Source organism: Dermochelys coriacea, chromosome 10 (assembly GCF_009764565.3).
Source record: "Dermochelys coriacea isolate rDerCor1 chromosome 10, rDerCor1.pri.v4, whole genome shotgun sequence".
Classification (NCBI taxonomy): domain Eukaryota; kingdom Metazoa; phylum Chordata; order Testudines; family Dermochelyidae; genus Dermochelys; species Dermochelys coriacea.
This window is the reverse complement of record NC_050077.1, coordinates 78713936-78814874: the sequence shown is the minus strand read 5'-3', so window position 1 is coordinate 78814874 and position 100939 is coordinate 78713936. Positions and strand designations below refer to the sequence as shown.

The window sequence follows — 100939 nt, the reverse complement described above, 5'->3', positions numbered from 1 at the left end:
ACTAAATGGGTTTCTTACCTGTGTACATCAGTGTTTGCAGGATCAGGAATCCATCAGCACCTGCCTGAGTGCCTGTTTTTCTCCATGCTGTTATGAGTTTAATGCCTTAGAAACTAGAACAGTGCTGAATTTGTACTAGGGCTTGCCAGGGCTGAGCATCAGCTTGGCAATTCATATCTCCAGCAGTGCACCTGCTTGAGTCCCAGCACTTCTTTCATTACAAATTAAGCGCTGCACTAGAACTGGGTGAATGTTTTTGGCCAAAACTTGATTTTGGAGAAAAATATAGGTTTGATGACTCTGAAACATTTTGTGAATTTGTTTCAATTTCACCAAATTGTTTCAGTCAAAAAGAAAAAAATCAGAGAAAATCAAAATGTTTCGGGTAGCCTTTTTCTAAACAAAACATTTGGATTTTTTGGTTTGAAATTTTTGGTTTCAAAGTTGCCTTTAATTTTTTTTTTAAACCAACTTAAAATAGTTGAAACCGCAATGAAACCTTTTGATTTTGTTGAAATGAAACTTCGTTTGACCCAAAATGGTTTTTTTGGACTTTCTGATTCACTAAATATTTTGAAAAATTCATTTTCGGTCCTAGAATTGCAGTGTACAGTTGCTCTTGCCACATATTATCTCAGAGGTCAACGATGGGCCAGATGACCCTATAAGATAGGATGCGTTGATACTTGGATAAGAGACCTCTAGGGAATAACATAGTGCTGCAAGTACTGGTGATTCAGTAGATAACCTCTGAACCAATACCCCTGCTCACTGTAAGGGGATACTCTTATGGAGGTCATTAACGATCCAGGGCACTTCTTGGAAGAACAAAGCTGTTAACCCGCCTTGGGGCCAAGTCACAGCTGGTGATTGCATCCTACCTCTCTAAATTGCCTCAGCAGTTTCAGTTAGATATGGAATCTTCACTTCCTGTCCTAAACTGTTGAGCAGAGCTGCTGTATGATGTTAATCAACTGCCATTGCAGAGATGGCTGCATTTCAATGGGGCATTAAATCATTGCTTTGGAGGGTTTGTATAGTACCTCGTAAAGCACTTTAGAGTCCTTCAAGATCCCAAACCATCATGCCTGATTTAAATGTGGGGATTCAAATTCACCTCCCAACCCCAGTATTCAAAGGGGTTTGGATTCAAGGTCCTGCTTTTGACCCATTTCTAATTACACTCCCCACGGTAAAATGTTGAAAAATCTGCAGCCGTGTTGCTTCCCCCAACTTTTCCCCAACTGGGCTTTTGATGGGAAGAGATCACATGACTTCCTATTCTTGCCTGTCTTCTCACAATCTCTCTTCTCCCCCATATCTTCTCTATGTTCCTTCCTCTTCTTGTCTAAGAAAATTCTTATAACGGAATTCTAAAACTCAGCCATGCTGCAGTCCAGCCAAACCCTCCCTGGTGGCTGTACCATTCCTTGTCATTGACTGGAAGATGAGCTTCAGGAAGGACATGTACTAAGGTGAGGGAAGAGTTAGGAGATGTATTTGGAAAAAGGCAAATATAGAATCCCCGCTCCTCCCTGCCCCAGCTTGCCTCCGCTCCACCACCGCCCCTAACCACTTGGCACCCTAGGCGACCACCTAGTTCACCTAATGGTTGCATCAGCCCTGAATATAGTGCCCATCTTCAAAAAAGGGAAGAAGGAGAACCCGGGGAACTACAGACCGGTCAGCCTCACCTCAGTCCCTGGAAAAATCATGGAGCAGGTCCTCAAAGAAACCATTTTGAAGCACTTGAATGAGAGGAAGGTGATCAGGAACAGTCAACATGGATTCACCAAGGGCAAGTCATGCCTGACCAACCTGATTGCCTTTTATGATGAGATAACTGGCTCTGTGGATATGGGGAAAGCAGTGGACGTGATATAGCTTGACTTTAGCAAAGCTTTTGATACGGTCTCCCACAGTATTCTTGCCAGCAAATTTAAAAAGTAAGGATTGGATGAATGGACTGTAAGGTGGATAGAAAGCTGGCTAGATTGTCAGGCTCAATGGGTAGTGATCAACGGCTCAATGTCTAGTTGGCAGCTGGTATCAAGTGGGGTGCCCCAGGGGTCAGTCCTGGGGCTTCTGTTGTTCAACATCTTTATTAATGATCTGGATGGTGGGATGGATTGCACCCTCAGCAAGTTTGCAGATGACACTAAGCTGGGGGGAGAGATAGATACACTGGAGGGTAGGGGTAGGGTCCAGAGTGACCAGACAAATTGGAGGACTGGAAAGGATGGAATCCCATGCACAGCTACAGGCTAGGGACTGACTGGCTAAGCAGCAGTTCTGCAGAAAAGGACCTGGGGATTACAGTGGATGAGAAGCTGGATATGAGAGTCAGCAGTGTGCCCTTGTTGCAAAGAAGGCTAACGGCATATTGGGCTGCATTAGTAGGAGCATTGCCAGCAGATCAAGGGAAGTGATTATTCCTCTCTATTCGGCACTCGTGAGTCCACATCTGAAGTACTGCGTCCAGTTTTGGGCCCCCCAACACAAAACGGATGTGGACAAATTGGAGAGAGTCCAGTGGAGGTCAATGAAAATGATTAGGGGGCTGGGGCACATGATTTATGAGAAGAGGCTGAGGGAACTGGGCTTGTTTAGTTTGCCGAAGAGAAGAGTGAGGGGGGATTTGATAGCAGCCTTCAACTACCTAAAGGGGGGTTCCAAAGGGGATGGAGCTGGGCTGTTCTCAGTGGTGGCAGATGACAGACCAAGGAGCAATGGTCTCAAGTTGCAGTGGGGGAGGTCTAGGTTGGATATTAGGAAACACTATTTCACTAGGAGGGTGGTGAAGCACTGGAATGAGTTCACTAGGGAGGTGGTGGAATCTCCATCCTTAGCGGTTTTTAAGGCCCGGCTTGACAAAGCCCTGGCTGGGATGATTTAGTTGGTGTTGGTCCTGCTTTGAGCAGTGGGTTGGACTAGATGACCTCCTGAGGTCTCTTCGTACCGTAATCTTCTATGATTCTATGATTTGTTTTTTTGAAGAAAAAATAGACCCAGTCGGCAAATTCGCTCTGGTGCAGCTCCCTGATTTCACTGGAGTGACCCAACATAGCCATTTCTTTAAAACTTCAGTCAGCCAACTTAGAGACATCAACTCTTCAGAGAATAAAGATTTATGAGAGAAGGCATTTTTAGTTTTCTGATGCAAAGTCAATCACTGCAACTTTGAAGTTCCTAGGAGGCCCATTGGTGTAGGTTCATTAGTTTGTATAATATGTTTTCAGTGATGAGTGAAGAGCTTGTTTTGCTTGAACTTTTTGTCCTGCTGCTGCCATTGGGACTCAGAACATCTAGTTCAGGGAGTTTATTTAAGATGTATCACGGTTGGGCAAGGGTAGTTTTGTTGTATTTCTTCTCTGGTTTATCAGCTAACATTGGCACCCTATGTGCTAGGTGCTTTGCAAACATTGGCTCTGATCCTCCAGAGAGTGATTCATGTGTTTAAAACTATGTGCTAGGAGTAGACCCATTGACTTCATAACCCCAGTGTGTGGAGTGAACACAGACCTAAATCTTTGCAGGATAGAGGCTGTAGAACAGAAGATGGTCCCTGCCTTGAAGAGCTGACAATCTACAAAGGCAAGTCAGGCTGATACACTGAGATAAGCTACAGATAAGAATTCAACACTGCCTGCCCCCAGCATTCAAAATTATGTATCAGACACCCCCCTCCCCAATAATTATGAGATTGTCTTAAGAACTGAGAGATTTTATTTTTAAAATGGGGATTTTTTTATTTGCCATCCAGTTTCTGAGCCTTTTGGGGTCTTGTCTTCATGTCAAGGGCTAGAAACTTACGTTTTTTGGGTTTTTTTAAAACAAACTGGGACTCTCACATAATCACATGACTCTAAGAGCTGGGCTTTAAGGAAAAAGTGTGGCCTAACAGATAGAGCAATGGCCTAGACTCCGAAGGACTGGCTTCTGTTACCAGTTTTGCCACTGGCCTGCCGGTTGACTTTGGGCACGACATGTCACTGCCCCATGCCTCAGTTTCCCCATCTGTAAAATGGGGATAATAACTCTGCCCTCCGTTGTAAAGCACTTTGAGATCCACTGATTAAAAGTGCCAGATAAGAGTTAGGGATTATTTGTACTGTGAGCCATGGGATAAAATGGTGAGAGCTGGCAACCGTGATGTGAATATGTAAGTTACAATTTCTGCCCCATTTCACCTGCACAGAACAGCCTCCCACAGCCAAATCTCCTGTGTTGTTGGTGATCCCCCACACTGCCTTCCTCCTACCCTTTCCTGCTCCCCATGGGAGACCTTCCGTCTGGAAGAGGTCAAATGCCTAGAGGCTTGTGCCTGTTCACATCTCCCTGGTGTAATTTTGTTTGTTATTAGGCATCATCATAAGCCCCACAGCGTGAGACTGTGGCAGGGCACCCAGGCTCTGTTACATCGTCTCACCCCATGCTGGTGGTGACCCTCAACCTCTGACTACCAGAAGCTGGGAGTGAAAGACAAGGGTGGATCTCCTGATAATTGTCCTGTTCTGTACCCTCCCTCTGAAGCCCTGGTGTTGGCCGCTGCCAGAGACAGGATACTGGGCAAGGAGGACCATCCTCTGACCTACTATGGCACTTATGTTCTTACACTTCTCCGAGGGGCAGATATATCAACACCAGCGTGGAGGTACACAGAGAGCCCATTGCTGAGTCAGGTGCATTTCATTAGTGCTCACTGATCAGACAGAACCGGCCTCCCTGCAGGTGGAGAAAAAGCTCAGGAGGTGGGGAAGGCTGAGTTCATGCTGACCTAATTTACAGGATAACCTGCTTCATGTGTGGTGGTTTGTTCGTTTGGTTTTGTGGTTGCTAAGGAGGCTGAAGAATGAAGAGGGTGAGCGGTGTACTAAGGGGGAGTGTGTGTGTGTGAGAGAGAGAGAGAGAGAGAGAGAGAGAGCGCGCGCTCTCGCCCAGTGATGGCTGTGGTGATACTGGGGAATTATACTGCTGCAGGTAAGAATTTGGCCATGCGTCTGCAGCTGGTGAATGTCCTTATAGCTCAGAAATGCTCCACTTGTTTTCCCAAGGCCAGGAGGCAACCCCAGGAAGGACTGGCTAAACTGTAAAGTCAGGAGTGCCTCTCAACTGCTGAAGACCCCAATGTTGCCCAGAGAGTTCAGATGGGGGATATCTAGGGGGGAGCACAGTAAGAAATCAGTTCCTCCCATAATGTAACCTGCCTTTGCTCACCCAGGCCCAACAGAGCAGAGGTACTGAGAGAACTGAGATGAAAGATGGGGGCCGATTGGAATCAATGGGAGCTTGCCATTGACTTCACTGGGGCCAGGTTTCACCACATGTCTGAATCCCAGAGGTCATATGGCCCCATCCATATTGCTTATGTGATGAGAAATAAAAATAAGATGGGGGTGGGAAAAATCTAGGAAGGAAGAGAAGACAAGGGACCATTGCTCTTGAGAGCTCACTAGTCCCAAAGGGATGGACCTTTTAGGGTATGTAGGCACCTAACTCCCAGTGATTTCCCTGTGAGAAAGGTGCCACGCCCAAAGGGTTCTCCTCACTTCTCCTGTTACACTTGCTGGCCCTATTTGGTTTTGTCTTTAACTTTCTTTTCTGTTTTAACATGAACAGGTATGGAGAGGAGCCAGTTAGCACCAGAGCTGAGATCAGAGAAGGAAAAAGAGCCGGAAGAAGTGGGGTAAGTGAGAGGAGAATTGGGCCCAGTGGTCCTACTTATATGAGCAAGGACTAATCCTATGGGCAAGGGGTTGCAGGATTGGGCCCTTCTTACTATCCCTGGTCTGCAGGATTGAATGTCTCACAATGGAGGTTCCCGTTGTACCCTGGGAAGACTTTGGCAAATGTGGGTAAATTCAGCACCCTGTCTTTGAATGCCTGCCAGCCAATTGGCAGCGTACAGCCCAGCTTACAGAAAATGCTGTTCCTGGTATTGGGGTAATGTATCAGATTTACAAGCTATCACAGTTGCTTAAGCAAAGCATAAAGTCGTCATTGGCATGGGACATTAGCACGTGATGCTGTACAAGTGAGATTGTATGGGTGCGAAACACATTGTAACAATGTTATGCAGTGACAGCCCCTCCTTGTGGTTCCAGAAATGTGTTACACAGCGCTGCCTGTGGATATAAGCAGTATCTAGCTAAAACTCTCCCTGACTTTGTCTTAAAGATATCATATGTTTTACAGCAAGGGAAACACTCAGAATAGTTGATCAAATGGGGAGAAATGGTTAACGTGACAAAGAACAGCAGAATGAGATATTCACGCTGAATACCACTTCCTTGTAGGTGAGGATTTAGTTTTCAGTGGGCCTCCAATGGCATGGGCATTGTTGCCCATGGTCCCACAGGATATTTTTCTTGGTCTGCAAGCAGTGCGTAGTCTCTGGAGAAGTGCTGTACTGTTGTTCTGGGTTGTTTGACTTTGTGGGAGCTCTGACAAGCCCCAAGGGAGCTGACTTTCTGCCATATTCTTTCTAGAGTCAACTTTTGGGTTGGGATTGCTCCCTGGGAACTGAGCATTGTTGTTTCTGACAGAGACGTTTGCCCGCATGCTGGGTGATCTCCCCTGTTCCAGGACTGGTGTCCATAGTATAAATGCAACATCTTCTATTAAGATAATACCCAGGCTTCATGTCACCAATTTCTTCCCCAATGGGAAGGCAACTCGCAGGGCCTTGACGTGTGCTACCACTCAGCAGTATTAATGATTGTCCTTTATATGGTAGCTTTTGTGTGCAAGGACAGCGATGAGGAGATAGGGGACTCCCTCTTGTACTGTAGTCACTTTGGACTGGTGTGCTGGAGTAATGTGGCTGCAAAGCAGATGTAAGGCTGGGGAATGTCCCAGGGGGCATACCTGGAGGTGCTGAGCTGACTTAGTTGCCACTGGGCTCCAGACAGGGGCAGGAAGAATCATGACTGGGGTATGTCTATACTGTGACCGTTCCTCGCTGCCTGAGTGACCACTAGGGACTGTTGCTGCCAGGGTGTAAGTCAGTGCAACTCCAGTGGACCAGGGATGTGTGTTGCCTCCCCTTTCAGTCCCTGCACCGGGCTCAGCACCAGACACGTGGATTTCCCTCAAAGTCCCTGTCATGAGCAGGCTCCAGTCCAAATCAGTGAGTCCTAATGATCACAGGCAATGAGGGTGGGGATTGCACCAAGTAGAGTAAAACACAGGGAGCTGCATATGGATCATCCACATAGAGGGAAGGGTCAGGCACCCTGCGACCTTCCCTTCCCCTCCCCTCCCCTCCCCTCCCCAGAGCAAGTGCAGAGCTCTCCATGGGAGACTGGGCAGGATGGGGACATCATTTTCTTTCTCCATCTCTGTGGAGCGTTCCTGTGAGCGTCCCAATGAATGGCCTGCTCGGATACCCGTGAGCGTTTATACCTGGACATGGGGCTACCTGTAGTGTTCAGTGACCTTCCAACACTTCATTTTAAAACTTGACTGAAATCCTAAGGCACTTGCAAGAACATACAGCCCTTCCCCAGGGGTGCCCTGTATGCTAGGTACAGCGGGGGCCCCCACTTATTTGTCACCCTCTTTCTTGTTCCTAAGATCTTCACTTGCGCTTCCCCTAGAAAGGTACTGCAGAATGAGTCCTTTCCTGGGGCCGTCTGGTGGATCTGCATAGTAACTGCAGCACTGTCTGGATTTTCCTGCCTGCCTTGTGGAAGGCAAGGATCTAGGGTACCTGGATTAAAGATTTGAGTTTTGAATGGAGTATTCGCTGATAATTTTCCCAGTCCCAGTTCCAGCATGCTAATGGGTTTCCTGCATCAGCCCCATGAGAGCCAACAGACGCTGAAAGATCTTCTCCCACATTGATTCTTACTCTGATGTCCTGTGAAAATTGGGGCCTCTTTCTTTTAACTTGGGACTGAGCCTTCACATAAGTACAGAGCACACAGGGGATGCAGATGCGGTCTAGACACCCTCTGTTATCCACCCCTTCACTTGCCCCAGTGGAGCCTTCACCAATTCCTTTCCTGCACGGCGATGCTCTAACCTGCTGGCACGGTTGTGGCGTGGGCTGGGGAGAGCAGTAGGTGAGACGCTTGCTCGCTGGGGAGAGCTGGGTGAGCAATCTGGCATCTACCTTGTCCCAGTTGTCGTTCTACACTATGACCTATGGGCTTGATCCTGCATGGAGCCCAGTGCCTCCTATGGCCTGGCCTGGGCACCCTCAACTCCCACTGAGTTTAATAGAATTGAGGGTGTTCAGAACGGAGTCCTATGCTGTTGATCTGGGAAATGGAAGCTGGCCTGACCAGGTGGTAACTACTGCCTGAAAATTGTCTTCCTTCCTTGGCAAGAACAGCCCATGCCAGCCTAGCCATGGAAGTGAATGGGAAGCTGCCCATTGACATAATCAAGCTGTGGATTAGGCTTCTGTTTCCAACTCGAACCCAAAGGTCTGCTGCTCGGCTGTCAAATGACTTTGTTCATAAACTCTGAGTGATTTCTGACACAGGATCCTGCTGTTTCCAGTTCCGGCTGCTGCTGCTTGTTGACAATTGACCTCACTCATCCCAAAGAGAGAGCAAAAATGTTGGTTACCTGAGTAAACCCTCCAACTCTAAAATACCAGCAAGGCTGGGGTTCAGGACGCTCCTTTGGCTTGTGTGATTGGAGGTATAAAGAAAATAGTGCGTGTGCCTGTTTCTCGTAACAGTAAGTTTTTCAGATGTGGGTTGTACCCAGAACTGTGCTCTTTACCTGGCCTCCATCCACAGGAAGATTTAGGAGTTGGCACGATGGATCAATTTCAGTGGCTCCATGTACATTTCATCCTTTGTTGTACTGAATGGCAATGAAATTATTGCACTTGCAGGGCTTGGGATTTGAATGCACAGTTTGCAACCTTCGTTTTATCCGCATTGATCGGAGAGTTCCCACTTAGCAAAAGCACATGTCTATCAGCTGGCTTCCGCTGGAAAAAAGTCTCTGGGAGCTTAGGCCATAAGTCACCATTTTGTAGCATCGTTAGATTTTTCTGTGGTCACGTGTAGCCTGGTGCATGCCAAAATCCACAACTGTCACATTTATAAATCTCTTAAAGGGTCAAAGAGGCATCCGTGCTGGATGTGGGAGGGGTCATTCTACTATTTTGCAAATCCAGAAAAGAGATACTGGGACTTTGTTTTTATTCATTATTTTCCAGTAGCTTCTAGAGGCCTCAACCAAGGTCAGGATCACATTGTGCTAAGTGCTGAATAGATACATAGTCAAACAGTCCCTGTTCCAAAGAGTTCACAGTCTAACTTTGGACAAGACAGACCAAGGGTGGGAGAAAAGAATCATTTCCCCATCCTATAGATCAGTGGTTCTCAACCAGGGAGACGTACCCCTGGGGGTACACAGAGGTCTTCCAGGGGGTACAGCAACTCATCTAGAGACTTGCTAGTTTTATAACAGGCTACATAAAAAGCATGAGCGAAGTTAGTATAGACTAAAATTTCATACAGACAATGACTTATTTACACTGCTTTATATACTATACCAGGGTGGCCAACCTGAGCCTGAGAAGGAGCCAGAATTTACCAATGTGCATTGCAAAAGAGCCTCAGTAATACATCAGCAGCCCTCCATTAGCTCCCCCACCCCCACTCCCAGCACCTCCTGCCCACCGGTAGCCCCGCCGATCAGCGCCTCCCCCTCCCTCCCCGCACCTCCCAATCAGCTGTTTCGTGGCATGCAGGAGGCTCTGGAGGAGAAGGGGAGGAGCGAGGGCATGGCAGGCTTGGGGAGGGGGCGGGAAAGGGTGGAGTGGGGTCAGAGCCAGGGGTTGAGCAGTGACCACCCCCCGACACACTGGAAAGTTGGCGCCTGTAGCTCCAGTCCCGGAGTCGGTGCCTAGACAAGGAGCCTCATGGGGCTCTGGAGCCACCCCTGTACTATCCACTGAAATGTAAGGACACTATTTATATTCCAGTCGATTTATTTTATAATTCTATGGTAAAAATGAGAGTGTCAGCGATGTTTCAGTAACGGCGTGCTGTGACACTTCTGTATTTTTAGGTCCGATTTTGTAAGCAAGTAGTTTTTAAGTGAGGTGAAACTTGGGGTACATGAGTCAAATCAGATTCCTTAAAGGGTCACAGTAGTCTGGAAAGGTTGAGAGCTACTGATATAGATGACAAATAGAGGTTAGATTTGTAGACTGATATATTGAAATGAAGCAGGCTTTGCTTGTCTTAGAGAGAGACCCTTCTCTTTGCATATTAAATGCTAGAAGGAAGAACTAACCAAGTGAAAATTTGCTGCAAGCCTCCTTAATGCATGACAACGAGTGTCTAGCATAGTTTGTGTTCAGATTGTAATCAGCACATAGGATGTTTAAGGAAAATACCATTTGACTGTAAAATAAGAAGTTAAAACAATTCAGGAATAGAGAGACTTTAATGACCCCTTGTGAGATATGGGAGAAAAGTAAGGGGGGGGGGGGTGTCTCGATCTCATTAAAGACTCATGGGAAGGGTGCCATGAGGTGAGGGAAGAACCAGTAACTGAGTATGTTCAGAAGGGAGTTAAAAGACATGATGGAAATTGTCCAAAACAACCTCCAAGACCATCAGTATGATAAAAATACTTGTAAGCACACTTTTGACATATAAGATTTGGTGATGGTACTCAGCCCCACAAAAAGGTTCAAAATGCAAAACTCTTAGGAGGGGCCCCTTTGAGGTGGTAGAAGTGGCAAACGAGGACACCGATCAAGTTAAAAAGCCCCATGATGATACTGGTTTCCTAACTGGTATACATGAACTGTCTCAAAGACTGTCACCATAGGGAGGCCAGGGTAAACGTCATCTGCTGTCTGGAAGGGGAAACTGAGGCACGCCCAGTCACTGATTTGATGGCTGAATATCAAGATGGCTCAACTCTGGAAAGCATTGAAATCTGTAAAGAGTTAACCCCAGTCGAAAATGGAGAGGGGTTGTCAGTGCTGCAAGGGTCCGGCAAGGTGTTTTCCAACAAGCCAGGGAGAACGCACTTGCTGTCCTATAAAATCCTCACAAAAGGGACACAACCTTCCCTCTACTTCCAGGCCTTGCAAGGTGAAAGAGAAAATTCGTGCAGAAATACAGACCATGTTGGACCTGGGAGTAATTAAGGAATCTGACAGCCTCTGGGCATCCCCTGTGCTCTTGGGCCCCAAAAGGGATGGCACTGTAAGATTTTGTGTGGACTATAGAAAGCTTAATGCTGTTACTATAGCAGATGCTTACCCTATGCCAAAAAATGATGATATGCTCAATGTGCTGAGCCAAGCCAACTATCTCAGTACCTCTAATCTAACTAGAGGCTACTGGCAGATCCCTCTGGAGGAGGAGGCATGGCAAAAATCTGCTTTCATCATTGATATAGGGCTCTATGAATTCGCAGTGTTACCTTTTGGTTTGGTAAATGTTGGTGCTACCTTCCAGAGTCTGGTCAACAAAGTGTTAGATGGTTTACAAAGCTTTTCAAGGGCAGGCTCAGTGGCACCCCAGCACATCAGGTTAGGGGGTCTAACCCATCATACCCCTGTGACCAGAATGGCAATCACTGACTAGATCTAGGTTTCAGAGTTGTAACCGAGTTAGTCTGTATCAGCAAAAGCAACGAGGAGTCCTTGTGGCACCTTGGAGACTAACAAATTTATTTGGGCTTAAGCTTTTGAGGGCTAAAACCCACTTCATCAGATGCATGGAGTGGAAAATACAGTAGGAAGATATATATACATAGTACATGAAAAGATGGGAGTTGCCTTACCAATTCTGCTAGATCTAGTAGTCGTTGTGGAAGGCTTATTCGGACAAACTCTCAGTGAAGAACTTTTTGTTTCAGAAAGTGGACGCAGTAACCAGGGGAGCAGCCAGTTTAGACTTGATTCTGACTAACAGAGGCATTTGTCACAAATCTGAAGGTTGAAGGAAACTTGAGTGAAAGTGATCATGAGATTTCATGATTCCAAGGAAAAGGAGTGAGAGCAGCAGAATAAGGAGCATGGCCTCCAAAAAAGCAATCTTTTTTTTTAACAAATTCAGATAACTGGTAGGTAAGGTCACATGGGAAGACAACCTAAGGGATGAAGGAGTTCAGGAGAGCTGGCAATATCTCAAGGAGACAATACTAAAGGCACAAAAGCTAACTATCGATGTGAGGGAAGGATAGGAAGACTAGCAAGAGGCCAATGTGGTTCTATCAGGAGCTCTTTAATGACCTAGAAATCCTACAGAAAATGGATATATGGAAAAATTGCTAAGGAGGCATAAAAGGTATAGTACAAGCATGTTGGGACAAAATCAGAAAGGCCAAGGCATAAAATGAGTTACAACTAGAAAGGGAGATAAAACAACAAGAAGTTCTATAAATACACTAAGAAAGAGACAAAGTGTAGGTCCTCCACCTACTGGGGAGGTGAGCTAATGACTTCAAGAAGGCTGAGGTGTTTAATGCCTATTTGGCGTCAGTCTTCCCTAAAAAGGTTCATGGTAATCCTCGACACAATTAATATTCAGAGCAAGGGGGAAAGAGCAGGTTAAAGAATATTTAGCTAATTTAGACATAAGAAATTGGCAGGGCTTAATGAAATTCATCGAAGGTACTTAAGGAACTAGCTGAAGCAATCTCAGAGCCATTAGCAATTATCTTTGAGAACTGATGGAGGATGGGTGAGGTCCCAGAGGACTGGAGAAGGGCAAACATAGCACCTATCCTTAAAAAAAAAAAAAAAAAAAAAGGGGGGGGGGGAGCTATGAGGGCCTGTGGAATTATAGACCAGTCGGCCTAAATTTGATACCCAGAAAGATAGCGGAACAAATTATTAAACAATCAATATGTAAGCACCTAGAGGATAATAGAGTTATAAGGAATAGCCACCAGGGATTTCTCAAGAACAAATCCTGTCATGCCAACCTAATGCCCGCCTTTGACAGGGTTATTGGCCTAGAGGATTGGGGGGGGAAGAAGCAGTAGATGGGATTGTGACATATCCCCAGGGTGCAGCCTGGGATCACAGGATCGCTGTGCCCCCTTCACTCTCCAGTCTGGGCTGTCTCTCACAATGCCTGGCTAGTAACAAGCAGCAAACCAAATTTACGGCCATGAAAAATGCATCATGGACCATGAAATCTGGTCTTTTGTGTGCTTTTACCCTATGCTATACAGATTTCATGAGGAAGTGGCAGCTGTTGACTGGGGGCCCAGCTCTGCAGACAGTAGCACAGAAGGAAGGGTGGCAACACCGTACCACTGTGTTGGTAGCTCTGTCCTCGGAGCTGGGATCTCGGCCAGCAGCCGCCGCTCTCCAGCTGCCCGGCTCTGAAGGCGGCGCCACCGCCAGCCGCAGCACAGAAGTAAGGGTAGCAGTACCGCGACCCCCCCAACTCCTTTTTGGGTCAGGACCCCAACAATTACAGCACTGTGAAATTTCAGATTTAAATAGCTGAAATCATGAATTTATGATTTTAAAAATCCGATGTCCGTGAAATTGACCAGAAGGAACCGTGAATTTGGTAGGGTCCTATGTATAATATAATATGGATATTCTTATTCATAGAAATGTCTAATATTTTGTAGACTCATGCTAAGCTCTTTACTTCAGTATCTTGTTGCAGTGAGTTCCACATGATACTTTTTGTTGCCTTTTAATTCAAAGCCTCATTTTATTATTGAGAGGAGGCAAAGAAGAGCACCTGATTTACCTTCTCTTTATGCCATGGCAGTATTTTAGATACTTTCATCAGGTTTCCTGTTTGGAGCTGTTCCTTTAGAGAGAAGGCAATCTTGTATGCTCTCCTCTTAAGAGAAGACTTTCTAGGTGTCTGGTCAGTTTCTGTGCCTTTCTCTGGGCATCTTCTATTTCTGCTGTATCCTTTCTGAGATGGACTGACTGGGAATGTATACAGTGCCTAAAGAAAACGAGTACTTGTGGTACCTTAGAGACTAACAAATTTATTTGAGCATAAGCTTTCGTGAGCTACAGCTCACTTCATCGGATGCATTCAGTGGAAAATACAGTGGGGAGATTTATATACATAGAGAACATGAAACAATGGGTGTTACCATACACACTGTAACCAGAGTGATCACTTAAGGTGAGTTATTACCAGCAGGAGAGGTGACCACATGAGGGTGCCAATGCTATTTTGAGAAGTCATGCTGTTTATCTGTAGCTCCTCTAATGACCTATAGCTGTTAGTAGAGGCTGCTACCAGTAGCTACACCAGATCCTTCCGTTCACACTGTACTGCTGGCAGAGTCTGGCCCTTTAAGAGGGATCCTCTCACATAGAACTGACGCTGTGGGCCTCGTACCATCTCCCTGCTGCCAGCATAACAGGGAAATGGGGGCATCTGTTTACAGCCAATCTAAATTAGAGCAGTCCTCCGGCAGCTCAGACTGGGTGCAGGGAGACTGGCCCCGCAAAGATGCAGCGTCACGACTGGAGTGCACCTGTCCCGCTCTGTGCAGAGCCGCTGCACCCTAACAATTTGCATGTTCCCGGTGTCACTTTTCGAACAGATGTCTGAATAAATTAATTATTTACGTCCAGGTCTTGTGGTTTGGATAGTTCTGTTCGTGGTTCTAGAAATGCCTCCTCCACCTCCTTTCTCTAATTTAGTGGTCTGTTGTGAATCACAAATTGAATATGAGTCAACCACATGATGCTTAAAAAAAAAAAAAGCGCATCTGTAATTCTGGGATGTACTAATATGCATGTTTAAGACCTGGGAAGTCACTGTTCCACTTTCCTCGGCAGCAGGAGTGCTGTGTCCTGTTTCAGGCACCGCACACTAAGAAAACTGTGGACAAATTAGAGCGAGTCCAGAGGAGAGCAATAAAAGGTGTAGAAAACCTAACCTAGGAGGAAAGGTTGAAAGAAAAGGACATGTTAAGTCCAGAGAAGAGGAGCCGGAGGGGGTGGGAGAAGACCTTATAGCAGTCTTCCAATATGTTAAGTCTGTTATAAAGAGAACAGTGATACATTGTTCTTCATGTCCACCCAGGGAAGGACAAGAAATTGGCTTAGTTTGCAGCAAGGGAGATTTAGGTTTTGATATTAGTTAAGCATTAGAACAGGCTTCCAAGGGAGACACTGGAATCCCCAATATCCGAGGTTTTCATAAACAGGTTAGACAGATGCCGGTCAGGGATGACCTAGATTTGCTTAGTCCTGCCTCACTGTGAGGGGAGGGAGGGATCCATGACCTCTTTAGCAGCCTTCCAGGCCTGTATTTCTGTGAAGTGCATCAGAACCCCTTCTAAGCTTCAAATACAGTATTGTCAATAGCTCATTCTCTCAGTGTGTCTGGTTTTTGTTATTAACTTGTAACCTTTAAGCCTCTGTGTTCCATCATTTTGCGCTGGTGAACGGGGGGAATTCACAGCAAATGAGATTAGTCAGCCTCCTAGTTATCTCTAAGGGAGCAGGTCTGGCCCGATGAAGACAATGGAGTTACAACAGGTTTAAGTCTGACTCTTGAGTCTTTTGGCTCAATGAGGAGGCCAGAAGAAGGCTCCAGGAAGCAGATGCATCTGAGGAGACTTGAAAGGCAGGGTAGCCTGGCTGCATGGGCACTTGCTCAAGCTAATCCACAGCAGTGCCGGAGAGCTGCACCTGGGAGCTGTGAACTAGAAGCGATAAACAGCTACCGGAAGGATCAAACAAACATCCTAGCTCTTCTGCTGGCTCGTATGTTTCAAAGAGCCCATTTAACAGGTCATCCTCTCTGGGAGTCTGTTTAACAAATGGAAGTTGCAAAGTACTGTTGGGTTCCTCCGACTTCAGACAATTTCAGCTCAGTATCAAATGGGGTCCGGCATCTAATATTAGTCAATATTTTCGTTAATGACTTGCATAATGGAGTGGAGAGTATGCTTATACAATTTGTGGATGACACCAAGCTGAGAGGGGCTGCAAGCATGTTGGAGAATAGGATTAAAATTGAAAATGGCCTTGACAAATTAAGGAATTAATCCGAAATCAACAAGGTGAAATTCAATAAAGACAAGTGCAAAATACTATACTTAAGAAAGGAAAAAAATCAAATCCACAACTACAAAATGGGGAATAACTAGCATGGTGGTAGTATTGCTGAAAAGAATCTGTGGGTTCTTTTTGTTTTGTTTGTTTTTGTTTTTTAAATGGATCACAAATTGAGTATGAGCCCACAAATGTGGTGGTGATGCAAAAAAGGCTAATATTCTGGGGTATATTAACGGGAGCATCATACATAAGACACAGAAGGTAATTGTCCTGCCCTACTTGGCACTAGTGAAATGCCCCAGGGAAATGGTGTGTGTGTGACTGTCACTGAAAGGAAAATGTGCTGTATAGATTTCCTGGCTCTTGCGCACTGGACTGATGCATTATGTTTGTGTCCCAGTCTGGGTGTAAGATTTAAGGTCTTCACTAGAGCTCCGCTGGATCAGGATCGGTGCTTAGATCCCCAGGTGCTAGATACTCTAGTGATCACTTGGATAGAACACCCCGAAACTGACTTGAACTTCACAACTAAAGTCCAGTTTTATTTTTACTACCCAGGCACTCTTGTGGCTAAAGCACATGAGTGGAGGCAGGAGATCTGAGTTCAATTTCCGGCTCAGACTTCCTGTGTGACCTTGGACAAGTCACCTAATCTCTTTGGACCACAGCTCCCCATCTGTAAAATGGAGAGAATATTTTCTTTGGTTTGGCCACTTGGGCTACATCTACACTGCCCCGCAGTTCAGACTACCAGAGTGTGAACAGCAGAGCGCACGGAAGTGTTGCGCTATAACTCCCATGTGTGGATGCTGCAGAGGCAAACTGAAAGGTTCACGTTGATGTAACTCTGTTTGAAGAGAACTCTCTTAACATGAACTAGGAACCTTTTAGGTCGTGCCTGTGGCGTCCACACAGGAGAATTATAGCACAGCACTTCCGTGCACACGTCTGTTCGCACCCTGGTAGTCCACGCTGTGGGGCTGTGTAGACAAGCCCTCAGATTGTAAGTTCTTCAGTGCAGGAACTGTCACTTACTATGCATATATACGGTGTCTGGCACGCTGATACCCTTATGTCAGTTGTGCCCTCTAGGCATTTGCCATCATAAACATGAAATGAGTGCTTTGAGATCATCGGGTGAAAGTAGGGTAACCATCTGTCTGGTATTGACTGGCTCCGCTGGTTATTTTTTATAGATTTTTTTTTTTTCCTAGTCCCCAGAAAAATAATTTAATCTGCCATTTTGTTGTTTGGTTTTACATGGGTCTAAAGATTTGCAGCATTATCCCAATACACTGGGATAGCTAATGTTAAAGGTTTGTGTCCAGCTAAAGAGGCTGCAGTGTTCCCACATCCGCAGTTTAAGCTAAACAGATCAAAACTGTTGAAAATACAGCAGCTGCCTGCCCACAAGGGCACTGCGTGGGGGTGTGAGAGAGGTTTGAGTCATGAGAGAGTGAGGAGATGTGTAATGTTACCAATTTTATCTACATGTGTTCTCTCTACTATCTACTATAAGCGGATGTTGAAGCTGGGGTCTGTGGAGTTGCCTTGTGGTTGGGTGTTGGGATTGCCTCTGGGCGGGGTTCATTTCAAAGGTGGTAACGCTAGGTGCCAGGTTCTGCAGAAGTGCATTCTGGATCTTGAGTCAGTCAAGACGGATCAACCCACACTTGTCTGCTGCTTAATCCTAACCTATGGACTGAAATAGCACACAGATGCTGAGGGAATTTGCGACTGTCCCAGGCTCCTGATGTTCCAGGATAATAGTTGAAGCCAGCAAAATGCAATGCAAGTTTTGGTGTTTTTTTTGTTGTTTTTTTGGGACCTTACTGAATAGGGGTATGTTAGAGAGTGGGAACATCTAACAGTTCTCTGCTGACGCTAAAGTTCTTCTGACTCTTGAAAGGTTTTCTACTATTACCAGCTATTTGCATAGCAATCAATATGCCTTTTAATAAAAGGCGTGATCTTGAAGGCGCTTTCTCCCTTTTCTGCCATTGCTATGGCATAATGAATTGGACAGTGATGCAGAATGTGAGCGGCTAATCCAAACCCCTTACAATAGATATTTGGTATTGATTCTGCATGCAGAAAGAAGTATAGTCCTCTGGCTCATTGCATGCACTCTTCTTACTTGAGGGATAATTTTAGCCAATCCTGCCAGAAGCTATTTCTTGTCTCGTGTCTAAAAAAACTGGCTGCAAGTGACTTAAGAACATAACCCAGGAGGTCCCTTCCAGTCTTATCAGGGCAACCTTGTCATATAACCCACCGGTTTTCAAACCAGTTATTGGGTCACTCTGGTCAGCACCACTGACCGGGCCATTAAAAGTTCGGTCAGTGGTGCTGCCCGGCTAAGGCAGGCTAGTCCCTACCTGTTCCGGGGTGCAGCATGGTGTCGGAAAGGGCCAGCAGCAGGTCCAGCTCCTAGGCAGGGGAGCCACGGGGAGCCACTTCCCCCACCCCAAGCATGGGCTCCACACTCCGATTGGCCAGTTCCCAGCCAATGAGAGCTGCGGGAGGCAGTGCCTGCAGGCAAGAGCCACACAGAGCCACTTGCGTGCCTCTGCCTAGGAGCTGGACCTGCTGCTGGCCACTTCTGGGGTGCAGCGCAGTCCCGCCTTAGCACCCCCACTGTGCCACTGACCGGGAGCTAAGGTAAGCCCGCGTCCCAATCCCCTGCCACAGCCCTGAGGCCCCCCCAAACCTGGAACCCCTTCCTGCACCCCAAACCCATCATCCCTGGCCCCACCCCAGAGCCTGCACACAGAGCCCTGAACCCCTCATTGCTGGCCCCCCCCCGCAGCCCTCACCCCTGCAACCCAACCCTCTACCCCAGCCCTGAACCCAAACCCCTCATCCCCAGCTCTGATGGGTCACGGGAATCAACAAACTTCTTCAACTGGGTCGCCAGAAAAAAGTTTGAAAACCACTGATGTAACCCATTTAATACACTTATCAAGGTCCATCCTAAAACCTTGTTGAGTTGTTTGTCCCCACTGATATTCCAGAGCTTCAATCCTCTGATCGTTAGAAACCTAATTCCCAGCCTAAATTTATTCATGGCCAGTTTATTCCCATTTATTCTTGTGCCAACACATCTTACGGGTGGCACTGTACACTTAATTTGCATGCACAGTCAATGTGATGGCATGTGCCCATTTGCTTGCACCAGAATTACCAACCACAAGTATTACAATATAATGAATCAGGCCCCAAATATTGAAAGTGGCTTAAAAACCATGACTGGTTAAAAGAACAATAATACATTTAGGTTGGCTGTTACAATTATACCAGAATGCAATGTGCAAGTGACTTGAAAATAGCCAGCTTTGCACACAGTTACCAATGTGCGGGTGTAATGTTGCGCACAAATTAGCTGTGCAGTCACATTGTGCATCAGTGTTTGCTCACCTAAAAAGTTTAGAAAATTTGTCTTAAATTATAAGCAGCCTTTGAATGAAAAACTAGAATGAGGCCCTCTACCCGTTGCTGGTGGCAGGTCAGGAAAAGTTAACCCTTTCTGTGCTGCCCACAGGGGAGTACATGGCAGGTAGATGGGGCAGCACCAGAGCATTATGCAACAGTCAAGAAATTATCCGAATTATGGCCAATGTTTACAGTGCCAGCGTTCCATCTTCTCATGCCAACACATTCTAATGCACGCACCCGTGTCCAGGACCTGAGCTACAATGGCTGAGAGGTTTTTGTGGGTGAACTACACAGGCATTTTCAGGATCTAAGCCCATCGCTTTGGGCCACCTCACGCCAGAATGGTACAGAATTTCCATTGACGGCACTGGGTGTTTGTATGTACATGCCAACAGCTGGATGTAATTCAGCTCAGAGTCTGAAACAGCTAACTGAATGTTTTCTAGAGAAGTTGATTGTGTGTCCGAATTACAGGGTTAGGATGGGATATGAGTTTGGGTGAGAAGCTGGAGAACGGAAAACCCTGAAGGGCATCACAGCAATATACACAAACATCAACCTTTAGCCTCTAACAGTCACTCATACTGGGGCGTCAGAAACCTGGAAAGCTACCAGGACTCGACAAACACCCAGGAGTTTATCCAGAACCTCCTCAAATAATTTATTCATCTCCTCACCTCTGACTCCCACAGAATAACAACTTGTTAAAGGGACCCAGGTCGCTCGACAGCTGTGCCAGTAATAATTCAGACCCAATTTTGAAGTCAAATATTTAGTTAAGCAGAGACTGTCTGATGGCTGGATTAAACACAGACAGCATCTGAGCAAGTTCAACGCTTCAGTTCTTCATCAATGTCCATTGGCACAAGCTGGTAACTCAGTAACGTGTTGCTTGTTTTTCCAGACTCTCTCATGCCCCGGTAGCTTTTCCAACAGTTTGGAGAGAGGCATTTCAGCTGTGCTCTCATTCCTATTACAGGCAGAAATAAGTCCGCTGAGGCCCTTAGGAACAACTCTGATACAGATCAGCAATTTATTGGATATTGGCAGGTCAAACCTATGCCTCTGATGTGTACATCTGGCACCTTAGCTAGACCTGTCCCTGTATAAGATGACAGCTGTCTACATACATGGAGATGGTTAGACTGTAAAGTGTCTGGCCCTCAGCTTCTTGGGAGTTGTTTTGTCCACATGATAAAAGAACTGCATGATGGGCAAGTGCCTGGTTAGATGAGGGCCTGTGTCTGAATTAGCTGGGGATGTAGAAGAACATCTAAGTTCGGTGTCTACTTTGGAGTCAGTGGCTGTACCCTTACTGCTCAGCCCGCCAACGCTCAAATGTGGGAGACTGTGACAAAGATGACGGATACAAATTGCACTAAAGGGTTGACTCCCTGATCATTGTAAGTGATTCTATGGTATTAGGTTCATGAGGCTTTATTTCTCGTGTAAATTGTCAACAACAAAATTGTTTATGGAGCATAGGTAAAATCAGGACGAGAATGAGGATCATCTCAGAGGGAGGACCATACCCTGTATGGTAAAACACCAAAGATATGTCACTAGCTGCTGTTTAATAGAAATGTAATAGGCAGTGTCTGTGTGATTGCCCTCTGGTAAGTGGGATCAGAATTACTCAGCTGTGTGTCATTGTCCATATACTACTAACAACTAATGGAGATTAGCCATCTGCATAAAGCTCAAAGTGCTCAAGCAAAAAGTGAATCTGAGGTATTTTATCACACAATTCCAAGTGCCTATGGTGTGCAGCATAGTAATGGACTTGAAGTCCTAGGTGGTTATATATCTGTTTGTCTTGTTGGCCAATGTTTGTAGATCTGACATACTGGGTGCTTTATGTCTGACTCCGTTGTATAGATTACATGAGTCCAAGCGATATCTATGCATGTGGTTAGCAGAGTCTACTGAAAAGACAAATACTTCCTGGTATGGAGTGATTGAGTGGACTTCTCACTTCCCTATGGGTTCCTTTTTTTGAATGTTTTCTAGCAGACTCCAGCTTGCGTCCCACAAAGTGCAGCCACGTCTCAATAAAAAGCTCTCTGGCTTAGAAGGCTGCACGGGAGGGAGCTGCAGCAGTAGCCTCAAACGTGAAATTTGCCATCCAGCTCCTTTAAAAAACCAGTCACCAATGCACATGCAGACCAGTCCAGAAGGGCTACAGCAAGGAGGAGCAGCTCTGTGGCATGCTCCTTCCATCATCTTCCCCCAGTATCAGCCCAGGCCCTTGTTTTCGCTAGGAAATCACATGGCTTCAGCAGTCAGGCTAGCTGACCTGGTGCTGGCTACAGGGTTAGCTGTAAGGGAGCACGAGGACAAGCCATATTCAGCACAGGTTCCTCTGAGCTTATGCTGAAGCCAGTGCTCTTCCCTTGTGTAGACAGGGCTATGTGATGTCTGCTGGGCAGTGATTTAAGACTGCAAGGAAACGGGATTGCATGGAAGTCTATAGGAAAAGGTGTTGGAAAGGCATTTTTAGAACTTGTATGAAATATTTTGGGCATGATTCTAGTCTGTCTCAGTTATGAATTAGGAACTCCCAGAGGGCTCTACTGCTACAGGATCATTTGGAAGCAAATGAGATTGGTTTTTTTTGAAGGCAGATTGCGTGTGTTCTGTATGAAACAGCCCAGCGTTCTTTCCGGGAGAAACCAGGGGCCAGGTTCTGCTCTTACATGCACCAGTGTAAATCCTGAGTAATTCCAATGACTGAAATGGCACAACTCCAGATTTACGTAAGCCAGCGTCTCTGAGATCAGAACCAGGTCCCTTGTTTATAAGTAAGGAATCCTTTTTACTGGAGTCTGCACCTTAGGATAGGGCTCTAGTTAACCTACTGCAGGAATCAAATTTGAAAAAAACAAACTGTCCAATCACAACCTGCTTCCTCATTCCCTGTGATTTGCTTCTACAAAACATAGAGGTTCCAGAAGAGCCATGAGGTGACGGAAGGTTCAGCATTAGGTGGGACAGGGACAACTATCTGAAAGCTTGTCTCTTGAATAAATACAGTTTTAGGCAGTTTAGCTAGAAGAGCTTGAGATGCCTGGCTCAAATCAGCTCCATCTTTTCCAGCTTTCACGTGGTGGGAGGATAAATTTGCAAAAGGACTAATATCCACATGCCCCTGCTCTCTTACGTGGCTTAGACTTGGCTTTCTTCTTAGTGTGGCTCCTTTTCCCTTTGTGCAGGACATGTTCAAGTACAGAGCCAGGGAGGGGAGTGGCTTTAAAAAGGAGGAAGGCCAGGGACAATATAGAGAAGGCAATGAAGACCCCGAGGAAAAGCTAAAACTTAACCCATGCATGCTAATAGGTAATGCTCAATAAAAAAGAGTGAACAATAATAGTTATGACCAATAACAAGTAGGGCTGAGCCTAGACCAAAACATCTGGCACAATGTGGAACTTTGAAGAAGTTCCATTGGCGATTCAAACTGAGAAACAGCATGAGCCAGTGGGTCTAGAGAGACCTGGGTTCAAGTCCACTGGGTGAGTGATCCGATTCCCCTCCCAACCTTTGTCTGTTACCTTTGCGCCAGTAATGCAAAGAATACCAAACTCTGTAGCTCAGGTGTATCTCCAGTAACGCTGGTGGGGATAATCCTCATGCCCCGAGTTTGGAGCCATCAGTTGATGTCCACAGAAGTCAGTATAGAATCTTCTTGCTATACGGACTGTTGCCTAATCAGCTTTTGATAACTCTCCTCTAAAGTCTCAAGCAAAGCTCACTGCTGGGGGCAGAGTACTGCAGAAGGTGGTTCACTGGTGCAGTGGCAAATTCTTTGTTGCACTATGAAATATCTTGTACTTTGGGGCTGGTGAGAGCCTGTGGGGGCAGCATGCTCGGGTCCTATGGATGGAGAGGTGACTTTGATTAGTCAGCACATGATAGGCCCCCAGCATGAGCTGTGGCCAGTCCTATCCACCTAGAGAAACCTGGATACTGCAGTGATGGGCATATGGATCAGGGAATTAATGGCTGATCACCAGCCAGTGTGGCCTTTAGGCTGGTAGGGGTCCAGGGCCAAAGAAAATTGCCATACTCTGTTGTTTGATTCTGTCTTTTACTTTCACTTTCACTGATCCTATTGGAGACTATGTGAAAATTCACCTTGCCTTCCCCTGACTTCAGCGGGAGCAGGTCTGAGCCCTTGGTTTCATGGTCACCGTTTCCCTCTGCACTGAAGGAGCCACACATGGCATTGCTGAAAAGCACAAGGTGGTGGATCTGAGGCTGAGTTAGATCTCTGCTGACAAAGGTTTGCTCTGTGTGTGGTGGTTGCTCCTCCCCCCACACTTGGCAGCAGGGATCACCAAAGAAGAACAGCTGCAGCTGCCTCATAAATAAAGTTTGTCTAAACATGCATAATAGAAAAGTAGATACAGCCCAGTATGTCCCAGCTAGAATGGTCAGTTCACACCAAATTTAATCTCTTGTAATTTATGGCGGCTTGTAGCAGAAATCCCATTGCAGATAAATGGATGGTCTTGCAGCAAGTGTGAAGGCTCTTCCGAAGCAAGGAAATCTTGGCTTGGCAGGAATCCAAAACACTAGCGCAGATTATGAAATGTCCTTTCTGCTGAGCGGCCCAGCGTATCCTGCTTACTTTGCTCCTCCTGACTGCCTCAGCTTGTAGCTAGTGTGTCAGTGGCTCTGAACAAGCTGCCTGAGTTAAAAACTCAAGCGCTGCTCCCTCCCTTCTTATTCTGAAACCACAACGAGCAGCAAAAATGAAACCGTGCCCTGAAATAATCTATCATGAGACATGGTGTTAACCTCTGCAGCAGGCCCACTGGGTAGTAAACCAAACAACCCAGAAGTGATCTAGAGGTCCTAGAGAGATGCCATTTGCAGCTCCTTCAGTGCAGCGGGAAACTGAGGCCATAAAACCGAAGGCTGAGTCCTGCTCCTGCTGAAGTCAGGCCATGTGAATTTTCACATGGTTTGCAATAGGCTTCCACAACAGTTCTGCAGGAGGATGTTTGCACTGACATTGAGTTGATTGTGTTAATTCCATCATGTAAAACATGATAAGGAAGGAGTGCAATTCTGTATCTGAGCATCTAATAGAAACTAAGTTAAATAAGATGAATGAAGACACATGGGCTCTAGCAAACAATTCTCTTTTTCTGCCCATGGATAGTTTAATAAGGGAACAGATGGGGAAGCAACACCTTGTGTTAGAAGGAGGCTTAAGTGCAACCTTGGAAGTGTTTCATTTCTGGCTCTCTGTGTGGTGGTGGTTTTTTTTTGGTTTTGTTTTTTCCAGAGCTTATCACATTTGTCTTTGCCCCTGGACATGTGCAAGTTCACAGAAATGGTTCTGTTCCAAGGCTAATGAGTAATTCCATGGTCTTGGGCTCAGAGAAGAGGGATGGAACATACAGCAGCTGGAATTGGGTGGTTTGCAAGGAACTCCGCTGGTACAGAATTTCAGGCCAATCCATGTTTTTATTGATGTCCAGCAGGTTTTTCTTAAGATTGCTGCTGAACTCCTTGGCTGTTGGTGCAGAAATGACCCCTTCAAGGGATGCAGAAATCCAGTGAGGATACTTGTTTTTGGCACATCAAGTGCAAATGGAAAATAATTACGCCAACGCAGGTGGTTTGAATTTATTTGGGTGTGAACTTTGATCAGTTCATGAAGGAAAAAGCTCTTGAATCCAGAAAGTACACAGGCTGTCCTGACTCTGGTTTAGATCTGATTTGTGTTGTGTAAACTGAGATGAATTGAGTTTTAGTAAGTCTCAGCAGATCAGTGTTTTTTTGTTTTTGTTTTCTTTAAATTCAGCTTTTCTCCAAGCAGCGAGAGATTTTCTGCCTGATAATTCTATACAGAGCACCGGAAACAGAAGACGGATGTTATATGTTTATCAAATGTTTCCACCACACACGCTGGTTTTCCCGTCGTGGCTGGCTTGCAGATCTCCAGCCCCAAAGCTGGGTTTACACTCATGCACAGCAATGTATTTGTAGTGTACAATCACTTATAGATTCTCCCCTCCCACACACGCAATTTTTCCTAATGCTAGCATCCATAAATGAAGTCATGTACACGCGCACACTGCATGATTCCAGCCATGCAGCTTCATGCATTTTAATTGCTACTGAACTTTCCCTTTTTTTACATGATCGCAATCTGCCTCCTTAGACACCTGTGCATCACTCCTCCCTGCCATATTCCTCTTTCTTTCTGCTGTCTGCCTCTTACTCAGTCCCATGGGATGTATTTCTGCTTATCAGAGCTAACAGGCTTTTCCTGTTTAAGGAGAAGTTGGGAGCTCCCCTCCTCGTAGAGAGAGGGATTAGAAAGGAAATTCTTTTTATAACCAAGATCTGAGGATGTACGCTAAATCTTTACAGCTGCCCATGAAGCATGAACTTAATAGGCCTCTTTCAGTCACTTCACAATCGCTCCAATAAATTATGGGTGAGTGGTGCGAGCACAGGCCAGAGACCCAGGAGCTGCTGCGTCCTCAGCCAATACACTGATTCTTTCTGGGGCCTTGGACAAGTCACCAGTGGCCTGATTTGCAGAAGTGCTGGGCACAGGGCACTAGCAAATTCACTGCAGTCACTGGCTTGCTACAGTTTGGCAGTTCTGAAAATCTGGCCACAATCTTCTCTGGGCTTCAGTTCATCCTCTGTCCAATGAGAAGAAATATTTCCTGCTTTTTCCAAGGTGGTGCTAGGTCCCTCTTCAGAGCAGGGAGTGTATTTTATAAGATGTCTGTACCGTGGCTAGCACAGCCTGAAGCTGATGTAATACAACTTCATGAAGTCCTGCAAAGAGAAGTGTTCAAGATTATGATTACCACCGTATCCTACCCAGTTAGCAGCACATGCACTGCAATGTCATCGCACTTTGGGGAAGGGTGAGACGCTGGACTGCAGCTCAGGAGCTCTGACTTCAGTTCCAAACTCTCTGCCACAGGCTTCCTGGGTAACCCCCAGGCAAGTCACTTAGGGTTTGTCTACGCTGCAATAAAAGACCCGTGGTTGGCCTGGATCAGCTGGCTCGCAGGGCTCAGGCTGCGGGTCTATAAAATTGCAGTGTAGACGTTTGGGCTGAGTTTCAGCTCTGAGACCCCACCAGGGGGAGATTCCAGCCTAAACCTGAATGTTTGCACTGAATTTTGATAGCCCCGCAGTTTGAGTCAGCTGACCTGGACTCTGAGACTTGATGCTCTGGGTTTTTTTTTTATTGGTGTGTAGCCGTACCATTAGGCTCGGGTTTTCCAAAGTGCTCAATACTCACCAGCTCCCATGGAGAGTAGTCAGAGCTGCTGGGGACGGAGCTCTTGAAAATCTGGCCATGCATCTCTGGGCCTCGGTTTCCCATCCATGATATGGGGATAATAGCACCTCCTTCCTCTTGTCCATCTTGTCTATTTCAATGGCAAAGGGCAATCCCTTCAGGACAGGGACACACTCTCTCTCTCTCTCTCTCTCTCTCTCTCTCTCTCTCTCCCTCTCTCTCTCTCTCTCACTTTGTACAGGGCTTAGGGTTGCCAATGTTGGTGGACGTATTCCTGGAGGTGTCATCACGTGATATGATCTTTAATTCCTGGAGACTCCAGGGCAATCCTGGGGGTTTTGTAACCTAGGACAGTGGGGTTACCACTGCAGTGTGAGGCTTTGCATGCTATTGCAGTTCTCTGCTCCTACTCCTCTAGCTGGTCCTGATCCTGTGGGAGATTCAGGAAGCAACACAGAAGGACCAATCTGTGAGGTCCATAGCAATGGAAGGGGCTTGCAATCCTGAGCTGTTGGGCCCCAGCTGCACAGGGTATTATTCAGTCTAGGGAGCCCCACCACAGGGTCAGACTGGCTGGGTGTTGCCCCCTTTCTTTGCCAAGGGTCATTTGCATTCTGGCTCCACGCCTGGCATTCAGCAACGGCCCATCACACATGCTGTGCCATCCACCTTCCTAACTGCCCCACTGAGAGGGGCAGCGTTTCGGACAGCCCAGGCAGTGGAGGGGTAAAGCCGGGCACCAGCACCGTTGGGGATAACCAGTCAGTGCCAAAGTGAATCCAGCTTTCCCCTGATGTCCCTTTACTAGGGAATTCTCTGGGTTACCTAGAAACAGATTGCACAGATTGCCAATGCAGTGATTTATTCTGCTGGGCTACTTCCCCTTCCTGGGCCTTGACAGCTGTCTTCCCCCTTCCAGCTCCATCCAAAGGTCAGTGCTAGAGGTGGAGGAAGTGGATTGTATAGAACCTAGCCTTGAATTTCACCAGGATCTGGCCCTGGGTGCATTGCCTGCATTCACAATACCAACGTTAGGCTCCGAAGCATGCTCCAGCATCCTTTGTGCTAGCGATGGCCTTGCTTGGGGTGCTCTCACCTATCAGCAGACTTCCTTCTCCATTTGACTCCTCCTGATCTAGTATTGGCCCGGGTTCACCACTGGGGAGGCGGGGGAAGGATTTTGCTTCTGGGTCTACTCTAATGCCTCCTAAAATATGATCCCCTCGCTGGCTTCCTTTATTGCCTGAAGCAGAGCCTGGTCAAATGCCACCTTTTGCTGTTTGTAACTAGTTTGATTCCTTTTGGACAGATTGGTTCATTGTCATGCTCCGGGGTGTCTCTTGGTTCTGTCTGGGAGGGGAAGCGGAAGTGCCAAACTATCATGTGCTGGCCCTTGTGGGATTTCTGGACTAGCAGGAAGATGTAGACCTCTCCTGGGAGAGCTGAGCCCTGTGAGATGGCAGCTCAGGCTTCAGCGGTTCAAATCCGCTTCTGGATTGTGGGGTGCTTCTCCAAAGTGAACAGCTGAAGCCTGCCAGTCACTCCGCACACATGCCATTCCCCGCTCAGAGCACAGAGCAATGCTAATATCCTCTAATGTAAGTGAAGAGTCCTTATTCCATGGCAGCAGATCCCAAAACGTGAATGCGTAGGCAGGTTTTGCGACACAGAGGCCAGGTGAGTGTTAGTCAGATGTGAAAACATTTCACAAACGAGCAGCCCAGGGGAAACCTTGTTTTGATTTCAGAAACCTCAAACCTCCACACTCAGCAACCTGCTCCTTTCTCTGTGGAAACTTTCCCACTTATCTGAGGTCTTGGTGTCCAATGCTAGGCTGAGTTTATTTGGGTTCGCAGTTGCACGGGGCTGTGCTCCCTCAACACTGGTGACCTTTCCCCTGCACAGGAGGGTGATGGCTGGCCTGGCGTCATGGGGGTGATGAGGAGCTGAACGCGCACTGCCCCGGAAGAGGGAAGGGTGGCGGAAGTGGAGAGGGCTCCTGTTGTATCAGCTGACCTGCTCCTATGGGCTGTTAGCACATCTTACAGTCAACTTCACCACCGCCCTTGACAGGCCGGGCATCCTAAGAGCTTGACAGGCAGCCGGAGCCAGTTGCTTTCATCATGACAATGTCATTATCCTTAAAAGGGAAAACTCTGAGTTATCTTATCTGCTTAACTGCCTTCTCAGTGCAGATCGCTATATTACTAATCTGAAGTATGCAACTCAGTCCCAGTGCCATTCCACACTGTTTCTCCAGCACACTGAATTGCTCAGTTCCCCCTTCTGACTCGTTGTTGAACTGACAAACGAAGGCCCAGTAGCATCCTGAGCATCTCCGTGCAGTAACCATCGGAGGGTATGTCTGTGTGACAAGCGCTGCGGTGACACGGTTGCAGCTGCATCGCTGTAGTGTAGACGTTTATTCCAGCGATGGAAGGGGTTTTTCCAGATCTGTCATACCCCCCCCCACCATCACCACTGCCCCAAGAGGCCGTCACTAGGCCAGCAGAAGAATTCTGAGCCAATCGGAGGGTCTAATCGTGACCACACCGCATAGGATGTGAAATTTGTCACGGCCCTGAACCATGTAGCTAGGTCAGCCTAAGTTTTAGGTGGAGATCAGGCCTGAGGCCCTGATCTTGTGCTTTCAGCCCCCCAAGCCTGTGTGGAGCCCTGTTGGGGGGCAGGCCTCTGTGTGGGTACAGGGTCCATCTACCTGGAGAGGTCATGCAGGACTGGGGCCCCGGTGGCAATACAAGATTTGAGAGCTGCTGGAAGAGGTATACCTGGACACAAGAGAACTCCAGGATAACAGGGTGGGAAATAGCAGCATCTTGTGCTCCTGCTGCTAACTTTTCAGGAGCCTTTGTGTACTGTGGAGGTGAATGGGAGGGTCCACTGAGTCCTGGTTCATGGCCTGAGAATTTCTTTTCTTCTCCTGTGGAGCAGCCCAGCCAGAAGGCCACGGCTAAGACCTGGCTAAGACTTCTCTGAAGCTGCTCAATGTCACAGGTACCATGTGGCTGAGCAGGGTCACACACAACTTCTAGAAACCGCTCTCTTATTTTTGTGCTAAAAATGGGTGATTTGGTGACAAGATCGAGGAGGAGGAGGAGGATTTTTGGCAGTGAAAATACTTTCATTCAAAATTAGCCCAATTTCCAGAAGGAAACAATCCCCTTTTTGTCCAAGTATTTTGCAAAAATGAGATCAGATTTCTAAAGAAATGTGAAAATGGCCCCGTTCTGAGACTCTTTGAACTCACTGTGACTATTTTTCTTCCCTTGAGCAGTACAGGACGCTGCTTTCCTTGGCCAGTGACAGATGCGGTTTGAAAAACCAACTCAGAGTGTAGCCACTGTGGTCTGCAACCAGAATGAATGTGCCCACAGCTTAGGGTTGATCTTTGCTCCCATCCAACTTTTAAATGATCCTTGAAGTAACTGCTCAGTGAGGGTGAAGCCAGTGCAAGGTCTGTGCTGCTTAAATCCCACTCACTCCACATCTTGACTGGCCCTCTGCCAGTTTTGCTCCGAGGCCCTGATCTTGCAATTACATCTGCATAGGGAGAGAATTTTGAACCCACATGGCTGCAACTGCAGGATCAGGGTCTTCCTACTTTGAATATTATGATCTGAGATTTGGATACAGCCCCTCCTCAATCCAGCAGCTGCAGCTTGCATATAAAGTACAATTGGCATTCAGAGCCTTTTTAAAAGTTAACTAGTTCTTCTCGGACTTACACTCGAACGAAAACAAGTCAAATGTATTGGCTCTGCTCAGTAAAACCATCCCAGAGCAGCTGCCATCTGTGCCGCAGGGAAGTAACACCATTTCCATGGAAAACGATCAAAGATTCCAGTTTGCAGGCTTCCTGTGTGAACTTGGGCAAGTCACATAGCCTCTCTGGGTCTCTGTTTCCCATCTATAAAATTGGGGATAACAGCACTGCCTACCTCACCGGGGTGTTGTAGGGATTCTGGGGAGCTCAAATACTAAGGTAATGGGGCCATCATAGCCAGACCTGTGCCTCAGAAATGTACTCCTTGTGGCAGCTAACCTAGCAGAGGCCTTAAAATGGAGCTGGCTGCTTTATTTCCTCTGAGGGAGTCCGCAATAAACGATAGCTGTCATTTCTGATGGATCTCTGGAAGATCGTGACGTGTGTGGGTATAAAATATTGGACTTAAAAGGCAGCTGGTTTAGGGCATGTCTTTCTGGGACAAGGTATCCTGTTAGATGAGGAAAATGCAAGAGGAAAAGCCCTGAGTGAATATGAACACGGTATGATATAGTAGCTGAGCTTTCATAGATGTCCATGAACCTGGGCTCCCTATGTGCAGGTGAGAGGTACTAGGTAAGATGGATCTAGAGCTGGTGGAAATAGTTTGTCCCAGAAGTGTTTTTAATTAAACATTACCGGGGGGTTGTAGAAACTTGGCACTCCCAACAATTTGAGGAAAACTGACTTTTTTCGGGGTTTCATTTATTTAAAAAAAAGAAAACTTCATCAGGCAAAATATGGAAAAATTTTCACCGAAAGAGACTTTTTTTGACCAGCTCTAGGAGACACCCCCCCCTCCCCTTACAGATGAGGAAGTTGTGGCTACAGAATTGACCCAAGGTCATGATAGTAGCCAGCTCTCCTGATTTCCATCCTGTGTCTTAACCCCAGGACCAATCTTTCTCCTTTAGTAAAGCTCACCCAAAACATGTTTCAAATTTAGACCAGGCATCTGTGAAACTTCTGGAAGCCAAGAGGCAATTAAACACTGACATAAATGGTGTGGGGAGGGGGAGCCAGTAACCAACTTGCAAACAGAGGCTGTTGCAGGGTGTGGCCCACGTGGGGAAGACATGATAGGATCTGTCTCCAATACTCTCTCATCTCTACACCCAGATAATTCTTAGTATTGTCCACCCACATCCTCCCTTCTTCTACCCCCTTGACCTCTTCCTTTAATATAGGCCCTTGCAGTTTTTGCACTAGATGACCTCATTGTTCACCCTGAAAAGCCTCCAAAAGAATGTCAAGTTTCTTATTTTGCCCTCATGTTTAAACAACAAACCCATCACGCAGCATTCGTAGTCACTCGGGGCTCTTCCTCTTGCACTATCCTTGCCTAACAGCACGCCTTGTCCCAGAAAGACATGCCCTAAACCTGCTGCCTTTTAAGTCCAATATTTTATACCCATTCAAGGGCAGGAACTCCGGTTTCTATTCCTGCAATTGCCCAGGGACTTCTGGAGGGGGACGCGTGAGTCATTGAAGGACTACATTTCAAAAGTGAAAAGAAAAGGAGGACTTGTGGCACCTTAGAGACTAACAAATTTATTAGAGCATAAGCTTTCGTGAGCTACAGCTCACTTCATCGGATGCATTTGGTGGAAAAAACTTGGTGGAAGTGAGCTGTAGCTCACGAAAGCTTATGCTCTAATAAATTTGTTAGTCTCTAAGGTGCCACAAGTCCTCCTTTTCTTTTTGCGAATACAGACTAACACGGCTGCTACTCTGAAACATTTCAAAAGTGGACTCTCACTTTTTTTTTTTAACTCTCTCTCTCTCTCAATTTTTGGATTGACTTCAATTGGAAACATGAACATCAACGTTTCTGACATTCAGGGGCAAGATGTCCATTGAGCAACCAAAAGCAGAGAGACCCAGAACTCAGATGTTTGAGAATCTAGGCCGTAGCCTCTCTTGTGCCTCAGTTTCTTCAGCTGTGGCCTGTATGTAATAATATCTCCCTCCCTCACAGGGGTATTGAGGCTAAATTCAGGATTTAGATTGTAATCTCTTGGGAGCAGGATTGTCTTTTAGTTCTGGGTCTGTACGACATCTAGCACAACGAGGTCCTTGTTCATAGCTGGGACTCCAGGGCTCTATGGCAGCACAAAGAATAATGTCCAGAAAGTGCTTTGAGATCCTGATGGGAAAGATGCTGTAAAAGCGCAGCATCACTCCGCAGATGATGATGTGAGTTAAAAGTGGGGACTGAGTTTTAACTTCCTGTTAATTTGTCAATTTGATTCATTTGCCCTTATTTTTAAGTAACCCATTTAAAATTAATCTTCTTCCATTGCAGCCCCCAAACACTGGGGTGCCATCTAATGTGTGAACCTAGCCCTCCTCCAGGGAGTTCCTAGAGATTTGAATCCAAATGAGATGATCAGTAAGGAGGACAGCTGCACAAATAAAATATTTATATCAGCGTGGCTATACACAAAGTTGAATGTGTGTGTGTCTGTCTGTCTGTGTGTTCCTACCTCAAAGTGCTTGAAGTCTAAAGGCACAAGATGGCATAAGACACCTATATGCTTCTTGGGAATGGATAGTTTGGGAAGGAGTTTGAGAAAGAGAATAGGAGGTAGAGGGCACTTGGTGAATGTTAATTAAGAGGCTTTTCCAAGCACTAGGGACAGCAGAAGAGAAGAGGTGATGTCAGGGCGAGGAGACGAGGTGGGAAAGGGGAGACCTTGGGCCAAGCAGAGGAAGCAGGAAATATAGGAGAGGTGCAAGGAAATGTAGGCAATGGGTATGGGGGAATTTCTAGTGTGGAGATGCTCCACATGTTCTGAGTTGTAATCTATCACCCTGCAGCTCCAGGTGCAACACAAGCCTCTGAATTCCCCGTGTGAGAGAGAACAAGATTCAATATTTTAAAAGTGATGAGTGTTGGAGGGGGGCAGTGGGTTATTAGTCATATAGCCTGGTTGCTGGGGCCCAGCCAGCATCTTACAGAAACTGTATAAAATTCCCACCCTTGGCCTTTAAACGTTAACAAGACAGGCTAGCATGAGCAGAGAGAACCATAAAGCTGAAAGCAGGTGGTTTAAGGGCTGATCCTGCAGACCCTTCCAAAGCTTAGTTCTATTTTGCAGAACGGGGCCATAACTATGGAAGGGTAGGAAGGAAGGTGGGAAACAGACTGCTTAACAATACTTCACGTGCTCCTCGACGAGCAGGAATGCTCCTGCCAAGCACAAAATCATTAACTGTTAAACTATGCCACACCAGCAGTTGTCACAAGAATGATGCAGTTTGCATAACCATGAGGTAAGGCACTGGGGGATATCGTGACTAAGTTTCCAGGAACAAATTAAAAATGGGCTTTCCAAAATGTGTGGGCTTGCATAGCAGAATGAAACATAGGGTTCTTCTGTCTCTAAATATTGTGGCCGTGTTTTGTGCCTTTGATTAATTCCTCTAATTCTCCCCTGAACTGAAAGGAGAAATCTTGGAGACCTTTGTAGTTTATGGTTCAGTTTTAAGGTAAGAGCCACATTTTTAACTCTGAGGGTAATTAACCATTGGAATGGACCAGCCAGGAATGTAGCAAATCCTCCATCACTTGGGGCTTGGATGTCTTCCTGAAATATATGCTCTAGTTCCTCCACAAATTGTTGGGCTTGATATAGGACCCACTGGGTGAAACCTAGGGCCTGTTTTTATGCAGGAAGTCAGACTAGGTGATAACAATGGTCCCATCTGGCTAGAGCTGTTCACTGGGTGAACTGAAAAAAAAAAAAAGTTTCAGGTTGACCTAAAACACACACTTTTCAAATTGGGCAGTGACCTTGAAAAAGGTGAAAAAATCTGTTTCAGGTTGAACAAAAATGTTTGTTGTTTTTTTTTTTTTAGTGTAACTGGTTTAATGGAGGCAATTTTTGAATAAAAATAAACATTTCATTTTTGAAAATGTCAGAACACAACGTTTTGATTTAAAAAAAAATTCAACCAAATTGAAACAATTTCAGGAACTGTTTCGGTTGGCAAAAAGTCTGAAAAATTTTGTTCAGCTCTACTTCTGACAATAAATCTCTGCATTTACATGGGAGGAGAAGCAAAAAGGGGAATGTTTCGTACATCAATACTACATTATGGTCTAAATGTGTTTAAAATCATTAATATATGCTCCACATACTTCATTTAATCTAGATATTTAATTTTACCAACATAAATGTTCTAGAAAATCTGTGATGCATTTAAACGCCACTTCTTAGAGTGGTGGGAAGGAAGTAATTAAATCTTGTTAAAGGAAGTTGCATATCTGGGATCGATCGGCTTTCTTTTATCAGTACTCCAAAAACAGCACTTAAGAAAACTGGTGCTTGGACAGCTTCCGATAAAAGGTGACCTGCAATATTCCTCCATCCCTGCGAGGGATCACAGAAGCTGTTCTATTCAGTTTTATAACTGGATAAAGCAAAGGGCGAGTAAGTGACTTTCCCAAAGAAACCCAGCTACTCAGTGGCAGTCTTGGGTGTAGAAACTCAAAGCCTTGCTTCCTAGCCTCTGCTGCAACCACTAGGCAACACTGCCCTTAAATCAGACACTTGCAATCTGCTTGAGTAACTTCCCCAGCTTTAGGACCTGCTCCTGTTCCTATAAGTCAACTCTAACACTCTCGGGGGGGGCTCAGTCATGAGCTGAGTTATACACCGGTGCAGGAGAGGAAAGGGTGGGAGGTTCCCCCCCACAACTAGTCTGTGTGTTTGTGTGGGGAGAGGAAGGAAAGTTGCTGTTGCAGGGGTGCTACCGCCCCTCCTACACAGCTGGGAGAGAAGCATGCACCTGCACCCCAGCCAGAGCAGCCATGGCAGTAGTAAGCTGCCCTCGGTACAGGGTTATCAGTGTCACCGTTTGATTCCTGGCCTGCTCCTGGGGCAGTGCATAGTTGTGTCGCCCCTTCCTTGGGATTTGTGGCTAGCCCATGATCTAGCCCAAAGACTAGGTTGGACACAGTCTGCACAACCCTCTTGGCTGTAATAGAACTTAGCCGAGCAAAGACTTAATACTCTCTCCCAATGCCTGCTCTTCCTTCTCGTTACCAACAAACTGCTCTGAAGTCGAGTGTGCTTAAAAAGGAGTTTTATTGCCAAATCTCAAAGTTCTTTACACGCAGAAGGCAGTGTTGCCTTTCCACCAGCCATGACTTTCATGACCAGCTGATTTTCAGATGCAATCATTCACTGCTACTCACTAGCGCATTCACTTCCTTCCTGTCAGAACCATGCAGCTCTGGCAATCCTTGTACAAATCTGAAATTGAGTCATGCTCCATCTCGACACACCCACAGCGTCTTCAGATGTGAGAAAACAAGCTTAGTGCAGCTGGGGATCTTGAGTGAAGAAAAGCTAGGTGCTCACTGGTGGTAGGTAAAATGAAGACTGGAACTGTCCTACGAGATCAGCATAATGGGTCTTCTACTCCAGAACCCGGCTGGGACAATGGCTAGTACTTGCTGTTTAAGAGGAAGGTGCAAGAAACCCAGCAGACAGCTCTGGGATGACCTGCCGTCCCCATTAGGCAGAGATTGGCTTATGCCCTAACAAGAATAACATGTGCGAAAACTTAAATGGTCTAAACAAACCATGAAGCTTTGTTTATATATAAAAGCCCAGTCGACCCAAAATTCTAGGTGGGTTAATCATTTTAAAATGAAACTGCTAAACCTATACAAAAGGCTATTTTTCCGTAATTAACACAACATTTTCAGCCATGGAGACACTGAGTGTTAAAAAGAGTTCACTTAATTTATAGTTATTTACAAGACATGGTACATGAAGGTAAGTGACGTTAGTACGTACAGTATTTAGCTCTGGCTTGTAAAAAGGTTTAGCTATCCCATCTCCTAACAGATTCAGGTGTCTTCTGTTAGGAATCCTATTGGGGTTTCAGTAAAATATCAGACATTAGAATATTCAGTATGATTTTAAAAATACAGTAAATATAAGCACATCCTGTAGATTCTTGATGCAATAGATAAGGAGATCTGGGACTCTTCGTCAGCACTACAGTAGGTAGATATTTAATAGGCACATTGTGATGACAAAATATTTGTAAGAGCGAAAGCATCCATGTATATCGGAGATGAGTCTGAGCTGGATCCAGACTTTCCCCAGTGTTCAAGGGTATTCAAATCCAGGGGTTTGGTTTGGTCCTAATAGGGATAAGGGACAACTTTAGCACTGGGATTTGAATCTGCATCCAAATGTTGACCATGGCCAGATCATGGTTCTGGTCTGGGCACATCCCTATTACATATACATCTCTGTTAGCCATCTATTTTATCCTTTTGTTATACAACTTTATCTCACAAATGCCTCCTGTTCCCTGAAGGCTGACGTCCCAAGACATTCTGTACACACCAGATTTGTACAGCTCATGTTCACATCGCACAGTGTTCGGTAAACAAAAGTGCACATGCAGAAAAAGAATATTAGAAGCTGGTAGGCACTGAATAGACTAGGTCTGTATTGTTAGCCCTGGTCTTATAAGTACATCTCATAAGAAAACAAGATGCCTCAGTTCACATTGACTCTACAGCAGTAAATTATGCAGAACCAGAGTTCATCCTTGGCCTAATCGAGGGTACTATGCTCTGGACTGCATATATTTGGAAATCCGGTGCCTAAAAGCAGGGCTGTTTTGACACCTGAAACTCAAGCAAATTCTACTATGCAGAACCTTTATGGGTGACGGAATGAGAGACTTTCAATACAATTCCTATGACTGGCTTGAGAATGAGGCAGCTTAAAACAAGGCTGTTTTAATCACTCAATTTGGAAGTGTCTGGTTGAGTGACTACCTAGCTCTTATCTGGGATGTTCCCATTTTTCAGTCCCTGAAATGCCTTGGGTCAGGGCTGGGCCGGACATGGCAAGGAGTACTCATCAGCTGAATTAGGAAGGAGGGGGGAAAAAAACTGTAGTTTGAGTTTTACTTTGGCTGCTGCTATGGTAGATGTTTGCAGCATGGGGTACCATGGAGCCTCAGTGAGCTACTGGAGAAGGAACCTGAGATAAAGAAGGTGTATAGCATGATCCTGCCTTAGTACTTGGAAGGGGCAGATGGCACAAGCTACTGGGTAGTGTAGATACTTTTTCAGTGAGAACTGCCAAGCTGAACTCTCTTTTGGCTCAGAAATTCTTCCTATTCTGCTGGGCCTTAGCTAGTCAACTTCCACCTGCCTTCCCCGGAGCTCCATAAGATGAGCTTAGAAAGATCCAATCCTTCCTCTGCTGCACAAACCTGGATAAAGCCAAGAGGAGGTGGTGGCCCTTAGAATCCCTGGGTGGTTGATGTGGTGCCATTGAGAGTGAATATTTTAGGGCAAAACTCTGAAAGGAGGATACAAGGGATGCACCCGTGCCCTGTGATGACCTGGCTTGGTTGGGTAAATGAGCATTGCTGAACTTGGACTGGTTCACATCCACACGTGTTGTCTGAGGGTGCAAAGGGTGCTTACACTTTTAATCTTTGTCATGCAAGATATAGTTTTGTAATCATTTTGTCACCATGACTATTCTCATTTCATCACGTTTCTCTCATTGGATACTTAGGGAGATGCGACTTCCCTAAGGACCAAGGAGGACCAAGAAATTGGGGCATTTTGCCATTGCCTTCCATGGGAACCAGACTGGGTCCTTATTTAGTAATGACTTCTTCATTTCAGTGTACCGAGTTCAGCCACCTACCCACCAAGAATTAAACTGCAAAATGCATTTCCCTGTTAAAATGATATGATTAGACATTCCAGCAAAACCAGTTGCCATGATGCACGTGTCATCAGTTAACCTCCCAGGACAATGCTGCTCGACACACAGCAGGGGGAGAGTCTACTTTCCGAACAACCAGCCAACCGCTCCCATAAGCCTCCAAACAGCTGACTGACTGTTTACGTCTACAAATACAGGAGACTCCAGTTAACAGGTCAATGTATTGCTTAAAAATGAACATTTCGGGCTGCTTCAACAAGAAGCAGTATTTCAGACGGAGCAGCACTGTCTAGGAGAAAGAGCACAGAGTTAGGGGTAGGATTGCTAAATTCTATCCCAGGCTCTGAAATGAACTCCTTCTGTGGGCAAATCACTTCACATCCCTGCCTGTTTCCTCATAGGAAAAATTAATACTTGCTTGGCAATGGTAGTTTGAAGCTTAATGAATACTTGTACCATGCTTAGAACAGTGCTCTGGTCTAGAGTTGAAAACAATTGCTTACTATCACCAGTTTGCCAGTTTTGTATGGATTTCTAAGACAATTTTTGAACTGCCGATATGTTCAGTGAGTATCTTTGGAAACTGTTAACCATTTGTTCAAGAATATGATTGGGCCAGGTAGTCAAAACTTGTCAGCAAGTGAACAAACTGAGCAAAATTTAGGGACGTTTGCAGCCAGATTCCTAGTGGAATGATTTCATTGGCAAAATTCTCTGGGTGCCAGTGCAAACTGAGTAATTCCATGTCTTACGCGCCAATTTATACATGCACACATGAATTTTTTGCTGGAGTATCCATGCCCTCCTTTGAAAAACTGACCTTTAGTCTGATTACAAGTGTTGTGGTGGTGAGTTTTTTTTGTTTTGTTTGTTTGTTTGTTGTTTTTTTAGGGCCAGATCCAAAGCCCATTGGTGTTTTTCCACTGACGTCAATGAGCTTTGGATCAAGACCTTAAAGAATATTCACATTTTTGCAACTGATACTCAATGTCCTCTAACTTCCTATTGTGATCAGGGATGGGAATATGGCATAAAGGCAGAACAAAAAGAAAATTATAACTGAAATGCCCTGCTCTGAATGCTTGGTTTGTGCATAGCAAAACATAACCTTATTTAACACTGGCCAAGCAATGGTATAAGTCGTAAATAGCAAATTTTTAGCTCGATTGTAAGAAAAGTGTCGTCTTAAGTACATCTCAGGGAGCACTTCTCCTATAAAGAGTTACTAGATCCTTCGGCTTTTCTTTCTGTTTCTCTGTCGGTTCCTTATTCAGTTCTCCTAACCCTTTAATTTCTTGTAGGACTTGTGTTGCTTGCCGAAGCTGTTCTACAGCCTCGTTGAGCAATGTCTCTGCATTTACTGGGGGCCCATTCCCCTCCTGTGCTTGTTCTAACTCTCTGCGTAAAACCTTTTGCAGAAGTTTTTCTGTCTTTTCCCTTTCGCAAGCCACTTTCTCCTCCATTTTAGCCAAGCAGGATTGGGGCTCCTTGTGGAAGCCAGGACCCAGAAGTTCTTTTTTTGCATTTTTCGATTCATTCAGCAGATCTAGAGATGCACAGCGAGTTCTGAGAGGCGAGGAATTTGCTACGGACTGTGGTAAAAGTGTTTTCTCTTTACTAGGAAACTCTGTACTTTCCTGCTTTGCTTCGGTAACTAAGGAAGTCTTTATTTGTTCCTGTATTGTTTGTGGCTCCTCTTTCTCAGCAGCAGCTCTCTCACTTCCTTCTTCAAGCTCTACTTTTTGGGGAGTGGATTCTGTCACTTCCCCTTCTTTCATTTCATCCCTGGGGGGCTTGGAATCATGGCGCTCCTTGCCTTCTGAACTCTTCACCTCTGAACTGCTCGGGGTGGAATCCACACTTGCTGTCAATTTTTCTGATAAAATCTTAGGAGGAAATGGAGGTTTCACAGTAGCTGTTGTGACCACCTCCGTGAGGTTTTCTTTACTGCCACCCTTGGATGGTTCCAAATCTTCTATGCTTTGAGGGTGAGGGGCTGGTTCATCCCAACTGACCCCTTTCAGCTTGTCCGATAGGATTTTAGGAGGAGGAATTGGAGGCTTTTCTGTGCTGCTGTTGCTGACCTCCATGAGGTTCTCTTCCTTGTCCCCTGCTGAAGCTTTGGGTTCTTCACCCTCCTCACCTTGACTGACCAAACCCTCATCCTTGTCGTTCAGATCATCCTTTGATGGCGTACTCTCCTTCAACTTCTTAGCTGGAGGCAACAGAGGCTTTTTAAGCTCTTGATCAGCAACGCTGTTAACCACACTCTGCTTCTCTGACACGACACTGGGTTTTGTAGGAGGCATAGGTGGCTTTGGAGTTTCCTTTGGAGGAGGGACATTCTCATTATCGCTCACAGTCAAGGTGATGTCTGGAGGGCCATTATCCACTATATCTAGATCCAGCCTCAAGATTCCATCCGATGTAGACTTGGCGACCTGAGAAATGTAATATGAGAGAGCTTTATTTAGACTATGTCCTGTATCAATCCCCTGAACTATCTTGTCCTCCAAAACCAGTCTTAAATCGTTTTAAGTCAAAGAAGTGGAGGTGGGATGATTGAGGGCTAGACTGCACTCCTGTGCTACATCAGCGCAGCTGTGCCGCTGTAGCGTGTCTGAAGACATGCCATGCTGACGGGAGAGTGCTCTCCCATCAGTATAATTATTCCACCTCCATGAGAGGTGGAAGCTGTGTCAGCTGGCACAGCGTGGTGCGGACAGCGCGTTAAGTCAGTGTAACTTAGGTTGCACCGGCCGGGGGTGGTGGCTTTTTTACACCCCTGAGCAATGAAACTTACATCAGGTTAAGTGGCAGTGTAGACAAGTTCAGCATGTGACTACAAATCTTTTGTCCCACAAGGAGGACAGTACAGACAAACACGTACACCTCTGCACAGCTTACACATGTGAGACTGAGTGATGCCTCTGTTTCTGCTCCCCTTTACGCCCCTTGCCGCTGAGCTATTTTGTTTCCAGTAGTGGAGTGACAGTCAGGAGTGCATCAAAGCCAATAATCACAAGAGGTCAAGAATTTGTACAACTGCTTTGGACCATCAGCCTATCAAAAATCCTTTTTCCTTTCTAAGTTATCAACACTGAGCTGTGCGGTTCTGATGTGAATAGTTTGTGCGTTACAAATATTTGCATGGGTAGGTGCACTGTCTGAATTGATAAATGCAAAGAATTTCCCGGAGCAAGGAAGGGACATAGTGGGTGAAGAAATATCCTTTTATTGGACCAACTTCTGTTGGAGAGAAAGAGACAAACTTTTGAGTTACACAGAGCTCTTCCCTGTAAATGGACTTGCTACAGGGGTGTTAGTGGGCCACTTCACCTTGAATGGTCCCTTAAAGTACATGCTAAACTATCTATCTGTTCTACCTTGCATTTAGCTGTGAGACTGAGTACCTTTTCCAGACCTGAGGAAGAGCTCTGTGTAGCTCAAAGGCTTGTGTCTCTCACCAACAGAAGTTCATCCAATAAAAATGGCCTCCCCCGCCTTGTCTCGATAATATGCTGGGACCAACACAGCTATCACACTGCATACAACCTAGAGCAAAGGAGGAAGATCATCTGGTTCTATCCCCTTGTAGGAATAGCTGTTGAAGTAGCCTAGAATATTTTATCCCCTAACTAGCCAAGTCATCCCCCCACCAAGAGTGTTTCCCAGAATTCCTATTGCTGCTCTCCTTACATAACTTGTTGCGTTTCCTTAGATTGATAAAATGTACAGGTCTGTTAGGTCATGTGTCGAATCCTTCAGTCCAGGGCACTAATGTAACATCATTTTGCGTTTGGCTGCTTCCTCTCCCCTCCTGACATCATCTGTCTCGGCTGGGTTGGGCCTCAGCCAGCTAGTCCTTCATGTCACAAGCTCCAGGCAAACTGCTCAACCACAGCTGCTGGATCAGAAGGGATGGCCATGCAGAGCTGCATTATCTCCATACTGAAGCCCAAACTTCCTAAGTCCTCCTATCCACCCCAGAGGGAGAAATGAGGAGAGTCCCTGTTGGAGGGAGCCCTGGGGACAGACCATGCCCAAATGCATCTAGCTCAGACTCCTTCCAGAACAGGGAGGCTGGCTATAGCCTTCCTCCCATTTGAGCCATTTTAAGAGACATCTACACCTGGGTGAAGTTCCCCCGTACTGCCTGTCCCTCTCAATCTGTGTCCCAGGTCTCCTGTGTGAAGCTAGCCCAGAGTATCTCCCTTCAGGATTGTGTGACCAGCAATTACAATTTCCAGTTAACCCCCTTCCCATACTCCCCCCCCCCCCCCGTTAATTACTACAGTATTCAAGTCCCTACAACTTGTACTCAAATAAATGTTAGTCTCTAAGGTGCCACAAATCCTCCTTTTCATTTTGCGGATACAGACTAACACGGCTGCTACTCTGCAACTGTCTGGTCACCCTCTTTGTGTCCTTTCCATAAGGTGACAGGAACTGAACATGGCTTTCAAGATAAAGCATCACTATTTCATGGTGGAGAACTGAGTTGTGTCCCCTTCCTCTGGGTGTGCAGCCCAAGACTCTCCTATTGCCGTTCAGCAGTGCTGCAGCATACAGGCCTTCACCCCACACTAAGTCCCAATCCTGATCAGTATCTTGCCGTACGTGACTTCTCAGAGTCAATGACTCTCATCAGACTTCTGGTTCAGACTCGTTACATTACATTTCTTGGGAGTGAAATGCGTAAACTGCTTTTTCACCAGCTAATTCACTAGGGATGTTATTGCTCTCCTCCTCCTTACCAGCACTGTAGTGTGCATTTTCTCTTCTACGCAGCATCTGTATAATCGTCCCTAATACAAATCTTTGTGACATGTCAGTACCCAGGGCCTCCATCCAAAATAACATCCACTTACACGTACCCTCTGTCTCCAATGTCCACAGAAGACCTTTATTACCCTATAAATGGCAAACTGTCCCCTTCAAGGTGAGGGCACTTGCAATAACAGAGCTGAGATTTCAGGCTCAGTTTACAAGGAATTAGGGGAATAACATCAGTGCATAAAACTCCCGGAGAGTATTTGTGCCTCTGAGATCTTTTTGAGGAGAAGGGAGGGATTGTCTGGCTCTCCAGAGAAATAATCACTGAAGAAAGATTCTCTTGTGAATGGTGCAGGATTTCTGTGCGCAAGACTAAAAAGCTTTGGAGCATTTCATCTGAACTAAGATCACTTGAGAATTGCGCAGAAGGCGAGAGTCGGCAAACTGTGACGTTTGCAGAAAGAGGTTTAGCCTTAAACCCATTCATTAATTTAATCCTCTTCTAAAGTGTCAGTACTACTACAGTGTAGAAACTCCCTCAGAAATAGGAATCTAATATTTATTAGGCGAGTGTGTTTTTGTTTTAAAAGCTAGCTACAGAAAAGTTACTGAGAATAGAATATAGGCTGCTCTATAAACCTGTCTTAGAAAACCCAGTTATAACCCGTTCTCAGTGCTTCGGGTTGTTTGTTTAATTAAGCAGTAATGGTATGTGCCGAACAACGAAGCAGCTCACGAACTATAGAAAGACTCACAAAATATATCACCACATGTTGCAGCAGCTGCCAATCTGAAGGATGCAAAAATCTTAAACCGCTGCGGTCCACCATCCCACAGATTAAAAACTTGCTTTCCCTTACTCCTCTTACTGGCTGGTTTTACCTGTAAGGGGTCAGCTAGAAGCTTGTGCTTTGTGTGTTGCATATAATCAGCATGAACGATACATCCAGAAAGTGCTCTGATGTCGGCTTGGGACTTTTACCAGATGGAGATTGCATACAGGTGATTTCACTGCGCTGCAGCATGCAACCCCGGGGTGCGTTCTTACCTCTTTCAGATGAATTCTGGTGGGTGGTCTGCGCCCATGACCCACTTTCACTCTGTCTCGAGTCACATGTTCCAGGGAAAGGCTTTGATCTACCTTCACCTTTAAATGGGAGGAGGAAAGGAGAACATCACTGACTTATCAATGCATGCCTAAAACCATCTCCTTGAGAAGGTCTTTTTCTGTCATTTCTTGTAAGGGTGCATTTGTAGCCAGGATGGCTTTTGAATGTCACCATTACAATCAGGTTTCAGAGTAGCAGCTGTGTTAGTCTGTATTTGCAAAAAAGAAAAGGAGTACGTGCGGCACCTTAGAGACTAACAAATTTATTTGAGCGTAAGCTTTTGTGAGCTACAGCTCACTTCATCGGATGCATCCGATGCAGCGAGCTGTAGCTCACGAAAGCTTACGCTCAAATAAATTTGTTAGTCTCTAAGGTGCCGCAAGTACTCCTTTTCTTCATTACAATCAGGTCTCCGATTTCTAGGCTTATTGAAACCAAACCTTTAACGTTTGTTTTCTGTGTGGTTTTTATTGCTCACCAGCATCATTATATTGCCTTAAAACTTGCACTCCCTTTCAGAAGCATTTACAATAGAGCTCAATGCCGCACTCTTATTTATAGCCATATGTATCAGACACTTGAGCACTGAAAGAGTTGCCAAAAGCTTCTCTTTTAGCAGGAAAGTTACGCAACTCTTTCTTGGGTGGACGTTTGTAGAACGGGCTCCTTCACCCTCTTAGCCCCTGCCGTACATATGCAGACAATCTGCAGGGTCTGTTCTTGGAAAGCTAAAAGGTGGGGGAAGACTTAAACACCATCCTCCGTTCCTTACCGCAGGCTGCCAGCAATGTGAACTTGCACATCTACAAAACAGTGCTGGACGTGGCCGCAACATCTCTTTAGTATTTTCAAAGCAACCCAGCTGTGATCTGGCAGAGCCGCACTCGGAACCTTAGCCAGTGGCCCTTGGAATGCGATGCTAGCTTCAGATTCTCCGCTTGGTTTGCAACATGCACATTCATGATGGCTCAGTGTCAGAGTGGAATTGACTTCATCCACAAGATGCTGCGCTAGTTTTGCAACCCCACAGGTGAAACTGAGAGCATCTGACTTGGCCCATCCAACTTTCTGAGGTTTGCCAATCCTAGGTACCTACAGGGCAGGAAAAAGAGGGCACAGGAGACTTTTGTTGTCCTGCACCCAGGCTGGGCTTGGAACGTGGCAGAGAGATGTAGTAAAACTAATCTAAGAGGTGAAGGCACGTTAATAATCCTGACCTGACTGTGAACTGTATCAGCAGGCCTTGTTAACAGACCTTTCTTTGTACAGCTTTAATGATCTCAGGAAGCTGAACAGAAGATGTGAGCAGCGACCTGGATTAATTGCAACAGTGGCTCAATTAAGATGTTTACTTACTGGAATTGGATTTAAAATTCATTGCCTCGCACATGGAAAATGAGAGCCAGTGCTAAGTCCTGTTACTATTCTGGCTCTATGCCTATCACTCCTGCCTTCCCCACCCCTCCACCTACCTAGCGAAGGGGGCATGCTGGGGTGTTGCCACAGCGTACCGCGCTCTAGTGATCCTAGCTGGCATAATGTTCCTAAACTGATATAGTTCAGAGTGTCTCTGAGGCTGCTCTAAACTACGCTGGTCACAGAGCTGACCTCAGGAATGACCTGAGATTGATTGTAATGACCTGGTGAGATTCTGTGGCCTGCGCTGTGCAGGAGGTCGGACTAGATGATCAGAATGGTCCCTTCTGACCTTAGTATCTATGAATGGGGAGCCATGAATGTCTCCTTTGCATCCCCCCCCAGCCGCACCCAGCGCTTATCGGCCACAGCCAGGAATTCAGTCCTCAGTGTCTGAAGGCACAGGGGGGAAGCTCCAATAGGGGCTTTAGAAATGCCAATTGATTGCATGCATCTCTTTCAAGTTACCTGGCTCAGCTCCCCAGAGAGGAGAGAGTTCTCTGGAGTAGAAAGACTGATCAGGCCTATAGAGCCAATTTTAAAAAAAATAAAATAAAATAAAATTGGGAGGGATTAAAAACAAAATGGGCCCAGTCCTCAGCTGGTGTAAGTCAGCATAGCCCCATTGACTTCAGTGGAGCACAGCTGACTTGTGCCAGCAGAGGATTGGGCCTGCTGTTTTTCAACAGGGCCTGTGCCCACAGATGTTGAATCAGTTAGTGTGCAGCACTTCCCTCCCCGCAGGTCTCGTGGCTGGGAGTGATCATCTGAGCTCACTTTTCGATCCTCTGTGCAAGGGAGTGCGGCATTCATCGCACATCGTCCTCACCGGAGGTGCGGGGGGGAGAAAGCACAGCACCAGCGCCGGTCTCCCCCAGCAGCCAGGGAGCCAGAGGCAGGTTGCTACAGCAAAGACTGCCCAGCATTACACTACATTACATCACCTCTCCTGCTCATCGGTAACATGAGAGCGAGCTTGAATGCGGAGTTTTCTGCTGCTCAGATTTATAATGTAGCCCTAGCTTGTCTGCTGCTCCCAGTTGGTCCAGTTACTTACAAATGCTGCTTTTTATGTGGAAGGATGAACGAGCAATGCCTGCCCTAAAAACACCTGACACTGAATGTGATTTGGTAATGCCAGCTGGGTGCTTCTCTGGGCCACCTCCAATTACTGCGAGGTGCTTCCCCTGAACAAAAACAGAGACTGTTTTTCACTAATCAGATCTTGTTGGTTTCTTAGTCTCCAAGTTCCCCCTACTCATTTCTTCAGGGTGGCTTCATTCCCTTCGTGGTGGCATCTCCTTAGCTTGGTGGAGTTTATGAACTTCCTTCCTACTATTGCATAGCAGATACTGCCCTTCCTGTTAAGGGATTGAGGTTAGCTCCATGTCAAACCCTATGCTGTGTAATTTTAGTCCTTACTTTGCCCGAATGTCTGCATTTGGGGGTAGTTTCAGAGTCGTGTGGAGGAGGCAGCTCCTTGCAACCTCTCCGGCACAGCCGCAGGCAGCTCTTGGCGACGTCTTGCCGGATGGTAGTGCTAACAGCCAATGTAGTAACTTTCCACTAGACATCTCTCCAGGCAGCATGAAAAGCTGGTGGACTCTGTGTCACATTACACACGTGTCCAGATTTAAAGGTGCAGTTACCAGCCTGTGTGCTGCAGGGAGCCATGGGGCTGAGAGGAAGGAAAGTCCTTCCACGGGGCAGAGCAACTGCATGGCAAATTCCGAGCTGCAGCAGCTCTCGTGCCCAAGTTCCTTCCACAGGGATGGACACAGATTCCAGTGGATTAACTTAGAGCCTAATCCAAAGCCCTCTGGAGTCATTACAACATCTCCCACTGACTTCAGTGGGCTCTGGACCAGGCTCTTAGTTGCTTTTGCAGCTCAGGCCAACCCTACTGTGTCAGCAATTTCCTCTACTCCCCCCTCTTGTCCTCCTGGAGAGTCCCAGCATTACAGCGGAGGCAGGGGGCAAATGACATGTATGGGGAATGCCCAGCTTAGTGGGTGGTGGATTCTATACACATTATCCCAGAGAGGCTTCTATAAAATGCTGCTGAAACATCCATGTTCCACATTCACAGGTATGTTATTAGAAAGGAAAAGACGCAGCATTGTTCTCCCACTTTCAAGGAGCAAATTCTGGGGAAGTCTAGAGAGACTCTAACTTGATTTCACACACACCCACAGACCCACACATACCTACACCTTCTGGGCCCCTCTGCATGTATGTGATGCCAAATCAGAGTTTAACCCATTTAATAACCTAATATACCCCTATCACTCTCCACACACTGCTCTTCTGAATTTGGCTCACTGAGTCTTAGGTAGTCTGTGTAACACACATACCACAGAGTCAGAAGAGAGGAGAAAAGCAACTAGCAGCAGGACATGAGGTAGTGAACCAGCTGCTACTTTAACTTCTTACATGCTCTGGCTCCGCTGCCATGACTAAGCCTTGCCTACACATTGGTAAGTGGTGTAACTCAGCGTAAGGGAGCGTAACTTACTTCTCCTTATGCCACTTCTGAATCTGGCCGCAAGAGTTTTTTCTTTTTTGCTTTAACCTTTGTTGTTGCTTAGTATTCAGGAGGCCCGAGCAAAGGAAGGAAGGGGGAGAAAGGCGAACATGACATCTGGCCACTAGATCAAGAGTGTTGTTATAATCTGAACCTGTTAACAGCAGTATTGGACTCCAGGTGCACAATTTGGACCTGGAGCTGGAACGCCCATGAAGCTAGGGGGTGCGGGAGGCAGGGGGTGTCAGCGCCCCTCTACACGGTAGTGAATGAAGGCTGACACACAAATGCATACTGCTTGAAACCCATGTGTCTTACCTCATCAAGTATTTTATTTTTGGCTCTGCTGATCCCTTCATTCAGGGCTTTCATCCATGATTCTTTCTCTTCCGCGTTCTGACCCTGAAATTTGATATCAAGGACCTGCAAGATGAGAGATGTAGAGAGATGTTTTCATCTTAATGTTACTTGCCAAGGACCGAGAAGTAGCCTATACATCATTAATGTGTTATATTCAATCTCCAGCTGAGCCCGTGTTTAAACTAGACATTCTTTTGCACTTTGGCAATGGCTTCACTCCACAGCCACAATCAACAAATCTTTGTTATGCTGGACGGTTTGTTGCTATAGTTTTTATTTTTGCAACTAGCAATTAAATTAATAAAGCAAGTGACAGTTTCTTCCTCCCACAAAGAGTGATGAACTGTTCCTAGAGCAACAGATGGCTGTTACTTAGGGAATAGATGGACTGTGTTTAGGGGACGTACCTGAATGGGCAACTCATGCTCATGTTGTGTTAGGTGCAATAAGATGCCGTATCTCCAACTCCCCCTCTCCCCCGTCCCTTCCCACAGTGTAAAATCTGTGAGGAACAAACTCTGCTTGCTCTTGCGTAGTGCTGCTGCATTGGACTGGGGCAGGATTCTGGGACTCTTCCCCGGGGTACGTGCAGCTTGGCTCTGCAGAGCACAGATAGGCTTGCAGGGCGGTGGGTAGTGCTCACCCGAGTCACAAGATGTAAAGGTTCAGAGGGATAAACTGGCAGAGCCACATGGATCCACCTGCCATAATTTCTCCCCTTTCCACCCTGACAGAGCAGGGGCTCAGCACCTCTGAGACTGTAGTACCAGATACAGACATGATCCGCTGCTATGGCAGGACAGAGGCTGTGCTGAAGCCTGGAGAGGAGCAGGAGATCCCCAGCACAGAATCCATTCCTTCAGACTGTGCAGGGGGGCCAGGGACTCCCATGATGCTCACCAACAGCTGAACCTATGGTGGATCATGGGAGATGTAGTTTGACCCAGGAGCCCAATCTACAGAAAAGACTGAGTGTACAAGGCACAAACTACAACTTCCATGCTGTACCATGGCCGCATTTAAATATTTCGATTTTTGATTTTTCACTGAAAGGTCAAACTTTTCCATGGAAAATTTCAATTAAAACTATTTTTCCCCCCACTTTAATCACAATTTTCTGCAGTGGGGGAGCCAATTTCCCAACCAGCTCTGACTAGTCCTTGGAATTCCTGGTGTTCTGCCTTGACAAACCCCAGACTGCATTCCCTGAAGGAAATCATAGGTGGGCTGTAATCTCTCTAGTGAATGAATAAGCAACGGAATTCCAAGAGTCTGAACTCTGTGCTTAACTGGATGGTCTCCTGATAATGTCCATGCCAGAAAGTTCAGTGTTTTGTGATCGCTGCATGATAAATATCTCTCTTCTACTTATCTCTGAACCTGATTGAGACAATTCTTGGCAATAGCTATAAGTGAATGGTGTGGAAATTCTCCCAAGGCCTGTTCTGAAACAGTGCATTTGTTCAAAAGAATGGCCTTGGCCACTGGCAAATGTAACATCCTCTCATGCATCCAGATGTTGGAATGTAACTAAAATGATGATACAGTTATCCATTCCTGGAGGAATTACGCAAGTTTCTCAGTTGGCAACAATGAAATGACCTAATGGGCATTCTCCATCGCTGGCTTTTACTTCTATTAGGAGCAATGGAGTGAAATTAAGAAAGGAAAAACTTAGGCTGCGTACTTGGAAAAGCTTCCTGACAGGGATCCATTAGTTAAAGAAATAAGTTTCCTCAAGCATACAAAGAGGGAAGTTGAGGCAGAGAGGTTAATTGACTTTGTCTAACACAGCAGAGCTGAGAACAGAACTTAGGTGCCCTGACCTCAATCTCCCTGTTCCAAAGCCTGCGGGTGCAAGGAAAGATTAGCAGAATTTTAACAAGGGCAAACCTCTCTATTTTTCCTTAGCCTCATTCTTGGAAATGGTTGAACTGTGTTGGCTGAAATTTTCCAGAAAAATTCAGGCTAAAGCAGACACTGGCCTGGAAAGTTTGAGCCCGAACAGTTGAAGTTTGGCCAAATTATAAGCGGCTGAAAACAGGGTCTTATAATGGGAAGAAGTGTCAGGCATCCTTAATAGGCAGGGCTACCGACTGCACCTATACTTAGAGAGGCACTTACAAAGGGTTTGATATTCTGAGCATCCAGCACTTGCACAGACGTTAACCAGAGGGATGGGTTCTTGGCACCCTTTGAAAACAGGTCCCTTTTTTTAGGTGACTATCAACAGGCAACCTCTGTCTAGGCAGATCACCAGGGCCGAAACGTTCAACGTCACAGAAAGGCTGACAGGCCTAGAAGCCAGGCCTCTTCCTTCCCTCTCCTGAACGTTAACCACTCGGCCATCATCCTTTCGCTCTGCAGCTGCCCTTCATCAGGAGGGATGGGACGTCACTGGCTTCAGTTTCTAATTCACCTCAGTCCCGCGCAAACCCTCACTTTAAACGTCTATAAATCATTAACAAGGCCATGAAGGTGACTGTTACAGGGCAGGTTTCAGAGTAGCAGCCGTGTTAGTCTGTATTCGCAAAAAGAACAGGAGTACTTGTGGCACCTTAGGAGACCCTAAGCTTCAGCATAGCAAAAAGGGAGTTAATCCTCCCTAGAATGTCCTGCTTCCTACATGAGAACCAGTGGAAAAGGTGGAGAGATGAGGCGGAGATGCTCCCGGATAGCTCGACTAAGAGGTAAGAGCCTGAGCTTTATACAAACAACTCCCTGACCGGGAGGCCCAGAGATCACGCTAACCAGGGAACCTAAGGGAAAGCAAGTCTCCAAAATGCAGTGCCAGGCTGGTTTTGTTTTAGCCCAAAAGGGCCTGTTTCTTGTGTGTGCTTAAAACCCTCTTTGTTTGGAAACAGTTTTGCTCTTAAGCGATTAGAAAAGCCTCTGAGAAAGATTTCCTTGTGCACAGCTCAGCTGTTGGGCCGCCTGGCAATGACCTGGCAGCTTACACCAGGAGTACAGAGAACTCTGGACACGTTGTTCAAGGAAAGGATCCCCTGCTTTCAAGCTTCCTCCTCTGTGGCCACTTTGTGCCTCATTTCTGGGTCCCTGACAAAGCCCATGGGCCTCCGAGAGTGGAGCATGACGAAGTGTTGGTGTCAGTCTGTGATTGTGTAGCAGGGCTGAGCAAAGGCTCCGGGGACTGTTCATCGTTAAGGAGAAGCTGAGGTGTCCCTCTGGCATGTAATTGTGAGTCGCACACTTTAAGCTGACCTACAGTTACAGGCACTTACATGCAGCTATGGCAGTTCCAATACCTCACCAGGTGGGTTGGGAGATTGTGGAAGGATGCTTATGAGGCTCCAGGACGGGCCTGGGAGGGGGGAGAGACTGGCTGTGTAACCTGGGACAAATCGTGCTCTGTGCTAGGTATCCCCCGATTTCTAAAATGGGGTTTGTGTGACAGGCCCAGCTTTGTGCTTCTGTGGGTAGCACACTGGACTAGGAGTCAGACACGGTTCTGCCATCAACTTGTTCAGGGGAGTCTTGTGACCTGTTATGTGGGAGGGCAGATTCGATGATCATAATAGTCCCTTTTTGCCTTAAAACCCATGTATTCGCAGGGGGATTAAGGCTAAATTCATTAACTGGTGACCAGAGACCAACACAAGGGTCTTGGTCCCACTTGAGCCCTCTTCTGAGGAGTTGAGTGATGTCTGGGCCTTGGACTGGCCCTCTGCATGCAGTGAATTTCACCCTAATATCTGTAAAGCATTTTGAGATCCTTGCATAAAAGTGGCAAGTATTTTAAAAACTTGCAATAATTCTACCCCCCCCAAAATGCCACTAATCCTCACTACCAGCAAATTCAGGGGTGCAAAGATGATACTGTGTACGTCCCTTGGTCTTTTCTTCAAGTCATAGGCCTTCTTGTGGAAGCATCTGTATTTCGAGGGCAGTATTTTAGCTACTTATACTCGCCTTCCATCCACTCCATAAGTCTTGATACATGGAACAACCTTGGTTACTTAATGCAAACAGCCATGTGGAGGGAACTGACTGTATTTCCCCACCAGAAAATGGGGATAACACTGTTACCTTCCACCCAGAATGGCTGAAGGTTATTTATTGGCTAAATAGGGACAGTGCTGTGTAAGTGTTAAGTATTTTCACAGGCGCTGTGGGCTTAATGATCCCCGCACATGTCAAGTCCCTCCCCTCTATCCCCTTATGCTGAAGATGGTCACCACTTTTGGGCTCTGTACTAAGCACATTCTTAGCACAAGGAAGCAGCGTTCCAGACAGTTCTGTTTTAAATCAGTGAAATTAAAAGCTAACTATCACAGGCAGAGAGAAGAGGATGGGCTGCCCGGGGCATCTTTTCCTAAGGAAAATCCTTGCCAAGAACACCCTCACTGTGGATCTGCGGAGTCTGGGGTCTAAGCTGTGTTGTACTGTCAAGGACATACCCTTGACGGAGGGAGAGATGTGCTGCTGATGGACTTAAAGAGAAGCTGCAGCCAGCCATTGCTGATGTGGAGAAGCACTCTGCAATGCATGTGTTTTGAAAGTAGGGTAAGAGGAGATACAAGAGTGATCCTCGAAGACTTGGAGCCCAATTCTGACCCACCCCTCCCCCATAAGGGTCTATAAACTGGTCTTGCTCAAGTTACCACAGACTTTGAAGTGGAACCTAGGAAAAGTAAACAGAGGTGCTTCTCTTTGTATGTTTTCTGGTATAGGTATTCCCAATCTGAATATTAAAGAAGTGCAGGAGAGACACTGAGCAGCTACAGACCATCTGTGAGTAGTTTTATAATGACAGTTATGTAGCATGTGGCCTGACCTTCTGCTCAAAACCGTTGAAAGTAGAAAAATTCAGCAGCCCAAATGTACAGCCAAAGGACAATGAGCTAGATGATAAATTTGCTCTCCCATTTCCTAAGACAGCTGAGACTGAGTCATGACATAAACAAAGCCCTGATGTTCTAGTAAAAGCCCTTGTGGTTAAATCTGATGCAATAGTGACCACTGCAAGCAATGAATAGGGCTATGCAATTTACTATAACTGAACTCGGAGGAGGGCACAGGCCAGCCTGTTCATGCTGAATCACTGACTTGATACAATGGGATAAAAGAGGTGCACATACGGTTCATTCTCAGCTGTAAAATGAAGAGGCATCTCTCAATATGATCCCATTTGTCTCCTCCCGCACATAATACGTCCGGTAAGCACTAAAAGTGCCTCCTAGTCGCACCTGCCTGGCTTTCCATTTAGGAGAGGGAAAGGTACATGCATCTTGTCCATAGGACCTGCAAGAAATCCTCTCCCTCCCTGTTTCTGCTGAAAGAAAGAAAGGTGGAAGCACGTTCTGTTGAACTCTAAATCTCCCTCCCAGTTTCTGCCATGAATCCTGATCCCTGTCAGATTATGTTGTCAGGTGAAAAGTGGAATCAGATTGGATGGTTCGGGGGGGGTTACTGTATTTGTCAGCTGCTGCATGCAGAGCAGTATTTGTGTCAAACTCAGGTAGGATGCATATACTGGTGCAAGTCCATCAGAAATCAGGTGTATGTGTTGTCTTGTTACTTGTGGTGGGCTCCAAATTCAGCTCCTGGAATACACAGGTACACAGTCCCCATTGAAGTGAACTGGAGTTGACTTCAGCAAAGTCGCGGGGAATTTCCACCCATTTATGCCTGGGCTGTATTGGAGCCTGGCTGTGTTGGGAATGGAGTGACATCACCTGAAATGAGTCTTTGCTGGTTGCTTTTCTTGCTACATCCCTTACTCCTCAGCCGCCCTCCCCCACTTGCGGTGCAGGCTTTAACAACCACTGAATGCAAGTTTCATTACTGCCTTGTAGATTCCCTTTCTGAGTGACTTGCACCAGATAAATTTTACACCAGTAAATTTGGCCCAGAGATTTCCAAGGTTATTGTCCTCAGTTACAGGTTCAGTTCTGTATGACTTGCTTAATTTAATTGATGAGGGTGGATTGACTCATTTGAAGATTTCTAAATGAACAAATTATTTGCATGCTTCCACCTTTCTTTCTCCTGGTCTCAAGTCTTCAGCAAAGTGCTGTACTTACTTCTCTTTATTCTACTTTGTTTCAGGTCCGTGGGAGTAAGTAAACCAACAAAAGAGCAAGACGAGTAAAGACTGCATGAAAACATCTATGCTCAAACATTCTCCCAGAATAACACAGCCTCCATCCTAGAGACTAGGCCAAATAAAACCTGAGATATTTTTGTAAGAGGCCAGCTCTAGCAAGGCAACTGGCAGGTACTGTAAGGGTGTCTCTAAAACTAGGACAAAATGCCTAGGTTTTTTCAATTGATACTTCATGATATCATAGATCCATGATAGATGTTTACAGCATGCACTGTACCTTAACACACTATGGATGGAATTGAACATCTTGGGTAACGTTCCCATATTTGCTGTTTGCAGATACCATGGCCAAGATTTTCAATTGTGGGTCCCTATACTTCAGCACAAAACCCCATATTTATACATCTAAATAAAAGGGCTCCACTGAAAAAACAATAGGGCAAAGAGCCCACAGCTCCCACAAACTCAGCTCCTTAGCAAACTTTTTACACCCATTTAGACCACAATCAGCAAATGTGGCCAAGAAAAGACAGCTAGGCCTGAAGAGCGCAGAGATCCAGACAACGAGGTGTGTGATTTCCAACTGCTGCACATACAGTGGATGGCAGAAAGGCTCCCAAAGGAAAAATGTTTTGTTGATGAGTATCGCCGCAGCTGCAATTTCAAAACAGCAGGACAACAGTTGTGTACATTGGCCTGCTTCAGGAAGCCTGTTCTGACATCTGTGAAAGTACGTTGTGTGTCAATACCCTCCCTAAGTTCACAGCCAAAGGGGGAAAAACCACTACAGACAGTGAACTTTTCATGTATCAAAATGGTGTTATTAACAAGTGGTCTCTCTCTGGGTCTCCATTTAAGGAGGGGCCTGGTATTATACAGGGCAGTGGAAGGGGGGTCTATGGGTGGGGGCTGTCATGAGGCCAGTGCTTTGAAAAGGTGAAGTGAACTTTCGGTGGTGGGTTGGGGGAGTGGAAATCATGACCCTTATGATAAGGTATGAAATATCTGGGGTCACATCTTGTGCCTGTATGCACGTGCATAGGGCCGCTGAAATGTATACCGCTCCTTGCATGAGTAAGCTGAGCAGGATTTGATCCTTTACTATCTAAGCAACATACACTAGGTTCCTATTGGGCCTATCATTTCTAAGCAGACTTATCTCCATTGACTGCAGCTGGGATTTCGGCTTAAAAATGAATGATCCGAAGTATCTATTGGGACCCGGCAACTGGAGCGGTGGGTGCTCAGCACTTAACAGGCTCTGCACGGCATCTTGTGCGGTTAGGCTCTTAGGACTAAAATATGAGATTAAGTTGCTATTCATTTTTAATCATATTGCAAGAAACCCCATGAATAAGAGAGGAAGGCTGGTCTTGTGTTGACAGCTTCGGTGTTGCACTTAGGAGCCTAGCTCTGCCACTGAGTTCCGGTGTGACCGTAGGCGAGTCACTCAATCTCTATCTCCACTTCCCCTCTGCAAAATGAGTATAAAGTTACCTCCTTTCTCCTGGTCAGGGCGCAGGATCCTAGCGGAAGGGCCTGTCTCTACAGGTTTGTACAGCGGGTAGCACAATTCTGCCCTGAACTCAGTTGAGACTTCTCAGCACTACTGTAATAGTAAATACAAACTGAAACCTGGGTGTGCGCAAAAACGCTGCAGTGACTAAATAGTCCTCATTCAGGTAAAATAGGCAGAGCTGAGATGCTGACACCTTTGGCTGCCGAAACCCTTGTAGAAATGAATTTGTTTTGATCAATCCCGCAGCCTGTCAGATCTGAACTAGGATGAGACATAGGAATTCAGTGACATGTTCTCAGTCTTAGGCCAAAAAAACCAACAACAAAACAAATCAAAAGAAAAACCAGAAGTGAGAGATTGCAGTGCAACAACAAAGATACTAGAACATATTATCATGTAATCAATTTGTAAGCACCTAGAGTAGCATTTTTCAAAGTTTGGGTCGCAACCCAGTACAGGGTGGTGGCACGTCAGGCATTGGGTCGCTCTGGGCAGCACCGCCGACCAGGACGTTAAAAGTCTCATTGGTGGTGCTGCTCAGCTAAGGGCAAACCCTTCATCCCCCATCCCATCCCAGAGCCTGCACCCCCAGCCCATAACTACACAATAGGGAATAACTGGCTAAGTTGTAGTACTGGTGAAAAGGTTATACTGGATCACAAATTGAGTATGTGTGAACAATGTGATGCACTTGAAAAAAAGGCTAATTTAATTCTGGGGTGTATTAACAGGAGTGTCATATGTAAGACATCAGGAGGTCATTGCTGACTATACTCAGCACTGGTGAGGCCTTAGCTGGAATATGGTGTGCAATTCTGGGTGACACACTTTAGGAAACATGGATACATTTTGAGACAATCCGGAGGAGAGCAATGAAAGTGATCAAAGGTTTAGAAAACCTGAGATCAGAGGAAAAGTTAAAAAAAAAAAACCCTGGGCATGTTTAGTCCTGAGAAAAGAAGACGGAGGGGGGGAACCTTTTAATAGTCTTCAAATATATTAATGGTTGTTATAAAGAGGACCATGATCAATTGTTCTCCATGTCCACTGAAGGCAGGACAACAAGTAATGGGCTTAATCTCCAGCAAGGGAGAGTTAGGAAGTTTTTCCTAATAGCTAACCTAACTCTAAGGATAGCTAAGTTCTGGAGTAGGTTTCCAAGGAAAGTTGTGGAATTCTCATCACTGGAGGTTTTAAAGAACAGTTTGGAAAAACACTTGTCAGGGATGGTCTAGGTGTACTTGGTCCTGCCTCAGCACAGGGGGCTGGACTTGATGGCCTCGGAAGGTCCATTCCAGCACTACATTTTTATGATTGCAAAGTTCTATCTTATAAAGATGACTAACTATGTAGCCTGTAACTCGGGAATTACGGTAAACCCCCAAGCAGAACCAGTAGCAAGCAGTGCTGTAAAACAATCACTACTCATAAATCAAATAAACACACTGTGGCGTTCAGAGAATTCTGCTAAATCAAACCTTCGGGACAAAATGGCTAGCTGGGTTGTTTATGATACATGACTGTCAAAACTAGGGGCACAATCCAGCTCTTCTGGCTCACAACAGTCTTACGTTGAAAGCCGCGAGGCTGTGTGGGCGAGCAAGGCAAACAGGGTTTGACACTGTGGCTCAGTGCTATAGTATATTTATAAAGGCATTTTGACTCCTGCACTAATTTTAGGTGGAACCAGATGGTAACACAGGAACCCCTTGTGCTAGAGTTTGGGGGATTTCCTATAATAACACTAAAAGAAAAGGAGTACTTGTGGCACCTTAGAGACTAACAAATTTATTTGAGCATAAGCTTTTGTGAGCTACAGCTCACTTCATCGGATGCTCTAGTTCTCCAAGGAGATCAGTATTCCCGTTTTACACAAGGGGAAACTGAGGCACAGGGCATCAGGTCAGAGCCAGGAATAGAACCCAGGTCACTGGAGTCCCTGTCCAATGCTCTAACCACTTAGCCATACTCTTTCCTATATAACTCTCACTGACTTCAGTGGGACTCGAGTACACATTTAACTTAAATGCTGTCCTAAATCAGGACCCAGGGGAGAACAGATGGGTGCAGAAAGAAGCAGGTTTTTTTCATTCTCCACTGGTGAAACAGTATCTGCGACAGAAGGACAGAAGACTCTAAAGCTGAAAAATTCATGAGGAAACACTTCTCCTGAGGGAAAGTAGCTGTGAAGACAGAATTCCTCCCCTGTCTTGCTGCCCCCCAAGAAGAACAGGGCATTCCATCCTCCCCATCTCCTGTAAAGAATTCACAGCCACTTTATGGTGGTTCCTTTGCTGCTCAGAACATCCCTGCTGCATTGGGGATGAACCTGAGAGCCTCCCACTCCAAATGCACAGGTCAATATTTCATTAAAGGAGAATCGCCCTTGTTTGTTAGCAATCTAGGATCTATGATACACAGCAGAGCCCAGAAGGAGGGACGGGGCAGGGATGATAGATACACATATTAGCTAGTTCATTGCCATAAATCACTGGAAATCAGAATGAGAATTCTGGTGTCCTTAGGTGTCTAGGCACATATACATAGATACTTCGGTATGCAGTGGCGTTTAAGGGGAAGAGAAGGATAATCCTACCTTCTTACCCGGGGATCGAATTAAAATGAAACGGTTTTTCCTTTTCAAGAGAGCGCGTAAATCCTGGCACTTCTCATAGCTCTCCAGTTCCACCGTTTCTAAGCATTTCTGTTCCTCCTGCAGAGTGGGGAGAGAAGGGGAAAGCAAACCTTTATCTGTAACATAATACCTCTAAATCAAATCCATACCAACAACATCTGCATTTTCAGCCCACCTTTATATCTCCCCAATGCTCTCTCTCCTTTAAAAAACCCACGTGCAATTATAGTTACGCAGGCATCAAGCATCCATAAATCAGGCAAAGGCCTCATGGAAGAAAATTTGCTGTTGTATAGGCTGTATGTCACTCAGTAGAGGCGTCCGCTCGCAGGACTCTTGTTGCTCTGAGCAGAACTGACAAAACTTTGCATTTCTGTCATGCTTTCTATCACGATCTCAAAGTGCTTTACAAGCCTTAACTTAGCCTCGCAGTCCTCCACTGCATTAAGTAAATGTTATCCCTGTTTTACACATGAGGAAACTGAGGCACAGACTGTGACGACTCAGGATCACACAGGGCGTCTGGCAGAACTGGGACAAGAATTCAGTTCTCCAGGATCTCTTGTGCTGCAGGCTTGGGTCACCTTTCCCCTCAATACGAACAAGGTCAGTGACCGCTGTAGGGTGGTGAAGAACATTTTTCCTGTCTGCACGTTTGATCTGTCAAAACAGAATCATTTTCCGACAAAGAAAGCAGCACTACCAACGCCAGTGCCTTGCTGGGGCCTACCTATCCCTGGTGTAACTCCACGGCAGTCCATGATGATTTCAATCAGATGAACTTGGCCCATTCTTCCTAATGACATAGCTAAAATGTCATGCACATGTTGTCCAGGTTCAGAGTAGTTACACAGAAACAGCATCGTTCTCAACTGGTCCATTTGGTAGGGAGCACAGTGTAACACACAGGGGATATGATGATTTGTTTATATCACAGAGGTGCCAATCTCATTTGGGCCCCACGGTGCGAGGTGCTTTACAAACACAGAGTTGGGGGGGGGCGGGTCCCTGCCCGGAAGAGTTCATGATCAGCTCAGTGTTCAGACATATCAATCTCTCACCTTAGTGTAGCAAACCCTGAAACCATGTAAGTGGAGAACAGCAGCCTCTGCAGGCAGCACATCGGGATGTTCACAGGAGGAGAGAGAGAAGCAGCAACACCGAGGTCTCTGAGATGTGAACCAAGGGGTGTTCCGTGAAGACGGGGGCTCTGACTGGGACCTGGCCACCAACTCCCATGGACTTTATGGAAGATTGGGATCCAAATCCAAACTTTGTGACTCAGGCCTGTCTCCGTCACACATTAAAACTCCAGCTATGAGCACCCCCAAATTGTGAGGTCTGGTCTCAGCCCCAAGTTTTGTGGCTCAGACCTGCCTCTAGCTATGATTAACAAACGCCAGGGAAATAGTGCAGAGGAGGAGTGTAGGCTGTGGGCTGGATGTCCTAGCCAGGAAGTTACTGAACAATTAGAGGCAGGGAAGAGTCACAAGGAAGTGAGCTGAGGGGAATTTCCTTGGTTTACCACCTGACATTTAAGTCACAGGGGCCAGCTCCGGTTGTGTTGCAATTTCTTTCATTGCATTATATTTGCAGAGGAGGCCCCAGCTGCAGTGCTTGGATGCAGAGCAGGGTGCAAGCAACGCAAAGGTGTCTGGACCTAACTTAGGTTTGGATTTTTTGTAATGAAAGTAGCATTTATTTCCATTTTAAACAGAGGAGGTGGGTGTGAGGGGAGAACTGGGAGCATTTGCATCAACGTCTGATGTGTAGCACGAACCTGCTCCTGCTCACACTGAAACCAACTCACTCCAAAAATGCAAGACCAAGTCACTGCTTAATTTGTAATGAAATTGGTGCCAGGGCTCAAGCAATTTTTTGTACATTCAAAATTGATGCAGCAAGCCCAGAAGTGCTGGGGCTTTGAACTGCCACGCCTAGAGGTGCCATGCCACGTTCAGCCCTGGCACAAATTAAGCATTGGATCAAACCCTCTGTGTAGATGGCAAGCATTCTGACACAGGGCTCACGCTGCCTTTCCTTGCCATATAATTACAAACGTGTAAGGGATGGAAATAGAACATTTAATAATCCCTCCAAGCCAGCAAATGACAGAGGAGAGTGAGGTCAAACACATGTGTCTATAGGCTGGGTGATCTCAGCTGGGTTGTTAGAGGAGAGTTGCCCACATCATAAAATTGCCACCCAGTTAGCCGCCTCTCTGTGCAAGTCTGTTGGGGGTGAGGACTAAGATGGATTGGCAGAGCTTTGTGGGGAGGTTCGCTCAAAAAGCCCGTGGGCAATAGGTCTGGCTCTACTCTGTGTCAGCAGCTGTGCTCTCAGCATGTCTCTAAAGGCCATGTAATCCTCCCCAGCCCTCCACCCCTTCTTTCCTGCCTAGAGGGTTTGACAGGCACCCTCCCCCAGATCCCAGAGAAGCCCTTCTCCTGACAAAGAATAGTTGGTTTTGGGGGAGTGGAAGGCATGGCAGGTGAGGGACCAGAAGCTCTACAATGGACATCACCCCCACTCAAGCTCTGGAAATATGCTGGTCACTGCAGCATTTAACCTTCACTATTTCCCTGGGGGGACGAGTTGGGGCTTAGGCATAGCCAGGGAATAAGTGAGGACATGTCTGCCTCCGATGCAGTACCGATGGGGGACACAGAGACCTGCAGAGGGGCTGACTTCTGTGTACAGGCCCTGTCCTAGGGCACAGGCCTGATTTCTAGGCCATGCCCCCACAGGGGAGAGGGGATTTCAGAAATTGGAGTTACCCAAGTAAATTACCCCCTCTAGTGAGGGGGAGAAAAGGGTGGCCTGGACCCATATGAAGAAGGAAACCCTACATAAGAGGCCAAGGAAGATTCTAGGCTTGGATTGTGTCTTAATGTGATTTGTGTGTGTAAATGTTACAGTTTTCCAATGGCAAGGGGCTGGTCTTTTTTCTGTGCCCAGCCAGGTCACAAGGAGATTTTACCTATCTAATGTCCACAGCAGAAATACAGAATTGAAGGGCCTGACCCTGAGAGGCGCTGAGTGCCAGCATGTCCCTAGGATCTTGTGGCAGTGATGTACACTTAGCATCTTTTAGGATCGACAAGCATGTTTCTGTAACTTTAAGGCCACCTCTGAGTTCTGGAGACCTGCTCTTATAAATGGGACTCGTCAGTCTGTCCCACACTTGCTTGGGTTCTGGTTTTCTCTTGTGTCACAGGAGAGTTACAAAAATCATTTTCTGTCATGCTAAGATTAAAAAGTTTAATTCAGCAGCTGCCTTAATCTGCAATCAAGGGTTTCCCTTTATATTGTAGCACAGCTGTTTGAGATGTCCCATGACATTTCAAATACTGTTCAGTTATTGGTTCACGAGCATTACACATAACTGTTGAGAGGTGACAGAGGGATGGTAAATTTTATTCTGTCCTCCTTTCTCGACATGTGTTAGAGGATGATTTTTAAATCACTTTTGCACTGGCTAGGGTTAGGGGCATTAATGAGACACTTAAAACCCTGATGCAAGAAAACAATTAAGCATGTGTGTAACCTGAAGCATGAAAATAAACTCATTGATTACTCAGGTAGTAGACAACTTGACTGCTGACTGCTTAAGTGCACACGTAACTTTAAGTGCTTTGCTGGACTGGGGGCCTGAGGCAGAAAGTTATTCACACTAGAACACTTTTTAACATACTAATACATGTATTCAAAGCATTGTATGTTTTAAAAGCATGTGGGTACAGCTGCACAAAAAATTGAAGCCCCCCCTCCCCCAAAATTTCAAATGTTTGTTGAAAAACCCAAAACTGAAATTTTGTTGTGTTTGGCAGTCAAGAATATTTGACTGAAAACTGCCAAAACTGTAAAAATGACAAAATCTAGGGGGATTTGGTTTTATGATTTTCCAACATAATCATCAAGAATTTTCTATGAAAGTTGTCACTTGGCATAACATTTTTCATCAAGCTGAAAATGCCATTTTTCCATTAAAAAAAAGTTTGATTGACAATTTTTGTCCAGCCCCAAATGTACTATTTGTGGCTATCCATTGAGTATATGTCTAGATTGGCTGTAATAATAATTTCCGTTTCTGAGGACCTCCAAGTAATTTAATTAATTAAGCCTTGAAGTAGGGAATGCATTATCTCCACTTTACAAATGGGGGAAATGCAGACAGAGATGGTAAGCACTTGACCAGGGTCACCCAGGAAGTCTATTGCAGAACCAGAGATAGAATCCAGCTGCCCTGACCTCCAGTCCTGTTCTTTACATGCTAGATTATGTTCCTTGATGCCTTATATGATATATATTTAATAACATAACTAACCAACTTTTTAAATTAGTTCTGTTACTTTGCACAAAAAAGGATCAGAGGTAATTTCAAGAGCGAGTGATACTGTCTAATTTGTACTGGGACTGCACCAACTTTTATGTTTAACCTCCTTCTGTACAGGTGTCTTTTTTTCTTCAGATATCCTTTGTAATGCTCAGAATTTCATTTTCATTCTGGCCAGGATATACATTTCTCTTGAAGACAGACAGACTCATTATTTCATAACAACTCTATTCTATTCTATATATGCTTTTATACCATGTTTATCATTGTAATAGTTGAGCAGTTCCCTGAGAACGTGAGTGCCATGTTCTTGTATGTGTTAGTTTGGGTATGTGTGCAGCCAAAGTTACTGTTGTTATGTGTGCAACATATATACTATAAATGTATCTCGAGTAGCACAGTCTGAGTTCATGTGGAGATTAGGGTGTGGGGTAATGTAGGTGAAGCCAAAACGGGATACAGGAAATACACCTAACTTCATACCACATCATCAACTGAAGGAAGTTTGAAGCATATTAAAGGTACCAGAGATTTTCACCAACCATATGCTCAGTGTAATATGATAGCCAATTACAGTTTGCCTTGGGTAGACAGCTACCCTTTAAAACAACCCTAAAGTCTGACTAAGAGATGATGAACGTGTTTCAAAGGGGACTGACAAGTCCTAACTGCCAAATCTCAATCTAAGACAAATTACAGAAGATAATCACAAATGATGCTAACACAGTATTTGTGCTAGTCTTATGCTATATTTTTCAGTGATGCAATATGACGTAGCTAGATTTTCAGCTGCTCTTAGCTTTGCCTCCAATTGTGTATGCACAAACTTTGTACACACGTTTCCATGTGCAGCTTGCACACTGTGCACTCAGAAAAACAAGCATGGCATTTGGACCTACAAATGAAGCAACTGTCAGGGGTCAGCATTAGAAAACCTGGCCTTCTACTGATTCATGAAGGGTTGGAAGGCTGGTAAAAGGATGTGTTGCCTTTTGCCTGTTGGTCACTGGTTGAAGTCCAGTGAACTGGTGGGGCCTGGTCCACTGCTTCATAGACAGCTATGCCTATCCTAAAACCCTTCCCTTCCCAGGAGTCTCAGCGGAGAGGCCTTTGAAGCTGACCTCCCATCTCACCCCTTCAGGTCAGGCTTGGGACACATTAGGAAGGAATCATGTACTATCATGTTGTGCAGGCTAAGGAGAGGCCTTCACTTCCTAGGGCTAATAACCCCAACCTTTCAAAAGCACAAGCAATTCCATTTAAAACTATTTGATTCTCAAAAGAGCAAGGGAAGCTGTATTCCTCTTTAGGCCTGCAACGAGAGATACCAGAAAGGAACGTAGGATGGGTCTGGGGTTCAGATTGGGCACTAGGAAGCAGAAGATGCAAGTTCAGTTCCCCCTGTGCCACAGACTTCTTGTGTGACCTTGAGCAAATCATTTTCATTTCTCTGGGACTCGGTTCTCTCTCTGTAAAATGGAGATAATACCACTTCCCTACCTTGCTGGGTTGCTGCGGAGACAAAGACATGAGGTGTGAGTGGCTCACATATTACAGGGATGGGGACCTTTTTATAAGTGCCTCACTAAAACAGCCATTTCCTTCAGTAGCCTGGCAGCAAATCTGCACAAGCATATGCTGTCTTATTACACTACCACATAACTTCATAGAATTTCTACTCCAGAGATACATTTCTTCAATATATGCCATTTTAATAGCCTATAGATATTACCATGGCCCTGTATTTCCAATAGTGGGACGAGCCTGCTAACCAAGGTTACAGATGCAATTTACTATAGGATGTTACCACAACCGATACACTACCAGAAAATATTGTGCCTGGTTGTTATAAATGTCCTTTTTCCCTGTTGAGAAAATAAAATACCTCTTTAAAGAGCTAGGGGTTTTCCTTCCCCTTAACGTCTGTGGAGATTAATCTTACTTTAAATTGCCTCATTTCCTTCTGTGAAGATAAAAACCTCAATATATCTAGTTTTCAAAGATGTCCCCTTTTAGAAGCCTATGTCTTCTTTATAGCCCCAAATCTGTGTGGTTCTGAGCACCTGAAACTTCAGCTGGAGTCTACAGCAGTCCGGGGTACTTGGTAGGTCTCAAGAGAGGCTCAGCAATTTGGAGGATTGGGTCCCATGTCTTGCCACACAGCCATAGGCCTAGTTACTCCCCCTACACCCAAGCTAATAAACGTGTGCCTAACTTTCTGGCTGCTGTTGAGCATTTTATTCCAACTCCTCATTTAAATGCTCATAAAAGCACTTCATGGTGCTGGCAGTTTCAGAGCTAGCTGGAAATTTCCCATCAGGGTGGATTTCTGGTGGAAAATGCCCTTTTCGCATGGGAGAATTTTGATGAACAACTTTTGATTTTTCCATCAGGCCCCCCAGCTAAAATGATGGCTCCCCAGGTGCCCTCCTGGAAGGCTCCTGGCAATTTCCCTTTCTGCCCGCAGGGAGAGAGTAAAACTGCCAAGAGCCTCTTGGGGGGACTGCAGACAGACTTGGGAGGGAGGCAGAAAACAGGGGTACTCAGCCTCCAGCAAACCAAAAAATTTGAGTTTGGTTCTCTCAAAATGGGTGTTTTTCAGGAAATCCCTTGCCATGAATAATCTCACATTTCTGACTTTGTGTCCCAGTTTGGGATGAACAGTCTTTGAAAAACATGTAATTTTTTGCACAAGAGGATTTCCATTTTCTAACTGGCTCTGCTCAGAACAAATGGCCTCAAAGGGGCAATGGCGATTGCCAGGGGGTACACCAAATGGCATTTGACTTGACTGATTTGTGTCAAACCTTTTCCATCACGTAGCACATTGGCGGGGGGGGTGGGAAGAGAGAACCAAAAGTATTTTCAGGTTTGCTCTTCCTCAAATCATCACAATAATGTAACTGGTGAAATATTTCCCCATTCTGGTGGCCCTGACACAGGACACACAAACTTTATTTACATGCTTTGCTTTACAATTTTCGTACACTTCTGGGCTGGATGCCACAAAATCTTGCTCGCACAGGAAATCCCACTGAAATCATGGGGCCCAATCCTGGAAATCTTTACTCATGCATGCAGTCTCATTGAAGCTCTGCGGGACTGGGCCCTATATTTTCATGCATTTATTATCCTTATTGAATGCAGATGCGAGGAAGATTTCATTTGGCTCTTACTTCTCGGTTGATTGAAAAGAGTATTAAACTAGAGCCAGGTTCCTCTAACTTTTCTCATGCAAGTAATCCCAGTGAAGTGCATAGAAGGTCCTACTCCAGTGCAGTTTAGTCCTGCTTTTGATCAAATAGATGGGGAAAGCCAAGTAAAATCTGCCTTGTATCTGCATTTAAGGAGCATTACAAATGCTCACAAACACACTCTACACCCATGAATGGGTAAGTAAAACCCTGAAGAGCTTGAAATGTTGCAGGCCAGACATTTGAAGCCTGCCAAACAGCTGCAAGGCTGTGTCATTCACTTGAGTAGCAGGTGGGAAGTCAGCCTGTTGCAATTCGGTTTTATAATTTAAACAGCAAAAAAATCCATGTCCCACTCTCCTTCCCACTGCTCCCAAATTGATAATCTGCTCCGTTTCTTACAGAATCTCTTTTTTCCCCCCCAAATTTGGCAATAGCATTGGCAGTTTCTTGTTATGGGTGAAATATTTATAATATACAATATGCTCTAAAATGCACCAGCTGTCTCCTCTCTATTACATTTAACCTTCCAGGATTTTTCTTGAGAAACTGAATGGGACTAAATGAACTGAAGGAAAGGGTGAAGGACAAACATCCAGTGTCGACTAAGGGCCTGATCCCATTCTGCACCATGCAGGAGAGGGCCCTTATTCAGGAAAGCATGAGCAAACCGTACCTCATCTTCATACACCAGTAGCTGCGTTTTACATAACAGGATGTAACGATCTTTCCATAATCCCAAAAACCCTCCACTGCTTTTCTTAATCCAGCCTGCTTTGTCTGCGGTCGGAGCACGTTTCGGTTCCTCCGTGACCTCTTCTTTCACACCCTGCAAAGACACCACAAAAAGCAAAGGGAAGGAAGATTACGGTCAGTTGCACTTTTCAGACCTAGGCACCAGTAGCTACGTATTCCAAAGGGCCTGTTGAGGAGAGGTGCTAGGCCCTCCACCCCTCGCACTGAGGCCACTGGGAGGACATAGGACCCACATGTGCGCTTACAATCCCTTGGAGTTTGGCAGGTCCTCTTTGCCATGCACGTCTCTTACCAGGAGTCACAATGTGGCCAGGGACATTCACTCCCCACCGTTCACTAACTCTGAAGAAAAAGGTCGGGGTCAGACTTTCACCTTGCAAGGAAAGGACAACTCAGGCAGGGTCCCCTCAGGCAGCTTCCACCTCGGGGAAGGGGTTGGCAGAATGGACTCCAGAACCAACGCCTCAGGAGGGAGCTGGCAGAAGCTAAGACTGCCTCTGCCACCACACCCCTTGTTAGCCCCCAGGGCGCTCTCCGCACTTTCAGCACAGTGGTGTAGCTGCACTGCTGGGGTTTTCCTTACCGCTGCTCTCCTGGGCCCCTTTTTAAATTCCCATGATCCCAGGGGCTCCCTGCACCACAGCATCTGAAAAACATCACCCACATCTCAAGTTGTTGGCTGGAGTTCGACTCTGCTCTGTTCCTAACCCATTCTAGGAAACCTGGAAAATCTTCTGGCCTCACTCCTGCTCCCATTGCACTCAATGCCACAACTCCCAGGATCCAGCCCAGAGCCGCTCTTAGGCAGTTTCTCCAGGCCCAGTTTCTCTCGTGGCCATTTCTTCCATACCACATGATGCTGTCAGCTGTGGGCTGCACTGCTGTAACTTGTAGAATTCTGGGCCCCGCTGTAATGCCGGGTACGGCATTCTAAGACTTGCGTATTAACACTGCTAGGCAGAATTGCACTGTGTTACACGAGGGCACCAGGACCAAGGGCTAGGCTCTCTGCACTCTGTTGTTCCTCACTGACTCAGTCCCTACATTCAGGCTAACTTCTGCAGCATGCTGATTTTAACTTGAGTGGAAAGGATTAGCAGGAAAAGAAGGAAGTTTAAAGCAACAGTTCCTTTTAGTTGGGGCATTTATAGCTGTTGCAAGCAAAGTTTTCTGTGTCCCCCTCACTCGCCCCATCTTCATCTAACTGCCAGTCCTTGCCTCTCCCCAGCCACCTTTTTCAAACCTCCAATTCACTGCTGGAGCGGATGCTAGGGCTTGAATCATCCTGAGGGCACCCACATCTCCCCTGGCCCACAGGGAAAGGGAGGAAGGCCAGCTATCTCCCTGGCATCATGGAAGCCCTCAATGGGGCTGGGGTTGTGCATTATCCCTCCCCAGTGGAATATGCTGCAAAGACAGTACACTTCCTTAGGGAAGCTGGCGCTAGGGAAACCTCCCTATCAGTCTAAGTCCTGGCATTGAAAACGTGGGAAGAAGGGGGTTGTAAGTATGTGCAAAGGGGCAGAGATTGTAGAAGAGCAAAATCAATGTCCAAATGTTGGCTGTGCACCCCTGCTTGTTTCAGTGCCTTGGTGTTTAACGAAACACTGGTGGGCAAATCAGTTTCCAATCTCTAATCCCTGCTGCTACATTAATGTACCTTTTTCGCTTATTCCCCAGGCTGGTCTTAGGTTCCATCATCATAAGACACTACTTAGACATGCAGACGCTACTGTATATGTGTGCAAGTGGCGCACAGACACCTGCTGGCTGCATGGGTTTATCAGACATAGATCTGCTCTGCTCCAGAGCTACAAGGCCCGATTCTCATCTCCCACACACGAATGCTGCCTTCCATTCACCACAGTGAAGTTATTCCTGATTCCCACTACTGTGGGATCAGAATCAGGACTGTGGGTTTAGAACCCACTCACTTGTCCTAAGAGTTCATACACAGTTTACAGCAATGTACCCCACCCAGTACTATTCCTGCTTAATCTCAGGTTTGTGGGAAGTGGAATTTTTGAGGGTCTCAGGATTGTCCCCAAAAATCTCGGGATTTGGGGGAGGAAGCAGGTCCCACAGCCATGGGCTTGCTGCAGGTGCTGTGACTGCAGCACGTGAAGGAGAATCACAAGTCCAGGGAGTCACAAGGAACACAAGTTTTTCATTCTTGAGCCCTGTCATTTTCCAGATCCACTTACAATGGGGGGGATGAATTACTCTCATGATTTAAAAAATAAACAGAAATATATCTGGTGCCAATAAGCTTTTCCAATGGAAGAAAGAAACCCAGGAGGGGGAGTCTGTGGTCAGCAAAGTTCCCCTCAATACAAAACACTAAAGGCGCAAGCTCTTTTCAAGCTTTGGGACACACTCTTGAATAGCCACTGCAATGGAAGATGAGGCTTCCGCACAAACAGAATCCATCCTTCCCCAGTGCTTCTCACTGTTTCATCTGTGCTGCTGTTGGAGTGCTGACCCTTTTCTGAGTCTCTTCTGCAGGAACAGGCAGAGATTTGGAATCCCTTATTGTACCTTCAGCTGAACCAACTCCCCTGTAAACAGCGCTTCAGCAAACTTGTGACTGCAACAGGGAGGCCGACCCAGAATTCTCCAGTGTATTTCAGGAGAATGACACCTTAAACACAGGCTGAGTTTCCTCCATACTCTGTTGGGACAAGAGGCTTGTTCTGTCTAAGATAAATCATAGAAGCTTTCTGCTCTTCTTAGCAATGCTAAATTAGCATGCAATATGAAGGCAAAAAGAAAAGGAGTACCGGTGGCACCTTAGAGACTACAAATTTATTAGAGCATAAGCTTTCGTGAGCTACAGCTCACTTCATCGGATGCATTTGGTGGAAAAAACAGAGGAGAGATTTATATACACACACACAGAGAACATGAAACAATGGGTTTATCATACACACTGTAAGGCCATCCCAATATGGTCCTGGTTAGTTACAAAATGCAACTCTTCTTGTAGGAAAGAAGTTCATCAAAGTAACTAATTTGGCCATCGTTTTTTTTTTTTCAAATGAGGAAATGCAATGTGCAGGGATGGAGATCAAAACCAGATAGTCCCATGGCCAGAACTGATTACAGACAGAGCGAGCGTAGAAGGAAGTGTTCCAAAAACTTAGTATGAGATTTACTGTCAGATGATGTGAGCCTTGGTAACAAATCTGTTTCCATGCATCCAACTCACAATGAACACACCCTTGGATTGCAGCTGCCATTTGTTTGAACTGGAACTGCAGGGAAGGCAGCCACGCCAATAGAGAGAGGGGGAGAAAGTGACGAAGTTGTTCTGTATATAGGGCCTTATTCCGGTGCCTACTGAAGTCAATGGAACAGCTCCTATTCATTTTAATGGGCTTTGGAGCAGGCCAATACTAAGAAATCATGTATCTTGGCATGTATTTATAGAGAGATTTACCTGGGATAGTTGGGTCACTAGGCAGGTGCCATCTTGATCACACTAAATAGCAATTGAAAATGCCGCAACACAGGATGGCAGTACATGCAAAGCTCTTCATGAAAATGAGGCGGTATTATAATTCTTGTTCGTTTGTTCTACCTAACTTTTTAGGTTGCCAGGAAGTTGTACTCTGTTGTGATCTGCCACTTCAGAAAACATCAGCTTGTGCACAAATATAGACATGCTGGTTTCCTGAATGAGCTGCCTTTCGATGTCATTCATAGGTCCTTGGGGCCTGATTCCAATCTCACTTACAGCAATTTTACACTGGTGTAATTCTACTGGGTTCACTGGAACCACTCTGGATTTATACGGGGAGGAGAATCTGTCAGCCTCAAGAGCTTAATTTTACAGAAATCTCAGAGTTCTAACAGGTTTTTTGCAAGAGAATATTAAAACATGCATGATCCCCACTTAACCCATCAGATGGCAGCAATGTTGTCAGGAAATACATCCAGGGATGTACGTGACAGACCTCAGACTTAGCTCTGCAGAGGGAAAACTCCCCCATTCCTGTTGTTTCTGTGGTTTTAAATAAAAAATGTTTGGTGTAAAAAAGTAAGCTGTTAATTTATTCTCCTAGAAACCTACTGGCCCTGTTACCACTCATGTTTTAGTTCATTTTCATCATCAAGCTTATACTATAAGAGGCGAATGTGCAAGGTTATGTTGAAGTTCAAGGGGTGCCGTAAGAGCCACAACCTTGAAGTCTGTACTCTTTCATTGCTTATATTTAGGACCAGTCCTGATCCTGTGCGCTCCCTGTGGATCCACTCGTTCTTTAACGTTTCAGACTTAGTGATATTCGCTGTACTCCTTTATCATTTCAGTTAGGGTTAGACGGACCCCTCCATGCTGGAATCCACAAGGAGGGAATAAGAGGGAGGCGGATCCCTGTAAGGACCCCTTTGCGGAGCTTCCCCTCCAATCGCTCAGGGGCACAAGTCTGCTCCATACCATGAAATGAGCCAGGTATGTTTCCACCTCAAAACTGTGCAGAACTTCCAGGTTCTGCACGTAGCCCAGGGGCTCTGTAGGAGCCACCCACATGGAGGGTTAGCATCTGGCTGCTGGCACCACAATCTCCTGCTCCCTGTCCGCATGGCCCAAACATGGAGCCAGAACACTTGACCACCCCCTTACAGAAGGGTTCCCCAGTGCCAACAGCTTCTGGGGAAAAGGAAATAAAGCCTGGGCTGTGATACTGTCCCCAAGGAATGATGTTGGGGGATGAGGTGGGACCCACCAAACCCGGGTCAGCCCTGCACCCTGCCAGTCTGGGCCTGCACAGATCCTTACCCCACAAAGCAGGCTCCCATAAACAGGCAGTGGAATGGTGCTGTGGAGACTGCTAGCCTCCGGTTCCTTTCCAAGAAGGAAGGGAGATCCATGAGCAGAGATGCCCACCCTGCAGATCCGGGGGGAAATTATCTAGGCCTGAACTTGCCATCCGGCCCCCTGGCCTCTCCTAAAACATAAACACTAGGGGCTCAAGTTAGCATTCCTTGGACACTACGATGGTGCAATGGGGGTCGAGCTGCCTAAACAAGGCATCTTTTGTTAGCCCCATCCCTGCCCCTCTGTTATTGATGGCAAGTCTCAGGGAGCACTCTGAAAATCTGGTGCACTCTGGAAATCCCCAGCCCACAAATGGGTCCTTTGGGGCCATCACAAGCTGACAGAATTTAGATTAACCTTAGAGCAAGGTATGGTCATCCTTTGCTCCACTTCTTAGTCTCCCATCCCTCAGCCCAGCATCGAGAGAAACTTGACCAGACCCAAGAATCAGATCCTAAAGAGTTTTGACTGTACCAGGAATGTAAAATCAAACCCATTGGGCGTGATGCTTAACTAGTGTGAACCAGTTTATACAAGCCCAGGATCTGGCTTCTAGTCTTATCCTTTCTCAAGAGAGAGGTGAAAATGAGCAAAGGCAACATGTAATGTCACAGGTATAAAAGTCAACATAACTAAACATTCATGTTTGTTACAGTGAAACAGAGGAGGGTCCACTCAGGAACTGCATCTGACATTTTTGTGGACTATTTTTGTGGCAACGAAGAAGGTTCGTGCCAGAAGAGACAACATTAGCATATCATGTTAATGGGAGCTTTGCCAGAGCAAGGACTGCAGGATCGGGGCCTCAGTTCCACTCTGTGCTCTCGGATCTGGTATGTGGGTCATAAGGAGCATAAGGCAAAGAGACTAATTGCAGCAAAATACAGTTACAAAAATTCCAGAGCAAAGGAATCTTGCTATCGTTGGGCATGACGGACAACTGTGTCACTTCAGGTTTAAGTTGGTATTTATCTGTTGAAGGCACTAAATACTCTGTGTCCTTTCCAAGAGATTTCTACGCTAGGTACTCCTCTGACACTGGTGTAAATCAGAAGAAACTCCTTTGACATTTGTCAAGATTTGATGGCGTAAGAGAAAAATCTGGCTGTTCTGTCACTAATTTAACTCAAGAGCATCAACACCAAGAACTGGACATGTGCTCAGTATTTCACTCCTGCAATTTACATTATGGCCACTTTACCAGTGAAACATGAGTTTCATGTGTGCAACTTGGACATACTTGGGATTACAAATTTTAGCAAGGATGGAAGACTTTGGAGGCTTTTTATTTTTTAAACACTTAAACAACAGGCTCTAACCTCCCCCCAGCCTCCTCTCCCAGTATTTTCAGGCTCACAAAATCACAAGTTTCATGTCTTCTGAGCAAAAAAAAGTTTAATCACTATGGTGGTTTATGAACTAACTATACATAAGGTATTGAAGTTCCTTCCTCAGTTTCACTAACCTCATTTAAAGCAGATAGATAACAACTGTAACTAACTATGACTAATCAAAAGTACACCTGTAACAAGAACTACTTCCCTCTACTTTTGACGAATACCCTAGTGCAGAGGCTCTCAACCTTTCCAGACAACTGTCCCCTTTCCGGGAGTCTGATCTGTCTTGCATACCTGCAAGTTTCACCTCACTTAAAAACTACTTGCTTACAAAATCAGACATAAAAATACAAAAATGTCACAGCACACTGTTACTGAAACATTGCTTACTTTTTCATTTTTACCATATAATTATAAATCAACTGGAATACAAATAGCGTACTTACTTTTCAGTTTCAGAGTAGCAGCCGTGTTAGTCTGTATTCGCAAAAAAGAAAAGGAGTACTTGTGGCACCTTAGAGACTAACAAATTTATTAGAGCATAAGCTTTCGTGAGCTACAGCTCACTTCATCGGATGCATTTTGCATCCGATGAAGTGAGCTGTAGCTCACGAAAGCTTATGCTCTAATAAATTTGTTAGTCTCTAAGGTGCCACAAGTACTCCTTTTCTTTTTACTTTTCAGTGTATAGTAGATAGAGCAGTATAAAATTTTAGTGTTGTACTGACATAGCTAGTGCTTTTTATGTAGCCTCTTGGAAAACTAGGCAAATATCTAGATGAGTTGAGAACCAATGCCCTAGTGCCATCTGGTAAAACTATTTTTTTCCCCAGGGGACCTCAACTTGGCCTCTGATCTTGCACATGCAATATTGCAGGCCAAAGTGTTCTAATTTAGCTTTCTATCAAAACTGTAACAGCAAAACCGGTAACTAGACAATTAACGCTAACCGTTGCCACCGATGGTTGATCAGGCTTATGAAACTGCATTTGCAATTACCGATGGGTGCAGAATTCGAGGCTGTCTTTGAAAAAGTGGCCTTGCAAAGTGTTAATTTAGCATTAGAAAAAAAGTACAGAGCGAGCAGAACTGCAACCTTAAGTCATCGATACAGAGAAGAGGCAGCCTTGGCAGCTGGAGTGAAAGCTGTCGTCCCAGCACCCTGCCAATGCATCTCACTCCTGAACCGGGGGTGACCACTTCTTGGTCTGGTTCAGTATCCAAGCTCATTCAGGCCTTGGCCTGCTTACCAAAACAGCTAAGAAGGTTGCCAGCTGGAAGGTGGCTTTTGTGATGTGGATTAATTTCATGTAGGCCCGTGAATAACAACAACTTTCAGTCGCTACCAACTTGGGCTGCACTGCAGTCTCCCAACTGTCTTATTGCCAGTTTTCAGAAACCCTGGGCCTTGCCACACAGTTTTGGAGCCTGAAATGAAGTGGGGGAAAGGCATAACTTGAAGGTTTAACATGAAATGTGCCGTGGCCCAATTCTGAAGTCCTCAAGCAGGATGAACTCCCATTCCAGTTAGCAATGGGAGCTTTGCCCATATAAGGGCAACAGACTCTCATTTGGGGAAAGGAGGAGGAAATAATGCTGTAGCCAGATGATGTGAGAAAAAGAATGACATTTGTTTAAGTTGCTTGCAAGCTCGTAGTTTATAGAATAAATCCTGGAAGAGACAGATTACTATGCAATGGGCCGAAGGTGCACAAACACGGACAGTGCATGGAAAGAGAAACAATTGCCACACCCATTTTCCCAAATTCAATCCCTTCCCAAGCAGAACCTCCCATAGCCTGATATGGGAGAAGAGCTGACACCCTCATGAAGACCACAAGGCACTTTGTCAATCTATTAGCCTGGCAGAGGCTCAGACATTATGGTGATGGGCACCAGTACAAAATCCTTAAACAGAGAGAATTGGGAAGTATGATGGCATAAATAAGGGTTTCGTTTTAAATGGCTGGGTTTCATCATACCCATACTTTGAAAGTACAAAAATAGGGATAGACCAGTTTCACTCAACTAACTGAAACCATTTAAATAACTCAAGATAGTTAAGTCCACAGCTGATTGCAAAGGGATCTCATTAAACTGGATGACTGGCAAGAAAATGGAAGATGAAATTCTATGTTGACAAGTGCAAAATAATGCACGTTGGAAAACATAATCCCAACTATACGTACAAAATGATGGGGTCTAACTTAGCTGTTACCACTCAAGGACAAAATCTTGGAGTCATCATGGAAAGTTCTCTGAAAACATCTGTTCAGTGTGCAGCATCAGTCAAAAAAATCTAATCAAATGTTAGCAACCATAAGGAAAGGGACACATAATAAGATAGAAAATACCAATGCTGCTTAATAAATCCATGTTATGCCCACCCTTTGAATACTGCGTGCAATTCTGGTTGTCCCATCTCAAAAAAGATATACAAGCATCAGAAAAAGTACAGAGAAGGGCAACAAAAATGATTTGGGGTACGGAACAGCTTCCATGTGAGGACAGATTAAAAAGACTGGAATGGTGCAGCTTAGAAAAGAGACTATTAAGAGGGGATACAACAGAGGTCTATAAAATCATGATTGGTGTGAAGGAAGTGAATAAGGAAGTGTTATTAACACCTTCACACAACACAAGAACCAGGGGGCACCAAATGATATTAACAGGAGCTGGTTTAAAGCAAACATAAGGAAGTACTGCTTCACACAACGCACAGTCAACCTGTGGAACTTGTTGCCAGGGTGTGTTGTGAAGGCCAAAAGTATAACGAGGTTCAGAAAAAAATTAGATAAGTTCCTGGAGGAAAGGTCCATCAATGGCTACTAGCCAAGATGGTCAAGGATACAACCCCATGCTCTGCGTGCCCCTAAGCCTCTGACTGGCAGAAGCTGGGACAGATCAACAGAGGATGAATCACACGATATATTGCCTTGTTCTGTTCATTCTCTCTGATGCATCTGGCACTGGCCTGTGACAGGATACTGGGCTAGATGGACCACTGGTCTGATCCAGTATGGCCGTTCTTATTTAAAAGCCAGAGGGAAAACTGTATCCAGTGAATTACTGCTATTCTGTAACTTGTTCATGGGGAAGCCAAAAGTCAGCAAGACTACCATTTAAAAAATTGAGACCTTGATACTATTTATCAGGCAGCGATTTACACTGCCCTCACCACAGCAGTATGAGAGCGTCTTGCACCTGCTGCACTATTGATGCAGCAGAAACTGCAACAGACATTAGGTTTCAGAGTAGCAGCCATGTTAGTCTGCATCCGCAAAAAGAACAGGAGTACTTGTGGCACCAAGACATTAGGTGTTTTGCTTGTTCATGTTGGGCGGCCATTCTCAGCAGCTCTTACATGTGATAACAGGCACCCAGCTGCTAGGTGGTTGCGATGCCTGGTGCCCCTTTTCCTGTCTAGGTTTCAAACTAACCCATCCACGTTTGCATTCGGCAGGGAGCTTTGGGGGTACTTTAGATAACCTCAGCTGGCAGAAGGGGACAGCATCTTCCAGTGCCACCCAGGAGACCCAGTGCACGAGAAGGCGCGTGTTTGGGCCAGCGTCTAGCTTGGGTCGGAGTGAAAGCAGAGTGAGCAGCTGTGGCGGAGGCTGAAGCGAGCGCTCCTTTCCCCTTTATTACCAGCCCACCATCCATCAACAACAATCTTCTCACCCTCCACTTTCCGGGCCAAGTGCCATCGCATACCAAAACCGAAGAAAAAGAGAAAAAAGTCTTCAGGCCAGGCCAGGCCCTAGTCAGAGCTGCCTCTGTTCTCCCCTGTTCCCTTTCACCCGCCAGCCCCGGGGGCGGCGGGGGGGGGACAAGGAGCAGACTTTCCTTCCCTGTCTCCATCCTGTTATTCCTATTTTGCTGTTTAAAAACTGCAACGCTCTGGGCTGGGCTGGGGGCAGAGCTGCACCAAAAAAAAAAAAAAAAAAGGCTCAAGAGTTTGTCCAGCCCCAGGAACTCCGCGGATTGCAACACATCTAGGGATGGGGGGGTGAAAACTCAGGCTCCGGGGCAGCTTCTTCCCTTCTACGCCGGGGGAGGGGGATTTTCGCCCTGCTCCCCCCGGGGCGCTGCTAGTTTTCAGGGCTCCCCCAACTCTCTGGAAAGGGGGGGGATGTCGGGGCGGCTCCCGCGGGCCCCCCCCCCAAGTTACTCACCTCCTCTTCCATGGCCGGAGCCCGCTAGCGTCCCCTGCTCGCCGCGAGTCACGGGCTCGTCCCCGGCAGCAGGAGCCCCGCGGCTAGTGGTGCAGGCACCGGATCCGGGCGCCCAAACATGCCGGGCCGGTGGGGGTCCGGATCCGCCTGCCCGGGGAGCGGGACGTGCAGCCTGCCTGGCCCCGGCGCCCCGGGCTCCCTCCTGCTCCCCCTCGCAGCCAGTCGGGTTTCCGGTGGCTCGCTCCGGCCGCAGGAGGCGGGGTGCTGGGAACCGGGAACCCCCACCCCGCGCCCCGCCGTGCGCCCAGCCACCGCCGCCTGCGGACCCGGCGCCTTCCCCTGCCTGCGCGGGGCGGGACCCCGCTGTGCTGCGGGCCTCCCGCCCCGGCTGGGGCTGGCCAGGGGGAGGGAGCAGCAGGGCGTGGCCCCTTAGCGCCTCTCTTCCCCAGGGGCGAGCCGAGCCGCCCCTGGCCTTCCCCTCTGCCCCCCCCATCTCACCCTGCTTGGAAGCTCTCTGGGGCAGCGACCCGGCTAGCTGTGTGGCAGTGCCCCTAGCCTAAAGGGGTCCCGCTCCCTGGCTGCCCCCCCTCGGAGCTACCGCAGGGCACACAGCAATGATCATCTTCCCTCTCTCGTCTCCAGCCCCATCCCCACGGGCCTCCCAGTGCCTGGCAGGAGAGGTCCTGGAAAAAGGATCTGCGCCGTCTTTGCCAGAGGTGTCACTGGGTGTGGCCGTTCCTGAGCCCAGGGGAAACAGCTTGAGTATCACAGAATCTCAGGGTTGGAAGGGACCTCAGGAGGTCACCTAGTCCAACCCCCTGCTCAAAGCAGGACCAGTCCCCAACTAAATCACCCCAGCCAGGGCGTTGTCAAGCCTGACCTTAAAAACCCCTAAGGAAGGAGATTCCACCACCTCCCTAGGGAACCCATTCCAGTGCTTCACCACCCTCCTGGTGAAAAAGTTTTTCCTAATATCCAACCGAAACCTCCCGCACTGCAACTTGAGACCATCGCTCCTTGTTCTGTCACCTGCCACCACTGAGAACAGTCTCGATCCATCCTCTTTGGAACCCCCTTTTAGGTAGTTGAAAGCAGCTATCAAATCCTCCCCTCATTCTTCTCTTCTGCAGATTAAATAATCCCAGTTCCCTCAGCCTCATGTGGTCTAGCCCCCTAATCATTTTTGTTCCCCTCCGCTGGACTCTTTCCAATTTTTCCACATCCTTCTTGTAATGTGGGGCCCAAAACTGGACACAGTACTCCAGATGAGGCCTCACCAGTGCTGAATAGAGTAGGAGATACCCCCCCGCCCCCAAAGAATTGGCTAGCAAAATGTTTTGTACCAAAGTGTAGCCCTGTGGGGCCCCAATCCTGGTGGGTGCTGCTAGGAGATGCTGGGTGTCAACAAGTCATGTCTGGCTGCCTCTGCTCCATACCGGTGCACAATATTCATCTGCCAACTCTACAAGCGCCAAGGCAGATGTTCACAACACTGATGCCAATTCACCCCAGGTTGTGCTTGTGAGTTTCTGAATGATGTTGGCTCTCGTTTTTATCTTTGCAGCAATGGTAACTGCCATTCCAAAGCCTGGGAAGCCCACTAATGAACTGTGAAGCTATAGGCTGATTTCTCCACTGAGCACGACCTATGAACTTCTTGAGCATATCATCCTCAAAAGAATACGCCCTTTTACTGAGCCTGTTATCCCTGTTGAACAGGCAGGCTTCTGGCCAAAACGTAGTTGTTGTGACCAAGTTCTGGCAATCACAACTCACACTGAGGCTGGCTATCAAAAAAAATTAAGCTCTGGCGCAGTATTTGTCGACCTGTCATCTGCGTATGACACTGTATGGATTAAGGGCCTGATGCAGAAACCTGCAAGAATTATACCTTTCTACCAAACACTTGCCTGCTTTGAACCATGCTGAGTAACAGACAGAGTAATAAGACCAGCTCATTCTGTGCCATAAACGACGGGCTACCACAAGGCTCTGTACTCAAGCCAACCCTTTTTAAAATTTACATAAGTGACGTCTCCAACTAAATCGCTTAAATTTGGATATGCAGATGATCTTGCCATGACAATCCAAGCACCAAACTTCCATGACATTGAGGAAGCATTAACAGAGGATCTCCTAATGATGGAACAATACTTCCAGAAATGGAGGCTCAAATCAACCCCTGGAAAAACAATTGTAAATGCATTTCATCTTGATAATAGGAGTGCCAAAAACACACTGAACGTAGCTTTCTGTGGTAAAAATGTGCAATATCATGATGCCCCAGAGTGAAACTTGACCTCATCCTCACCTTCCATGATCACCTTGAGAAGACAGCTGCAAAGACAAAAACAGATGGACTAACTGAGACATGGTGGGCAGAGTTACAGAGGGAGTTACTCTCAGCGCTAGGTCAGAGAGGAGGAGATTCTGGATCCCATTGATACTCAGACCACTAAGCCACATTTCTCTCACTATAGTAGGGAAATCCCTATTAATACCCTTTTAATACTCCTTAGCTTGAGTGCAAAGTCCAGGGGTACCAGTATATGAAAACAGGGACTGAACATTTCAAAACGGGCCCATATAGACCTTTTAAACAGCTCGTTTCTTTTCCTTTCCTATTTTTCTGGTAATTTTTTCATGTTAAAATGACACTAGGGTCAAAAAATCCTATTTTTAATTCAGGAGAAATCAGTTCACTTCAGTCCTGTGTATGCTTTCCCCTACGAGTGGCTGCAGAAGGTGCAGGAGGAAAGTTTACTCTGTAGATTTCAAATCTGTGGAATAAAAGAAAAATATTCAGAAAAATGACAAAGAGCTGGAAGTTGGACAGACCAACAAGCTTTCCCCAAGACTGTGGAAATCCCTTTGGCTTTCTGGAGGTCACCCATACTTCCATCTGACATGGGAGCTGATTTTAATATAAGCACTTGAATTTTTAGTTTCTTGAAATATTTCAAATAAAAATATTCATAGGATTTGTCATCGTTCATCAGTTCGGTCCCTTATTCTTGTAACAAGAAACTGCTTCCTGGTCACGTCACTGACCCTACTGGTGTTCCGCAGGGCATTCTCCCCTATCCTTGGAAAAGTTGTAATCCTGGCTCCTCCGGTATGCAACCAATCAACCAACTGCTGCTGCAAGAGTCAGCGTAGCTGATTCAGTGCTGAATGGCATAGTAGGTATAGTCATGAAATGAGCTACTTCAGTAAGCCAGACGCAATGCCAGCCTTCATCGCCCACTTGTTACATTTTCAAACATACACCTTCGTGCTTTCTCCCATGCTGCCCCTCGTGCTTGGGAGGAGCTCTCCATAAACACCCACAGAGCTACCTCATTTTCCTCCTTCAAATCCCTTCTTAAAACTCTACTTTTCCATGATGCCTACATAACACCTGACAATGGTTAGGCAGCTGGTGTGCTAAGACCTCTGACTATCCTGCTAACCAAGATTGTCTTCTTGTTTCCTTGTACTCCCCGGTTTGTCTGTCTGTATCCACCTGTTGTCTCTTGTCTGACCCTTAGGCTATGTCTACACTGCACTTTTGTCGTTAAAACTTTTGTCGGTCGGGGTGTGAAAAAAACACTCCTTGGGGGTGGTTTTATTTTGCCGGCAGGAAAGCTCTCTCCTGCCAGCAAAGGGCAGCTATGCTGCATACCTTACAGCGGCAAGGCTGTAGTGGTACAGCCGTGCCGCTGGAAGGTATGCAATGTAGACATGGCCTTAGATTGGAAGCTCTTTGGGCAGGGACCACCTTTTTGTTATGTGTGTACAGAGCCTAAAACAATGAGGTTCTGGTACATGACTGGGAGGTTCCTGAGCAACGCAGCAATACAAATAATAATTAAGCAATAATGTAGTGGAAGGTTGCTTCCAATTATAATAACCTTAGTTTGCAGTGGGGCAAGGTTCTGACATCTCTGATGTAAGAGCTTTGTTGTACAAACTATTTTTATGGTCTGTTTCTTATGGTTTCCTTTCAATGCTGACAGGGAAACTGTGCAAAGCAAACATTGTGATACTGCTGCAGACATTGCTACAGTGAAATCTTATGAATATGCACTCGGTGTGTCCATTCCAGGGCTTAAAAGTGTTCATACATCCTTCACAACATGAACTATTCAAAGATCTGACCAGAAAACTATGGACCGCCGTTGTAATTCATAGTTGTAACAACGTGTGGGTTAACTCAGTGTTGTACAATCTCAGATTGGAGCTGGCTCAGGTCCGTGGAACTGTTTGTAGTTGAATCTTCCTACCCATGACAGCGGTGATTCTGCTGGAAAGTTAGAACAATCCCAACTCACCTACAATTTTTCTTTATTTGGAGAATGATAAAAGGCCAATAAACTCTGAATGCACAAAATCCTGAGCAGCCAATTTGATCAGATGAGGCAAGAAGGCGTCTATTATAAAATTAATTATTTAAAACAAAATCTGTATTTCACCCATGCTGCTATTGTGCCAATAAATAAATACATAAATCCCACCAAATGCCTTAATGTGAAAAGTGGAGTTTAACACTCTCTGCTTAACTGACAGCTCTGCAGGGAAAAAGGCTCAGTGACCTTAAAGACAAGATGTTAGCCATAACAATGACTTTCCTGCAAAATTTTAATTAGTAAAAAAGTTCAGAATGCTTTAAGCGTGCTGTCACTGCTGAAGCTTGTGCATGGGTATTTCAGTGTGTGGCTTACCCCATTGCATATATTCCTGTTGGTGTGTGGTGCTGTATGCTGCAAACGCTATATTTTTATTTATGGAGCACCACCAGTGCGGCAAATATCCGAAGCCACAGCCGCAAGGCGTTTGCAGACAGACACAGACTAAGCAGAGGAGACAGCACATGGGACATCAAGATGATCTGGAGGTGATGGTAGAAATGTAGCAATGGCTGTTTTTTATCAACTTCTTGGAACAGTAGTTTGAAGGAGGATTTGACAGAAGATTCTTTGTCCCATGGAGAGGGAGACTGTCCCAAGCATATGGGCTGGCATTGCTTATGGTACAAAGACGTGGATGAGAAAAGATCCATGTATATTTGGTCACAACGGTACTTAGGCTCCTGTGGACCTGAGTGTGCAAGAATGCTCAGCAGGGGTGTGAAAGTAATAACACATAGCACCCTTTGTCTTCAAAGGCTGTTACAAATATTAATTACTCCCTGCGACATCCTGAGGCACCCAGTAGCTCCTATGCCAGAGTTTTAGACCGGGAAGGGAAGTGCTCTCTGCCCTTTGGATTTCCAGACTATTGTCCTATTCATTGATAGACATGATGTAAATGTTTCTTCAAGACACCGAAATGCAGTTACAAGGGAGCTAATGAGTCTGTGCTGGGTAGGAGACAGGAGGAAGGTGAGTCAGGAAACCAAGGAAGTTGGTTTGCAAGGAAAATCAACCTGTGCTGATTTAACCCCTTTTATGACTTAGCATATAGAGTGTATTCTGTGCCTAGTAACGGTCCAGTCTTGTGTGGTGCTGAGCACTCTCCACTCCCATTACCTTCAACTCTGCACCTTGCAAGTGGGAGTCAACACCTTGCAGACTTGTGCCCTAGAAGGGCATGTGAGTGGACACAAGTCCCAAGGTTTGAATGAATGAAAATGGAACGTAGTGAGAATTCATCCACAACACCTGCCCCATGGGATGCCTCTGACATCTCACACAAGGGTTTAAAGTAAACAGTGCATGTTAATTAATGACACGGCTCTCTATACTACTCAATACTCATAGGTAACACAAGTCACATGAACATGAGAATGGAACTGGGTGCACTTCCAGAAATGTACAGCAGCGGTTTCTGATCAATTTATCATTCCGACTATACTACTCCACCTGTGTCAGATAGTGAACAACATGGGCCAGATACTGCCCATGGAGTTCTGCAACACAGCAGCTATAGGCTGCATCTTTCACAGAGCTGCAGAGATGACAGGTTTGATCACAGGAAGTTCCATCTTAATCTGAGCAGCCTAGATGCGCTAGTCTGTGCAGGCTGCCCAGCACCCCATGTGAAAGAAGACGGAGGTACAAGCTGATCCATTTTATACAAATTAAGGGCATCCCGTGAGCTGCTGGCAGGGAAAGAGGAAGGTTGTGGTTAAGATACTTGGCAGGAATTCAGGAGATCTGCATCCAGTTCCCAGTTGTTCCATAGGCTCAGTGTTTCAACTTAGGCAAGTAATCCCTGGGTTTACATTTGTATCATCTGCAGAACAGAGTCCCCCTTTTTCATAGATTCCTAAACTTTAATGCCAGAAGAGCCAGGTCTGACCTCCTAAATAACACAGCTCACCTGCATAAATTACATTTAGCTCTCCTCTGAGGAAGGCCAAGTCACCTTCTTCCCCAGGCCCACTATCTAGATAAATACAATTGTATTGATTATTGATATTGCCATAACTTCTACCTTGTGCTGGCCACTGAGCATACGGGAGAGCCTGGACCCTGTTCTGGGCAACTTACAATCCCAAATGACAGAGGTAAGGGGAGGAGGGTTGGAAAGATGGTCTGAGATGCCAGGTTGGATGGAGAGGGGTAAGTCACAAGGGGAAAGGCAGAGTTGAGAGAGGTAGAGAACCAGGAGAGGACAGTATCACAAAAGGCTTATGGGATGTTGAGAAGAGAAGGTGTGATTGACAGTGTCAAAACCATCAGGGAGGGAGCGGAGGATGAGGACGGGGTAGGGGGTGCAGCATGTGTACAGCGTATATAGCCTGTGTCTGAATAGCAGGTACATGAAGTTTGCTTCTTATTGTGCAATTGCGTGTTCTCCCACCCCTAGAAATAGGCGGGAGCTGATTTGCAATGTTCCCAGTTATAATGCCATTGGAATGCAATTCTGGTTGGTACTGCAAGAAGAAAACCCTCAGTTAAAGCGTAATGTGGCATGAGCAACACTACCCAGCTAGCTCAGATCATATGACTTTGCAACAGGGATACTATTATACCAGGTATGTTTCTGTTCTCAGAGGCATCATTGTGAAGCCTAACTCTCTTCCTCTTAAAAAAACAACGAGGAGTCCAGTGGCACCTTAAAGACTAACAGATTTATTTGGGCATAAGCTTTCATGGGTAAAAAACCCACTTCTTCAGATGCATGGAGTCTCCTCCTCTTCACGCCAGCCTGTCCACCCTACAACTCTCTATGCACAGGGGGAAATTCTGCTCTCAGTTACACCAGTGCAACCCCAGTGAAGTCAGTAGTGTTGCATCTGTGTAAACTGGAGGAGGGTTTGGCCGGCAGCATATAATTGTTTAAAAATGGAACCTTTTTTGCTTTTATATATGCAGGATTTCAATGGGCAACAGAGATATGTGGAGGCTGAATAATCCTATATATCAATGTCTCTCAACCTTTCCAGACTACCATATCCCTTTCAGGATTTGTCTTGCTTGCCCCAAGTTTCACCTCACCTAAAAATTACTTGCTTACGAAATCAGACATAAAAATACAAAAGTGTCACCGCTCATTATTACTGAAACATGGCTGGTGTTCTCATTTTTACCATATAATTATAAAATAAATCAATTGGAATATAAATATTGCACGTACCTTTCAGTGTCAAGTATATAGAGCAGTATGAACAAGTCATTGTCTGTATGAACTTTTAGTTTGTACTGACTTCACTAGTGCTTTTTATGTAGCCTGTTGTAAAACTAGGCAAATATGTAGATGAGTTGATGTACCCCCTGGAAGACTTCTGCATACACCCAGGGGTAAGCGTACTCCTGGTTGAGAAGCACTGATCTATATGGTAATCGGTATGTAGGTGTAGACCAAAAATGTTCTGGCTAAACTGACCATTTAAATTGTCGCAACCAATATTCTGTACTGCCATTTAGCCTAATATACTGGGAACCCTGTAAGTAATAAAAGGGGTTAAATTAACATTTGGGTATAATTCAATACTCTAAGTTATTCTCTTTTCTAATTTTCTATTACTTCCTTACAATTCCATCTTCATTTATTCCGTCACTCAGTGTCCGAGGTGCAGGTCAGCACCACCTTAACCAAATTCAAGTAGTAGTTGGTCATTGTAAACTTTGATTTCAAAAGGAATTTTCCTGATTCAACCTCATTTCTAAGCTAAAATGAAACAACAGCCTCAGTGTAGCCATGAAGACGATACCTCTGCTACACACATTGACCTGAAAAAGTCCCTAAAATGTCAGCTAATGGAAATACTTTTTAAATTATGAAGATCACTGAACCCTTAACTTTGTGATGGAGTTTTCCAGTGTCGAGTGTATAAAACTGTATGCCAAGAAACCTTACTATTGTTTCTGATTGCCAGAGGGACTGTGATCATAAATAATTCATGTATCCTGCTTCAAGTTCCCCATCTATAAAATGGGGGTGACCCCACATATACGCCCTTGTAGTAGAAGGTCCTGTCTAATTATACACTATGATTGCTGCTGCCCATGTCATATTTCATTAGGCAGCCTGTGAAATCAGATACTGAGCATTTGTCTATGAACATTATTGCTGTTTTCACAAGACATGACACCATGGTGATAGGCCGATCAGAGATCACAATCTGGTCCTGCACGTGCTGCAGTGTACAGCCACCTCTTGAGATTTTACCAATCTATTTAGTTTGTGATGTAAAAAGCAAGCACACAGGGTTTCACTGGAAATAAGTGATGCAGCGGGCAAGCAGAATTGTGGGAAAGAGATCTTTACTGAGCATGAATAGAGGTTGGGTTTATATTCTGAGAAGGCTGCCTCTGTCCAGTAGCAGCCTGGCCACCAGCTTGCACACATGAGCTCCTGTGGTCACACAAAACTAGATCCTTTCTGAAACTTGACTCTCTTTCTCCAGTTCCTCTCATATTTCCACACACCAATGGGCACCACCCACTCAAAGGTCTGGGTGCCCCTCGACATATATTTAAAAGCTCAGTGCTAGAGGAGTTAAAGCACCACTTCAGGTGGCATGGAAGCATTTTATCAGGAACTGGGAATAGGGTAGCATCTAATATGCCTTTTTGTTCTACTGAGCAGGTCTATGATCCAGAAGGACACCATGCTGGGGAAAGGGACCCAGTCCTGCTCCCAGGGAAGTCAATAGCTGACTCCTATTGTCATCAGTAGGAGCAGGAGATAGCCTGCTGTGTCAGACTCAGTTCAGAATTTCCTGGCTTCCATCAGTCTATGCCTCAGCCATTGTTGTTTTAAACGTAAAATGTTATTTTAATTTAGTTTTTCTGTCTTTGGAAGTCATCATGTCCTCCTTCCATATCCTTCCGCTGCACAGGGGTTTGTTTTTCCTCTGACTCTCCTGTATTTCCTCACTCTGCCCTATTTCTCTCGCCCCTAAAACCTTTATCATTTTCAGCCTTGTGCGTGTATGAGGGGGTGCCTTAGTCCCACATATGCTAGGCACTGTAGAGTCCTTGTTTCTGCCTGGGTGTGCATGCCAGGTCCCACATCATATGTATTAAATCCTCCCAGTCCTTGTCTATGTTACACTTTCCCAGGTCAGAGGGCTGCCTCTCCAACAGTGAGCACTAGTGAACACCAGCCATTGGCATTTTAACCATGATGCACCATGCTTGGAGAAGGTCTAGACAACACATTGGCTAAAACACTGGCAGCACGTCTATCTGTTCCATAGCTGCTATCACTGATGGAGCTGCACCAGAGGGAAATGTCTGGGAAAGAACCCTATTCAGATAGAGATGGGGATAGGGGTATGCACTCTGGGCTCCGTAGAAGCTGCATGTATCCTTTTGGTATCTGTATCATTGAGCTTGTCATAAACCCCAGCATTAGGTTGGTTACTCTGGGAGCAAATTCACAAAGGTGTAATTTCACATTCAAAGTACATCCCTGGATGGACCCTGGCATGGATTGTTATAGCAGGGAGTGCCAGGGTTCATCCTGTGCTTAAGGGTGCAAAGCAAGTTTCCTTTTCACAGGCTCATAATTTCTTGGGAAGCTTTGAGCTGAAATTTTCGATGCATGTGTGATAGCTACCGTCTTAGCCAACACACCGGGGATCTTCAGAGCTGAAAGCAAGAGCACCAGTAGTTTGAGCTAAAGATCCCACATGCTTTAGCTGGGGCTGTAGCAGACTACTCTCCTCTGTGGGTCAGCACAGAGCGGGCCTTGCAACTCTCTCGCTAGTGGGTTACCTTTGGGCTCTTGTCTAAATGCAATTTTTCTTTTAAGTTTGAGCAAAAAGTCTGCGGCCAGGCAAAACCACATTCCCGCTGTGGTACAAAATGTTCTACCCATGCTTTTCTGGCCAGAGCTGGAGCAAACCCACCAGAAATCTGAAACCTGGTCCTGGGTCTTAATTGAGGAGTGTGAAATTAAAGAGAAAGCCCATTTGAACAGGCTTTGTGTATGTCTAAGACTTTCAAAGCCGAGGTGGGATTTCCAATGGAGCCTAAGAGGGATGGATGTCCAGCTGCTTTGAAAAGCCCAGCACTGGGACCTGATCCAGTGCCCGGTGAACTCAATGGGAACCTTTCCATTGACCTCAGCCAGCATCAGAATAGGCCTCTGAGATCCCAGCCCATTGTGAACAGTGCAGTCTCTCTGATGAGTCTGACAGGCTGCTGGAAGGACAGCTTGCATGAGGCTCGCATAAGCCTCCCATTGAAACCGGCACGGCTAAGCAGTAGCCCTAGCTATTTTCTGTTCCTGGTCTTCTGTTCAAAGGTGCGGCTGTCCGTCAAGCATTGTGTACACCAGAAAACACACAGGATGTGGAATGTGACAGAGCTGCGTGCTGCTGCTGGGGCTGTCATTTTTACATCTCCAGACTTCGTGTGGCTTTCAGCTGCATCCTTAACAATGCTACCTGGTCCAAATGCAAAGCTTACCTCCCCAGCTGTGCATTCCCGCACGTCACACGTTAACTTTATTCATATTTATTACAAACCACCACATGTAACTTTCCCTGGCGGAGAAGGGATGTGGAGGGGGATGGAGAAAACACATTTACCAGAGCAACGTTCATCACGTTGTTTCTGTGCAACTATGGGAGACTCTCATTAAAGGTTGTGGTATATAAGCCTTGACTATTATTACAGATTCTGTGTCTAAGAAAGCCTCTTTGTATAAGACATTGTTTAAACACACAAAAATGCAGTCCCAGCTTAGAGTTTAAGACACCATTTGAAATCGTTTACCAAAGTCTATGATGCTGATTCTAGACCTCAGAAGGAAGTAGTGTTTCCAGTGGTTAAAGCAGAAGGAGTGTTGGGGGCAGGGTGGAATCAGACTCCTAGGTTCTAGTCCCAACTCAGTCACTGGCTCATCACATTTCCTGTGGCAAGTCACAGAGGGTCTGATCCTGCAAACACTTATGCATGTGAATAACTTTCCTTGCGCAGAGACTTTTCATCCAAACAGGTTACAGAAAGACCACAAAGAGGCCAAACAAAAAGAGGGCAATTTCCTGACCAGGAGATGTGGTGGTGGTCCAGCAGAGTTGAGGAGGCAGCAAAGAAGAAGAAAGAAAGGTTTAAGCAATGTCAGAAAGCCAGAATAGTGGAAAGTTCTGAGGAATCCAAGCTGGTAAAGAACACAGAAAAAAGCCCAGTTGCAGAAATTAAGGCTGAGGCGTTGAAGGCCTCAGGTGCAGGACTACTGACGAAGGCGGGGGGAAAGGCATATACAGGTTCACCAGGATTAGGCAAAGAAGCACAGAGGACTTGGGAGCTGTGAAGTGTGTCAAAGATGAAAACGGAAGAGTACTGGGGGAAGACAGTGAAATCATTAGGCGGTGGCAGCGAGGTGTGCCGGAACCATTTTTATAGTGAGAGTGCTGATGATGGAAACCATGTATTTGGTGTTTGCTATTACTACTTCAACCAAGGGGTGTGGTAGCACCCCCAGAATCCCTTATTCCAGCACCACTGGTTGCAGCGGTTTTATGGGAAGCTGCTCAATGAAAAACATGCGAAGAAACCATTGTGGGAAGTATGTGCAAACCTCACGAGACCTATCCCCATGGTGGAGACTCAGACAGCGCTGAAGAGGATGAAATGTGGGAAGGCAGTTGGAGCAGATGGTGAACCAGTCAAGTCGTTTAAAGCATGAGGCCATGAGGGAGTGGTGTTGATGATGAACCTTTTCTGCTTAATTCTCCAGGCTGGAAAAATTCCTATTGAGTTGAGGAAGAGTGTGCTGGTCTCTATCTTCATGCCTAAAGGCGTGGGTGGCGGGTATCACAGGCTGGGGGAGGCTGAGCCTCCCCAAACAGCCTGGTGTGGCCCCGTCCACACTCTGCTCCCAGGAGTGCCTGGGAGTTCCTGCTCTTTTGTGGCCTGGGCTAGGCTGGGGGCAGATGGCCTGCCACCAGAATTTGGGGAGGCTAGGGCTGATGCCCCGCTGGCACTCTGGTTGGGGGTGCTGTGGGGGCACCACCCGCCCGGTGCTCTGAGATTGGGGTCAGGGTGGCTGGGGACGGGGATGCTGGCTTGGGGTGTGGGGCCAGTGGCTGCAGTGGGGCTCTGCTGCTCTGGGCTCCAGCAGGAGAGGGACAGAAGGGAAGGGGAAGGGGTGAAAGGCGAGGGGGCTAACCTCCCGCAACTGCCGGTTCACCCACCGCCATAAAGGAGATGTGCAAAAATGCAGTCATCACATCAAGTTAATGAGTCATACGATGAAATGGCTGGAGAGAATTTTCAAGAGAAGACTTCAAGAGGAGCTGGAACATCATTAAGTGACAACCAGTTCATGTTTATGCCAGGAAAGTCAATGATGGGTGCAGTGTTTGCAGCTTAGACATTGCAGGAGAAGTGCAGGGAGAAACGTAAGGCATTGTACTTAGTGTTTGTGGATTTAGAGAAGGCTTATGACAGAGTTCCTAGGGTTGTTAGGGTGGCACCTGTGGTCACGTAGCCTGCCAGATACATATGTTCAGACTCTCATGGAGATGATGTCCGAAGGTAGCACAAGAGTAGCGAGAAGCAGCTGTGGTTCCAGTGAATCTTTTACTGCCAGGGTAGGTCTACATGGAGGATGAGCCTATTGTGACCTCATAGGCAGAACTGCTGAATTTATGCAGTAGTAGTTGTTAAGGATTGCTGGTGATTTGAGGGTCCTGCCCAGGCATGTGCTCCTGGGAAAAGGGACAAAAATGGGGTAACAGTTATATAAAAACACCCTTTCTCCATCACAGTTAGTTGTGTGGCTAGATCACTGGGCCCTTGCTCCCATTTCCAGAAGGACTATAGGGCAGGTCTTTGTGGTGAGAGGGAGATCTGTGCTCATTTGGGGCTAATCAGTGGAGGTTTCACCGTGGACCTCGATGGCAGGAGGACTGGGACCTAGGATAGTTGAGAAAATGCACATATGTGCCAAGTTTATCTGCTCCATTACCATGTTGATAAGAGGAGGCATTCACCTTCCACACATATACTCCAAGGTGCAAATTTGTCTGAGTGGCTGTGGTGTGTCTATATTTGTGCATGAACTTTAAAGTACAGTCTCTAACATGTTTGGAAAATGCAGGGAAATTATTTAGATCCAGCAGGCTAGGAAGTTGGGCTGGAAGTCAGGAGACCTGGGCTTTGCTGTCAACACTGCTGTGTGGGCTTGGACAAGTCACTTCATCTCTCTGCTTCTGAGTTTCCCCATCAGTAAAATGGAATAAGGATATTTACTTGCTTTTTGTAAAGTGTTTTGAGAGCTGTGTAGAACTTGATTGCTCCAGGTTTATAATCACCTTTTGATTCTCTCTCTCACATACACACACGTTTTCACATAGAGAAGATTTTGGAATCACTTCATCAGAAACCCAGGCAACCTGGATACCAATGAAATGGCAGGTGTGCTGAGGAACATGAGCATGTTCCAAAGCCAGCATTCTGCTTTTCAGGTTTCACATAGAAGGTCTGTTAAAAATCATAGAATTGTAGGACTGGAAGGGACTTCGAGAGGTCATCTAGTCCAGTCCCCTGCACTGATGGCAGGACTTAGTATTATCTAGCTCATCTCTGACAGGTGTTTGCCTAATTTGCTCTTAAAAACCTTCAATGATGGAGATTCCACAATCTCCCTAGGTAATTTATTCCAGTGCTTAACCACCCTGACAGTTAGGAAGCTTTTCCTAATGTCCAACCTAAACCGCCCTTGCTGCAATTTAAGCCCATGGCTTCTTGTCCTCTGTGGTTAAGGAGAACAATTTTTCTCCCTCCTCCTTGTAACAACCTTTTATATACTTGAAAACTGTTATCATGTCCCCTGTCAGTCTTCTCTTTTCCAAACTAAATAAACCAATTTTTTTCAATCATTCCTCATAACATGTTTTCTAGGCCTTTAATCATTTTTGTTGCTCTTCTCTGGACTTTCTCCAATTTGTCCACATCTTTCCTGAAATGTGGTGCCCAGAACTAGATACATACCCCCAGCTGAGGCCTTATCAGCGCGGAGTAGAACAGAAGAATTACTTCTCGTGTCTTGCTTACAACACTCCTGATGATACATCCCAGAATGAAGTTTGCTTTTTTCGTAACAGTGGTACACTGTTGACTTATATTTAGCTCAGGGGCGGGCAAACTTTTTGGGCTGAGGGCCGCATCGGGTTTCGGAAATTGTATGGAGGGCTGGTTAGGAGAGCCTGTGCTTCCCCAAACAGCCATGTGTGGCCCGGCCCCCGCCCACTATCCCCTTCTCCCCAGGACTCCTGTCCCATCCAAGCCCCCCGTCCCCTGACTGCCCCTGGAACCCCCACCCCTGACTGCCCCCCGCCGCCCCATCCAACCCCTCGTCTCATTCTTGACTGCCCCCCTGAGACACCTGCCCCCATTCAACCCCCCCGTTCCCTGCCCTCTGACCGCCCCGACCCCTATCCACACTCCCCCCACCCCCTGACCACCACCCTGAATTCCCCTGCCCTCTATCCAACCCCCCCTTCTCTCTGCCCCCTTACCGCGCTGCCTGGAGCACGAGTGGCTGGCGACCGGGCGGCACAGAGCACCGGGTCAGGCCGGGCTCTGCAGCCGCACAGCCAAGAGCATTGTGCCGGCGGCGCAGTGAGCTGAGGCAGCGGGGCGGGGAGGCTGGGGCTAGCCTCCCGGGCCAGGTGCTCAGGGGCCGGATGTGGCACACGGGCCGTCTGATTTAGCTTGTGATCCACTATGACCCCCCAGATCCCTTTCTGCAGTACTCTTTCCTAGGCAGTCATTTCCCATTTTGTATGTGTGCAAGTGATTGTTCCTTCCTAAGTGGAGGATTTTGCATTTATCCCTATTGAATTTCATCCTGTTTATTTCAGACCATTTCTCCAGTCTGTCCAGTTTGTTATTAATAAATAAATAATCCCAAAATGTCTGCAGTGGCAGGGGTTTCCAGTACTCAGAGCAATGAAGGGCTTAACCAAACTTCATGGGGGAGTGACTACAAGCAGAGAAGTAGTGAGGTCCCTTTGGCTTACCCCATCTACAAGTGGAGGGTTTGAAAGCTGCTCCTGTCTGTGTACAATCCAAAGCATGCCAGAAGTGCTGGGCTTCATAGAAAAAAGGACACTCACAAGAAAGGCCTTTTTGTATCAAAAACACTTTTACACGAGCCACTCAAAGCATGGCCTTGGCCATGAACATTACTACCAGCATTTGATTTAGGAAATGCAGCCTCCAAAAATTAGCGAAGGAAGTGAGTGTGTTGCAATTTGACAATGCAGAGTTTGTGGTTAATTTTTCTCAAGCTACAGTGTGTGCAATCCAACGTCCCAGCTCTCAGTCTCAGATGTTTAATTTTAGATGTACTGGTAGGTTTTTGAGATATATTTGTTAAAAACCTTCTTAACAAGGCGGTGAAAATAACAGCTCAGCAAGCTGAAATTTGCAATAGTAAAATGAAGCAGAGGATGTGCAATGTCACCGTTAAACACTATTGCCACGGATGAACTTGGTCTCCATACTACAAGGATGATCTGTCAAGGTTATCAGGTGATATAATGGTGCGAGGTTACATGACGTGTAGGGTAAATGAGGGTGCTTTGCCACTGTGCCCGCCTGCAGATAGGGTTTGATTTGCATGGAGCTCCATCATGAGTGTGCTCGGCCAAAGACCTTCAATGTGTTTTGCAGGAGTGAATTTCCTGGAAAGGGACCACCACATTTTATTGCCCTGGTGTTTTAAATTGAAGCTAGCTGGTCTGATTGCACATGCCAGGAAGGCGTGACCGAGTTGAGCCAGTGGGCTGCACTGCACTGGACACTTGCCTGGCAGCCAGGAGACCTGGGTTTTATTTCCAGTTCTGTGACTGACCTGCTGGGTGATCTGAGGTGACTCATTTCCTTCCCCTGGGCCACTTCTCACACTTTGTCTGTCTTGTGTAAGCTCCTCGGGGCCAGGAATGTGTTTGAACAGGGCCCTGAGCTTGGTTGGGGCCTGTAGATGCTATCGTAGTATAAATAATAATTGTGGCAGCCACCTTTGAATTCTTGGATTCTTTGAACTACTGGGAGCCAGGACTATCTAAGGGCTTGTCTTCACTGCCAAGTTAACCCGTCTCAAGTTAGGCTAGCTCAAATGAGAGCCACCGCAGTGTGGAATAACACTGGAGCTGCCCAGAGTGGTTGTGTTAGCAGCTGCTGAGTTGTGCCTGAACCCGCAAGGGGTCGGCTAGCTCAGGTTAAGGGGTTTTGTCAGCGGATGGGAGCCGGATTATCTCTGCAGAGAAGATGAGCCCTGAGAGAGAAGGTACAGTAGTGGGTGACAGAAAGGGAGGGGAGACACAGGTATTGCTGCCTGGGCAGCACTTCCAGTTAGCCACAGGGCTACTGTAAAAATGGGGTTGGGGAGGAAGGTAGTGAGGAAAAGGTGGTCCTGTGTGAAAGTCAAAGGGCCCCACTCAGGGAGATGAGAGCCCTGCTGCTTGGTCAGGCTGGGAGAGGGGTGATAGATGGGCTCTGCTGCTGAACCCCTCTTTGTTACCCACTTGCATCATGTAAAACACCCTGTTTTTAACTAGTCCAGAGTTCCCACGTGTGACATGTCATCTTATTTATGTAGCATGCTGGTTTAGCATGGTTAGGGCTGAATTCACCCCGGCGTATCTCTACTGGAGTCAGTAGAATGACACCGAGGATGAATTAGACCTTTAATGATTAAATAAACATGAGTGGACAAACCCGTGGGTAGGCAAAAGTACATGGGACTTTACTTTCCAGTCTGAAAGTACAGCCATGTAGAGTAGCCCTTACCAGAATAGATCATTGGTCTGTCTAGTCTAGCACCCTGCACCTGCTAAGTGCCTAATGTCACAGAAACTAATACACCTGCCCCATAATATACAGAGCTGGTCGTACGAAGCTGCATGTGAGCAGACAAAATTTCTTCCTGGTCTCCCTGAATGATCAGCTCATACCCTTAATTGTGGGACATGTTTACCCTCATTATTTTAGAGTTCCAAGTGCCATCAGTGGTCATGAAAGTATCCATGATTTGACTTAAGAACATAAGTACGGCCATACTGGGTCAGACCAAAGGTCCATTTAGCTGAGATTCCTGTCCTCTGACAGTGGCCAATGGCAGGTGCCCCAAAGGAAATGAACTGACAGGTTATATCAAGTGATCCATGCCCTGTCACCCAATCCCAGCTTCTGGCAAATAGAGGCAAGGAACACCATTCCTGCCCATCCTGGCTAATAGCCATTGATGGACCTATCCTCCATGAATCTATCTAGCTCCCTTTTGAACCCCATTATAATATTGGCCTTCACAACACCCTCTGGCAAGGAGTTCCAGAGGTTGACAGTGCGTTGCATGAAAAAATATTTTCTTGTGTTTGTTTTAAAACTGCTACCTATTAATTTCATTTGGTGGCCCCTTGTTCTTGTAGTATGAGAAGGAGTAAATAACACTTCCCTATTTACTTTCTCCATACCACTCATGATTTTATAGACCTCTATCATATCCCCCCTTAGTCACCTCTTTTCCAAGCTGAAAAGCCCCAGTTTCATTAGTCTCTCCTCATACGGAAGCCATTCTATACCCCTAATAATTTTTGTTGCCCTTTTCTGAACCTTTTCCAATTAAATATATCTTTTTTGAGATGGGGCGACCACATCTGCACGCAGTATTCAAGATGTGGGCATACCATGGATTTATATAGAGGCAATATGATATTTTCTGTCTTATTATCTACCCCTTTCTTGATGATTCCCAACATTTTGTTCACTTTTTTGACAGCCGCGGCCCATTGAGTGGATGATTTCAGAGAACTATCCACAATGACTCCAAGATCCCTTTCTTGAGTGGTAACAGCTAATTTAGACCCCATCATTGTATACGTATAGTTAGGATTATGTTTTCCAATGTGCATTACTTTGCATTTATCAACACTGAATTTCATCTGCCATTTTGTTGCCCAGTCACCTAGTTTTGTGAGATCCTTTTGTAGCTCTTCGCAGTCTGACTGGGACTTAACTACCTGGAATAGTTTTGTATCATCTGCAAATTTTGTCATGACTTGTGGCAGCCGACTCCACCGGATGATTATACCAACATGGAATAATATGTCGTTTCATTACTGCCATGCTCCATTATAGCAGTCCCAATGGACTAGGACATTGATCATTGCAGCTTCTGGGCCAGATCCTGCTCTCATTTACACCACTGTAAATCTGGAGGGACTCTAGGGACTTCAGTGGACCTGCTCTGGGTTAACATGGGTACAGTGGTGAGCTGGAGCCGGTTCACACTGGTTCGCTGGAACCGGTTGTTAAATTTAGAAGCCCTTTTAGAACCAGTTGTCCCATGGGACAACCGGTTCTAAAAGGGCTTCTAAATTTAACAACCGGCCAAAAGTGGCGCCTTACGCGCCAACTCCATGGGTGCTCTGGGGCTGGAGCTTCCTGCCTCGCACCTGGCCCCAGCTCACCTCCGCTCTGCCGCCGCCTCCTCCCCTGAATGCACCACCCCACTCTGCTTCTCTGCCCCCCCCAGCTTCCTGCGAATCAGCTGTTCGCGCGGGATGGGCTGAGAAGCAGGCGGCAGCTTCGTGCTCAGGCCCAGGGAGGCGGAGCGGAGATGAGCTTGGGCGGGGGGGTGCAAGGAGGGCTGCCCGCGCCGCAGCAGGTAACTCGGGGGGGGGGGTGCAGGGGAACCGCTCCCCGCCCCAGCTCGCCTCCGCTTCTCAGCCCTCCCCGGCTTCCCGCGCCAACAGCTGATTCGTTGGAAGCCGGGGGGGGGGGGGCCGGAGAAGCAGAGTGGGGCGGCGTGTTCAGGGGAGGGGGCAGAGCGGAGGTGAGCTGGGGCCGGGCGCGGGGTGGGGAGCTGCCGGTGGGGGCTCTGCACCCACCAAATTTTCCCCATGGGTGCTCCAGCCCCAGAGCACCCAGGGAGTCAGCGCCTAAGGCGCCACTTTTGATGTGATCAGTGGGGGGAGCAGCTGCTCCCCCTGCTCCCCCCCCCAGCTACGCTCCCTCGCCCCTAGGAGCCAGAGGGACCTGCCGGATGCTTCCTGGGAGCTGCCTCAGGTAAGCACCGCCGGGACTCCCCACCTCGCCGCCCGGCAGGTCCCTCTGGCTTAGGGGCAGGGTGGGCACCCACTACGGTGGCCCATGAGATCCTCCTGCCTGGTTCTGGGGGCAGTCAGGGAACAGGGGAGGGGGGTAGAAGGGGCAGGGGTCCCGGGAGGGGGACGTCAAGGAATGTGGGAGGGTTGGATGGCGCGGGGGGTTGGATGGGGCAGGAGTCCTGGGGGGTGGGGGTGGGCCACGACCTCCTCATGGGGTGAGGGGGGAATCAGTTGTTAAGATTTTGGCAGCTCATCACTGCATGGGTAGAACTGAGAGCAGGGCTTAGCCCGTAAGATACAGTTGCATTCCTATCGCCAACAGCTTGGCCAAGAATCACAGAACTTTTGAGCTTGATGTCAGATCTCACTCAGCATATTCAGCAAAATGACCCTCCTGGGCCAGTCTGCAAGGGAGGGGAGGGGGGAAGAGAAGGGCAAAAACCTGAGCATCTCAGCTCTAAAGATCTGACTTTGTGATTATTGCTCACAGGCTACAAGGACACCCCAGCTGATTGATAGCAGTTTGGCAAGCAGCCATCCCCCTTCCAGTAGAGGTGGTTGTTCTCCTAATATGAACATGCTGGAGTGGCTCAGGGATGTAAAATCCACCCCCAACTCTGCACATTCTATCTCTGCGTCCTCTCACAAGTGTCCTGTGCACATGTTGTACCCTTTGGTAAGTGCAACCATGGTGGTGGGGGAACCCGGCTGGTTTGGAAAGGCAGAGCTCAGCGCTGGGCCTCCCTGATCCACTGGGAGCAATTTGCTGTGCAGAAATCCGGCGGCAGCAGAGTTATCCCCGCTGGGTTTTCCCCCACAGGCTTTAAACAGATTCAAAGCACAAAGAGAACAGAATAATTAGGACTTGAAGCTCACATACAGGAAGATGCTCACAAATGACTGGGGAAAGGGACTGGTTTCTGGGACTTCGGGAGGTGACAAGGCTAACAATAAACAGGTTTAAAATGAGGGGTACAAGGTGGGCCAGTTAGGCCCAGATCCTCTAAGGTATTTGAGTGCCTAACTCCCATTGATTTTTAAGGTGCTTAACGACCTTTGAGAATCTGGGCCTTAGTGAGCTCTGGAGTTCCTCATGGATACTTCTCCTCTCCCAGTCAATGCACAGTCCAGCCACATGAACAACATCTATGACCATCAGACCCCCAGTCACTGGGCTACTCCACACTTGTCAAATGACAACTGCGTCTCCACACACTGAGCCTGCTCCTGCTAGGGGATGGGCACCCTCAAATCCCGCTCTAGGCACTGGAAGTTAGGAGCCCTCGTCACCTGCAGGATTGGGCCCTGAAACAACAGCAGTCTCTAGAATGGCAAAGACCATGTATTCTGGGTAGGTGAACGACATCCCTTCCTCCTCCCAAGAGGCCAGGTGTCTTCATCAACGATTGGAAATCTTGTTAGCATGCACCAAGCATAATCATAAGGGAAAAGTATAAGAGGCAATGGCCTAAACCTGCTTCCATTGAAGTCAATGGGAGTTTTGTCACTGATTTCAGTTAGGCCCAGTGCTGTCTAGTATTTATATTACAGCGGTGCATAGAGGTCCCAACCAAGAATGGGCCCCCATCATATTAGGTGCTGTACAAACATATAGTTTGAGATGGTCCCTGCTGCAAATTGCTTACACTCGAAATAGTCAAGAGAGTTTTATTATCCCTATTTTAGATAGGGAAACCGAGGTAGAGGGAAATTAACAGACTTGCCTAAGGTCACAGAGGGAGTCTGGGGCAGAGCTGGGAGCAGACTCCAGTTCTCCTGAGTCCCAGTCTAGTTGTTTAACCACAAGCCCAACTTTTGCCTTTCCTGTGCCCCGGTGGCTATAACACTGGACTGGGGACTAAAAGGATGCATGGTTCAAGTCCAGGCTCAGCCATTCACTTTGACCCTGAACTAGGGTCCTTGCATGCAGCTGTGAAGTATGGATCTGAAGAAACACCAGGATATTGCTGAAAACTAGACGCTGAATCTGAGTGGAGAAGTCATTATAACAGAAAGGCAGCCTGGCAGGATTTAACAACCATGGAAACTCGAGAACCTTTTACAATTTGCCCATTAATGGCATATCAATACTAGTGTCTGGTTTCACTTCCTGTGCCAAAAACCTTCCTCCCGTTGGGTTGTAATGCATCCTGGATGTAATAAACCTGCTCTTGGTTACTTACTGTAGTGCACGAGCACTGAGCTAGCTAAATGGAAATCCAGCCAGGCACATGCAGCTGTTGACAATCTTACAGGTTGGACTTTGAAAGTACAGTTATAGGGTGAAAAGTACTTTTGCATAAATTTCAATGGCCATCCTTGGTAAAGGTGATCAATCAAGAGAGCCAAAGCTTGAAATCCCACAAGGTTTCACACAGCAGAAATGACTAACTTGAGGAAGCCAGAACAAGAGGCAGGGGATAGATTGGGAGACGCACACATTTAGGGCTTGATTCTGACCTCATTCCAGTGTCGCTGCCGAGGTTATCAGCCAGATCCCTGCCTTCACCTAAATCAGCCCTAAAGCTGGCTTACCCTGTCGGTGAAGGACATGCCCTTAGAGGACTCCCCAGGTGGCACAGAGCCGCTGTAGTGACTCCTACAACACCCACTTGGTCCCCAGGCAGGTAGCATGGCTGTGGGAAAAGGGGAACAACCACTGGGTCCAGTCACCCCAAAGATCTCTGGCTGCCTTAGTCAGCGGGACAAAAGGAAGAGCAGCCCTAATGCTGCTCTTACTTATGTTGGGGAATGGCTTGATCCTCTGCTGGCCACAAGATCAGAGGAGCATGAAGGTGGAATTGTTGCTCTTCCTGAGCTGTGCTGATCACAGCCTGGATGCAGCCCAAAGTCAGGGTCAGTGGAACTGATGCAATGTAAAAACCATGGGTGTGATTTCTGATCCACACCCTCTCCCCTTGGGCACCCTAACCCCTCAAAGTGTCTGGTTCCTGGAAACAAAGACTCGAGGAAAATGAATGCACCTGACTTTAAACATGACCAAGTGGGAGCAGACTGACTGACTGATACCCTGGCCCTCCACCAAACAGCTCACTTGTGAGTCTGCACCACAGTGTTACCCTGAGCTCTACCTGTGCGGTTATCCCTGGATGTTACAATATAACCCGAGTGCTGGCTGAACTTCCACCCCAGTGCTACCCTAATTCTAATTCTGGCCCCTGTGTGAATGCAGCTTCACGTATCAGCTTCCCCTGCAGCTTGGTAAGAGATGATGGTTTTCAGCTTTGTTACTATTTTTGATATGCAATTAACTTCTGCCAGACCACTGCATAAATCGTGAGAACTCAGACTCTTTAGGGTAACATCCTGCTATCTTTCTATATACCTGTTTATATGGGGGCCCATCACCATGGCATCTGAGCATATTCCAAGCAATTCCTGAGTATGTCCCCAAGGTCTCATCATGCAACACGTTATTTTGTATTGCTTCTTCCATCCGAAGTACCACATCCCCCCAGGGCTTTAAAGTGATATTGTGGATGTAGCCAGTTAACTGGAAGGAGATGTCAATCTGGTGTGTGGATCTGCATCTCTAAATGGAGCAACTCGTTTTGCTTCCTTCAGGGGCAGCTACTAAATTGTGTTCCCATTCAGATGCAGAACGTCACAGAGTAAATCACCCTATTTAAGTCTCTCTCTGACTCATGGAGACTTTATATTTGCTCTTTGTTACCCTTAATCTAAAACAGGCCATCTGAAATGATCAATGCTCTTTGTGCATTATACAGTCACGCAGTTACATAATAACTGTACATACTAACATGAAGATGAAGGTGGCGGTGGTCGGTCGTGGTGAGGAGTTTTTGGTAGAGAGATTTAGGAGGGCTGTTCCAGAGTGGACTCTGGGGCAGATGGTGGAAACGCTAACACAAACTTTCAATATCTTTGGGAATCTGTTGTCTGCTTTATGCTTTCCTTTCCCTGGGAGTAGCAACGACTATATCTTTGCTTGATAAAAATGATCACACTCTAAACATTTTGGCATTTTTAAAATGCTCCCAAATTCGATCCATTATATACTCAGCTGGCCTGCTGTTTCCGTTCCAGTAGGAGACCTATTGGCTGGCTGTTAGATATTGAAATGCTCAGAAATTGTGGCTTCTAGCTGAGTAATATTTCCATAATGATTCTGTGTCCTCTACCAAGTGCAAATAAAACTCTCCATCCCAGACTGCCGT

At 46.3% G+C, this 100939-nt stretch overlaps 1 protein-coding gene and 1 long non-coding RNA gene across 4 annotated transcripts; one reads left to right on the top strand and one right to left on the bottom strand.

The window, feature by feature from the left end:
* Positions 1-4845: 4845 nt before the first annotated feature.
* LOC122456021 lies at positions 4846-55980 on the top strand. 2 transcript variants are annotated; one of them, XR_006274628.1, is made up of 4 exons: positions 4846-4980; positions 5620-5686; positions 53093-53153; positions 54471-55980. It is a non-coding gene; the product is annotated as an uncharacterized LOC122456021 (long non-coding RNA). The 2 variants fall into 2 exon arrangements; XR_006274627.1 differs by lacking the exon at positions 53093-53153.
* PLEKHO2 (pleckstrin homology domain containing O2) lies at positions 35572-77601 on the bottom strand. Of its 2 annotated transcripts, XM_038419873.2 has the most exons (6): positions 77240-77601; positions 66829-66981; positions 58584-58700; positions 48360-48464; positions 44041-44139; positions 35572-40657 (listed from the first exon to the last, which is right to left on the bottom strand). In XM_038419873.2, exons 1-6 carry the CDS (start codon positions 77249-77251, stop codon positions 39413-39415), a joined length of 1731 nt encoding a protein of 576 aa, XP_038275801.1. In that variant the 5' UTR covers positions 77252-77601; the 3' UTR covers positions 35572-39412. The 2 variants fall into 2 exon arrangements, with proteins under 2 accessions (XP_038275801.1, XP_038275803.1); XM_038419875.2 differs by lacking the exon at positions 77240-77601 and having other exon boundaries at positions 58592-58700; positions 66829-66845.
* Between the last annotated feature and the right edge of the window lie 23338 nt (positions 77602-100939).

Excerpts from the sequence above, each read along its gene's own strand:
- PLEKHO2 (XM_038419873.2), bottom strand. Across the intron at positions 48,465-58,583 it reads TTCGATCCCCGGGTAAGAAG|GTCCTTGATATCAAATTTCA; the intron begins GTAGGATTATCC and ends CTCATCTTGCAG. Across the intron at positions 40,658-44,040 it reads CCAGAATTCATCTGAAAGAG|GTCGCCAAGTCTACATCGGA; the intron begins GTAAGAACGCAC and ends TACATTTCTCAG.